Below are 144,179 nucleotides of genomic sequence, written 5' to 3' on the forward strand. Positions count from 1 at the left end.
ATTCATTGGATAAATATCTAGAATAAGACAAGCTGTACCTAAACAATTCTTTCTTCTTTCCTGATCTGTGCTGTTTTGCTTCACTTGGGAGAGATTAACCTGCTTGTCAGCTAGCCTAGGCTGAGCTGTTTAGTGAAATCTAACCCACTCCTTTCTCTCTGCTCCTTTTCTCTCTTGGGGCAAGGGGATAGGTGGGGGCAGTGGAACAGCTTTCCTGATCTGTGACCAGGGAGCTTTTTGTGTTGTTTGCTAATTGTATATCTCTGTATAATGTTGTGAAAAAATATGTATTTTGTACATATTCATTGCATTCCATTGTAGAGTGTAGTTCCTGGAGAAGAGAAGACTCAGGGGTGACCTTATTGCTGTCTACAACTACCTGAAGGGGGGTTGTAGACAGGCAGAGGTTGATCTCTTCTCCCAGGCAGCCAGCATCAGAACAAGAGGACACAGTCTCAAGCTGCACCAGGGGAGGTTTAGGCTGGAGGTTAGGAGGAAGTTTTACACAGAGAGAGTGATTGCCCATTGGAATGGGCTACCCAAGGAGGTGGTGGAGTCACCATCGCTAGAGATGTTCAGGAGACTTGACAGGGTGCTTGGTTGCATGGTTTAGTTGGTTGGGTGGTGTTGGATGATAGGTTGGACGCGATGATCTTGAAGGTCTCTTCCAACCTGGTTTATTCTATTCTATTCTATCTATTCTTGTAAATACAGCTTCATTTATTTCTAACTGAGTTGGTGTGGCAAAGTTAATGCTGGGGGGAAACTTCAACCCACCACACCACCTGACAGAGTGATCCTATGTCACTAAATATGGGGAGTTTCAACACATTTACATTTAGTTTTATAAAGTGCTTTGAGATTTCTTGTGTCTAATGCTATATAGAGAAGTTGTTACTACTGAGATATGATGCTTTGCATTAGATCCATGTTAGCATCTTCTTGAAGCAAGTTGTATGTTTGCCTCAGCACATCTTTCAACTAGGCATTTTGCATTCTTTTGATTTGCTAGTAGGTGTTGCTATTTTTTTTTTTTTTATTAACTTTGAGAATTTATTAAAAATAGTAAATTTAAAGTTACTACCTATCCAAATAATGTGATCAAAGCAGCACTGGCAAAACAAGTGATCTTCACTGTGGATATACTTTGGAGACTGCATATACACAAGTTTGCAACAGTGTTTATTCTTTGGAACTTGATTAATGGTCAGATATTACTAAATAAAACATTCCTCTTTATGGAAAAAATAGTGGAAAATATATGTTTTATCTGAATCAAATCTTTCCTTAGCAATTACCTCTGTAACCTAAATGATGTGCCAGGTGCAATTTATGCCAAACAGCTAATTTAATCTGACATGAATATTTGAAAGGTTTTATAGTGTACATCCTAGAAAATAAGAATATAATTGTCTAAAATATTGCATTTGCAAGGATAGGCTTCACATCAGAGCATATATTTTATAAAGAAACTCTTTTTACTTAGCTGCATAGTACAAAAAATATACCACAAAGTTATCTGATTATTTTACAAGATTGAACAGATACATTTTTACTGGGTAAGGGGTACAGCATTAGGTTTCCAAGAGTACCATAGAATACTGTTTGAGCAAGAAGTTTAGAGGTGCTGGTAACTTACTTGTCACATATAACTTTTTCTAGATGGATTGGACCAACAGAATTAAAACAAGATTATTGACTTAACAAATGGAGACATTTGAGTAGCTTGTATAAAATTGCCCTGGAAAAGCAGAATTTTTATAATAACATGTAGCCTGGAACTATATTATTCAAGATGAAAATATAATGCAACATCCAGGTGAAAAGATTTCCTAAGAAGTATTTAAAAGTATAAATCTAAAAGCCACATACCAACTTGTAAATGTACTGATGTAACTCTCATTTAGTCATTCATATAGACAATTTTTACCCATTCTTATTAAATGACTGAGTTTAATTTATAGAAGAGAATTTATTCCCAACCTGGTCATGTGGTGATGTCAGACTGAAATCTCTTGTGCACCTTGATCTTCTATAGAGAACATTATGATAAATGTAGCATATATTTCTAATTAGAGTGAGTAAAACAAAATGCTCAACCTGTCCCTCTATTATCAAACTAGATGTATTTTAACTTGATCTGGGGTTTAATCAAAATTATGATTGCATCATATTTAACAGCAATGTTTCATTTACTCCACATTTCAAAACACAACAGTATAGTATAGGATTAAAGGCCACATGATTCTTTCTATTTCTGCAACAGCTTCACTGTGTCCAGGGAAGGAAGTTACCCTCTACACCTCATTTTACAAATCTGTGAAATATGGATAATTATGCCCTTCTCTAACAATTGCTTTGAGTTTTGTCAGCATGCCACATATTATATTACCATCTACTTTTATTCTGTGATGCTATTCATTATAACTTGGAATGATTAAGAAAGCTATTAAGTTATAATTAAGAAAGCTGTATCAAAGTATGCAGAGGTCCAAGGGAAGGCTGATGCAGATAGTTAAAGTTTTTTTATGTGTTTTTCTAAAGATTTCTAAAGATTGTGCTTAAAGTCTGTCCTGAGGCTGAAAAAGGTCTGGGAAGCTTTCTAGATGGCTTTGCTTTAACAAGAGCAGATAATGAGGGTAATAACTTGGTTGGATACTGAAATACTTTTTTCCTATCCAGTACCATTATCTATCTTGCCCAAGGTAAGCTGAAGTCTCCTTTCTCATCTTTAAGTATTTCTAGTGTAAGAGACTGAAGAGGTACATGTAAGGTGTATTTTATATTAATCATATATGGAAGATGTAATTATAAGGTACAATCATATACGGAAGCACAGGTCATGCCTGAACTTCACAGTTGGCATCTTGTGAGTAGTTATCAAACTATGTGGAATTCATGTGGGCTACATCAAGAGAAGCATGGCCAGCAGGTTGAGGGAGGCAATTCTCCCCCTGTTCTCCACTCTGCTGAGACCCCACCTGGAGTACCGAGTCCACTTCTTGAGCCCCTATTACAGGAAGGATCTGGAGGTACTGGAACATGTCCAGAGAAGGGCCCTGAGGATGATCAGAGGGCTGGAGCACCTCTCCTATGAAGACAGGCTGGGAGAATTGGGGGTTGGTCAGTTTGGAGAAGAGAAGGCTCTGAGGAGACTTTATTGTAGCCTTCCAGTATCTGAAGGGGGCCTACGAGAAAGCTGATAAGGGACTTTTTAGGGAGTCAGGTAATGATAGGGGGAAATGGAACAAAATTAGAAATGGGTAGATTCAGATTTGACGTTGAGAAGAAATTCTTCCCCACGAGGGTGTTGAGACATTGGAACAGGTTGCCCAGGGAGGTGGTGGAAGCCCTCCCTAGAGGTTTTTAGGCCAGGCTGGATGCAGCTCTGAGCAATCTGATGTAGTGTGAGGTGTCCTTGCCCATGGCAAGGGGGTTGGAACTAGATGATCCTTGAGATACCTTCCAACCCTAACAATTCTATGGTTCTTTGATTCTATTCCTGGGGAACAATGAAGTCTTGGCACTGTTTCTTGCTCTTCTGTGCTCTGGCACTATCTTGTGATCCACTTTGTGTTAAAGACAGCTGATAGATACCACAGCATCAGTGTTGTTGTGAGTCTCATTCCCCTGGCCTTAAGGACACCATCCATCAGTGCCATCAAAATTATCATCCTGCTTCATGTTTGTGAGAAAACTGTGCAAAGTGTTTACACCTCATAGTTTGCCAGTGAATGACAATAGACATCAGTTTGTATCTATCTCATGTGTTTGAAACTTTCATGAAGATGAATGGAGTGTGTCACATCAAATAAGCTCAGTGCCTTCCATTGCTATATCAGGATCCTTTCAGAGCTACCCCTTTGTGGAATGCATTTCACCAATATTGAGTATAGCTATTGAAATAACATTCATTGTTAAGAATGTATTGGTACCATCCATGGAATTCTGGTGTGCTTTTTATGGGTATTTGTAATCTTTGAACAAATAGATTATTAATAGTGATACATTCTTTTATATACCTGTGTATGCAAACTCACACTGGTTGCCTCTTCAAAATATACAAAAGGCTGTATTGAATTGATTTTCTTTTGCATGTATGATGTCACACATTCTCCAGTCAATGCCACATGACCAGATTTGGTCAATTTTGTGTTAATTTGAGGCATTGAGAAGTTTAAACTTCTCTGATGGGAACATACCTACCCACAGTGAAACCTTTAATGTTTTTTTAAAAAAACCTTTAATTTAGTGCAGCTTCCTTTGATGTCTGTTATAATACAGAGCATCATCTTAGGGTGAGGGAAGCAGTGTGTGAACAGAAATAGTGGTTTAAAAATAAGCACTGTTTCTATTTGACTTGCTTTTTCTGATAAACGTACACATAGGGAACGTAAGCCTATACATGCTGTTTCTATCCAAGTAATCTGTTAAAGGTTTCTAGGGCCAGTTTTCTAAAATTCCTTCTTTTTAAAGCAGAAACACTAGAGAAGTCAACAGTAAATTCTGTACTGAAAACTGAAAAGCATCTGACTGCTAGTATAGACTGAACAAAAGTGTCTTCCTTACAAGTTGTGGAAAGCTGGCCTGCAGTTTTCTTTCATTCAGTGTCTATAACCATTTTTCATAACGGATTCTAAGAAAAATTTTAAATTATTTCTGCATTTTTTAAATTTCCTTCTCTGTTATATAATTTTTTCTTCAAAGTACAACTAAAATCTTGCCCATCTTCTGCTTTTGATGCTACTTGTTTTGCCTCACACTTGAAATTATATTATAAACTCTATGTGCGGTGTCCATTCCTTCTTACAGTAGTCTGAAGTACAGTAAAGCTAATAGTTAAAGAACAGACTTCAACTTCTCTAGTCTGAGCAGTTTAACTTTTTGAATCCTGTGATGTTCTAATTAAGACACTTCTCCAAATTATTTTTATTGCTGTTTACTGGAAGGCAGAATTGTGTATCATGTTTTTCATGTCTTTAAATGAGAAAAAAACAAAGAAAGAAAACTGCTATCCTGCAAAATCATGCTAATGTTCATAGATTTATCAGCAGTGTCAAGATTTCTTGGTTCAGCTTCTGGCTTTGTGTGGAAATGTGGTTTGGTAACTGCAGAAAGCAGAGCCAAACACATAGATTTGAAATGAAGCTTGGCTAAATGTGTGCAACTTGGGTCTGCTCTGTTAAAAACCTGGGGTTTGATTTCTGCTAAGCCACAAATGACAGCCCCTGAGTTAATCCATCTGCAAAATACGGCAAATGATACTTGTCTCTTTCTTAATGAGGCCTTGCTGCATAATAGAGGTTATGTAGTGCACAGAATTATTAACGTCAGATGAAGAGCTGCAACTAGAACTTGTGGCTCTCTGCCCATCATATTTTTCCTAGGCCAAAGGGTGCTTTACAGATGTAATTTGCTTGTATACTCTGGAGCTGTATATAAGTTTTTGCAAGGCTTGGAGTATAATGGATGTGATTAACATATTGGGAGTGCATGCCTAATGCAGTTAGGAGCTCAGTGTGCTGGGAACAAAAACTCGGAGGAGCTGGCGTGTCAGGAACTGTGGGGCTCAAGTACTCTTAATGCAGATTTAGTTCATGGGAATTACTGAGTGACTTCTGCTGAAAACTTAGAGAGGATAGAGAAGAGGCAACCCTGAGGTAGTGTGGGTGATTGTAGACCAAAGTCTGGCAAAATTAAAAGTAAAATTCTATAATGAAAGTTGATGGACATCTACTGAAATGGTTTATCCTGAGGCTTTTTATGTAGCTTCTTTGTAGGACAAAATGTCCATGGATGCTAATGGGATTTTTGTTTGTTTGTTTGTTTATGTAAGGAATACTGGAATGCATTGTAGATAAAAAAGCCTGTTTTTCATTGGAGATTGTTAAGGAATGGTTGAGCTGGGCAAGTGTAACTTCTGAGAACACTTCTAAATGGTACAAGACCATAATGTTGCTGATGCTGATAGAGGTGCAGTTTACATACCAGCTGAGGAACTAGGCCTATGAAAGGGAGATTCAGGCTGAAGTGTGGTGGAAAGAAAGTGAGGGCTTCACCTACTTATGTTTCCCTTGCATTACCTCTTCTTGGATTGTTGATGTTCTGAGGAAACCTGATTGAAGCTGGATCACTTAGTATGGAGAGCAGGATAAGATTAATTTATACCTGCTCATATTTGTCTCCATCAATCAGTAAGTAACTGCCTAGCCCATTCTGAAGTAGTGGGGTTAAGGGGCCTTTAATAGTGAGCATTCAGTGTAATTAAGTATTTGTAAGTATGCTGCACATATTTTGTTTTCACAGAAGTTATCAGTGAAGACCCACATTCCATAAGGTATCTGCAGTATGGCAGAGATAAGTATATCATAAAGGGAGGAGGAGAGCTAAAGTACTGTCATATGTAAGCTATTAGTGTAATTATAATTTTTAAGTGGTGCCTTACACTGATTACTTGAACTGTGTTTCCAGTTTGTGTAGAAGAAACTAGAAAATTATTTATATGAAGACCTCAACCTTTTGTTCAAGTCAACAGCACATAAAGCATTTTAAGTTTGCTTTTTATTGTTGAAGTCCCATAATCTATGAGACACACTTGGTCATGAAGTAGCTTGTTATTAAAATATAATATCATGTTCATCTGTGATTATTATTTTAATTCAGTGCTCGGTTGACTTATAAAAAGCTGCCTGAACTCTTTCAGTAACCACTCTCCATTCGCCTACATTACATTTAATTTATATCAAGATGATAAAAAATTTGATTTATTTTACAACAGATCAGTAATTGTGCTCTACAAATAAGTCTGTAATGATAATCAACAGCATTTTCAACATAATTTAATTTGTCTTCTCCCGAGAGGTAGTTAAATGCAGTAATAATAACACTACTGTTATGGACTCTGCTGCAGTTAATCATGGCCTGAATATGCAGACAGCCCCAATATTGTATTGACAGAAATTAAATTAACCATCAGCTTGGGCAATCAGTGGCTGTACAGCTATTAAAAGTAATAAAAGCAACAAACCCCAACCATAGTCAATTACATTTTGACATATAAACGAAAAAAGACAGATGCTTTTGATTTGAGATTTTTATTTCACTGGAAGTAAAGAAGACATATCTTTTCATATACATTATTTCCCATGCCTTAGTTAACCAACAATACACATCACAGCCTAAGAATCATACTGTCACAATGTAGTATCGTGTGTATATTTTGAGTCCCTCCTAGCTCAAACATTTTATTATCTCCATGTACTGTGGCTTGGTAAGGCATGTTGTTTGAAAAGATAGATATCAAAATGGATAGACAAGACAAGATGCAGCCAACATAAAAGAAAAATAAATAAAAACTCATGATCTTAGAAAGAAGTATCCCTTTGGCTTGTGCATGACATGAAGCAAACCTCTCAAATTTTGTAGAAGGTTTAGTAATGACTTGGGTAGAGAAGAAAGGAACAAAGAGTTATTATCCCCATGTATGTGGTTGACATATCTTTTTTTTGTTGTTTGTTTTCCTATGCAAAATGAAGAAACAAGAATTTGGTAAAAGTTACTTTTATGTTGTATTCACTTTAATATGTATTTTGTCTAGGAAAAATGCACATATAAGTGTATTCAAAAGTGGCTAGTTATATTAACCAACGGAGTAAAATTCTATTTGCACTTCTATAGATAACATTAAGCTATATTTTCACATTAGCATCAGTTAACAGGTAACAAAATATTAGCTGACAATTTTTTTTAGTTTACCTTCTAGTTGTTTCTATAGGATTAGAGCCTGAAAGCCATACATTTCAGATTATTGTGATTATATATTAGATTGTTATTATATAATATTATATAATAATATATATTATAGACTATAGATTATTATTTATCTCAGTGTGTAAGTGAATTGAAATAATGTATCATTTATCTTAATCAAAATCAAACCCAGCATATATAAGAAGAGTATTTTGTGAATTACACTTATCTGTCACTTTAGACAATTCTTTATCCTGTGCAGTCGTTACTTTTTTTCAGACTAATGACCAAATTCTCTGTGTTGTAGAAGGGTTGAAGCTTTATAGATGAGAAGTAAATTTGGTTTCATAATTCTATAGCAATCTGTATCAACTTTAGTCTAGATCCACCGAAAAACAAATACTTGCTTAATTTCACACATGCTATTACCAAGTTCATATGATGTTTCCAGTTTCCAGAATAAAGGTTCACTTTTAAATCTTTTTGCTTTTTAGACATATCAAATTAAATATATTTCACTTACATAGCAAAGGAGAATTATCCTCCAGGAACTATGAGATAAATTCTGTGACATGTTGAGCTAGGAGCTCAGAGTTTTCAGAAATTCAATTCTGACCATCAAGCCCATTAAGTGAAGTTCTTAGAAAGAAGTTTTCCTAAAACAAAGGCAGATTTTAGAGCAGTCCTGACTGTATGATTGGAAAGACACAGAAGATATTTTAATTATTTTAAAAAATCAAATGGTTTTTGAGCAGCAGAACATGCAAGTTACATAAGGGGCTTATTGTGTCCTACCAGACCCAAGTTACATCCCAGATTTGCCCTTGCAATAGTCATGCTGACTTCAGATAACCTGTATGGCACACTCAACATGAGCATATGCTGGCTACTGCCAGAAGAATGCATACTAGCCAAGTTCTCCCTGCTATTCCAATATAGGAAGTCATGAGTGATTTCCCTTATTCAGCCACTGATTTTCACAAAATATCTAGCTATTTAATTATGTTTAAAAGGTTTACACTTCCAAATGTAGCTGCCGTTGGCTGTTGGTTTCAAAAGGTACCAAGAAAGACTGACAGGCATATGGGAGAAATTTCTCTTATTCTGTAAGAAAGCAGGCAAAAATTCAAAGCTCTTCAGCCATTTGGAAGACAGTCATTCTGTAGTATATATAACAGATCACAATGTTATATAGACTTTATTAGAGACCATATGAAAACATCTTTGTAGACGGTATACACTTGCCTTACACATTAACAGGCTAGATATAATAAATTTCTTCAAATACAACATTTTGATGTCCCTTTTTGGTGTTTTTTTTCCACATAGCACGTGCACTTACATCTAAGTATGAAAGTAATAATATGCTGTCACCAGTTAATGCTTAGATGTAGAGTTTGGTTTAGTTACCTCATGTAATGGCAAAACTCAGACTTTCTTAAGTTGTATAGGATTAGAAAATTCCTGTTCCAGTTATGTTTCTGGGCTTTAGTTTTCTTAGACTTAATAAATATCTTTCTTTCCTGAACAATGATTTTCTATATAGGTAGTACATGAAAACCAATATCTATTATGACACTTCTTATAAGGAAAGATAGACGTATCACTCATGGCTATTTTGGTGGTGTGTTATCTCTCCCCTCTGTAACCATGAAGATACATGTCATAACAGTGATCAACTATCATTGAAATGCAATTTTTCTCTATACGGCATGTGTTGTAAATGGTGTTGATTGCTGACAGAAACTCAGAGGGTGGGAGATATGATTCCTGGTACTCACAGGGCAGTAAATACACCTTAGGTAGTGACTATTATGTTTGATGAATATTTGCTTCCATCTTATAACATTCTTCCAGGTTGTCTTCAAGTTTCCATAAAGTAATCCACTGCATTAAAATGCTTCTGGAAATTCTGTTCCCTCAAACACTAATATATGATCACTTGTGTTTGTTCAGAAGAGAAACAACATGGAACTGAACATCAAATTGCAGCTGTGTTAATTATGAATTCATTCAATGAGGCAGGAGTAATAATATAATCATGAGGTTCTATGGGAAAATAAACCCCAATCTTAAACTGGCTTACCAAGTGCAAAGGCTGCTTCTTGCCTACTTCAGTATTATATTAAAAATCAGTGTTTCAGCCCTTACCATCCCTAAGTTTACAAACAGAGAGCAACTTACCATAAACAAGACAAATAGAGAAAAGTCTGTGTTTGGCACCAGGCATAGGATCAAATCAATTGTTAATTCTTTCTTCTAGTCCTTAAACTGTCACTGCAGATATTTTGAAAATGCAAACAGCAACTAAGTAAACTAAGCCAAAACCAAACCTAAACTAAGCATAAACCAAAAACTTTTCCAAGATATTTGTGACAGTTTTACTTTCTGTGAATTCCTCTTGAATTTCTTCAGCCTTGTTTCAACATGGTCTAAAAATTCTTTCTTTTATTCCATGAATCCTGAGAATCGTGAGCAGTGTTGACTGCATGTTTGGATTGTCTGTGCTTTTGAACTTTGACATCTCATCAGAATTCAGTGACACTTCAGCAAGGTAGACTCCAAGAGATCTTCCTGCATATCCTGAAAAATTATAGGCTTGGTAGAAATAATTGTTCCAGGATGTATAGCATTTTATTTGTGTTGCTATTTCTATCTAGCCATTTATTTTGAAATTAAAGCATACCCAAGAATGGTATATAAGGAAACTCAAAGGCTGTGGACACAAACTGGTACTAGTATTTCACACTGCACCCTCTCAAAGAGATGGGACCTAAAGCACGTGACCATATCTGTAGTTTTGGAGTTGTTCAGTCAGTAACTTGAGAAGTGGCTGAGACAATTAGTGTTACATATTCTGGAGAAGAGGAGGCTGAAGGGAGACCTTATTGCTCTTTACAACTACCTGAAAGGACGTTGTAGTGAGGTGGGTGTTGATCTCTTCCCCCTAGTAACAATTGCTATAATGAGGAGATGGCTTCAAGGTGTGCCTGGGGATGTTTATGTTGGATATTAGGAAAAATTTCTTTACTGAAAGGGTGGTCAGATATTGGAATAGGCTGCCAAGGGAAGTGGTGGAGTCATCATCCTTGTAGACATATAAAGCTGGGACATGGTTTGATGGCTAAGGTGGTGTTAGGTAAACAGTTGGACTCAATGATCATAAAGGTCTTTTCTGATCAAAATGATTCTATGATTTAAAACTAGAACAGCTGAATAAGCTGTTCTCTGGATAAGCTTTTTGTATTAACTCTCAGTTCCTGGACTTCTTATCATTCCTGAAAAGTGCTAAAGAACACATTTCTTTAATATTCTTTTATAGAACAGTTGCTGGACTAAATCATCTACTACAGGAGTCTGATCCTTCTCCTGTTTAAATTTTGCCATAACAATAAAAATTATGTGGTTCAACTCAAATGGCACAAACAGTAGATTTGTAATGCAAGCTCAGTAATCTCCTCATGAAGAAGAGTAAGAGAGAGGCTCTGACTTTGGCTTTCTGAGTATGAGACTTCACTGAGAAACCAATACAGAAAATACCACCTCAAACTACTTAATCATCCTTCTTGAAAATTTATGTTTTTAAAACAGTTCATGGACGTATTATAAATTGATGCTTTATTGGTTCCCTCCTCATTCTGGCTATGCCTTGTGTTCCTTTGCAGTATATCTTATCTGTCCATGACATCATCTTAACCCTCACTAGGGGAAGAGGGAAAAGAGACAGAGAGAGAAAGGAGTTTAAAAAAAAAAAACCCAACACAACAAAAAAACCAAAACAAAAACCCCCACAAGCCACCAACAAAAAACCCCCTTCCTTGGCAACAGAAATACCTTTAAGTGTAACATAATTACCGTCTCTCTGCCCTTTCTCCCCCCTCTGGGACTATTCAGAAAACCCTACAACATACACTTAAATCTTCAACTTCTCAGAGACACTACACACAGATGGGAAAGATTTGATTAAAATTACAGTGCTTTGGGTTCAACTTCATCTATTAAGAAAAAAAAGGGATCTAGTGCTGGACTTTTTTCCGTGAGAAATAACTAGGCCACAGTAATTACAGACAAGGCCCTGCTGTGCACCATGAATAGAATCCCTGGGGTGGTATTTTCCTGTTACCTGTCTATGTAGGGCTGTTGACATCAACATGAATGAGAACTATGTTGGTTTCCTTTTTTATTATTTTTTTTTTTTTCAAATTCTTTTTATGCCTTAGAAAAATAAGGGGAGTAGAAAAGAAAGTAAGTTATAAGTGTTGTGATTTACATTTTTCACGTCAAGGATGCTTTTATATACTTTTCTGTATATCTGTGTGATTATGTTCTTAAATAATTTTTTTGAAGTCGAATTTTGGCCTTCAAGTAATCAAGAGACAAACATAAGTCATGCAAAAGGCACAGAATATTACACAATATACTTTTCTCGGTGTACATTTTTGAGCATTGACCCACTTTAAGGCAGTTGACTTGTGCAACTAGATACTGTCCACTAAAATAATTTGATCTGCAGCTCAAATCATATCGGACATTAAAAGCTATACTGTGTAATTGTTTCAGGTGATAAAGGTCCTGAACTCTCTAGCAAAAGCTTTATTCTGTATTACATTGTGCTGGTGGAGTGAACCCTAAAATTGTATCTTATGGCACCCTGGGAACTGAACAGAATTGGTTGAATGTATATTGGATGAGAATATATCAATAAGGAAGGTAAGAAAATAATAAACAATATTGCCAGTATATTATGATGGGGATAAAGAAAAGTAGTGGATGGAAGGTTAGATTCAACTCTGACCATAATTGGAAGTTAGATGACACTCAGACTCAAATAATAATGGAAATTTGATGCACCTTGATGCACCTCTTACATCATGTGCTTAAGTCTGTCTTCTTGAAGACAGCCTTCATGGTTTGGATGTCTGAGAAAAAGGCAAGAAAAGTTAATCTTTATTCTACTACCCCTTGGCTGATAATTGCTTTGGAAGTGTTGCAAGAAAGTGTATCCCTGAAGGAACCTGTCTCAAAATCAGTTGCTAAAGTCAGTACAGGTAGCTCAAAATAATCTGGGAGATGTAACTTGTTCACTGACAGAAAATTTTTATCCTATCCCAAGAGAATCCTGCAGGAGAAAAAAAAAAAATCATGACTAGTACAGCAGCAAAGTAATTGACTTTTGTAGCTATTGAGCAAAATAAGAGGTTTTGGGAGAGATTTTTTGCATTTAAAACTCTCTGAGAATGCTAATAGGCAACTGGTTCATGCTAAGATACCTGATAAGCTTTAGAAGGAAACTAATATAATGAATTGGTCAGAGGTGAGAGCTTTTGATTGAGAAATGACGCACAGGCTCTAAGGAAGGCAGGATGTGCTTATATTTGAGGTAATAAAACATAGAGCCAAACAAGGGGATACAGAAAGAGTAATGGCATGGTCAAAGCAACAGCCTGAGAAAACGATCTTTGCAGCAGAATTTTGAATGTGTTTGAGAAGGGCATGACTGCATTTGTCAAGATTTGGGAAAAGAATGTTGCCACAAGAAATGAGAGTCTGGATATGGTACACAGATGAATGGAATGCAGAGGGAATCCTGGTAAAACTTAAGAGTTTCACTGTGAGGGCATAGACAGAGGGCCCTGAGCTTAACTGGGTTCTGACATTCTGGGCCTGAGTAGTACATAGGCTGTGAATATTGTCTACAGTGATTGAAGAATGGAGAAGGAGCTCTTTCTTCATATTAACCCTGAAGTGACTAATTTGTATCTGCAAAGAAACCTGTAAGAAAAGCCTAACTTTTACTCTGAATAGAGATAGCTCAGTAAGGGAAACAGGAATGCAGAACATGCTTGAGATCCCAGAGCTCAGCCATGCACAAATGCTGGCTGGCTGCAAAAATCCAATACTATAAATGCAGAGACTTAATTGTTTTCTTTGTGTTTGCTGTAGACACAATAAAGATGAGTTTTGCTATTCCAACAACAAGCTAAAATAAAGAAAAGCAGATGGGATTGCTTTGGGAGTTGGAGTATCAGGAGTTAGAGAATGAAACTTCATGCTTTTTAGAGGTGATGCGTGAAATACCTTAGTGCCTGGAGGTACATCTGTTCAAGGGAAGCTTGAAGAGTAAGAAGGAGTATTTGGGTGAGGCTTAGTTCCCTATGCACCCCTCATGTGGAATGGAGATTAACGTTTATGTAATTTCCTCTCTAATTATTGAAGGGGAGGAGAGGGAGGCTGAGAGATCTCACCTCCAGGTATGTTGAAGTGCCCTTGCTTTCTCACTTGAAGCACTTGTATGCAGTTCCCTGCTGAGGTTATGAGTCACATTCTCCATTTGATATATTTTTTTTCTGTTCCCTTTGTTATTTTCTATTTATTGTCCTGAGCTTCCAATCCTCTATAGTATCTTCATGCCATTTTCTGCCTATGAGACTGATCAACTCTCCTCCTCTTTGGTTCCCTATTTTCCACAATGTTTGTTCCTGTTGCCATTTTTGGCAATTTAAACATTGTATCTGGATGGTGGATCACTGCAACCGGTTGCCCAGGAAGGTGGTTTGGTCCCCATCCCAGGAGATGTTCGAAGTGAGGCTCAGCAGGGCTCTGGGCAGCCTGATCTAGTTGAGGATACCTCTGCTGACTGCAGAGGGGGTTGGACTAGACAACCTTCAGAGGTCCCTTCCAACCCAGTGCATTCTATGATTCTATGATTCTGTGATCCTGAGATGGACTTAAACACTACAAAGGTAAGTCAAAGGTAAACACTACAAAGGTAAGTGCTTTTGTTAGCTGAATGAGTGACTTCTGCCCTTTAAGGCAATTGACAGATGCAAAGAAACACTTCTGCAGGGCAGGACTACTCCCTGAGGAGACTCCCCCACTCATTTCAGCTCCCCTAGAGTCTGTCTATTCCTCCTTCCTTCACAGCAATTCAGTGTGTCTGGCAGTGAAAGAACCGCTCCTGAAGCTCTTAAGTATCCATACTATTTATTTATTTAGTTGTTTGTTTGCTTTGTTTCACACCTTCTTTCTAAATGTGAATGTTAATCTTCATGTCATAACTTGCCTTCCTGATCCTGATTCACTGTAGACCTCCTTTGACAGGAAATCCTCAGTACAGTTAAGATAATTTTCATCTGTTCACCTTCTCTGGTGGATTTACTTACCAAGGCTGGCTTTTCCCAAGCACTTTCACAGTTCTAATAATAGGTTTGGGTATACTGTAGCGTGATGCTGAGGTGATCCAGTTGTAGTTCACATTCATCAAACTTTTTTATTCAAAATAATATAGCTCTGATCTAGTGACATTAAGACAAAAAAGATTAATACAGCTCAGAAGAGCATAATCTTTATCCATAGAAATATATTAAGATAATAAATTTTAATCAGTAGGCTAGATGTGTAGAAAGATGTGTTTTGGATGTAGACATCTAATTCTGCATACTACATCAGCAGGAAAACAAGCTTCTGCAGGCAAACAAGTTTCAGCTGCATCCATGGAGGTAGATGTAAATATGAAATTACTTCTGTTCAGATCTGGTGCTTGAGAATGTACAGGGAATTAAGGATAGCACCCACAAAATAAAGAGATAGATGGACTAACAGATGAAGCAAAAAGGCCAACCAAGCAACCAAAAAAACAATCAACAACAAAAACAAAACAAACAAAAAAAACCCAAACACCAAAAATCCCAACCAAATCCCAAACCAACTCTTTGCTTATATTTCAAAATACACTTTTCCTTTATGCATCATTCTGACTAAAATGCTTTTTGCTATCTCAATTTATATTAAAAATCCATGTTCTCTTCTTTATTTGTAATTATTTTGAGTTGCATTATAGCCTCACCATGGACAAATTCCTGAAATGTCTCTATTTCTAGGTTACCACTTTTAGTTCAGGGAACAGATCATTCTGATTAACTTATTTATTTATATTTATAGTATAATGTACTTATGACGCTTTGACAATCATTGATATAAGATCAGCTATCAATTTGGAATTCATTAGAATTTAAGTGATTAAAAAAATAACTAGATAAAAATAAGATATTAATTCACTAGGTATTAGATCTATGTTAAAATTCATCTCAGAGACACAGTACTCAGAGTAAGACCTGAGTTCAAAGGCGCATCATGCAGTGTTAGGTCATTTTTAATTGGACTCATTCTGAGAATCCCAGAACCTCACTTTAAAGTTAAACGCTTCATGTGCACATAATGGACCCCTATGCCCCAGTACCTGATCCTCTTAAAAGGGAAAGAACTGGAAGAAACTAGATGATCATGACAAATTCCAGTAAATTAAACTTACTCTAGGCTGCAGAGAAAGGCATAAAATTCCTGATATTCCTACCAGTTTCTTTATATATATATCTCTATTATCCAGTGTGCTTGTCTCCTGCCATAGCCAGTCTGTGCTGATCCAGAACAATGCATTTCTCTCCTGCTGCTGAGTACGTGCGTGTTTAGAAGAAATGAATTTTTCCTGACCAACTGAAGTCTTGAAGTATGAGTTTTCATATTGCTGCTTGTCTAAATGCAGAATTCATAGTAATTTAATATAACTCCTTTATGTGTCATACAAGTGCGCCACTCAGAGCAAAAGTCACCTACTACATTCCTTTCTACATCTCTGCTGGGATTTAAGATGTGGTCCATGCACATCGCTCAGCAGCCCCAAGTCTTTCAGCTTTTCCTTGTGAGATGGTCTGATTCCCTAATCATCTTTGTAGCCCTCTGTTGGACCCTCTCCAGTAGTTTCTAGACTGGAACTGAAGAGCCTTTAACAAGGCAGAGTACTTCAGATGCTTTGTTCCATGCTGTGCCTCCCACACCTCCCATTTTTGGGGCATTTGCTGTCTTCAAAGAAGCCACAAAGTACACAAACAGTATTTTCTCTACTGGTCAGATCACACCCAGGGCTTTGCTCCCTATGTCCCCTTGTGATGTCTAAAGGGGATATTCCTTATTTCATGATTGCCACTGCTCACACAGATGTTCAGAAACCATTTTCATCTTTCCTACATCAATGGGCTGAAGCTGCAGTGGGTGAAGTGTCCCCACAATCAAAGGCAGAGTGGGAAGGATGGCATTAGAAGACTTGAAACTTTGTCCTATTTCCAGTTTTCCTCCCACTTCATTTATGCACTTCAGTTACATTTAGCATTAGATGAAAACCAAAGACCTGAAAGTCCAGACACCTTCTATTCTGCCCTTTGGTGTCACCACTTCCAGAAAACCTGTCTCTTCTTCTCACTATAAAAGAGATGTTTTGATTAGCAGTTGTCTGATTAGCAGTTGTCCCAGTAGCTGCATAGTTCCTCTCCAACCTTTGGGCATCCCCCCACTCCTCATCCAGTGACCTTGGAAAGAAATACCAACAGGAGGAGATTGAATATTTATAACCTTGTATCTGTGGTAACATAAGCAATGTAAGGAGCAAATGTGCATAGCTTCATACACATCAACAAATATTCTGTGTTGTGATGCTTGCGTGCTTTGGAAAAACACCTCAAAATTAGTTCTGGGGAGATATCTTCTTTAAGGGATTTTCTTTCCCTGTAGTCTCTGTCAAAGAGATCATACTATCATAGTTTCAGTCAGGGCTGGAAGGGACCACAAGGATCATGTAGTTCCAAACCACCTGCCATGGGCAGGAACACCCCACACTAGATCAGGCTGGCCAGATAAATGCCATGGAAGATCCAACAGTCCAGCCTGGGCCAGCTTGAGCCAGTGGAACCTGGTTAAGTACCTGTCATCTGAATTATATTGAACTGGTTAAAGAACAACTTGTCGAGGGGAGAAAAATTAATCTCAAGCAACCCTTGTATTTGTCCAATCTGTATAGCACATTGTCTTCTTTTCCTGTAATTTTGTGACTTAATGGGAGCTGTCTCATTACCATTGTATCTTTTGGGTTCACTGAGCATGTGTTGAATTCCTCTCATAGCGCTTGCTGATCAGTTAGTCTTACAAGAAATTCCCTTGGCTGTGCCATGGTTGCCTGCTATTCACCACCAGGTCTAAGAAATGCACAGTCCAGTCAATAGCAACCCTTTCTTTTACAAATGAAAAAGTGGATTTTTGCAGATCAGAGGTGTGCATTGAATCAATATTGAGGGTGAAGAGTCCTGTAAATCTCCACACTTTGCAAATGAGATATAGCCTGGTGAATCTGAATCTGATTTGTGTCTATATAATGAGTTTAACTCAAGGGAAAACTAAGTACTTCTGAATCTGATGTTTCATGACTTTCAGTACTAAAAACATATGCAGCTGGCTTCAGTATAAAAATAGTATGAACACGTTTTATGGTAAATGCAGAAGTTTTTGCACAACTTTATCCAAAATGACTTTTTATTATACTATAGTTCTGTGCAGTTTACTCTGTAATAGTACTTTCAGGTAAGAGTTTAAAACTGAAGGTCGTATTTGCTCCTCATGAATATTAAATATCCAAGGATTATTTTCATAATCATATGGATTCATAGTATGCCCTTGAGCAGAGCTACCTTTTCAGTACTGGGTAGTTCTGCACCCCTGTGCAATCAAATGGGTGTCTATAAATTGATGCAATGCTTTGAAAACAGTCAGATTAGAGGCATGATATAAATGTACAAAAGTATATTGGAACAGTGTAAAATCCATTGCAAAAAAACTTGCACGGCATAAATCTCTTGGATTCTATGAATCCTCTCTTCTCACTGCATGTATGTGAAGGAGTGCTGAATGCTTGGACACATCTTTGCTCATGGACAGGATACAAAGCCATACAGCACAATTCCTATCTTCTCTTCCGTTCCCAGGAAGGATTATCATAGTAAAACACCACAGGGTTAACTACTGGGATTGTACTGGAATATTCACCCTTTCCTTTGTCTGCAAGGAGTTTGGATTTACCTGGCCTAACAGGGAGACACGTTCTTCCAGTCTATAATATTTTTCTGATATAAATTTGTGTTTTGCTGTACCAGATTTTGACCTGGGAGCTGGCTGAATTTCCAGCATTATATGAAAGTATATTGAGACAGACACTATACAAAAAGCAAAGTGCCCTCCCCTTGTGACCCCTGTTGCATATCTTGTTCTTTGAGCATGTTTTCTACAGTCATTTTGTGCCTCTTGTTTTAGTGAACTTCAAGGAGAGAGACCTAAGCCACAAGAATTTGGTCTAGATTCAATTGGCTTTAGAGCCATGGTCTGAGGAATTCTGAGGATACTTTTAAAAATAAGTCAAAAAAACTGTGCTGGCTTAGATCAGGGCTTTTTCTTTACCTTCTTCAGTAAACAGAAGAGTAGTGTAAAATGCAGAATTGTAATCAGAGTAGCATAAAGAAAAAGTCCTGATTTATTTGTAAATTCAGTACAGACCTATATGATACTGTTTGGCACTGGAGTAGACAGGATCCAGACTCTAAGATACAGTCACAAACAGTGTATTTATGAGGATTTGTAAATGTATCTTAGAAGTATTTGCGACTGTATCTTATATGACATCTTCAGATCTCTGCTTCTCAGGAAATTCTGCAAAACCAACCTTCTATGATACATGTAGGTATTTCTCTCATCCCCTCTCTACCAACTGAATCTAGTAGTTGCAACACATTAGCATGCATTTTGTTTGTATACAATCAGCTGCCTATGAACACAGATCTATATATACACAGAGAGTATTTGGTAGCTTTGCGACCTTGAGATATGAACCATTCATCATTGACTAGCCTAAGAATACACATCCTAGTATGTTTTATTCATAACCCTATATGTGTCTGTAAATATACACATATATGCAAGTAAATATTCATTTTGTACGTATTATATATTATAATGAGTGCAACTTATAATCTGAAAATCAAAGCCAGTGGGAAAAAAATCTTACAAGTGACTACTGTTTTCTCCTTTGATACCTTTCCAAATTGATGTTTCCATCTCATTGTTTTTGTATTTGTTTTTAACTTTATCTAAAAGATTTTAAAATAGAGTATTATTTAACAAAGAAGAAAACTTTACCACTTTCTCATGTAAAGCTAATGTGACAATAAAACTGTCAACAAGGAGGCAAGATCAGTCTCACAAAAATCTTGAAACCTCTAAGTGGAATTTGCATAAAATAGTTCTGGTATTATTATTCACTGTTCTTTCAGTGACAGATATGTCAAGGCCTTAAAACCTAAAAGAACAATTATGCTATTGTATCTCTCGGAGGATTCAAGGGGTGTGTCTTTGGTGAAAAAGTGCTATTAGAGCTTTGAAAAGCAGTAAAAAGACAGCCCAAGGGGCTCTTTAGCTAGTCATTTTAAAAAGAATGCCTGGGCTTTAAATGTCTTAAAGTACATTTATTCAACTCTTACTTTGTGCTTTAAAAAAACTGCTAATAATTAATGGCTGTAACATTTTATTTTAACATTTGCATTTACTATAAATAAAAACTCTTGATAAAACCTTTATTGATTAACTTAAACTGTGATTCTCCCCTGAATGTGTCTGCGTTTCTCTCAAGCATAGTGCAAAGAATTATATGTAAGCTTTTTTGGTTAAGCTAATATTGAGGAAATCATTGAACAATTATAGACCAAAACAGGAACTAATCAGTAAATCCATTACTTGAACAAGCCAGCTTAACATAACATGTCTGACATTAAAAACGAGGGATTGATAAAGTAATATATCATTACGTCTGGATGTGCCATAAAAGTCAGCAATACAAATTTAATTTTATATTAAGCATGCTCATGATTTTAGCTTTAGACTTGCTGGAGTTAGGATAAAAATATATATTTTTAAGTTCTCACTAGAGAACAAGTTGGGGTAAGCCTGTAAAATACAAAATCACTAAGCAAAGAAAGAAGATGAAAAAAACCAAAACAAACCACAACCAAAAGAAGAATAAAAAATGGATTAGACTTGACAATATGGAGCAAAGAGTCATCAGAAATAATTTAACCAGGGAAAATCAAGACCTGAATTAGCAAACTGTAATTGTTGTCGACACTAGCCAGCTAATAAATGTACTTTAGTGTAAGACCAAAACCAGCATGAAATTAATTTATTTCATACCCTTCACTGTAGAACAATGTAATTATGAACTTGGCAGTGAGGTGTTAGTTTGGCCACAGACCAGGTTAATATACAGTATTTGATTATAAAATTATTCATTATAAATATAGCAGGTCGATTTCTTTCTTATCAGGATTGTCATATATCAATATAAAGTAAATGAGGAAAAAATGCTGGCCTTAGCCACCTGTTTTTGTTATAAAAGCATACATTACTATAGCATGTAGAGTACACTGAGGTGATATTCAGTTCCCACAGTAGCACAGACTCATTATATGGAAACTCTTAGAAAAATATGTTTAAAACAAAGAAAACAGGAGAAATGATTACACTTTACAACTGAGAGAACGGAGCAACTTCCATTAAAATGATAATAAATAATATTGCCAGCCAGTAACTTCATCTTAATATTCTTTAGATATTCTATACACTAACTATAGAAAATACCATTAAAAAAACAGAGTTATGTTAGCTATTTTGAAAGATTAAGCTGTAAAGTTTATAGTGGTGACCACTCTAATAGAGTGTGAGTGGTTAGAAAGTCTGATGAGGTCTATATAAAATTATGTCCAAATCAGTTCAATTTTGTCATCATAACATTTAGGTAAAACTGGTAGCAGTCAATTTCTGGACATTCTGTATTTTATGTGATATTCACTTAGTGCATTAGTACCTATTCTAATTAAACTCTATGAAACCTGCAGACGTAGCATGCAGTTATGTGGTATTCAGGTTTTGCACTATGCTGTTCATTTTGCTTCTATATTGCTGGAAGTTTTGTCATCTTACAGACATGTAGAATCATTATTTTCTGATTTTGTTCATGTGTTTTCTGTATGTATGCAGATACATACTTGTACATAGCTGAATAAGTAGAGCTATGCTTCTGTGTTAGAACTTAATTTATTACAACATTGTGATGCTGGCACTTGGGCCAACATGCATTTTAACACAGTATTACATGATTTAGGATTCTGCAAAAATATATTATGCAAGTGTGGATGGATAGCACTTTATAAACATAAGAATGAACCATATCTCTTATCTGTCCTTGAATTTTAGGACTGTCATTGACTTTGCATGAAAAATTCTCCCTAGCTTTCCTCAACATACAGTAGTGTTGTCTTTTAAAGATTAGGATTTATAAAGCAGAACATAATTGTCAGATTTTAAAATACAGTTAGGCTTTCTTTCCAGCTGCATTCTTTGTTAAAAGCTGCTTAAATTCCCATATATTTAATGATGCCTTTTTAATGACTTTTCCTGATTTAAACCCTTTCTCCATAATTTAATTTTTCTTCTCCTTTTCTTTTTTGTCCCCAGCTAATGTAATAGCATTCTGACAGGACCATATTTAATTAAGGAAACAGGCCAAATTCTGCCCTCAGTTAAAACCCATTCAGCTTCAAAGTTGATGCGCAGCATGGAGATGGAGACTGATGGAGTTTGTCCTAACTGATGTTGTAAATTAGAAGGCAATGAGCTTGGTCAGAACGGGACAGTGGTCAATCACAGACCTTGCTCTGCAAATCCTGACAGGCACGAAAGAAAGACCTTGCAGTTTTTACTCTGAATGCTTCAGGCAAAGGAAGTCTCAAAATCTCTGTTCCTATCCCAGTATTCTTACCAGCATTTGCTTTTTCATGTAGGCATTTCATCAGAAGAGTGTACTGACAAGGAATTTAAAAGAAAAATAGAGCAATGCCCTTGCTATTTGGCTAAAAAAGGGTAGCAAGGGAGAGACCATTATTAGTTTGACAGAGAAATAGGGAGTCAGCTGTCAGAGCTGGAAATGCTGCCAGGGTGGTGGGGAGGAAGTGCAATAAGGGCCAACTTGAATAAATAAGCAGAGCAAAGCTCTGAAATGGGGAGAAGAAGCTTAAATGTCGTAATCAGAGGATTGATGGATTCAAGGTGTGGGAAAGATACATCAGGTCAGGCTGAAAGACAAGGTAGGTGTTTCTTAGTGTAGGATTGTACAGAGAAGAAGGCGATATGAATATGTGGGGCACTAGAAAGGAACAGATGTAGTGAATGGGGGAATTAGGGTAAAAGCAGAAGATAAGGGCCTGACCAAATGTTTTAGAGATATCATCAGAAAGGAGTGTCTGACTATTGAAGATATTGAAGACAGAATTCAAGGAGAAATAGCAGAATTTGGCTGCAGTCTGCTTATACGGGGGGGTGGGGGGGGGTGGGACGAAAAGAGAACAAAGGAACCAAAGAACCTATCAAAGCTGTGGGTCCAACCAAGAGAAAAGGTTGTGCCTTTATTATACACAATGAATGATGTCAGCATGAGAGGCACTCACAATAGCATTTTTGAAATGTGACAGTGCTAATGAATTTGGAGCTGTGTGACTCAGAGAAGTTGGCCCATTTATTTTCTGAAAGAGAATGGACTTATCTAGATGACAGAAATAGCTATTGTCCCCAATGTACCATCCTTCTCCCACAGAATGATTTAGGAATGGATCTTTCAGGCATGCCATTCCTGTTCTCTAGAAAAACAACTCTTCCTTGCTCTAGAACTCTCTAGAAGTAAAGATGACATCTTTTGGATAAGTATAGCTAAGTACAGAATTATACTCTGTACCTGTCAGCAGCTTTCTTCACTTTACCATTAACACATGTATCATTTACTACAACCTTTTGCATCAGAAATAGAGACACATATGACAGATGCTTCTCTCAGCCCCTCAATGTCCAGTTCTCTTGAACATGGAAGGAAAGCTCCCAAAAATATTAATTTATCTGTTCAGATTACTACACTATTGAAACATTTCTTTGTGTTTTGTAGCATATTCATGTGAGTGAGGTATTTACTTCTGTATGGAAAGGCCATGAAATATTTAAGGTTTCATGTCAGCTTACTAGTTTTGGAGCTTTGCAGACAGGCACTATTATTTACTGTATATCATGAACAGCACCATATAAAAAAGGGCCTTGACCTGCTAGTCCTCCAGGAGCAACGGCAATAAATACTAGTAGTTGGGGAACAGTCTGTCATTCTAACACGTTGCTGTTACTGTTGTAGTTTAACATCAAATGGAAGAATCATCTTGACAGTACTTGCTGATTCTGTTTTTTGGTAGTTGATACTGTCCTTATTATAGTAAATTCAATAGAAAATATTGTGTCGAGCCTTGGCAGTTGTTGAAAACCTCAAACTCCTAATGAGTGCAAGTGCTCTCCACTTGGTTGACACCTTTCATGATCAATCCCCATTCATTCATGCACACATGTCCCTACTGCATGTAGGCCATAATACGTGATCATCTGTGGGAAACAATAGTAACATCTGGAATCTGTGATAATACCATCATTCTAAAGAGGGGCAATGAGTAAGCAATAATACTAAACTGAAGCTGAGAATGTTGTGGCACACTAAATGTTATGCTGTGCTTCTCTATGAAGTCTTCTGCTTTGTCTTTCATGGACTGGATTGACCTCCTTTTCTTGGACTCACTATGCCTCTGTTCAGATATTCTTTCCATAACTGAGCAGTGTGAGCTGCATATTTAGCCGTTGTGGGATCTGGAGCTACTCTTCACTATCCAGACGAGAGCACCTCTCTCCCTCCCATGCAAATCAAAGAAGAGAACACTGCCCTGCTGAGACTGTGGGTCTAAGAACAAGTTGTGCTCCATTCTCAGTGCCTCAGGAGAGCCCTGGAATTGGTCCTGTCTCCCAGAAATTATCAAAAGTAAGTTAGTGCTTTAAAAATGGAGTGAGAACAGATGCCCAAATTTACCTTCTCCAAATCCAATGAAGTCCATACTCAAGAGGTTTAGTAGCATATCATAACTTGGTGGTGTCTTAATAGTTTCTGGATATCAGTATTTTGAATAATTCAGATGGTGTCACCTATCATTAAGCTATGCCTCCTCTGCCAGTCAGGATTCTGACATTGTCTGTGGGTGGGTAATAAGAGATCCAGTGCCTGAAAAGTTTCATTGTACTCCCTGCTGTTTCAGATCTGAGGAAGGGCTTGCATGCCTGAAAGCTTGTCTGTTCTTTTCTAACTATGTCAATTGGTTTAACAAATTCTATTACCTTTCTGTACTAACTCTGCCTCTAGTCTATTGCTCAATGCAGTGTGCTTTTTTTCCTCAATTACCCTTAAATTTAAGCCCTTTCACATTAGTTTGCTACTTTTTTTTTCCTGTCTTCCTACTTTTCCTTCTATCATCCCTTTATGTATTTTTATTTCCCATACATGCTGCCCTGTTTAATATAAAAAGCCAGAACATAAAAAATAAGTTTAACAATTGTATCTTCCAACTGTGCTGGTTATCCTATCTTGGCCTGATTCACCTTTCATACCTATAAGGCTTTGTCTTTTTCATGCCATTAATCTTTGCTTTTGAAGCCTTCAGCATTCTCCTAATAGAAGCCTTTTTCAATGGACAACAGAACTGCAGGACAGACTCTGAAAAAAGGAGTTAAGATTTGTCTTGTCAAAATTGTTTGTTTGTTTTCCCGTTCATTGAGAGAATATGCCATTACTAACAAAGGAGTTAACATAAATTATCCAGTTCAGAGTGACTTATGTTTTACAGTGCATGATGCAAGTACTTAGCTACAAACATTTTTTGACTGGAATAAACATCAGAAGTATGCAATGATTTTTATAACTAGGGATCATTCTGTAATTACCAAAAGTAAAATTAGGAGTTCAGTTTATATTTTAAAATATTTCAAATTGCAGAAGCATAGTCTAGGAATCTAAGCACATTTAACTCTTTCAGAAAGTACTGTCACTAGTCCTCTTTACATTAATTTCATTCCTACCATGAAAGATTTTAATATTTTTTTTAATGTATTGAAGCCTTTTTCTAAGGATGCTTTTTAAAGGATGTGACTAGGAATACTAGTACCCTACTATGGCTATAATATTTAAATTGGAATGGCTCATGCAAGACAAACAGATTATGCAATTTTGTGACTTTTCTGGTGTCTGATGACATTGCCTTTTCTTTTGTGAGTTTCTGGGACAAGTAAAATTGTCTCTCTCTACATATTTATTTATTTATTTATTTATTTATTTATTTATTTGTATCTCTCTCTGTATATACATATTTAGATAGATAGATAGATAGATAGATAGATAGATAGATTTTTTTTCCACCCTGAAGATTAGGAGTTCTCTCTGTTTCTTGCTAGCGATACTTTTACATCTGTGACTTGCTATGTGACTTTGGAGAGGTTGTATGTAGATTGCAACTCATTACAGCCATTCTGTCAAACTTCAGTATTGATTTTGAGGAATTTCCTTCTTTTTCAGGTGATTGTGCATCCTGCATGTCTCCTGGAGAGTTAGTGTTTGGAAGAACTTCTTGGCAGTGCATCAATTTATGTGGCTACTAGAAGTCTTGTTTTCCCTACCTCCTGTGGTTGTAGTGACACTTCTTATTCAAGAACTATGAAAAAGGGGAGTCAAGAGCAGGAGCTTTCTAACAGATAGTTGAAGACAGCCCATATATGTCAGCTTTAGGCATATTATTTTAGTCAGGTAGTCATTTCCTTGAGGAGAAATTGTTTGAAGAAGTAGAAGAAGGTAGAATAAGTTATTTTGTTAGCATTTTTGGTGCCATCACTGAAGAATGACAGCTTTCTGAGGAGATTGTACTATTCTCACTCTGGCATGCAATGAGAACAAGGAAATGAAAGAGAGCAGATGATGGAGTTTGCATATAGAGACATTAAAAATGGCAAAATGAGAAAGTTTTGGGTTGCTTCAACACATCTCATTTTCTTGTTTTCTTTTATCCATCTCTTTCATCAAGGTTTACACTCCCACTGGCAATTCATAGACAGGTTTACATACAAGTCAATTGCAAGTAAAGTTTTGTGACATTTTCAATACATCCTTGACAAAATTCTGATTATTCTCTTTCCTGTCTCAAAATTGTTCTTTCCTCCCCAAGACATCACAGAGAAGTTAATGTAGAAATGACCTGTTGGAAGATTTCTAAGGAGCTGTCAAACCAAGCACATAACTGAAGACAGATTTTAACTATTAGTGAACCCTATCACTTTCCCATCGTACTGGAAATACCTGTCAATGAGTGAATTGAAAAAGGGGCATTCAAACCAACTTGTTGCAGTAAACAGCACTGCATCAAATACGGTATTGCAAAATTTTGTGCAACCTTGTGAGAAATGTGCTAATTTTAAGGGACATTCTAGGGAAAAAGTGCCAATTTCATGCAAATTCAGCAAGAAAAGATAGACTAGAAGGTTTTACTTGGGAAGTGTAACAGCTGTAAAGACTATAAAAAAATATACAAGCCTAATAATCATGAAAGCAACACTCTTTTATAGTGTATATTAATCATCTCATATCATGCTGGAAAAATGCAGAAACATGGTGTTTTACTCCATGTATGATGAAATGCAACTTTACATTATTTTCCAAAGAGGTCTAAAAATTGATTCTTAAGTCAGTGTCTTTCGGAGTTCTCTTCAGGCTCAAACAGTTCTGCCACCTGAAGCCTAGAAGTATCAAGGTCATCCTGAGTTTAGATGTCTCGTCCATGTGAATAAACAAACTATGGTTGATTATTTGAACAGACTATATGAGGCTGAACCTTCTGTTATTGCTCCTTCTCTTTATACTCTTTGAAGGTTATGGGGGCATGGGCACAGCATGCTGTATGAAAGCAGCACATTCAGCCCATGGGGGCACCAGTATACTACTGAATTTGATACAGACATAAAATAAAAGATGGGAAAAATTTGAACAAGTTTTGTGATTATTCAGATTTTCAGTGATTTACTTGACTTCTCTACAATCATGTAGTTGATGACAGAGGTGAAAAAATCTTACCACATACTTTCAAAAAGCACAGAAGCTGCAATTTGGATGTTTCCATACCCAACATTTCAATCTATCTTTCTCTGGAAATGTTTTCTTTCTGCAGTGAAGAATGATAATAACCAGGCAGAAATTATCAAAGGAATACAGATAGCTCAATATAATTTTCATAAAACAGGTAGTGCTCATATGTGGTATACGTATTCTACCACCCTTACCACTTTAATGACTGAGAGTGACACTGGAGCAGTGGTCAAATTTCAGGTAGATTTAAGCAACTATTTTACCTCTTTCTTCCCGATTTGGGAATGGTGCAAAGCGGCTCTGTGATGTTGGCACCAAAGTAAAGAAATCTCTAAAGCTAGCTTATTCATGATATTTGTCACCCTGAGATGTGATTGCATGAGAAAGAACAATATTACATGATTTTAGCTATGTTGATTTAAAAACAGAAGCATGTTTCCATAGATTTGGACACAATTTAAGTAGTAGAATTGCTGAATGAAATGACTCAAATTTGCTGTTAAGACTCCATCATTTACATTTTCTGATTATTAATCTCTCTAACTGGGTTTAAATTGGATTACAAATCGTCTAAACCAGCCACAATCTAAGAGAAACTTCATGGTATTCCAACAGTTTCTCTGCAGAGTCACAAAATGAGAAATATATGTCAAAGTTAAAGCATGTCACCTCATCTACTCCCAAAGTGTTTTGAAAAGCACTTCCAGAAGAATGAGGAGATGGACTATAATCTGGACATAGTTCAGAAAGAAATTGTGTAGGGTCCCTCACGTGGAATACTTAATAGAGAGACGAGTCTTTATGGTGTTGTAATTTTAAAAGGCAGTTTTATTGACCTACAGAATGCTTGTAAGTCCAGCAAAAGATTAAGCATTATTTGAGAGAAGTCCACTAAAGTTTAGCAAGAGATCAAAGAGTTCCATTAATTGTGCAGTAGAAGGTTACATATATACATATATATATATACCCCTCAAAGTTTTATGTAGTAATGATTAAGCCCCTCTAGGGAACTGGAAGAGACTCAGTAGGTGAGAAGAAGATAAAGGAGGGGGAAGATAGGGGGCAATTATTGCCAATCCAGAAGGAGGAGGTAGAACAAATTATTTTAATGGTAGTTTTTGAGAATACATCTTGAACGCACAAACTGATAGGAATAATTGAATGTGATAAAATCCTCGACACAGACTTTCTTTTAGCACAAACATGTCAAGACAACAATATCAAGTCACGTAAAGACCCTCCACCCTTTTTCCTGACATCATGGTTCAACATTACTCATGGTGGGCAAACTTGTCCTGAACTCTCTGAAACACATTTTTTAAAAAATCCACAATGGGAAAATGGTGGAAACTGTCTCTTCTTTTCCCAGTAGTTATGATTGGGAGAACTTCTGGAACTGCATTTTTTTTTCTTTTTTTTTTTCTTTTTTTTTTCTTTTTTTTTCTTTTTTTTTTCTTTTTTTCTTTTTTTTTCTTTTTTTTTTTCTTTTTTTCCTTTTTTTTTTCCTTTTTTTTCTTTATTTTCTTTTTTCTTCTTTTTTTTCTTTTTTTTCTTTATTTTCTTTTTTCTTTTTTTCTTTTTTCCCTTTTTTCCTTTTTTTCTTTTTTAAATTTTTTTCCTTTTTTCTTTTTTCTTTTTTTTTTTTTCTTTTTTTTCTTTTTTTTTCCCTTTTTTTATTTTTTTTTTTTTTGTGACTATTAAATGAAAAAAAAAAAGTAAAGAGATAATATGATCACAGTTCTAAAATCCTGGAAATAATAGTGAGCCTACATCAAAATCTATCATGCTACAACCATAGAAATAATTAAAATTTGTACTTTTTAGTTTTCACAATTGTTATTGCCAAAATATTAAACCACTTCAGAATGGAGCACAAAATATATTCATTATCCTTGCCTAAAGAAAGAGTCCTGAGGAGTCAGAGACACCCTGAATCACCCTGAACATTTGACAGTGTTTGAAAAAGTGTTCCCACCTTCTTGCTCAAGTCTTGAGAGCTGGACAGCCCCCTCTGCCATCAGCATACTATGTACAGTCTCACAGGATCCCAGCACAAGATCCCAGGGTTGAGGCTGTCAATGGATTTGTACATAGAATATAACATTTACATGATTCTGATCTGGATCCCTAGATATAACAAAACCATTATTAAAAACAAAATAAAATAAAACAAATCAAAACACACACACAAACAACAAACCCAAAACAACAACAATAGTAAAACCAAACCCCAAAAACCAAAAACCAAACCTCAGGGAGAGACAGAAGAATAATACAATGATACAGTGAAACCAATGGCTGCTGATTGCTGCAGATCTGACATACCAAACTGGTAGTGATATTACACCTGATGAGAAGCCAACGTGCATCAGCAGTACAGATTACTGCTAATGAGCTCTGGCTAAAGGCAGTGAAAAGGGTGAACACCATCAACTGCATTTAGCTCACAGCAGAAGGGAGAGAACTAGACACACAGTACAAGAGCAGCACGTTTTTCATTTAAATTTGCTACAGTAATTTTTTTAACGTTCACAATTCTAAGCTGCATAGTATTATCTGGACATCATCATTCAGGATATATACTTGGTTTCCAAGGTCTTAAAAAGTACATGAATGCCACTTCTGCCTAATTCTCCCAGTTCTTCAAGAAAAATCCAAGTAGCATTTTTATGCTCTTATAAAGATGTAAGGTGAAGATGATGATGGGTATAACTTCACATATATTGAGTTTCGTTTATTAGGAAGAATTAGATCCTTTGGCAAATGAATCATGTGCCATACCACATTTCTTCTTAAGTGGATAGACTTCTTCCTTAAGTGGGTAGAGCCTTAGGCCTTGCATAAAATCATACAATACACAATTTTTGAAGTTGAACCAGTTTCATTTCTAATTCACAAATTATCTGAATGAGTCAAGTGCGGTCATGAGGTGGAAAAGTGATGACAGATGAGTATGACAAATGGACTTTAAAGAAAAGTACCCCAAGAATGTGGTGCAGATGTATTCAGCTTCAAAATATCAGATTTCCATGACAAGACTATCCATCAATATCACAGTATCACCAAGGTTGGAAGTGACCTCAAAGATCATCAAGTCCAACCTGTTACCACAGACCTCATGACTAGACCATGGCACCAAGTGCCATGTCCAATCCCCTCTTGAGCACCTTCAGGGATGGTGACTCCACCACCTGCCTGGGCAGCCCATTCCAATGGCCAATAATTCTTTCTGTGAAGAACTTTCTCCTCACCTCGGGCCTAAACTTCCCCTGGTGCAGCTTGAGACTGTGTCCTCTTGTTCTGGTGCTGGTTGCTAGAGAGGAGAGACCAACCCCTTCCTGGCTACAACCACCCTTCAGGTAGTTGTAGAGAGCAATGAGGTCTCCCTTGAGCCTCCTCTTCTCCAGGCTATGCTAGATGAACTCCCACTAATGGAATCATAATTGGTGCAAGCTACTTGAATCCTGTGCAAAGTCAACTTTCTGTTGTCAAAGATAAGAAAGCAATAGTATTTTAGTAAATCTTTCCTACTTTTAGAAAATCTTTAAGTAAATGTTTTCCTACTTATATTTTCAAACAGATTTCAGTTAAACCCTTACTCAGACAGTAACTGGAGTTTGGAGTTGTATATAGAATTGTAGTTGCGGTATATGTGGATTTTGAGATACTGAAATTGAGTTTTGATGTGTGGTGGTGTGGATTGTTCAGAGACCTTGGGCAGTTGCTTGGGTGGCTAGTACCATGGACTGTGGGTTCAACTGCTGTTGCTATCTGAATTACCTGCATGAAAGTATGTCTTGTACTTCACATTGAAGTCACTTTTCTGTTTGCAATCTGAATGTACCCACAGAATAATGAAAGCACCTAGTAAAAATAAATAAGTCAAGTGGTTTTGATAATTTATTCTAGGAAAGAGACTTATTTTTTTCAGTCATAGAATTTTGGTGTTAGGTCTTGGCCCACGATTTGTCCCTAAAATCTGAGGGAAGAAAAGTTATCAGTTTAGAGTGAGCATACTGTCTCCCACACTAGAGATGCTCTTGTCTGCAATAAATGTGTGAATGGCTGCATCCTCAGTCAGAGCAAGAACTTCTGAACTGCTTAAGGCACTGCTACAATAAGCATTCATTTCTAGAACATCAAAGCAGACCTGAATATTCATATGCTTGAAAACATTTAGTTTGGTTTTTTTATGGATGCATATTTCAGACTTAGCTCTGCTGCTGCTGGCTGTAGTCTCCCTGAAGACTCTATGGGCCACAATACTGAGTCTCAGTGCCAAAAAAAGTGAAGTTGCAATGGATTTGTCAGAAGCCCATATATATTTGCCAGTTAAGGAATGGGTCTTATTTGTCAATACAATATGAATAATAGAAATGAAACCTGGAAAACTGGGGATTTTATGTTTGGAGTAATGCCACTGAAAGCAGTGAAGCTTCTCTGATTTATAGATGATAGGCAACTCAACTGTAATATTTTGTTATTGTGTTTTAGTGGATAATTGAGTATGAGGAAACGGTGCACATTGTATAGATTTTTTTTGTTTGTTTTGTAATAGTAGAACACGATTTTGCCAAACTTTTAATGAGAAGTGATTCTTAGTGTGTAAATTCCATTATTGTCAATGGATGAATGTGAAAAGCATGACTGAATCAATCCCATGGTCTTTATTTTAAGCTCTTCAGTACTAGTTATCAAAGCATTTTCTGTAGTTCACCACCCTGCTCAAACAGCAGGATTTGCAGCAACATTACTTGGTAAGAAAGGGTTAAGAAGTGAAAGATAAAGAGCTTCAAGTGTCATTGTTTTAGTACCAGTAATGTTATGTCTCTGCTACAGCACATAAAGAAAAGAAGAAATGTTGACAAGAAAAAAATATCACACTTTAAAAAACTTTTCAGAGTCTAAGGAAGGTACTTTTAAATTTGTGCCAGTTACAGTAATTAGTAAACTTGTTCTTAATAGTGTTGTTAAAATGTAATTTTTTCACACTTTCTCTGACTTTGACACTGCTGCTTTTTAAACTTCATTTTGCACTTTGTTCCATTGTTCTTTAATCTGCTGCACTTTGCATTTAGTATCACTGAAATTTCGCACTTACTATGTCAATAACATCTGGCAAAATTGCCACCTATTAAGAGTAAGTGTTCTTTTTTCTCCTGTGAGAAATGTGATGGTGTATTATATTGGTTTCCCTTGAGAGGCTAGGGAGACAATTTTAAAGCAGATAAATGCATTAAAGAAATAACCTGAGCTACAAGAGAAGGTTAACGAAAGTCAGAAACTTTTTACTTTTTTTTTTCACCCTTTTTTTTTTTTCTTTTGATAAAAGCTTCCTCTATATGTGGGGAGTGAAAAAAAAAATAGATTAGTTCTACAATCTTTTGTACATTTAGATGTATGTAACATTTCATAATGCTACTGCAGGATGTGTTATGTTCTCATAGGTTTTTATCTGCATCAGTATTTTTCTGTTCGTGTCGGATATTCATCAGTTTAATCATGTATTGCAGATAGTGTGCTTGTGAGTTGAGCCCTGCTGAATAGTTGCAAAAACATGGAAGCGGGGTTTTTTTGAGATGCCATAGGCAGGAGTAGGCCTGGCTTTTTGTTCTCCACCTCTGTGGTCAAGCACTCTTCCAGTTTCCATGAGCACACAGCACCGGGTTTCTTCTCACAGCAGAAATATTCTACTGAAGGAAGATGGATTTGATTGGAATGAAGTTATCACCCTAGGCTCCTCTGTGCTTACCAACTCATCTGAAATGCTTCCTGACCTTGGCCACTACCTATAGCTGTGAGACTGACGCACTTTGGATGTACTGTTTTCAATAAGACCTTTCTAAGTTAGGACATCCACATCCACACCCACACCCACATATAGTCTGTTTTTAAAGTGTATAATATTTTCCTGAATTATATAAATATCCTGAATATACCTGTGATTCTCATATATGCATTGCTAGTACCTGAAACTGAATTTACAGAATTATGTACATCCTGATACTTTCCCTTTGTCATGGATAAAATTTGAGTGAAACTGAGCCACCACTCATACCATGCACATGCTGAAATGATATTAAGCTTCAAATAATTGTGTACAAGGCAAGGAAGGAAAAAACATCATGGAAGGAAATTCTATAGCACTGTTTACACTATAGGGTCAATCTTCATAGTACTGCTTCCATGGCATTGCAGGGATGTGATCTGGGAAGGGCTAAGGGAAATGCTATGCTCCAGGGACTGTCAAAGACACAGGGAATCTTTCCATTGACTTTAGGAGAGCTTTGGCCTGAGCCTACACTGTAAATGCAGACTATATGGCCCAATTGAAAAAACAGGAGGGATGGGAATACAATGAACTGAGACACAGGGATGTGGGATTTTGGTGGTTGGTCAGATGGTGGTCAAGGTATTTCATGTCTGTAAAGATTCATGTTAGGACTCAGTGTTGCAAACAGAGTTGTATCAGGCTTTTCAGGAGTGATGTGAATTTTCTATCCAGATACATGTACAGCTCCAGTTAGAATGAGACCTGTGTATATATTGAATCACAGAGAGAGCAGACGTGAGAAGAAAAAGATCTGTCCCCATGGAAAAGCAGCTTAATCAGACTAAAGAAATGGATTGTTCTAAAAGTTGTACACTTGATCTTTATTCGGCATATTGTTAAAGAATAAATAGATGCATTCTTATGCACTCTTCATCTTCTCTGTAAGGATACTTTTATGAGCCTTAAAATCATAAATTACTTTTTCATGTTTGAATTCAAAAGAAATTTTACTTGAGTAAAGCAAAATAGGGATGAGTTCAATACCTTAGTAACATTAATATATAAAAACATTATAAAGTGTATCTCATCTGAAATAATTTGAACTAATAATGCTATAGATTTGCTATCTGGCTATACTACAATGCACCTTGATGTGGTGTTCAATTTGCACGTCATATTTACAAAGGCATTTCTTAGATTGTTTCAGTGTAAAGCTACCCAGATGATGTGTTACTGCTTAAACTTTGAATGTATGTGTTGAAGGACACAGAAATAGCAAAATAAAGCATGCTTGAACATTTTCACTGTTTTCTTTCTTCCATGTATACAATTAAGGCTCAGATATTTGCATTTGAATTGATCTTGTATTATAATATGGAATTTACATACCACTGGTTACAAATAATGAGGTGGTGAAGAACAACAATTGTATTTATCCTCCCAGATTTTCCCTTTTCTTAAATTCTCCTCTTTATTCTTTACTGGCTGCAATTTAAACATCTTTTCCCTGACATGAATGCATTTTCCTCTAACAAAGTGGCTTTTCTGACACTTTTTATTTTAAGGCTATTTCATATTTAAAAAATGATTATTCTTAACAATACACAAATAAGACTCTCATGAGCACAAACATGAATCAAATGGTCATGTTTTATCCAGTGTCATCCAGCATGGTACTGCAGGGCTCATTTTTAGCTTTCCTCTAAAATAAAGTCACCTCAAATTTCTTAATTTAGAAAAGGTGAATTGTTCCCTTATTCTTAAAACCCACCAAGAATTTACAGTGGTGATTCATTAACTTCCACTTGGAGACAGAATTGGAGAATCAGGCAAGATTTTAAGGTGACTGCATGACTAAACTGCCCCAAATCAGTTATTTTTCTGTTTAAAGATGTTATGGTAGATTACAGGCAGCTAGCTTACGTGAGCCTTGTTCACACTTTGTAATGCTGTTCTTGGTAGGTAGTTCCCATGATTTCCTGGGGAGGATTCAGAGAGTAAGTCAAGGTTTGGCAACTTTTCAAAGTTGAGGTGCCAGATGGTATTTTTCTTTCCCAAATTAGAAGTTAAGTGTGCCGCTAGAAACTCAGCAAGAGCTGGGAGATACTGCCTTTCACAGAAACAAGCTGCTGCCAATCACCTTATTGGAGGTATCCTCTCTCTGCACAAAGCTATAGTTTCTCAGCCCCTGTTGAGTGTGGAAGGTGGGGGAGCCTCTGCCTCTCACAGGTGCCCCTCTAAGTGTATGCTTTGTCTCCCAGGGCCCATGTGAGCCCTGCTGTGTATTGTTAAGAGACTGCCTGTGGACCATCCTGGCCATCCAAGCAGACTGCTGGCAATCCTTAGGAGATTTTTAAAAATTTTTAAATAAAATGGGAAAGTCATAATCTAACCCTAGATGGGGGAACTAGTTTGGATTGTCACAGTGGTGTCCCCATCTGATAGTGACTTCTCTTCGTACTCTATTTCTGTTGTCCCCACGTCATAGCTATTTTTGAAGTTGTTTGCTTTCTTCTCCAAATTCATATTTAAACAGGTGATAAAAAGGTCAGATCTTCAGGTTGTAGGCTGTATCTTTAGGCAGTTACATTCACAGAAGGGGCTTCAGAGAAAACTGTGTGGATTAAGAGCAGCCCTGCAGTTAAAGACTTGAGAGTGCTGGTGGATGAGATGCTTGACATGATCTGGCAACGGGTGCTGGAAGCCTAAAAAGCCAACCATATCCTGGGCTGTAGCAAAAGATGCATGGCAAACAGATCAAGGGATGTGATTCTTTTCCTCTACTCCACTCTTGCAAGACTGCACCTGGAGTATTGCATCCAGCTCTTGACCGCTCAACACAAGAAGGACATGGATCTGTTGGAGTGGGTCCAGAGGAGGGCCACAAAGATGATCAGAGGCCTGGAGCACCTCTCTTATGAGGACAGTCTGAGGGTGTTGGATCTGTTCAGCCTGGAGAAGAGAAGGCTCTGGGGAGACCTTATAGCAGTGTTTCAGTTTCCTAAAAGGGATATACAGGAAAGCTGGAGAGGGACCATTTATAAGAGCCTGTGGTGATAGGACAAGTGGTAATGATTTTGAACTAGAACAGGGTAGATTTAGATTAGATATCAGGAAGAAGTTCTTTACTATGATGGTGGTGAGGCACTGGAACATGTTACCCAGATAAATTTTGGATGCCTCATCCCTGGAGGAGTTTAAGACCAGAATGGATGATGCTTTAAGAAACCCGGTTTAGTAGATGTCCCTGCCCATGGCCAGGGGTTTAGAGCTCAATGATCTTTAAGGTCCCTTCCAACTCAAACCATTCTATGATTCTATGAAAACATATTTGTTCCAGGTAGGCAAGTAATTTTCTGGCACCTGAAAGTTGTCAAAGATGATAGTCTACTTCTGTGCTCAACTGCACTCTGTAAGCTGAAAGCTTCTGCATTTTGCATTTCTGAATATCTTTCATGTCACCAGAGGTCACAGTCCCTTGCCTGGGAATTACTGAACTTGTCGTGAGTGTGATGCTGCAAACTGGCAAGGTCTGAATCTCCACAGCGATGCCCCATGGTATACTAGGGTTCTTTAAGTCTTCTAATTTGAGAACTAACAGGACCAAAAGTTAGAAAAATAGCATGTGAAAAAACAAACACACAAAAACCAAACATGTGAAGTTAGAAATTGTCTTTCACTGCTAATCAGGCCCTCCACTAAGTGAAAGGGAAGCACAAACAAACTAAAAACCAGAGACTTTCTGAAGCAAGCAAATACAGTTCCATAGAGGTGATCTGGTCTATCCTTCAGACCAAATGCATGATCAGAGCTTCTCATCTGTCTGAATTTGGGCAGGTGTAATCAAGTTGTGACTCCAGTAAGGAGTTTCAGCAAGTTCTCCTCCCATGCAACTAGTAGGAGTCCAGCTGGGTTATCTAAATTCCCAGTGGCAAGAAGATCTTCAGAGGATAACATCACTGAACTTCTGTTGCTGCTAGGTACCCGTCAGACAGCAGTGGCTCACTGGATTCTCAGGCACAAGTGTGGCATTTCTCATGAGTGTGGACACTGCAGATTCAAATCTAACTAGAAGTTATGGCATGTCAGAGGACTGTGATCAGAAGTCCAGAATCTCTTGGCTACTCCAAGCTGATAGTTTATCTCTTATAACATCACACACACACCAAAAAAAAAAAAAAAAAAAAGAGTGTAGGTACCTATGTTGTTGCTTTCTCCATCAATGCTAACAACATAACACCAGTTTTAAACAGAAAGGAATGCAAACCAGCTTGACATTTAGCAAGATTGCTCTGATACAACAAATATGTTACAAGCCTGGAGACAGGTGCGTTACTACTAAGAAGCATTTTGTTATGAATGTTCTCATTACAGTGTGTCATGGATAACTAACAGCATACAGTTTGTGCCTTGAGGTTCATCTTTGCTGTTGTTCTATTGCTGTCACAGGTTTTTATGTTAATCTTTTAGATTAAATGGCAAATATAGAGGTCTTTATTCAATTAGCAAAGGGGTCATTAAGAGATGGTGATTGAAATAAAATTGTGAGAAAAGTAAGTTCTGTATCCTCTTAACTATGAAAATACTGCAGAGGAAAGAGCACATGCAGTACAGTTAAGTGAGAGAATAAATTCAGTAAAGAGCAAAAGGAATTCCAAAACCTGACCTAGCTTTCTGTTCATCAGAGAAATATGCATAATTTGTTTAAGCTTTTAAACTCATTCTCCATGATACATCTGAATGCATCTGCATGTAAACATTCACAGGCTTAATGTAAGGTATTTATATTCTCATTGGTTTCAAAAGGATATAGCATTAAGTTTGGTATTGGCACTGACTATAAACATCTTGTTAGAGTTTTTGTCTGCAGTAAAATACTGGATTCTTTTTGTGTGTTTATTTACCTTCTTTCTAGTAAATAACCCAATTGAGAGATGCACTTTAGTCGTGGACTTTTGTAACCTACATTATGATCAGGTCTGACTGTAATAATTATCCTTATTATTTTTAGGTTATTTCAATAGACTACAAATGGTAGTCTGAAATAATGTAGCATGTGCATGACAGTGCCAACCAGCAAGAAAGAAGAGAATGTCTCTACAGAGCCAAAAGAGAAAACTACAACCCACCATTCCACTCATTAGATGTTTAGGAAATGTCTTCTATGTCCTTATAACAGGTAGGCAGTTATGAAGTGTGGTAATTATCTGTCCCTTATCTTATCAATAATTAATACTTTTCACTTGCTTTTTGTTCTCTGCTTTCTAGTTATTACACCTTGTTAATCACCACACTCACTGTATGTCTTGGTCAGTGCATCTCCACAGATGTTGTGCTCTTCTCTCTTCTTGGGCAGAAAGGTATGCAGGAAATTTTGGATTTGTGGTTTTGGTTTGGGTGGTTTTGTTTGTTTGTTTGTTTGTTTTACATATATATTGCTAAATGTTTTGAAAGAAAGCAAGATTATGGTCATTAGGGAGTTGGGACTGGTGTTTTTTTCTGCCTATCTGCCAACAGCATGTCAGCTGCAAGTAAGAGAGTGAGTTCTTGGAGTGTAAGTCTATATTGCTTTGCAGCTGCTTAGGTTATATTAGTATTTTTCTTTTAATAGTTCTCTGATATATCAATTGTCCTACTCATTGCTGCTTCTTTGTGTTGTTCAGGCATCTGCAATCTTACTGTAAATGCCCAGCAGGACACTTAACTGAGCATCTTCTTTGCCTCATCCCCAGAGGCATCTTTGCTGAGGATCTTTACCTTTATTCTGTAATGGCAGAACCAGGGCTGGCAGAGCTCACATTTTCTTTACCTTTCCATCACAGACAGAAGCTGTTGAAGAACCTATATGACCAATGTAACTTAGCATAGCTTGGCAACAGCTCAAGACTGCAGTTAGACAGCTTGTTCCGGCTGCAGATGGTACCCTGATTTCTCCCTGCTCAAGCATCCCCTTAGCTCATACCCAGGCTCCTGCTGAAAGTTGCTGCCTCCTCAGGTCTACCAGCTTGAGTCACAACATGGCTTTCTAGTCCAAAGCAGTGAAATTGATGCACATTAAAGCAATAGGTTTTACTGAATCAGGTTAGGGAGCAACTAGGTGATCTAACAGTGGAAACTGTGAGGGAGTAGATAAAAGGTGAGCAGGTGATGGTGTTTCATCTGCAGTGGAAAGAGGGTGTCTGTGTGCCACATAAGTGGTGTTAGAACCCCTGCCAGTCTTCTGAGATGGGAAAGGGGATATTTTTCTGTGCCGTCCCTTCCTTCTTCCTGAACTAAGTTTAGCTCTAGTATAGAACTGTATCAAACTCACTGCTAAACAATTAATTTATTATTTTAAGGAGTGGAGCAACTCTTACCCTGGTCACTGCTTAGTTTCTCAAATGTGCTAGTCACAGATCAAATGTAGAGGACAGTATAGATTAATTTCGCCCACTTGCTGCATTTGTAGGTAGGTTAGTTGATAAGATCTTCCTTTTTCATCCATCTGGTTAATAGCTAAGGCTTATACATGTTACAGATAGTTCACAAAGAGTCCCTTTTGAGTAGCAGTGAGTTCCAATCTCTCATGAAAGCTATACGTAGTTCTGGTCAGAACTTCAGCACTAACAGCTTTAGGAAAACAAATCATTGTAGAAAGTGATTGATGTACTGACTGAATAAGTTTCAGTCTTCCCCTGCAGTAGGTGGTGCTCACTGCTTAAAGGAGTGATAGTGATGGGCTTAACAGTTTTTGGTTAAGTCCTAAAACCAAGGATGGACAATTTGCGATTAAAAATAAATGTCTGTGAGAGAGAGCAGAGCCTTATTTTACACAGAGCATTCTATCTACCTAATCTTTCCTTTTGAAGTTTCACTTAAAAACTCCTTTGTATGCTGTTTTGTTGCAGGTTGCAGGGACACTTGGTACATTTTGTTGAAGAAGAGCCTGCTTTCTGGTAGTTTGTTGAATACTGCATGAATTTCAGTACACTTTAGAAAGGTCTCAGGATACCAGAAATGTTACATTTTTATATAAGCAGTGCTATTTTTGGTGAGAAAATTGATTAGTATTTTATGTAAACAATGACTTCACCGTTCAGCTGCTGCTTCTAGAGACTTGGAGCAAAGTGAAATCAATAAGAATTTGTCCCAAAATGCTTTTGGAAACTCCTATAACTTCCTGTATGTGTTTAAGGCACCAACATACCTTCAAAGATGTGTCTCTTGGGTGGCCCTGTAGAGCAAGTGTGGCTTTGTGGAGCCTTAATTTGTTCACAGATCTAACTACTTGCATGTGGCTCTTCTCAGCCATGATGCTCTGGCAGATGTCCTATTTGAAGGCTTATCCCACATTGCTGCTACAGGTCGCTACAGATAATGAGGCCTGTATCTTGCCCTCTCTGGTTTTCTGTGTTTCAGAATCAGCTTTCTGGTTTTCTGAGCAAGCCTGGACTTATGACCAGCAGAACAAGTGACTTGTGGATAAGGGGTATGTGCAGGCTCAAGTTTGATGATGAGAAGCCTGTTTCAGTACTAGGTTTGAACAGAAGTGGACAGAGAAACTAAATGTTCCTTTGTACTAAAATTTTGGAATTCATAATTGAAAATTGGATCCAGGCCACCCTTGAGTTTTTAAGAAAGTTTGTATCAAGATCTTGGGTTTGTGAGTTATTTCTATAACACTCTTGATCCGAATGCCAAATTTGTGAGGTCTACACTAAGTACTTGAAAGTTGGCCAGATGCTTAACTATTATTGCCTTAAAAAACAAAAATAATTTTCTCAATATTTAAAGCCTCTGTTTTCAGACTTTTTTTTTTTTTTTTTTTTTTTCAAAACAACTGGTCTGGTTACTACAGCAGAACAAAAATGGGAGTGGTGTTAAAGAATACATGGTATGAATTTAGTAGTCTGATTTACTATTTCTAGGTTTGCAGGTTGTTATTAATGTTCCATAATAATTCTTCACCTGGTATAATACATATTCATTCTTTCATGTTTCTAGAACCCTCTGAGAATCTACCAAATAGCCGCTAGAGAAGTGCAAAGTGCTATTAAATGAGTTTAAAATTCCAGCTGTTTTCCCTGCAATAGATTTTGCCTAAAGTATGAATGAATATTAAAGAAAAAAAATAGATTTTTTTTTTTCCTAAAGTGCATTTCTCAGCATGCTGTCCATCTCTTTGTCTTGAAGATACTTAATTTTGGTTAGGTTTTGTTATTGCTTCATTACTTTAATAATAAAAGTTCACAGAGGCTGACATTTGTCTCACAAGGTAAATCTCTACTCCAGTAAAAATGAAATAAACCTCTTCTTTCCAGTCACAAGAATATTCTTCTGTAATGTTTTTTTTCATAAATACTGCTATAGCATTTAATAATGTTTTCTGTATAGAAATCATGCCTCTCTTGAGTAATATGTTGGTCTAAGAACCTCAGAGACATAGAAATAAAATCCTTAGCTCATTACCTTAAACCTGGCATTTTCTAGATGCAGTGTTCTGCATGGCTTAGTTTTGTTTTGTTCAAAACCTTAGTATTTCTATTACTATAGAACCTGTTGAAACACAGGCTGTTAGCATGCTAATGTTATCTGCAAAAGAAAGCTAATTTTTGCTTGTTTTGTAGGACAAAACCAAGACAATTTTGTTGTATTAAAAAAGAAAAAAATGCAGTGAGATAAAAGTCCACGATTTAAACTGCAACCCTTTGTGTAAGAAGGAAAAAAAGCCACCTGAAAATCTATGTAAAATGTGTTTAAGGCTGCAACAATGAACACTTTCAAAACAATGCTGTCAGTGTTTCAGCGCTTTAAAGTGACACTGTGATGCAAGTATTAATAAACATCCAGGGGGAGCTAGGGAGTAGCAATTTTGCTTTTCCTGATGGTATATAAGGAAAGGAATACAGAGAAAAGTAGTACAAATGGCTAGTTCTTATTTTGGGGATTTTTAAATAGGAACTTTTGATGAGAAACTGGTCAGCCATTCTGAGAGTGGTGAAAAGCCTGTCAAGGTCACTGTCAAGGACAAGAGAGTCAATTAGTATGCAGATCAGAGCCAAGGAGTTCAAAGGTATTGTTCCAATTCAATCACATTAGCCAGGCCAGTAATGAACAAACGGCATGACCTTAATCAGGGAGCCTGAACCACTCATGGAAGGGAAGTATGTGTGTGTGTGTATGTGTTTGAGGGGGGACAGGAGGAGGAGTCAGCGTGGCAAAAGAGATGTGGCTCCTTTTGTTGTTGGTGTGTTTGGCTTGAAATTTTTTTGTGTGTTTTTTTTTTTAATGGACAGCAAGCCCAGCTTGCTTAATTAGCCACCAGTAATGTAAACTTATTTCTGGATCCCTGAGTTCAGAAGTACAAAATTGCCTTTTTTTTTTTTTTTGTTTTTGTTTTTTATGGGGGGGGGGGTGATAACTGAAACAGGCTCAAATGGACAGGTGGCTAGAATATTTTAATAAAATACATTCAATGATATGCTAAAGGGTATGCATGAGGAGGGAGATAACCTTATGTAAAACACAAAACCAAATTTTGCAATTACAGTTTCTCTCACACTGTGCTAATTTTCTTAAAGTCTACATGCAAGGGAAATTCTGGTTGATTTTTTTTCCCCCCTCAGACATAACATACAGTAATCCACACTCTAGTTAATAACAGAAAGAATATTAGAACAAAACAAATTTCTTTACCATTTCCAGTCTGACAAATATTGCACCATAGATAATTACATTTTAGATATCCAAATTGCTAAGGTGCTTCATGTGCTCAGCATAATACACGCTGCGTGTTTCAGTATACCCAATTTAGTACAGTCAAAATGCACCATTCTCTGTTATATTCATGTTAACAAATGCCCACTCTATTATAAACTTACAAAACATCCTTCTATTTTTCAGACATATGTATACACTTTCTGGAAATACTGTTGCAGAAATGTGTACATGCAAATAACAAAATAATAAAATGACAGGACATATCTGCACTCATTTATATATTGTAATGTCTGCATGTTTCTGGAAAGTGGTATTTGAACACATACTTAGGACTCCATTGAAATGTCTATGTAAATCAAAGCTGTGCTCCCTTTTTACTAAACTAACAATTGAAATTGGTAGCCAAATATATTAAAAGAATACTTCAAACGGTAGCATGTTTCTGTGTTTGTATAATAGAAACTGTGAACACATACTTTCTGCATGTAGAAAGAAAAAAAAATACCTTCAGAAGAAATCAATGTTAACTATTGAAAATGTGAATAACATTTAAAACATGTTCACACAGTTTACCTACAAGTTATTGTTTTGTGTTTATACATACAATAATTTATATGTTTCCTGTATCTCTCTGGGTAACATTTGTTCAACAATTACTTCAAGTGGAGCGGATTATTAAAGAAAGCTGCAAGCTTCATTGGAAAAATGTCTTGCAACTAAGATTCTAGGAATCAAGTTGGGGGCTGTGGGTTTTTTCATTCTCTTCCTCTCTCTTCTTTACTGGGGAGGTAGTTCATCATATCTCACTAAAACGGAAGATGCATAACAGAAAAGAAACTATTCTGGGCTATGAAGCACCCTGGGGGTTCATGAATGCTGGGGGAGGAACACCGATTATACAATGCAATAACATATTGAGACACTATTTCAGTTTTACACTTGGTATCAAGTAAATATAGGATATCTCACCCATGAAGGGTGATTATCTTTCATGAAGGGAGGAAATGAGTTATTAAGGTCTTTCTCAGGAGCAAAACAGGGATAAGAATATTTATTAATGTAAGAAACAATCTGTTGGGGGTTTTTTGTTGTGTTTTTTTTTTTCTGTTGTTGTTTTGTGTTGTAGTGGGGTTTATTTTGTTGGGGGTTCTGTTTGTTTGTCTGTTTGTTTGGGGATTATTTTACCCACAGTAATATATTTTCTTTTAGCAAAAATCAGCAGCTTTTTTTTTATCTTTAAATTATCTCAGAATGGAACATATATCAGTTTTAGCTGACACCACTGCACTCCTTGAGCATATTGTTATAAAACATGTGCTCATTGCCATTTTTATCTAGATCACAATTAATAACATTTTTGAGCATGCAATGTCTATCTAGTCACATAAAAACACTTTTAAAGTATTTGACATTTTATTTGAGGATATTAAAAGATTCTTTAAAAATAAACATATACCAGCAGAGCAGAATTTTCACATGATTATTCAGATAGTCAATAGGTCTTTGATCATATTATTATGATGCTTCTGCTGGATTTCAGTCTAAAACAGGCATATTTTTTTCCTCTTTCTCTCTCTCTCTCTTTCTGTCTCCCTTTCCCCCCCCACATAAACAAGGTCATAGATTTTTTTAAATGAGGACTAGAAGTTCCAAGTACAAGATTAAGTAAGTTCTAACAGTGTTATAAAAGTAAGTGCTTTTTTCTATAATAAAAGGTGTTTAAAAGGTTCACTACAGCTTTAAACAGAATTACAATTTACTTCTTTCAAGTGTCCAGGCCATAAATTCTTCTCAATTCCCTCTCTCTCTCCTTGTCGGAATTAATGAGATCAGATTTGATCAGGGCAGTGATGTGTTCAGAGCCAAATCACACAACAGCGCGCGTGCGGTAATGGAATTTGCATCTAATGCATACATAAATCAAACATCTTTCTGGACATTTTCATATGCATAATGTCATTTCATCCAGTTCTCTCTATGCAGAGGGGGAGATTTTTCTCTCTGAGAGAATGACTTTCTTTAATGCTTTCATTTTATTTTCGCTGACTACAATCCCCGAGAATGCGCTCGGTCGGAGAATCTTTCGGGGCGCGGTTGACAGTTCCTTTTCCAAGAGGGGTCCTTCACATTTATCATGCCTCTTCCTCGGGGGCTTTGTTATGCAAATGTGGCTGAAATTGATAATTCCAAAGTGCTTCATTTCGGCTCCTTGGCGGTTGGAGATGGTAGATAAAAAGAAACTGACAAGACACACTGATTGCCCTCAATGCTTGTAACTCTCTTGCTAACAAGGCTCGATATTGTTAAAAATTCCTATTGTTATCAGGGTGGCAGTTCCATTATGCAGACCTTGCAAATTTCTCATTTGAATATTAACCCTTTAATCACCTGCTCCCCTCCCCCAGCCCCAAATCAGTTGCCATCGAATGGGTCAGAAACAGAAACCAGTAAATGATTGCCCTATTATCAGTGCAAAGTATGTTATTTTTTTTTTGTTTGTTTGTTTGGTTTAGTTTGCTTGGTTGTTTCTGCATTAAAAAAACCCAAACAAATCTACATCTATTAATAATTTTTTAATGAGAATTTTTTACCTTATTAAAATGCTTTAACAAAACAGGTCTAACAGATTTGGATAGAAATACATTGTTTCAAGTTAGGGATGTGAGCATACTTGCATGAAAGTATTTGTTTGCAGGAGTCAAATTCAGTAGCTCCTGGACTGTGGAGCAGTTTCATTATTTTAAACCTGTATGTGCTTACATTTTATTTTCTAACTTAGGTAGGCCTCAGGGAGGGTATATCGTGTCTTTATATACCATAGATATACAAGAGTTTTAGCTGTCTGTCCTACTGTCTGAAATATCCCTGTCTCAATCTAGCCAACAACTAACTTCCTACAGACAGGTGACTACAATGAAGGAGTAGAGGAAAAAAGGAACTTGAAAACTACAGGGATTCTGGAGCTGTGTTTTAGCCTTGAAGGACACAGGTCTATAACTTTACTTCCACAGTAATGTAGTTCTTCTTATACAGATATATTTCACTTACATCGTTATAAAGTACTATTAATATGTGGAAGGGGAAAGAATGATCTGGGGACCTGATCATTCAGTTGCTGTAGTTCACAGCAACTTTACTGATATTTTTACTGACCACTGCATCAGGTCCTGGAAATAACATACAACTGGCTAATGAAAAGTTCAAGCTAAGGGTTAGGTCACACTGCAAAACAGCATGACTGGTTGCTACCTGATTTACTCATTGATTAATGAATTGCGATGGCTGGAATTTAAAATATCCCTTTAGCATTCCCTCACATGTGTGTCCATAGAAGGTGAATGCTTTCCAATGAAACACATGCCTTCAAGCTCATATTACAATTATAGGTTAATTTCAATTTGTCATTTTTCTGGGGACATCTGAAATGGTTACAGAAAAAGTCAAACTTGGTGTGACAAAGGTAAATACTGCAGATGCTGGAGGGTAGTGGAGAAGGGAGAAATTGGTGCTGTAAAATGAAGTGTAGTTCACTGCTAGCACCAGGCAGCTGCAACTATAATATTTCTCCACAATTACAAAACAAAAAAATAAAAAGATGCATCTCAAGTAGAGCATATCAAAGGAATGTCAAAGTTTTCCACTTTCTTAGTTCTGGAGTCTTCTAGAGCTGTGTCTGCCAAATTGTAATAAATAAAAAAGACACTTGCATGCAAATGAACTCTTTTATATTGGACCAAGTATTTCTACTTTTTCCTCTATTATAAAAAGAGAAAAGACACTTTTAGGAAGCTCACACTTCATTCTTTCATTTATAGGTGTGATGGCAGATTAAATCCATTGCAGGAAACAGTGATAATGCCCATTGTAAAGCTGTGTGAGTTATGACAGCTAAGTTTCCCATGTCAGTGTTTTTTCTTTCAATTATCTGAAAACACCCTGTTAATTTTTAATGTGTTCATACTCTCATTCTGTTACCAAAACTGCTACCTTTTTTCCCTTCTTACTGCAGAAATCCATTTCATTAAATCTAGATGCTGTAAACTCGTTATACGATTCTATCATTTATTCTGTCCATTAGAGTAACCAGTGTTAGTGCTTTTCCCCCCACTTGAGTCTGTCAAGTACTGTTATTTATGCTCAGTGGTATTAATATCTCTGGTTGTATTATGGTTGTGCACTCAAAGTCATTAATACAATCTAAACTTGGCAATACTGACAGCATCAGATATCAATAATCAAAAAGTCTCATGCAACATGCAAGTATTAATAAGTCAATAATGACATAAACGTAATTGTCTTCTACTTGCTGTAAAGAATCATCAGCAGTGCTTGATGTCATTGGGAAGATTCTCCTTTTCAAAATCAGAGAGCATGTCTATATTATGAACAAGAAAATTTGACAGTCTGATTTTGAATGTTACTTATTTTGAGTTACTCTTGACAAGGGTTCTGTTGTAACCTGGCTATATAATGTTACCTGTTGTCTTTATGTAGAAGAGGGCTTAAAAGTTGATTTTTGTTCCACTGTTTGATTTCCATGGGTTAGTTTCAGCAACAAAAGCATTTTCTATTTTTCTGTAACGAGAAAACCTGTTAGGTAATTTGTGACCGTAGAATTAGAGCAATACAGCTAAACTAATACATGTGCAATGGCTTCATTATGCATAAGAGCAGGCACTCTTTACTTTGCAGCCCAAAACACACAAAGAACCTATTAGAATGAAGAGGCCTGTGATGTCTCTTCATGTGCAGAGTGTAAAGGTACATGAATGTCCTTGCTTGTTGGCATTTAATTTACCAGTTGCCTCTGTAGTGGAGCCTTGGCAGATTCAGCTTGAATCTGAAAGACAGGCTGTCATACTGAGAGTCTGCTGCCTACTGCTGAAATTGAGAGGCTTGGCAGATATGCAAACAGTAACTGGGTTTGAGTTGTTTTGATTACAAGTTAAACAGAAAGTCATTGGCAGGGCCAATATAAATCTGCTGAGGGTTTTTTGGCAAAATCTGTGGAGGTATTTCTATAGGTTCTGCAGAATTCTGTAGCACCTTGATTTCACATCAAAGTGTCCACCTCTGAACCCATTCTGTGGATAAATGTGTCAGAAACGTGAGTGAACATGTTTAAGTCACTGAGAGCTTCCAGAATCAGAAATATAAAGCACATTAGCGCCATGTTATTACCACACCACTTTTCTACAACTGTTAAATTCAGGAACCTTAGGTTTCATTCAAGTTCAGGTAGATTTATGCAGAAGTAAGGTGAGTTATAAGCAGCTGAAATAGGAGGGTAAAATAGATTTTAATGAAAGTTCTAGGTGAATAAATGAAAAAAGGATTTGACTTAGTCCTGTATTCCAGTTGAAATGCGGAGATATTTCACTAATACATTTTAATATGTAATTAATTGACGTTGTTCCCTTCCTGGCATGTGATGCTTTAACATTGGCTCAAGTTAGTACAATTCAGTCTGCAACTGACTATTTCACCCCCTTTCTTCAACAACTTTGCCTGAAACATCATTTTTTTGACCAAACATCCAGACCTGCTAAAATCCAAATACTTTTCCCAAATGTATATCCTTGCAGGGTTCATTTGTCTTTCTGGCTAATCTGCAATGCTGAGTTGATAAAAGTAACCCAATCTGACACTGTATTTAAAAAAAAAAAAAAAGAAAAAAGAAAAAAAATAGAAAAGGAGAATCTGAGAATCTGTACACTTTAATTATATGCACTTTTACAATGCAACCTCTGCCTGATTCCAACCTAGCGCTTTGAACACTAGCACATCCTTTACTAAAATTGCTTTGCAATTTTAAGGCAAAACCATGTTAATTTTGGAGGGAAAGAAAAAAACCACCAACATATAATTGTCGCTCCTATTGTTTCTGTCTGACTGGCTGTAGAGAGTTTTCTGCAAGGCTGGTTAGCAACAATACATTGATTTACAGAGGCAAGAATATCTCTACAGTTGTAAAGGCTAAGACACCTTTATTTGAAATCTGAACATCAGCAAAATGTGGTAAAATTCTTGAAAAGAACCCAAACGTGGAATATTTTTTTTCCACAACTCCTTTGCTTTCTAGGTGCCCCACTTCAATCCCTGCCACCTCAACCTCCTCATTTTCCTAACCCCCCAGCCACCCCTCCTGAATTTGCATGATATATAGCTTATGCTAAATGTCTTTTATTTTCAGATCTGACAACTGAAGAAGCACATTATTTTCCTGAGAGAAGTAAAGGTTTGTTTTCTTTGGAAATTACTTCACTGATTTTCTCATATTGAACATCTCTTTCCCTTGAGCAAATAGGAATAAAAGAGTTTATGTGAATGGGCTGTATTGCAGTTTGGATAAAGGATAGAAATGGAATTTTAGGAATTTAATTTTGAAATCCAGGTTGAAAAGATGCGCTGGCTCTTTCCTCTTCTTTTCCCAGCTTTTCACTGTTCTTTAATTTTCTCTTTAAAAAAGTGGATTTTGGAACCTTTAAGCAGCATGCTCCCCCAATACTGCCACCCGATGCAAATTTTCACAGAATGCTTACAAATGTCAAATCTCTCTGAAAGTGATATACTTTATTACTGTTCTTTCTTATAATACAAACATTTCTGTGCAGCTCGGATCTTATTTTTCAAAATACACAGGATTTTGATTTATGGACAACAGGAGAATATGTATTTTAGATATAATGCCATAAGTGCTTAAAAGTTATTTCTGAGCTGATTTAACATGGAAAATCTCCAGGTAGATTAATTTTATAGGCTGCTTTTATGGGTGTAACATTTCAAGATGAGAAAGCCGTGCTTGTGAAATTTAGTTTCGGCAGATTTCATTGGCACTTCCATCTCCATCTTTTATTACCTTAGAGTTGAAATTTAATCTTTTTTTTCCTTTTATTTCTTTTTTTTTTTTTTTTTAAATTTTATTTTTCTTTTTCTTTTTTCCTGACTTTTGCTTAATTCCTCACTGAAGTGACCAGGGCTGTGTTTTTGTGCTCAGGTTCTGTTAATTCTATTGCTGTCTCATTATTTACATTCCCAAGGTACAAAGAAAAAAAAACATTACAATAGACATACTTATATTACAATACTTAGAAATTACAGGACCTGAGACACTGAAGATTTTTACTGGAATAGACAACTATAGCATAAGGTTAAGTGGATGTCCCCTAAAAGCCTCTTTCCTAAAGGCTGAGTTAGTTTGCTGAGTTAGTTCACAGTGGTAAGAACAAGCTTCTCTGTGACCATTGCCCTGTTGTGGTAAAGGCAGGGATTAAAACTGCAGCCCCTGTAAAGGCAAAACTGCCAGCAGAAACATGAGTTCCCAAACAAACACTTACTGCTAACATTGCCAACAAGGGCTGTGTTGCAGTAAAAGGAGAATGTGGGATACACAGAAGTAGCATATTTAGTGATGTTTTTGTATGACTCTTAATATGGATTCATCACATACTTCATAGATGTGTACAAGGAATGTCTGTGAACAATAGTACACATTAGCATATTATGTACATTTTTGTATTTCTGAAACATGCTTCAGAATGCACTGCAATTCCATATGAAAACTGCCTTTTATGCATATGCTAAAACACTTTATAAATCTCAATGCCTGAGCTATTTGCTTGGTAGCTGTTATTTTTTTTCCTTTGGCTCTGCTGCAGGGATAGTCTGCTTTCTGTCCCGATGGCCTGCAAAATTGTTAAAAAGGAGGAATGTGGTTTTAGATTTCAGAAGTGCAGGTGAGGAGAAAGGAAAAGGAAATGTTTTGAATCGGAATATGGGGGAGAGGAGGGAGGGTATGTCTTTGTGTGCACATGTTTGGAAATTCACAAACTAACACTTTGAGGCTACGGTCTCAGTTTTTATGACTGAATTGCATACCTTAAAAAATTGGTCTCACTAATACAAATGCTGAGAAACTCTCAACTATTGTGGTGCCTGCTGTAATAAAGAAATTCTCTGGGAGAGAATGACAGAGATACAAAACACTAAAGAATGATGATTTCCTCACTACCAATACGATTGCATAAATTAGGTGTGCATAAGTTCCCAATGATTTATAGCACTTGAAACTTACAAAAAATGATTACATTTGATGTTTACCTAGACAATACAAAAAAGCTGGTGCATATTCACAGAGTGGATAAAAGAATCAGGAGCTCAACTCAGATTATAGCAGCTAGACCTTGTAGAGGTCTTTGTATACCTTTTTTTTTTTTTTCTCTGCAAATTTGTCTTGAAGAAATATTTCATCAGCCAAACTTGCATATGAGGATTGTTAATTTGATTTAAAAATATCTTTTTTTTCTTTTTCCTTCCTCGCTTTTTGTCTAATAGTGGAAGTGGCATTTTATTGATTAGATATTTAATAACAATATTCTTCTATAATTGCTCAAATATTTAACTGTTTGCATTGCAACTGGTGTAAAGGTTCCTAAGAATGGTACAACTGAAGTAGGAGAATGAAGAAATGTATTGGGTATGACAAGAAGAAGTAATTGCTTTTCCTCAAAGGATCAGATGTGATATAGTTGTTTGAAAAACAATCTAAACAACATTTTTCTCACCATTGATTTTAAAAGCATTAAAATTAGTTTTTATGCAGCTATACTCATTAAGCTTTTATGTATACTGTGTAGGGTGAATAGTTAAGAAGTAATAAAGCATTCTGCAGTAAAATATACTTTGCCAATTTGTCAGAAGAAATAAAATACATAGATTCAGAATGTTTGTTTCCTGTAGAATATTGTGATATTTTCTATGTTAATTACAATCCAAATAAAGCTATTTTATTTGTGTATCTCAAACAGCCTTGTAGCTGTAGATGACTAATACAACTGTTATTGAAAATGTTGTGTTTGGAGGTTGTGTATTCATACTGATGAAAAACAAGCATCAGCCAAATATATCCCAACAATTCTTGCATTTTAGAACTAAATCTCTACCTAGAAAAGAGGGTTTCAAAATCTTACTGTACATTTTATCCTCAACAGGCAGAATGAAACTTCCACGATGTGACATTTTCTTCTGTACTCCCTTTAGTTTCTCATATTAATATCTGTATTCATACACAAAGTAGATCCTCTATTTTCACTGACTTAGCTAACAATTTATGGAAAAAGATAATAATCTGAAATACAACGGCAGACTAGTGCCCAAAGAAAGGAAACTTGTATCAGTATTACTCATATGAGCATAACCTTTTATATTGTTTCTCAAAAATGAAGAGAGAAATACATGTACAGTAAACCAACGTGCCATCAGAGAGAATAATGCATATAAAAATGAATTCCTGTTTTTGTGTTCAGGTGTTTTTGTGAATAAAAAATGGAATTTTGAAAAGTCAATTAAGATGCATTTAAATTCTTTAACACCAGAATTCTTTAACGTGAAAAATTTTGCTAGACAGTTTGTCAGTATTGCTGTAAGCACTGTTCTGTGATCATAACTAGTTTCCTTCACCTATGACTTAGATGGCTCAGAAATGCATTACAGCTTCCTGTTCCAAAAAAGGAAACTTGTCTTGAAAACATGGAAGCACTTATGAAGTAAATAAGCTTTAATTAAATATCATTGTCTAACATTAATCTTTATAGCTCTGTTCCCTATGGAAATAAAAGTGCATATTCAATTTGTTTTGATTATGCATGAATTTTAACAGAAGCATTATTTGTATATTGCTGTGTTCGTCAAGACAGAGGCATATTTGTGTCGGCCATCAAGCAGAAGGCTCCTTATTAATGTGCAATAAGAGTGACTCAGTTATGTTGTATATAAATAGATTGACATTTAGAAAAATTAAGAATAAACAATTCATGTGGCTGATGTAACTTTCCCTTTCAGTCTGAAATTCCAGTTGTTGCCAGAGTTAACTTTGAAGTGAAATACAAAGTGCTTTTACTGTTAAGTAGATATTATTTTTGGTACCTGGCAATTTCAAGGATCTTTAGTCCCACAGGTCTAGATATACTCATATCCTAAACCAGAGTCTGCACGGAGAGTCTGTCAGTACAGGCTCAAGAGGGATCGGGGCACATACTTAAATCTGGTTTACATGGTATCTTGGAAATAAACTTCAGTCAACAGGGTATATTGCCTCATGAAATTTCACTCAGCTTTACCAACTTCATGCAGCAGAATTCTGTAACAATCAGATTAGGAAAGTCCACCAAAGTCTATCTGAGTGCTAGGGCACCACATCAGGGCGCATCCCACTTCATCAGGCTACTGCGGCACTCACCAACAGGTCCTCTGTTTTTGGCAAAGGACAGTGAAATCACTTTTGATAAAAATACACCCTCTAGTGCTGAGCTAATGGTGTCCTCTGTGCTAGTTACAGCTGAGTGAAAAACAAGGAGGTAAAGGGTGATCTTTCCAGTTCCTCAATATTGAAGTACAGTTTATGCTCTGGCCTCTAGCACTATAGTGGGGAAGGCAGTTTTAATGATGAATGAGGAGGTATATCATGATCTCTATAATAATGAGGTTCTGCATGACATGTTTTGAGGATGCTTGTCTTCACTACAGTAAACTCTGGGGTTTTAGTAGCTGTGCTATAAGACACACTTTGCCACTATGCTATGGCTATGCATTTGCAGAAGATGTCAGATAGTGTTTAAATAATGTGTAATGGCGTGTTGCTCTTTCATCACCTTGGGAAGTGGCTCTCCTGTGTGACAGTCGTTATATGCTCAGTGCTGAACCTTAGAAACACTTTTAATTTTGTCTGTTGTACCCACACAGCTAGGCCAATGCATATATTCAACAGAGAAGCATTATCCCAATGTATAACTTGATATTTAGTGCTGAAGCGTGAAATAGCCACACCTATACAGACACTGAGAAACATCTGTGACAGAGACACAATTGTGGGCAGCTCCGTCAGTGTACAGAATAGTCCCAGGAGTGGAGTTCTCCGCACAAGGGCAGAGATTCCAACAATTCCTTTTGCAGCCTAGTTTCTGCTCCTCAAACAATGTGGAAAGAGAGGAATAAACAAGGTAAGTGGAACAACAGATAAAAGAAAGGACACAACAGAAAGTGTTGGGTTTGTTGGTTTTTTTCTTTTGTTTGTTTCTTAAAAGAGAAAACAGTGAAGTAACATTCTTCTCATTATTTCACATATACATTGTCATGTATAGTAAATGGAAAGATGTGTGGTTTTTTTATACCAGTGTTTTGAATTACACTTCAGAAGCTCTGCTAACCATGCAGAAATCCTTGACACTGTCAGCTGAACAATGGTGGAAGCAGTGTCTTGCTGGGTAGGTATTCAGTGACTACACTCTTCTCACAGTCCTTCCCTTTCCTTCACTTAATGGAAGGTAGAAAGCCGATGTTGGGGATTTTGGCTATGCAGTGACTAGTCTGGCAATATTGCATGCATGGAGCACAAATGTGCTCTCCACAGGTGTGGAAAGAACTCAAAGATTTATTTTCAGAAGCTAGAGAGACCAAATCTAAAATTTCATCTGCATATCTCAGTCTATAAAGCTTTCCTGGATTAATTCTTGTTTCAACTCTAACAGCTGTGGTTTGATAAGATAAATCTTATCTTTTTCAACTATCCAATAACACTTTTACCAGTTGTAGTGGGGGAGAATCCACCTTAAACCTCACAGAGCTGTTTCAACACTACTAAAACTGTGCATCTGATTTATAGCTTTAGTCTTTAGCTATTGATTTTTGCAACCTTTTTTTTTCTTTTCTTTTTTTTTTTTTTTCTTCTACTGGATGATGATTCTTTTAGTATTAAGTTCCTATTATCTCTAGAGACATGCTTGAACCAATCAAGTTATCTCTTGCATTTCTCTAACTAACTAGAGTTATTTATGTCTTTCACTCTAAGTCCTATGCACCGGTCTCTCAATTGCTCCAAAGTCTTTGCAACCCTTCCAGGGCTGGTTCCACTACCATTAACAATACATGTAACTTTTCTACCTCTGCTCTTTATTCCCTTGTTTATTCATCTAAGGACCCAGATAGTCATTTTAGCTACAATGTCACACATTAAGCTCATGAGCAGCAGATGAAAGGGATTAATGGATGTAGGAGTCAATTTTTAAAAGTTTACATTAGAGCAAATGCTATTACAAAAAGCCGTTAATGAGAACGAATCTGTGCAAATATCACTGACGGCACCTCTTCTGCATTTGTTTTACAGTAGAGATGGTTGCACATTAAATGTCTTTTGGCAAGGGATTTAAACATTCTGCTGGGAGCAATATAATTTCTACCTTTTGGTACTCTATTCCATGAGAGATCATATAGTTCCCTACTTGAGTAAGTCTATCAAAACCTGCCTTTGCTCTGAAAATACATAATTTTATTAATGCTCCTATCCAATCTTTCTAAACTTACCAGTGAAATATATTCCAATGGGCTTGTTCAATGTAGTATGAACACAGACAAGAAGGTAGGTAGCTGTGGCTGGAAAGAAAGCATACATGCAGAAGTTAAAAGTTGCACTGAAAATATTCTGATCTGAAACTCAAAATGCTCATTATTTGCCATAATTTCTTCTCAAAATTATAACCAACTGGTTCTATTACAAAAGCTACTTCCTAGCGTAAGCAAAACTCTCTGAGGAGTAGTGATAACTCAGTGAAAGTATATGGAGGAGGGGGTGAAATAAGCACTGTCAGGAGGATGTGGTGAGAAGAAATGATAAAAGGCCATAATAACATAGCAGGAAACAGCAGAACATGTGGCAAACATACTGAGGACTGCATGCATTTTATGCATTAAATTACCACCAAAGAGGTTCTTTGGAGTTTAAAGCATAGTAAGAAGGTATATTGCAAAGCTCACAGGACCTAATTATGTGGGACAAATTAGTCTGCAAGACCTTCATAATCTGTCTAAAGGTGTGGGTGTAGTAGTAACTTAACGATCAGTTTATTATGAGTGAGTGTCTGAAATTCCAGTTGTGCCACATGTAAAAGAGCTTATATGTAATAAACAGAAAGGTGCTGTAGTCTCTAACGCACATCTGAAAGAATACAGCAACATAAGGGAGCAAGACAAGAGGGAGGAGTTCACAGTGTCTCATTTGGGCAAGATGGGCTCAAATGTCTTCAAAGACTGGTAGCAAGCATTATAGAGCCATAATTTAAGAAAGAATAATCAGCAAATTCTATATTGCCATAAACAAACACATTTTCCATGGCTTAGATGACTCATCAACTATCTCTAAATACCTCACAACATTTTAAACACCACAGAAGAATTAAGATCTAAGAACATTTAAAGCAGATATTGTAAGCTACAGGTTTGTGTGAAGCAGTGCTATCCGAAGATAGCACTGGGAGTTGGACTGTAGTAATTGTGGAGCCCCTCAGGGATCAGTACTGTGACCAGTCTTGTCTAATATAATTTGTGACATGGACAGTGGCATTTAGTTCACCCTTGGCAGGTTTGCTGACAACACCAAGCTTTGTGGTGTGGCAGACCCTTTGGAGGGAGTGGATGTCATCCAGAGGGACCTTGACAGGCTGGGGAGGTGGGCCCAAGCCAAACTCATGAAGTTCAACAAGACCAAGTGCAAGGTCCTGCATCTGGTTTGGGGCAATCCCAAGCACCAATATAGGCTGGGCAGCAACTGGCTTGAGAGCAGCCCTGAAGAAAAGGACTTGGGGGTACTGGTGGATGAGAAGCTTGACAGGAGCCACCAGTGTGCACTTGCAGCCCAGAAAGCTAATCACATCCTGGGCTGCATCAAGAGGAGTGTAGCCAGCAGGTCGTGGGAGGAGATTCTTCCCCTCCACTCCACTCTGGTGAAATCCCATTAAGAGTGTTGTGTCCAGTTCTGGAGCCCCTATTACAAGAAGGATCTGGAGGTGCTGATAAACGTCCAGAAATGGGCCACAAGGGTGATCATAGGCCTGGAGCACCTCTCCTATGAAGACAGGACGAGAGAGTTAAGGCTATTCAGTCTGGAGAAAAGCTCCAATGAGACCTTATTGTGGCCTTCCAGTATCTTAAAGGGGCCTACAAGAAAGCTGGGGAGGGGTATTGTGTAGTGATAGGACAAGGGGGAAATGGAGCAAAACTAGAAATGGGTAGATTCAGATTGGCTGTTAGTAAAAAATGCTTCACTATGAGGGTAGTGAGACATTGGAACAGGTTGCCCAAGGTGGTGACAGAAGCCTCATCCCTGGAGGTTTTTAAGACCAGGCTGGATGTGGCTCTGAGCAACCTGATCTAGTGTGAGGCTTCCAATCCTAACAATTCTATGATTCTATGATTTTTTTTCCTATATGTTTTCATTGTTTTAAGTATACAGTCAGCCATAACTGACTTAAAGCCAGTTTATTTGTGGTGTAATAATATTCTGCTAGTTAAGAAGTATGGGAACATCATGTTAATCCTCATTCTAGTTATTGATCTTCCTCAGTGATCATACTTCAGTCCATTGTCACAGAGCTGCCAGTCAGCTGGGAAATCATAATTTTAAACTGTTTTTATCTATTTTAAAGAGTAATGTTTATAGAGAGTGTACATGCACTCAAAATGTAAATAGAAGTTTTACCATAGCTCTTAAACCTCTGACTGTCTCACACTGTGTAGTTACTGGTATCAGCCTTTCTGTTGTGAGGACTTCTGCTGAAGAGAGATTTGGTTTAAAATAGAAAGTATTTGTGCATTGTCATATTATCACTGAAATGTTTCTAAAATATTTGGATATTTCTATCATGTATATGTCTTGCTGCTTTTCTTTCATGTATTAAAGTGGCATTTGATTGAGCAACAATCTAGAAAGATGTATGTTGAGTTTTTTAATATTAAAAAAGTACAAGTTCTATGAGATATAAAAAGATACATTTAATGAATTTGTGAAGGCTTGCACAGCAGTATGAATGTGATAACCCACATATACTTCAGGCAACTGCACGAGAAAGTTAGTAAATAAAAATGGAAGCTAGTTTTATGAGTGACTATTGAAAATGATGCTCTCTTGTGTAGAGAGCACTAGTGCATGTGAAACCCTATGTGCTTTTTACATAATATGCCTCTCTAGTTAACATATAACATAAAGTGTCACAGATCTTTTAGAGCTTGATTCACTATGAAAGAAACACAGCCATCTGTAGTGTGAAAGTTTATGACTCAATTGTCCACACCTTACAAAGTGATTCAGCAAAGACATATCTGGGCCGTGGAAACTTTTCCTTCCCTTATTCTATTAGTTCTTGCTTTGAAAGAATTCGAAGATCTTTGGTAAGTAGCACGCATATTTAGCTCTCACACAGTAAGATGGGTGCAGATATAAGCATGTGCAGTTAATTATTATTATTTTTGCTTCACAGGGTCATTTCCTGCTTCTGAGTCATATTTTGAATTTTCAAAGGTAGACTAATAAAATGTGAAAAATGACAAGTCATTTTCAAAGTGATGGGCGTATGGACAGATTAGATTAGACAGAAATCTGGACAGACCATTTGAGATATGTTGTTAGACAAAATGGGACTTCTGCAATTACTTCTAGTCCAGTTGTGACCCATTTTGCAGAGGTTACACAGTGATGTGTTTTAGCTTTCTTTTTCTTATGAATGCTAAACCACCATGTAGAGTCTCCATTAGTATCCCATCCTCATTCAAACTACGAGCTACTGTCCCAAATCTCTACACTTGCTGCTATGGATAAGATTTTTCTTTTTTCATTACCTTGCCTTTCTCACTTTCTTTCTCTTTCTTTCTTTCTCACTTTCATTCTGTTTTTACCTCTTTTTCTCTCCCTCTCCCACATATAACTGTCTTTTCATGATAGGGCAGCCTTACTGAACTTTAACTAACATTTTTTGTAGTCAAACACCTTTCATGTGGATAGGTCTAATAGACCACCTGACAGACAGTAACTGCAAAGACTTCTCCATTTATCCCCTTTAATTAATGCTTTTGCTAAGCTTGGCTATGTAAAGAGTTTCCTTTTAGGACTCCACGCATTTTTTTTTCTTCTTCCTATTTGTTTTTTGAATGGGGTGGATCCACACCTGACATTGTGAGCATCTGAGCTTCAGTAATTTTGAGTCTCACTTCAAGTCTTGCTGAGTTCTAACACCTCCTGACAGATTGGGGCAACCCTGTTATATACCCTCTGGAGAACTGGTAAATCTTTTTGCCCTTCATGATAGCTGCCAAGTAGAAGGAGCTGAATGCACATCTAGCCTCACTTTGGAAATCACCTTGCTTCAGGAACATGCTATTTCTCTCATTTGATATTAAATCTTTGCCAGTATCCAACAGTTTCAAATGAGCCAATTTTCTGAGATAGAAGAGCAAGAAAAAGTCAAAGGTATCCCTCTTTTTTTCAGTTGTTTTTAATCTTGGCATTCTGTTCATGGAGAGATCTTTGTTGCCAACATGTCTGCTGCTTCTCCATATCTCACCCTTCAGGTTTCTTAAAATAGCTAAGAACACAGAGTTTCTAAGCCTGAAAAACACATGTACTGGGAAAAAGGGTCTGTATGAAGTTAAAAAATATATATTTATACTGTAAGCCCTGCAGCCTGGCTTCCTGCCCACGGTCGGGCATCTGTGCTGTCTCTGGATACCTCAACTGACACACGCCTGCCAGATCCAAAGAGGAAGAAATAAAGGGCACTGCTGGTTCGATGCTGAGCCCATGAACACAGTTCAGTATCTTTGGGAGGTGAGTTTTGCCACCATCACAGTCTATTCATTATCACAGGCCTCTGGAGAGTAGGATTCAGTCTCTCTTATCTGAAAAATAAAACTTCTTTCATAATGCATGCTGTCACTTCAAGCAGAATTCATTCATTTTTTTCATTCTCTCACCATAGAAAATCTGGAGTATGTTTTGAGACAAGCACATAATCCTGCTAACCCAAAGGAAGACATGCAGGACATGGCAAAAGACAGAAGATTTGATGTGTTAAATTATCATCTAATTGCACGTATCTAGAGTTGGCACTGAAGTAGTGGAAATGGAAACAAAAACTTCAGAAGGGAGCATGGCATTTCCTCAGGTCAAGGTACAGAAAGCAAATTACCCTGTGAAGGAAGTGGAAGTTTTTGAGAAGGAAAAATTCAAAACAGAAGAAAGAATGCTAGCATAAAAACAAAGGTGAAAAGATAGGAGGAGAAATTCTTGATATGAGTGACAAGCATCAGAAAAATACAGGGAGTTTGGAAAGTTAAATGAAGAGTACCTGAATTCAGGATGTGAGATATGTGCTATTTCATTTATCTAAACTACTGTTTTATTTTGAAATTTTCATAGATTTCACAAAGGAATTTATTTATGGTCAACACAGATGAATATTCAGCAAGAAACAAAGATAAACTCTTCCAAGATAAGGGAGTATGACTAACCCTCTCCATTGCCTTAATAGACAGTCCTGAAGCTCTGTGCTAGAAAGATTTCTAACAGTGCTGCTTGTCCTTGGCCCATTCCTTAGTACCTCAAAACACGTGACCAAGAAAGCCTTTGAACTTCACAGGGATTATGCAACACAGAACTGTAAAAATATCAAGACTGCCAACTACAGAGGTATTTTTACTGTCTCTACAGGATTCAAAGATGCAAAGAGAAGGTAGCAGATACATGGTACTGAGTTAGGAACCAGTTTTGCACTGGCTAAAAAGCTTGTTGAACTTGTATGATGCAGAGGGTACAGGTGAGGTGGATTGTGCCATCTGCTTGGAAAGAAAAGGCAAGGGAGAATTTTAACAGCTGTTTGTTGACTCAGATAGTCATCTCTGATTGTTTGCGCCACAGCAGATTACTGCCAAAGAAATGCATCCCCTGTTGCTTAATAGACCTGACCTGGATGTTACAAAGTTACATCTGCTGGAAACAAGCCTTATGATGTACTGTTCACAAAATGCCAGTGATTCCACTAGAGAAATATCCTGAAATCAGTGTGTTGAGTTCATTCTTGTATTAGTAGCATGTAGCAGGAAGCAGCAGATATATATCCCAGCTAATTCTGCAAGGTGATTAGGGCCTGAGCATGATTCTCCATCTTATATTCAGATTTTCCCTGAGTATGCTCAGTTTTGTTGGGTATGACATACTGCATGTGAGTCACTCATATTCTGCATGAGTCATATGTTGAAGTGTGAAAGCAATGCTGTATCTCTGCCGTTGTTACTCGTTGCTCAGCTGCTGCCATACCACATAGCTCAAGCCAATTGAGCTCACCTTCCCAGTTTGAGCCAGCTCTCATCAGCTGCCTGAGTCCTTATAATGTGATTCAAGGTGTTGCCTAACATATAGCTAATATGAATGCAATATGTCTTTGAGTTTGAGCTTTGAATTACTAGTTTGTGGAATAGAACCTCCAAGAGTTCTTCTAAAAGGATTGTGAAGTGTCCAGAAAAATGTGGGCATCTTTAAAATGTATTTAAATACAAAAATAGCTTAAATAGTCTTTTATAATACACTAAGCTGTAGCACTATGTGGTTAAAGTGCATTTTTCTTCCTCAAACATCTGACATTGTATGTCTGCAATGTTGTTTTCTGTCTAGTGAACTGCTTAAAGATCTGGTGGCCTGAGAAGTTTGAGAAACTCTGGTTCAGTCATACCCTGGAATTCCTTTGTCAAACATAGCACATCCATTGTGGACTAAATGGGTTAAGTTGTGTGTGTAGGGGTGCTTGTGGGTTATTTTTTGTTGTTTTTTGTTGTTTGGTTTTTAAGGGTTTGTTTATTCGTTTGTTTGCTTTTAAACTGATGAGAAAACAGACCTTCATTTTGTAAGTGAGTGTCAAGAAGTTGCAGAATTTATTTTGGCTGCAGCCTTCTAGCTGTTCCCTGCTGTGACTGTGGTCATTACACAGAGTCCTTAGTTATTTGTGACACAGAATTTTTTTTCCACTTAGGTAATAATTAATGCTTCTGGATTAAATCTGTTTAAAGAAGAATACAAAGCAGAGTACAGTTATATTGTACCTGTCATTTATGAGTGTCCAGTGATCCTCCAACACTGTGCGATTCATGGAGCTGAAAGAAATGATTTGCCTAAAAAATTATTAGTGCTTATTCTGCCTGTAGAACCCCCTAATTCCTGTTACACATGTCAGCATATTATGACTGGAAGTTGTCAAGTTCCAATTACTAAAATTTCATTTTTCTGTCTTTTCATGCTGTGTTTGAGAGCTATAGGTTGGAAATAACTCCCTAGCTAAATTTCTTCAGATGATAAACTGAACTGCTTGTGTACTCTCTCACATTTTCTTTCTAAATTTGTACTCACATTAGTACATTTCTCTTTCGTTATGTTTCTCTAAGAGATAGAATAAATATTTTCTTCCTCAAACCACTGTCCATTTTAAAGAACATAATCTGAGTTGACAGCAGACAGACTTGATGCAAAAGTATTTTTTTACCCACTGATTTGATCAAAACATGGATTATTTAAAAGGAGGAGGAGGAATAGGCAAGGTTAGTAGAAAACAAAATGCACAAAAAGCTCTTACCATTTCATGTGGTTAAATAACCTTGACACTGGAAAATATTTTTGTCATCCTCCTCGAAACAGGAATTTGTTGACACAATGTTCAATAATAGAGATACAGCACTAATGTTAACATACTGCAAATACTGTACCAAATAGTATCTATTGATCCACCTGTTATTATGCTTGTGACTGAAATGCTGTATGTAAAGTAAAGGAAACCAGTTTCCAATTTAAGTCATTAATAGATTGGTTTGAAATTTATGTTACACATGTCCAACAAATCAAGAATAAAAGCATGTGAAAGGCTGTGTAGTCTGTATTGAATTACTCATTCCTTCCACAGTAAAAGCCTTTATCTAGAGATTGACCAAAGAATTTTAAATATCTCATTATATATATGTCATTGTTCAAAGTGTCCCTAAATGGGATTAAACAATAGTCACTCAAGAGTTTCCTGCAATGTCTGTTCCCCCTCCTCAGCCTCCCTGCCCCTCCTCACCTTGACTTAAATTAAGGCTAATGATATGTTTCCAGTGTAAGGTAAAAGAAGGATTTTCTTTGAATGGCTTTCCAACATTTAAAAATCTAATTCACTGTAAGTACTTCTATCAAATGATTACTTATTTCACCTCATTGTCTTAGAGGATTTAACTCTAAAACACACATGTTTGATATGGGTTTAATGACCATGTTATAAAATAAAACCAGCTGAAGCAATATTCACCTACAAATGTCTGTTTGTGCTCAGAATTAAAAATTATGCTAGGACTAAATTCCAGAGAATAATAGATTGTTATTTTTTAACTACTATTTTCCCTCTTGTGTGTGCTAGCTTTGCTTGGATGCTGATTCTTCAGTAAAAAAGTAGGAGATAGCCTCGTGTGCTACAGGGCAGAGTGAGGAAGGGGGAGAGCAGAAGGAGCAGTGGAGGGAGGCTATTTTTGGACAGATGGCTACTTTTGAATACCACCTCAATGACACTACGCATTTTTACGCAATAGCCATTTTCAAAAGCATTCTCCTTTCTTAACCCTATGTAAAAATATTTCTGCAACCATAGGCATAGTAACATTAAATATTTTTATAAGGAGGGAAGAAGCAAATATTTGTGGTTTCTCACCAAAAAAAAAAAAAAAAAAAAAGTTGGGATAATTAAGGTAGTGAACATATTGTGCTGCTATATTGGTTCAGTCACCTGATCTGTCTCTCCCATCACTATTTGCACGATATACATGGTTTTGACGGGCTTGTGATAGACTGCTGTCTGAAATTCTTTAATCTGGGTCTCCTGTTTGGCAGTGCAGCAGACTTTGCTATTTTGGGTTTTTGAAATGGAGCCATACTCTGGGAGGATAAACGATAGCTGTGACTCTGTACTGACTCATCAGTATGAAGGAAAGCCAGGTAAACTTAAACCAACAATGGTCCTGTTTGTGCTGCCACTTGTGTAGCAGAAGTAAGCCCACTGAAATCTGTGACATTACACCTGCATGCATGCCTCAGAATCAGGCCCAAATAGCTTCAGTTTAAGAATATCATAAGAATAAAATAGCATTTAAACCTGCAGGGGGTATTTGGGGAAATACTCACATTGAATGCGGACTACTTCTTAGTGTATAACTCTCCAGAGCTCAGATAGAACTGAAAGATGAGATTGCAAAAAGGGAGAGAACTCAGAGCAGAAGGGCATTGACTCCATTGCCTTTCTAGCTGGGTCAGCAGACATGCCCTCAAAACTGTTTTTTCCTATGTGACTCTAGCATGAAATGTGACCATCTGATTTTCTGTGGATGGATTTGGAGCGGTGTATTGTTGAAGACAGCTAGCATTAGAAGGTGGGAGCTGCCAGCTCACTGTTGCTTTCTTATGAAGGGACTTATCAAGTCTTTCCAATGTATTGCATGGTTTTGGTTTTTGGTTTTATTTGATTTGTGTGTTTTTTGGCTGTGTTGTTTGTTTTTGTTTGTTTTGTTTTTTTTTTTCCCCATCCAGAGCATTGCAAGAGTGTTAAAACCTTAATTTAGCTAGAATTTTTTTAAGAGATGAAGAATGAATCTACAGCTAAAAGGGAAAGTGGAGTCTGCAAACTTTATATGAACATATTATCAAAAAGAAAGGCTTCTAAAGCAGTCTGTATATGAATAACTAAACACTTTTCCTTAATTTGGTTTGAGTGTGTTGTTTGCGGTTATACCCTGCTTGTGTGCACAAGGTGTATAAAGAACCTCAATTCTGTTAAGGGACAGGATACAGATGAAATCCTTGGGTCAGATCCTTTTCTTCAGCCCTTATACTGGATCTGTTTCTGACATTCAGCTGAGTGTGCAGCAATTTGAACACTGTTTTGATGGCAAAATCCATTTATGATATTCCCCATTCCTCCTCTGTACTTTGCTGCATTCAAGGCTGAAGAGACCAATTGCGAAGATGACCTGTAAAGTGACTCTTTGGCATAGCCTGTCTTTAATCCATGTTTGCCACTGAAGAAAAGAGCATGTTGTCAAGGCCTTCTTCTTGCTTGTATCAGAGAAGCCTGTAATCAATCAAAGGAAGCACTTTTCCCCCCTCTCTCTTTCACAAATAGAAAACCCAGAAAATCTGTTGTGGGATTTTTTTGAGCATTGTTACCAAACAAAAATGAAAGACTTTCAAAGGTTGCTCCTATAAGACTGGGTTATTCAATACTCTTTTACTCTTATAGACTCTATGGGATTTCCATTGCAAGTTACAAAGGTGTTAGATCCCAAAGCATCTTACACAGTTATCAAAATGAAAACAATAATAATAATAAAAAAGCCAAACACACACAAAAAAATCAAAACACACAGATTTTATACCATATATCCAGCAAATCAGCTGTGAATAAAATTGCTGATTTTGTTTTGTAGCAGACACAATTTTCTAGCTGCGAATGTGTAGGGCAACTGTCTTGTGTTTCTGAAAGAGCCTTCAAAAATGGAAAGATTCAGAGGGCTTTCAGTGAATGTTTCTCACAATTTGCATGAGACTGTGTAATTTTCCTCTTGTTAATCGTTATTTTCCTTCTTAAAATATTTCAGTTGAGTAACGGCAATGATAGTATGATGTGGATTAGCTTTACATATTTGTTTACATTTAGTATTTACATTGCAGTCAAGCATAGCAGCTCTCCTCAGGGAATGATCTCTATTGACTGCCTCCAATACAAATAGCTGAGTGCTTCCGTCCTGATCTGATTCTTGTAGCAGAGCTGCTCTCACACTTGGGATTCTCTGCTGGATGGGAACAGCATCTTGCAGGTCACATCTGAGACTCCTTACCTTAAAGACTTCACAGGAGCTGGCCCTCAAAGGCTTCAGTGCAGCAAAGATTTAAGTATGGTTTAAGTTCAAGCTAATCTTGGCAGAATTAAGATCCTGAAATTTAAGTGACTAATTCATGCATCATGAATGGCAAACAATCTATATAACCAGCCTGTGAACAACTTAAAGGCTGAAAGCTCTTGCTCCTAGCCTGTGCGTGAAATAAACACAGAAGAAGATTGGCTTCAGTTCACACAGGAAGATTCACTAATCATAAACAAAATGGGGGCAAGAGAGGACAAAGTTGTGATGAGGGCAAGGAGAAATAAATTTTTAGTAAATAGTTTAATTTGTTAATTTTTTTTTTGTTGTTTTCAGGGTGTAATTGAACTGCTTGGCATTCAAAGTTATAGAGAAGCTGTACTACAGAAAAAGATGTGCACATGTGAGCTCCAAGGGCAGTAAGCAAATCTGTGAAGAAATCATATCCCTAATGCAAAATGTATAGGAGCTTATTTCCAAGTAGGTAATAGTGTACAAATTCCTCAGGACCAGAGATGAGGTAAAGGAAGATGTCATGCAGGGGGACACTGCAGAAAACAGCCCATCAGCTGCTACCTCACGTGGCAGACCCAGAGGCAGCTCCAGAGCCATTAACACAACTGCCTGGGGAGTTTGACAAGGAAAAAGATTCTGACACTGTAATAATATCTGCCAGCACTTGGCATCTGTGCCCATGATGGCCAACCATTCTCCATGGGTATTGACTCCACTGCTGGAAAAGGGAGGAAAAAGGGAGCAGAAGCAGAAAATTACAACTTCATAATTGAAATGGTAATTTTAACAGAAATTTAGAACTGGGAAACACAAACCATTTTGTATATGCATATTTGCAAATTTTATTAAAAAAAAAAAGAAAAAGAAAAATGTAGTATCAAAAACATGTACTTAAAAAATATTCTGGGAACATTTCATTTCATAGGTATAACATAGGCTTCACAAAGCATGCATGACCTGACCTTGTTCTAGAACTAGTTGCTTATTTCTAGGGTGAAAATTATTCTGTTTCATTTCAATACACATTTTTTCCTGTTTGCAGTCAGTTTGATAATCTGAACATCAAACAAAGTGTAGTAGGAAGCACTAAGTAAACAGTAAGTATATCTAGCAGTTCCTAAGGGGACATCACTGGTATTTGGAAACAGGCAAGGACTAGAAACAGTTTCCATTTTGAGAAGCGGATTTTTCAGCTGAGATGCTGTAAATGGCTGAAGGTTGGACACTGCCCACTGTTCTGTAATGATTAATTTACAGGGGATCCCCCAAACCAATTGGAAATCTGATCATTTAGTAGTTTGAAAACTGCAAAATTGGGTTTTGAGTATGTTGACTATTTGAAATCTTGGTCCAGCACTTAATTCCATTGTCATTTTTTTCTGAATAGTTTTTCTACTGCTACTGATTCAGGCCCCATTAACTCCCTGAGGGATACGGCTAGGTGTTTGTGCCTGTGGTTTCTGATGTCCAAGTAAAAGACTGGTCTAGCAGGTCCAGCTTCTGTAGACACTTTGTTGAGCACATAATTTTACAACCTTGCTGTCTTAATATTGTTTGCAAAAATACCTGCTATCTTTTGAGCCAATCTGCATTTTTAATCTGAGCTCACATACAAAAACATCTGCACCACCAACATTTGTCCATCTCTTGTCACACCAACAGGACACAGCCTGAAGAAAAGGAATGTGCAGTATGCATCCTTGTTTGAGCCCAGAGTCCTCTCCACAACTTACATTTTGAAAATGACTTCCCCTTCACCCTGAAATCATTTGTCTTATTTGTTGCTCTTGTGATGCTGAAAGAGCTCCCTGTTCATCGTGGCTGCAATTATCATTATGGCTGAACCACCAGTACTGGAAGTAAGAGTTTGGCTCTTGAGAATAGAAGGCTATAGCCTCTAGCATGCTGTTCCAGTCCACTGGCGTCTTAACTAGATAGCACTAGTTTTAGCATAAAATCCGTATTCCTAACCTTATGGAGGAGTAAGGCAAGTTCTGTTTTCTTTTTCCTTCTGTTGAAAACATCAAGCAGCCCGACACAAAGTTCATGAGATTAAAGAATATTTTGCTGTCAGCTTTTTGCCTCCGTATCTGTGTCATTTACCTGTACCCTGCAAAGGGTGCGGTTCACTCTGCAACAGCAAGAGGTAGTGAGAGAATAACCCTATCCTGAGAATAAACTGAATAATTTATTATTTAAATGAGATTTTGTGAGGTAAAATGATGAATCCGGTACAGCCCCCTTCTGAGTTTTAAACATTGTTTCTTCGAAGGCATAAATTTGCTTTGCAAAGGTTTCTTGATCTGCTGTGGATGGTATTCCTAATTATGCTACATGGTGACAAAACCTAAAGAGGGAGTCAGATGTGTGCTCTACAGTACTTGAGAATTTAAGTTAAATCTGTAATTCCTCCCCCCCCCTTCCCCGCATTTCCTTAGAGAAATTAGCTATTCTATTCACTGCATAAATTTTCAGGTTTTGCTAGCACGACACTCAGGGTGTTGAATTTTTTATGACAAAAATGCTGTAATAATTGTTGAACAGATGTAAGTGTTGGAGAGTGGGCTCTGGCAGACCTCATGAAACCTCTATTAGCAATTTAACCCTGTCACTACTTGGATGAAATGGAAACAGAAAAGTGCAGAGTTTTGAACTGTTTTGTTCAGACATCCACAAAGGGTTCCCCGGTGGAACCTGGGACCTTTAAATGACCTTTAATTAGACATATTCCTAATGAAAGCTGAGATTAAAAGAAAGAAAAAAAAATATCTTAATGAGCACTAACTCCATATTGCAGTACTATTAGGACTTTTGACTGTGATGTGAGAAGCTGCAAGTAATTCTAGATGGAGATATTCCAGTCCAGTGATCTGTGCTCTCTAAAATGTTCTTAGGACCTAATCCTCCATTTTTAGGTCTATCTCCATAATTCACCTCCCTTTCAGTTCATTTTCAGGTCTGTCTCCATAATTTGCCTCCCCTTCAGTTCATCTGAATTAACAAATGGTGACAAGAAAAAAACTTTATTTTCATAAAACTGGAGGAACTTTAGATTTTCCATGTCTGCTGTATTAAATAAATGGCATTTGAAGCTTGCAAGCAAACATTTAGCAGAAAAAGGGAAAAAAATAAAAAATAAAAAAGGATTAAAAGCATGTATGGAAGCACCCTTGATTCACTGCCTGAATAGAAAGTGGTAGCCCATCAGCAGTGTAGCCACAGGGCAGGGCTTGTGGCTGTTCCAGAGTTAACTGAGTGAACTGCCGGTCCTACCTATCCTACAGATAGATGATATCGAAAGGTGTTTCTCTGTAGCTTTGTACGTGAGGCTGAGATTAGAGATTTTGTGCATTTGTGTGTAGAGAAAAAGACAGAAGCATGCACATGCTCTTACGGGCATCCATATAAACACACTCATTCCTGAAAACATGAATGAATTTAGATCTAGTATTGGCAAATGGGTCTTGTCTTGAAATAACTTCTTTGATAGAATACATAACTAGTAAACTATTACTTATGCATTTCTAAGACCAAAGTCTCTGTGTGCTTGGTGGGGAGAGACAGATAAACAACTGCACCATGCATGAGTAACATAAAATAGTAGGATTATTTGAAGATATTTTGTAAGATGCATATATTCTGAATTTTTCGATTTAGTGGATAGGTTTGGTACAGTGAATTCCACTTTGCTGTTTCAATTGCAGTTAGGAAAGGAGCATAAATAAAGAAATAATATGCTAGAATCTAGAACAGAGGTAAAGATGCAGAAGCCTATCCTGAATGATGTTATCTATCCTGGGAATGAGGTTATTTTTCTTGTTTTTATCTGGAGTGCACAAAAGGCAAAACTTCCTTTTTTTTTTTTTTTCTTGTATGTGTTAATACATATAAAATCTATGTGTGTGCCTGCTCCATCTGCTTTTGTTTTACATGCCCCTGTGGTGCTCAGTGAGGCATGGGGAATTTTAGTGCAGTGGCTCAGAAGTTTGTGGATAAAATCAGGCAAATTATATTCTGGCTCTAATTTATGGTACACATGATAACATGCATCTGTAGGACAAGTTATTAAAAACAAAACAAAACTTTAATTTATCCAAATCTGTGTATGTATTACATATTCTACTATGCTTCTCTAGAATGATATGGTTTTCAAGGGCTGGAAAGAAATTTAAACATCTGCCTACTTCTTTACCATTTACCCAGTGACCTTAGTGAGTATAAACAGGTATTTCAGTGCATCTACATTTCCAGGAACATATGCAAACATTTATAGGTGGACTGCTTCAGAAACATACTTTCACAACCTTTCCATGTGTGCAGCTAATGTACAGCTTGGCTTGTTTTGTTTGTTTGGTTGGGGTTTTTTCTGCATTTTAAAAATTTTCTCTGCTTCTTTTTGTTGTTGTTTCATATTTATGGTGTGTTCTTGGACCCTTATAAATAAAGTAGGAAGCAATGTCTAGTAGAAATGTAGCAGAAAGTGAGGAAATAGTCTACAGAATATTTCACTAAATGCATCTGATTTTGTTTTCAATTTACCTGCTGCGTGTTGCCTGTATAGATATGGCAACTAAAATGGTTTGTTTTGAATGATTTATTTGAGCTACTGTTCTCATCCCCAGAACAGAGCCTTTCTAGTTACACTTTTATTTCAGATTTAATGAAAGAGTTGCTGTACTTTGCAAGGTGCAAAGGACCATCTGTACTGTGTCACTCTGTAAAGCTGATGTCATAATTTAGGAAAGAACATATGCAAAACTTGCTCTACAGTTGAATTCCCCCTCCCCTAAAACAAACCCCAAATCTCAACCCCCAAAATGTGCCTTCTGACATTGCAAGGCATCTTGTGGCTTTTGCAAATTTGGATGTCAGATATTCTTAGAAAGGGCTTATTTGGTTTGTTATCAATTTGTCAGTCAGTATTGAAATCTGCTCTTATTTCCCAGGCTTTGAAGAAGCTCTTTATCTCCTCCAGACTCCTAGAGAGACCTTTGCACATATTACATCTATTTACATTATTTGTTTAAACAAGATGAATATTTAGGAAAGCATGAGATGCCTAAAGCTGTCCAGCTAAAAGGAAATTGAATACCTGAGGAATGGACTTGAAAGTTTGAATTCATTGCTTCTAAATGTGCATTTTCCTTCCTCTTACTTCCTGGCCCAGGCATTTTTGCAACCTGGTGGAAGTGCATTGGGCATAGAGCTAAAAATACACAATGTCACTTAAATGTACAACCAGCCATGCAAAAAAGAGATGTTCTCAGTAAGTACCCTGTAAAACTGGCAGCAGGGAATATTGCCCTTTAGAAGCCTGTATATAAATGTTTACTGATGCACTAGAAAAGTTAGCAGGAGTTAAATTTACAGATATATTTTAATTAATCTTTTTTTCTCAATAATAAAAAGTACAAAGAATGTATATCTATAGGAATGAGCTAATAAAAGAAATCAATCTGCTATTTACAGAACTATAGAATCACTGAATCACAGAATGTTAGAAGTTGGGAGGGACCTCCAGAGATCATCATCCAACCCCCTTGTCAAAGCAGGAACACCTAGGGTAGTCTGCACAGGAATGCATCCAGGCAGGTTTTGAAGGTCTCCAGAGAAGAAAAATCCACTACCTCTCTGAGCAGCCTGTTCTAGTGTTCTGTCACTCTCACTGTAAAGAAGTTTCTTCTCATGCTAAGGTGAAACCTTCTATGTTCAAGTTTGTATCCATTGTTTCTTGTCTTATTACTGTACACCACTGAAAAGAAGTTGGACCCCTACACTTGACACCCACCCCTGAGATACTTATAGACATTGATGAGATCCCCTCTCAGTCTTCTTTTCTCAAGACTAAACAGCCCCAGTTCTCCCAGTCTACCTTCACAGGGGAGATGCTCAAGTCCCCTAATCAGTTATCTGTATTAAGGTCACACTAAGATGACAGTTGGAAACTGAAAAACTAGAAGGAAGCTGGTAGGCAAATGCACTTGCCCCTCTGGCAAGGACAGTAGAAACATACTACAGGACAGGTGCTGTTGTACAAAGTTATGATGTGAACAGATGAAGAATTACTTGGTTGTGCTCAAAACAATAGTACCACACAGGTGTAAAGCCAAAATTCTAACCCATGGTTCCTAAAAAATCTTCCAGGTAATTCCTCCCATTCCTGTTCCCTCAAGTATAACACTGTGCTTGGACACCTGGATGTCAAAAGATATCGTTTGTGCTGGGTTGGCACTCTGGAAACAAATCTTTACTTGACAGCAGCATACTCTATTGTAAGGAAGAGTATAGGAATATTGTACAAGCTGGAGACTTTTTACCAGTGACACTGAAACATGAACACTCAAACAAGTTGGCTATGGGTTGAGTATCAAACACTCTCAGTAACAAGATCAAATCTATGTTCAAGAGCTGGAAGCCAAAGTGAAGCAGCCCTTTTCCTTTTCTGAAAAGTTGGTATGCCTCTTGGTTGAGAACTGAAGAAAGAGAAACATAGGCTAATATGTTCCTGAGACCAGGTCATTACAAAGCTGTAGATTAGAAACTGTAAAAAGAAAAGTCCTAAGGAAATGGCACTTAAGTTAATGAAAACTAGAATTCTCTTGTCATAAGTCAGAGAATTAATCTACAGAAAAAGTTCAAACTTCATTTTATCATGTCATCTACTTACAAGGTTTGACTAAGTGGTTAATGCAGAAAAAGAATATATTCCCAGAATTTGAGCAGTAATTCAGTCCATTGTAACTGGAAAGTGATCTGCATTTCGAAATATTTTAGTTACTGATTTTCAGTGTTTATCTTTGCCCTCCAGGAATCAAATCAAAGTGGGATTCTCACTTGAACATCCAAGGAGGAAAAAAAAAAAAAAAAAAAAAAAAATATTTAGAAACAAACTCTGAGTCTCAAAGAACATTAATATTGAAGTTATATACACAACTGAAACACATCATGGGGAAAATCCCAAGATCAAGCCATTTCCCAGAGACATTTGTCTCAGTACTCAGGTATGAGTCCTATTTCCAAACACTGTGTTTGCCTTGTTTTGTACTGGTATGGTCAAAGGAAAAGGTATGTAATTGATTTTTTGGGTTTGAGTCTAAGTTTTACCTATTTCTTATTCTCACCTGTGGCGACTTTACCATCTTTTATTTTCCATGCTAGGATGGCTTGCTTAATTACGATCCCGAACTCTGACTGTTCTTCAACTGACATGGCTTTTTACCAGTCATACATTGAGTTTGTAGCGCATCAGACCCCTAATGGGAAGGTCGTGAGTTCAAGCCTGCAGTGGGCAGTAGTGTCCTCCCTACTCTAATCATGAGGTCTGTGGTGACAGGTTGGACTCAATGACCTTTGAGGTCTCTTCCAACCTTAGTGATACTGAATACTGAATACTGACTTGTTCTTTGGACAAAAATCCTCAGTTGATACCTTCTCATGTGCAGAAACAGAGCTAATTTTTCTTCACTGTATGTGGATCATGCCTTACCTAAGCTCAGTGCAAAGATGGGGTCAGTTGTACTGTGTGTTAAAATTCTTCATATCATTGGAGCGTGTCTGCACTAGAACTTTATATCGCTGTAGCTACAACAGTGCAACTTCACTGGTGCAGGCATCAGTGTAATTAATGCTGGGGGCACAACAGCCTGATTGGCTTTATTCGTAATGAAGACTAAAGATGGAGCTTTCAAAAGTGCTGAAGTGACTTAAAAGAGTAACTTACTTTGTATTTGCAGTTCACTGATTCCTTAATCACTCTTAAACAATGTCCACATAAAGAGATTTTATCCACACCAGCCAGAGTACTGTAGTCATACGGCTATATTCATAGTACAGAACTAGACTCTTTATTTCAGATAAGAAACACTATAAGAAGTTATTTTTGTGGGACTTATCTAAATATCATATATGTATTCATATTGAAGTAGAGCACCTCTTGAACTGAAACAGCATAACCCTCTGGTGAACGAGCACTAGGGGATTTTGATAATCCAGCACCCTAACATTGTTGTTCCTTTTGCTAGATAGTCAGGATTTTAGATGTGGTCACGTTTTGTTGATGTTTTGGTTTTTGTTTTTTTTTCAGAGGGCTGATTGAAGAATTTATAAGCCAGTGGTGTCTGAACAAAGAAAATCTCAAATCATATGGCTTACTGGTTTCTTCTACAGAACAGAATGTAGCTGGTCAGCTCTGTCCTCACTAGCAAATGTCACTTGAGCTATAAGGAATCTATATTGGGTTTCAAGGAAAGGGAGAGTTTTTGCAAGAAGACCATTTTATTTCTACAGGCTACTGTATTTCTGCTAGCAGTGCTAGAAAAGCAAGATTATGGTGTGTGTGTTTAATACAAAAAGTAGATTTGCTGATATAACTGTTATTTGCACTGTTTATATTCAAATGTCTTAAAAAAAAAAAGCACATCAAAATTTATGGATAGTAAGAATGTGCAAATCAAAATACTTATCTTCTTTTTATAGACTAAAATCAAATTACTCCTCAGATTTTTCTGTTACTGAATATTAAAATTGCAGTGTCTGTAAGTCACTTGCTTTTCTGAGAAATGTATATTCCAAAACCAAAATTGAACACCACACCAAGACTTTATAATGTTATAAAATTTTCTTAGCAATTATTACTTGTCCTAATATATTAGCCTTATATCATTCTTAAACCTGCCCATTGCAGGGGATAGTAGCTCACACCACAAGCAGATTCTTAATTAATTACTTTGTAGCCTGCTAGCTTAAAAATACAGGTCAAAAAATGATATGTTAACCTTTCTTTTTTTTTTTTTTTTTACCCTAATAAAATAATCAGCTTGTTTTGTGACCTGTAATTCTGGATCTGATTGAGTTTTCAATATACTGTAATTCACAGATTTTCTCCCCTCTAGCACTAGGTTTGTATCTGTCACATGGTTTTCAGTGTTCCTAATGAGCTGTTAACAAGCTGTCAATTACCTATGCAAATGAGGCAAGCAGAAATGGAGGGGTTGCTATACCTAGAGTTAAAGAGTTCTACCTTGGATTGTTACAAAATAAATCATTTCAGTTTTAATAGCTGTCTTTGCCCATGTGGCTTGTATCAGGTAGACACTTTTTCATTATAGTATTTACCTAGTAGTAAAATGCTGCAGGGGACTTTAGGGGTGATTAAAAAAGTTGAGGGGGAGGGGAACTCACACAAGCAACTTCACTTATTCCTAGTTTGCACCTTCTGCTCTTCTTGGGTCGGGGCTACAAGGGTACAAGCTGTCAGGTGTCCTTAGCCCGGCTGAAATCAATGACAGTTCAGGAGTTTAGGCCTGATCCTGACAGAGTATTTAACAAAAGTCCTTGTCAAGATATGTAAAGGAACATCAAGTGTATATAAAGAGAGGAGCTAGGAATTGAAATATTGAATTTTGGAGAGAAGGGTACATTTTGTTTATGTATTCTCGGCCTCCTAAGGGCTTCCTACAGAAAAACCTAGAAGAAGGAATTTTGCACTTTTATTTGTGTTATACTGTAAGGAATTATTTCCTTTTTACTAAAGCAAATGAAATTTTGCCTTTCCCTTTGCTTTATCTTGCAATTGATGCTTACTGTAGAATACTTTGTGGTATTTTGTATGAAGAATGTTACATAAAATCAAATCTCATTCTGTTTATGACCCCCCCCCCCCCCCGTAATAACGGTCTATCAATATTTCCATTATAAGCCCCTATTGTTGAGGGCTTTAAAACTCACCCATAAAAATTCACTCAAGACTGCAGTACCATTTACAAAGGATAAACATCCCTTTGGCTATTTTTGAGATAAAGTTAGTGAAATCAAGAATGGAAAGGCCTGTGTGACCAACCTAGTGGCTTTCTATGATGGTATAACTACATGACTGGACAAGAGAAGACCAACAGATGTCATCTCTCTGAACTTTTGTAAAGTCTCTGTCACAGTACCCCACAACATCAGTCTCTTTAAGATGGAGAGATGGATTTGATGGTAGACTGTCCAGTAGATAATGAATTGGTTGGATGATTGCATACAAAGGGTAGTGGTCAACAGTTCAATGTCCAGATGCAGACGGTGACAAGTTGTGTCCCTCTTGTCTCTATAGGGATCAGTGCTGTACAATATCTTCATCAATGACATTGAAAGCGAGATTGAGGGTATCCTCAGCAAAGTTGCAGATGACACCAAGCCGAGTAGTGTGATTGATAAGGCTGAAGGATGGAATGCCATCCAGAGGGACCTGAACAGGTTGGAGAGGTGGGCTGAGGAGATTCTCATGAGGTTCAAGGAAGCAAAGTGCATGGTCCTGCACCTGGGTCTGGGCAATCCTTCATACCAATATAGGCTAGGGGATGACGAAATTGAGAGCAGGCCTGCAGAAAAATATTTGAGGGTGCTGGTGGAGGAGAAGCTGGACTTGAGCCCACAATGATCACTGGCAGCCCAGAAGGCCAATCATATCCTGGGCTGCATCAAAAGAAGTGCGACCAGCAGGCTGAGAAAAGGGATTTTGCTCCTTTACTCTGTTCTGGTGAGACCTCACCTGGAGCGTTGTGTTCAGCTCTGGGGCCCCTAACATAAGAAAGACATAGACCAGCTGGAGAGGTTCCAGAGGGCTGAAGCATCTGCCCTGCCAAGACAGGCTGAAAGAATTGGAATTTTTCAGCCTAGAGAGGAGAAGGCTCTGGGGACACCTTACAGTTACATTTCAATATCCGAAGGGGACCTACAAGAAGGCTAGGGATGCATTGTTTAGAAGGGCTTGTAGTAATAGGATGAGAGGCAATGGGTTTAAACTGGAGGAGGGTAGATTAAGGTTGGACATAATGAGGAAATTCTTGACAGTAATGGTAGTAAAACAGTGGAACAGGTTGCTCAAGGATGTGGTTGAGGCCCTGTCCCCAGAGACACTCAATATCAGGCTTGATGTGGACCTAGGCAGCTTGATCTAGTTGGAGATCTCCCTGCTCACTGCATGGGGGTTGTACAAGATGACCTTTGAGGGTCCCTTCAAACTTGATGCAATCTGTAAATATGTGAAATGTGATTTTTAGAGGTTTTCTCTGATTTTTAAGTACATGTGTGCTTATATGTATATTTGTATCTTTAAAGATGGATCAGAAACATAATTTCTACTATTTAAGAAAGAATTATCAAAAAGCACCTACAAAAGTGAGAGGATTGTGTTGCTTTGCTCCAGTCCATACCTAATCAAGGGTGCTTGTTAAATCTTCTGGCAGGATCAGGCTTAAACTCAATTATCATTGATTTCAGTGGTGTTAGGGACACCTGACAGCTGGTAGTCCCAAACCAAGACAACCAGAAGGTGCAAACCAGGAAAGAATGAAGTTACTTACGTGAATTCCCCTCCCCCTTAACTTTTTAATTGCTTTCAAAGTCCCCTGCAGCATTTTATTACTGGGTAAATCTGCTAACTCAGCTGAAAGGTTGTTGGCACATGTACATTTCTTCTGTCCTTATGTCCATTATGCTTAAGGTTCAGAGGCCAGAAATTGTGCATGCTGAAGCCAGGAAGACTGGGGTGAAGCAGGGAGAAGTGTTCTGGTAGGAAGCCAGAGAGATATAATGACATGAAAACCAGTAAATAGAAATTAATTAAAAATCAAGAATGCCTTTTTAGATGGAAGAAACCCCAAAGAAATGTTCTGTGGGGGAATTAGCCGGCTAAATCTTTCACCGATCAATCTTGATGGAAGCTTTCTGGTCAAAATGTCAGTGTTAACTTTATTTTCTGCTGGTATGTACAATAATCCTTTTGTTCCATCTGCAAACACTAGGGGGTAAATTTTTAGCGTGATGCTTGGGGATTTAGCTGTAGGACTCCCATTAACGATAATGGGAATCATGTAGCTTGAGCACTCTGCATTGTGCTGAATATTTACCCCTCAGTTCAGAGCACTCTCTCATTGAATTTTTAATTATATTTACAGATAAATTCCATAACCAAATATCATCAGCTCTCAAGCAGATTGTTTTATTAAAAGGTGCAGATTTCCAACTTCATTTTGAGCTGCAACCTACAGCGATTGGTTTAGCAACTGAGTAATTTTTTTTAAGTATCTATTTAATAATGCTGGATTTGTCAGCTTCAGAATGTTTGGGAGATGATAAATATTAGAAAACATCCCACCCTGCATGAAAGTGCCAGAGAAATGCAAAACATGAATATTGTACCTTGTACTGAGCTTTCAAAAGGTGTGTCATGATACATCTTCTCTACAAGCTTTTTCTGGGAAATGCTACATCTGCATAAACCTGTGGTAAAATGAGCAGTAGTATACAAACATTCAGCAATACTATGACATGATCATGTGAACCTCATTAAGTTCAACAACGCCAAGTGCAAAGTCCTGCACCTGCATCAGGGATATCCCAAGCACAAATACAAGCTGGGCAGAGAATAGCCTGAGAGTCCTGCAGAGAAGGACTTGGGGGGTGTTGGTGAATGAAAAACTGAATATGAGCCATCAATGTATTCTTGCAGTTAGAAGGCCAGCTGTACCCTGGGCTGCATCAAAAGAAATGTGGCCAGCTGGTCGAGGGATGTGTTCTCCACCTCCTCTCTGGTTGATGAGACTCCACCTGCAGTAGTGCGCTCAACTGTGAGGCTCCCAGTGTAAGAAAGACACAGACCTGACTGAGTGGGTTCAGAGGAGGGCCATGAAAAGCACCAGGGGCTGGAGTACTTTCCCTGTGAGGACACAATGAGAGTAGTGGGGCTGTTCAGTGTGGAAAAAGCAAAAGGGAGACCTTATAGTGGCCTTCTGTACTTTAAGGGGGCCTACAGGAAAGATGGGGAAGGGCTCATTATCAGGGAGTATAGTGATAGGATTTAGATTAGGTATTAAGAATAAATTCTTTACTGTGAGACTGGTGAGACACTGGAACAGATTGTGGAAATAAGTTGTGGATGCCCCCTCCAAGAAAGAGTTCAAGGCCAGGCTGGATTTGGCTTTGAGCAACCTGACCTAGTGAAAGTTGTCCCTGCTATGAGTTTGAAACTAGATGATCTTTATGCTCCTTTCCAACACAAATCATCATATGGTTGTATGATTGTATGACATAGAAGGTATAGTTTTGTTTGCATTTGTGAAGATAAATGATACAAATAAAAAATGTTAGGAGATTTGACCAAAGCCAAAGGATTTAATGTAGAGAGAACATCAGAATTCAAGAGTCCCCTACTTCTGTGCTCTATGGCCTATACTTACACAAAAATCTAACACCAGTATAAGCATATATAGAAGATACAGTACACATACTGGTCTGATAAACTCCTCCCTGAGGCACACTCACACTTTCAGTTGCCTTGCAGCTCTTACTTCCTGAAATAGCTACAAGCAGCTCTTCTGTGACCCTGTAGAAATAACCTGTGAAGTAGGAATGATTCTGCTGGTTTATTTCACATTTGTCTAGCTGGGACAGTAGATATGCTCTTTGTTATAAGATACAGGTTAGGTTAATCTCACTTTCCAGATGTTTTGTAACTGAGATTTCAAGACAGCTCAGCTGGTTGCAGAGGGCTGTGGTGTAACTATTTTTCTGATGCAGCTATTCTGGAGGACCTCAGGGCAGTCCTCAGCTGTTGTCAGCAGAGGTATTACAACTAAGAGCACAAACTATAACTTTTTAGTGCTACTCATGACTGATGCATTATATGTGTCACTTTGGCTTGCACCAGTGGACTGGAATGATACAGGGAAATACCAAGATCAAAAAAGCTCAAAGGTGTTTTGATTGAGCCTTCTTGTGCCCTCTGGTTTCATCTCATACAATAATTAGTTGTCCTCAGTTGAAACGTGTTTCAAAATGTGTGCCCATAAAAAGCTTGCCTGCGTAAGATGTTGCCTTTGAAGATTTCTTTGGTACTCTAAGAAATTTATAAACTTAAAATCCCTTCATAATCAATACATAAGAATTGCCCTCCTGTGAAAGAGTACACCTTGACTCCTTTAGGAAGTATGACGTTTTCTATGAAGGGGTAACTGCATTCCAGCTACTGACTTGAAAGTCCCTCCCAGGGTTTCTATTTAATCCATTCAATTCATACTAAAATCATCAAAGTTCAGATAAAACATGTACTGCTTTCTCACACTTCCCAGTAACCTCTATGTGTGTTCCCAGAGTTCAGGTTTGCAGTCCTGTATTTCCCTGTATACTGGAGAAGGACTGGTGGAGCATCCATTTGATTTTGGTGGAACATCCATTTGATTTTGGTGGAACATAACTGACAACCCATCTCCATCACAGAATTGTCAGGGTTGGAAAGGACCCCAAGGATCATCTAGTTCCAATTCCACCCTGCCAGGGGCAGGAACACACTCCATTAGATCAGGTTGCTCAGAGCCACATCCAGCCTGGCCTTAAAAACATTCAGGGATGGGGTTTCCACTTCCACTCTGGGCAACCTGTTCCAGTGTTCCACCACCCTTATGGTGAAGAACTTCTTCCTGACATCTAATCTAAATCTACCCTCCTCTAGTTTGGATCCATTTCCCCTTGTCCTATCACTATTCAACACCCTAAAAAGTCCTTCACCAGCTTTCCTGTAGGCCCCCTTTGGATATTGGAAAGCCACAATGAGGTCTCCTCGTGGACTTTATTTGTGGCAGCAGTCTTGAATCAGCATTGATTTCCTCTCTCAGTCAGTGGAAATCCCCATTAGGGTTGATAGCTGGAGATCAAACCATAATATCCTTTGGAGCAAAAATGAATAATGATTGGTCTCTCTTCCCAATGCTGGTGATTGACAGTAGAAGACAATGAGTGAAACTCTGCAATATTTTCCCAAAAAAAACTTATTTTTTGTATGCTAATCTTATATCTGAATATATATCCTAATCCTAGTATTCATACCTCTGCCCTGGGTAATCATCAGCCCATCTCTAATGTTTCTTTTGTTCAGAAAAGGTAAACTCTTCTCACTTTTCAATAGCAGATTACACAAAGGGAACTTCATGGTATATATTACACTCACAAAGCAGTTTTCTCCATCTTGCAATCACTTAAAAAAAAAAAAATAAAAAACTTTCTTCTTATCTCATCTTCCTTCCTGCATGAATGTCTGAGATAATCAATGAAGTTCCTGTGCAGAGAATAAATTGAGCTTGAATGGCTCCTCTTAAACTGTACAATCAAAGAAAGAGGAGGTTTTTGCTGATGATTTTGATATTCAGTTTAACTTTCTTCACCAGGCTGTCAGCTCAATGAAAGTCAGGTCAATCTGACCACACTCTTCCTAAAGGATCCTCATCTGAATCATCTACTGGAGTATACATCTCATGACAAATCAATGACAGAATTGAGAGGTATGTACTTTGCCCAGAGACTTGGGGGCTGATTGTCTTTTGCCATGCATCTTATATAGCTGTTTAGGTGAGCACAGCATGGGTGTGAGGCAATGCCTGATAGCAATGGTAATATTTAGTATCTGCATCCTGGTGACGTAAATGGCTGCCTGAAGATGCAGGACAACAGAGATACAGACCTCTGCCTTATAGCTAGAAGTATTCTTATGTCAGTTGTGCATGGATATGGCACTCATACATACAAAGAAACTGGTTCTGTGAAAGGGTGGTAAACAATTTTAAACTAAGATTCTGAAGGGGCTGATTCAGGAATCTGAGGGGTTTACAGTCCAGATGTTAGGAAACAAAACACTAAGCAAAGTATAAGACCTTGCAGAGACCTGTCCTTCCTTCTCTCAGTGTAATTTGAATTTCTTAGCCAGAAGCACTGGCTGCAAGTTTTGGGGTACAGGGGTGTAATGGTCCTATGAAGTTACAGTATGGTGAGGCTGCTGCACAAAAGCAACACAAATGTGTAACAAATGTGAATAAACACAAACACAGCTTCCCCCCCCCCCCCCCCTTTTCTGCTAAATTATCCAGATCCAGCCAAAGTTCTCAGGAGTGAACAGTTGTTTGAATAAATTCAGATCTGTCTCAAGGGTTACTGCCCTCAGGCATTTACCAGTATAAGACTTTCCTGATGAAGATAAGAGAACTGTAGAGAAGAAACAAAACTCTGGGGCAGATACGGAGTACTGGAAAACTGGTTAGTTTGAGAAAGTTCCTTAAAATTCACCTTTGGTGTTGCTGAAGTGGTACTTTGCACTGGGGCCTGAGAAGTTTAGTTTGTGAATCAAATTCATCTGTTCACAGACAAACCCTCATGACTCATCCTCCCCCTTTCCTCCCACAAGTTCTCTTCTGAGCTTGTCCACATCCTGATGTGCATGAATGAAGTGGTATGCATAAGAAAAAGGGTATTATAACCTGGGTAATATCTATTATATTGCCCTCTATTAGCTTTTATTTTGAAAGTGCGCTACTGCATTATTTCTTTTGTGCCAATGCTATTCCATCAAGGCCAGTACTGACTTACTCAGTTGTATCAGTGATTCCTCCTAAGACAACCTAGACAATATGTTGCAATATATATTACCCTATGTGCTTTTTATACCAGTCTTGCAAATATTCTACAAATTTTGCAGCCCTTTGGGCAAATTCCATTGTCCATAATTTCTAATTATGATTGCTGATTATTAGAAAATAGAGATGTAATTTTTATACAAATAAGAAAGACTAGCTGAGTGGACACAATTCTTTAGGAAGATTAGGAATGAGAATTTTACTTCAGCTCACATTGTAGAAAGATTTTCAGTTGTCTTGTAAAAGAAGAAATGACATACATTAAATAATTCTGGAATTGTATATGCTACAATACAATTGTCAAAAGTAAAATATGAATTGAAACACGTTTTCACATTCACTCTGAATTACAATTCTATTCAGATTTTTTTTTTCCAGATGAATAAATGAATTAATGTTTGTTCCTTCAATCTTAAGAGCATTAAAACAATGCTGCTTTTCTGTTTTGTGATTGTAATTTTAGAGCAATAATATTACATTTCTATTCTAAATATATAAACACTATTTTAAGACAGTGTTGGCATTTAGGAACACTTTAAAGTATTTTCATTTTTATTTTTTAAAATAGTTCCTTACCATGCTTATGTTCTTTCCAGGAAAAAAATTGTCATTGCTGAAGTACTTTTAAAATTCCTTTGTATCCCATATTAGTAGTGAGACATGCTGATGTGCAGTGTTTTTCCTTAGTAATGTATGTATACAGTGAAACTTTCTATGAATGGTGAGCGACATTCATTAGCCTTAAAAGTCTTAATCCAAATACAAGAGGCAGCCTGATCCAGATTGTGTAAGTAGCCAGTCTGCCATTTACAAGCAGTGAGGGCAAGGCTGTTGTGTTATGCAGCACAACTTGGAGAGAAGTGTAGCACTCTTGGCTCTGCTTGTGCTGTTTACAGCTCCTTGGGGGTTGCTCTGGTTTGTGTGAGATAACCTGGAGCATATAGTGCAGTAGCTGGGCAAAACTGTAGCATATGTTCTTACAGAGACGAGTGCTGCCAGTACCCTGTGGGGCAGGACTGGTCTGTCCCAGCTAAAGTTGTCTTCTCTGGGTTGCCTTATGCCTGCTCTGCACACACAGGCAGTGCAAGGGGCAGGCAATGGAGAGGGGGTGTTTTGAGTGTCCATATTTAACGAGTCTGAAGTGAGAATGTGCAGGATTCAGGCAGGATTCAGCATTCCTGGCCATGTTTCACCCCTTAAGACAGAGATGGTGAAATTTAGTAAGCTCCCTGCAATTGGAGTCCTGACCTTTTCCTATGGTCACTCAGCGAGCCCAGACTTTTTGTTTGTTTGATTTTGGACACCATCCTATTCAAAGACAGAGCTCCCTTGCCTTCTTGCCCTAAATTTTCACAATGTGTCATTGCATATTGGTCAGAGTGATGACACTTGTCTATTTGAGAGATGAAGCTTAAGTGTATGCAAGACAAGAGAGAAAAGAGGTGGGTAAAGAGAGTTTCTGGCAGGCATAAGTGAAAAGCAGGAAGTATGTTTAGCAGAAAGACCAAGCTGAAAGGCATGTAAATCCAGTTAAGAGCTTGAAAACAGGTAGCCACATTAAAGGAAGTGGAAATAAAGTCAATTAGTGGCAGGAGGCATTAGTTAGAGGTGTCAGCTGGTGAACAGTAACTAATTTGATATGCTCTAATCACATAGTTTGGCTATTTGATTACCAAATTGAGGTCCCAACACTGCTCTTTCCAGGGCAATCATTTCAGAAAAAAAGGTTAGCTGGAATCATCCTGAAATGTGATCCATTCCTTAATTGAAATTAGTTTTAAATAGGTGTATCACATGACATAAAACTCAAGAAACAAATAGTTGCTGAGCCATAATGTGAAACATCACTTCTCAGGGAAGCTGAGAATGCTTGAACAAGGACTGGGGACTGGGCTAGCCTGTGAATGTTCACATGGAAGCCCACATACGCATACACAAAGAATGAGCCTTTAGAGTCACTATGCTTTCTGCTGTGCTCAGTCTCTAACTCACTGTTGACAGTTGCTCCTCTTGGGATGATATGGGTCATGAATGGCAGGAATCAGCTCATTTCTCAGTGACTAGTTGGTAGAGATGAACTAAAACACATTCAAATGTTCTATGTATTTTGTACATCCTCACAGGAGCTTGGGCAGTACTGTTTATTATTTGACATTAACAGCAATGGATGAGTAGGGGGGAAAAGAGGAAACAAGAGACACAAAAGGCATTTTTTTTTTTCCTGATGATCAATGGTTTAGCAATTTTCTGAGTCAGAGTTTTTATCCAGAATTAAGCTATACTCTATAAATTTTCTTAATCCTTCTAAAATGACTAGGGTTTTTCTTGTCTCTTTAAACAATGTTGCAGTAGAAAATTTGTACAGTTCTGTTAATCTGTGAAAAAAGTGGGTTTGTTTCTTCTGACAATGTGGGAAGAGGACTAATCAATGCCCGTGTACTTCCACTGGGTGCTTTGTGGCCTTATGTACCTCTGCCAAATTCAGCTCAGTTATTTACCTTGATCACTAAAACCCATGAATTTCTCACCTATCCTTTGCCCTCAGCTATGCTGCCCCTTAGTTCTGCTTTTTCTAGATCTTTGTCATATTTGATGACTGGTTCCAGGCATATTCAAGGTTTTCCTCTCTCTGCCTGATTTGCCCATCCAGTTGTTGGTCTATATGAGGCAGGAAGAGGATGAATGTCCAGTGGGAGAAGGCTTCTCTCGTAGTTTCACCATTGCATTTCTAAAAATACTTTGCCCATTCTGGAGCCCAACTCAAGTCTGGACACAGGAAGAGCTCTTCTTATGTCACAGGCAGTATTTCTAGTGTTTGTGATTTGTTAAGTGTAACAAGAGAGTGCAGTGCGTATGTCCTTTAAAGGATCTATTTGATATAACAGTGTGTCTGTAATCACAGAGGTCACGATTCAGCACAGCTACCCATCTTTGTGCAGAGAAACAGCTTCAGTGATATGCTTTGAGTTAGGTATGTGCTTAACTATGTCACGTTGTTTTAAATCACTGATGTGAAAGGTGCACATAGGACCAGCTCAATGAGAAAGTTTTTATTCTTGCTTGCATGTGAAAAAAAGTATCCTAGTAATTTTTTGAAAGTAATTTCTTTTTATATGTTGATCTGGGGATCAGCAGCAGCAGACCTTAGCACCAGCAACCTACAGCAGACTGCAATGGCTCTGCCTTTAATACACTTCTACCTCTGTGTGTTATACAGACATAATACTGAACACACGAGTCAGACAGCTGCCCTGAGGCATCCTCCGTAAAAACTTTCATATCACAACGGAACTGAGGGTACCGTTATAACACCACGTCTCCTCTTCATGGTAAGAATTGTTCTGAAAACGACGCAATGTCATGGAAATGTTATAATAGACACATCCAGAATATAGAGGTGAGTTAGTTGTCCCCAGTGATATATTTAAGCTGCTTCTTCTCCTATATACAGAGAGTAGGTTAAATATAATTAACACTGGGCAAAGGGTCTTTTTACTTTGCATACTTTATAAGTTCATTACTTCAATTATCAGGGAGAAAAAAGGGGAAGTGCATTTCTTAATATCTGCTGGTATAAGCTTCTCTGAGTGATTTCCATTGTAACATGCATTTTGCTCTCCAAGAAGCGTGAATATTTTTTTCTCTTCCTAAATCCCATAATTGGTTTATTGCTACATTAAAAAAATCTAAATAATCATTCTGCTCCCCACAATAAATTAGACACAACATCTAGCTCCGAAAATGAACATTTCAATATCTTCAGACACACAATGACATCATATCAATATTTAAAATCATTTTATGCATGTATTCCAGGTTGTCCAACTTCATTAAGGGCATTCATCAGCCCTCCGGCTACAGTGTATTCCCATCGGAGTTGTAGGCCTCAGGCCCTACCAAACAGAAATTTAAACTAACTTGCCTTTTTAATTCATATTATTCTCAAATATTCTCTTTTTTTAACCCCCTGTCATGACTAAGACATTTAGACCTAACTATGATTTTGTGCACATCAATATTTAACAGAAAAAAAATCCCAATTTTTATGTCAGAAATGGAGTATATGAAAATAACAGCCTTTCCCCTTTAATTTATCTTCTATTTCTCCATCCATCCCTATTTCTTGGGTGCAATAATAACTTTTCTTCTTTCAATGTTGTATGCTAAGTTAATAATTTGAGCTACAGGTTGCTGTGTTTTCATGTTTAAAAATTTACAAACATTTCAAACATATTAAGTTTCATTATTTTTCTCTTTCTCTTTACAAAATAATAATAATAAAACCCCTCTTGATGTATTTTTTATACAGCTGAGGATGCACAGCATGAATACATATCTCTGCTAGTGGCAACAAAACATGTTGTATTAGTACAAAAAAATTTCCTCACAAACAAAACAGTCTTGCCATTGTGCTGGTCTATGGGACAGCTGCAGATCTGCTCTCCAAAATTCTCTCCTTCAAAATTTCCAAGTAAAACTCACATACGCAATATAGCCCAGGAAAGAAAACTGTGATATCAGAAAAACTTTCTTTGCTACTGGCCAGACTGTGTAGATTTGGCTGAAGCCTCGGATTTATCCTTCCATATTTGTGTGGAAACAGTTTAAATATCCATCATTTATTACTAAAAATAGGATGGAAGCATATGGAAGTAGCCAAGTTAATACAATGTGCATCTAAGTGTGGGACAAGCCTGGGAGAGGTACTGTGGACTGAAAACATAATGGTGTAATCTACGTCAGTGTATTAGCAATTTTCTCCAAAATACTCTGACCATGTCATAACCACGTACATGGCTGAAGACCTAACGTGCATATACTGATGGGCTATGACCCATTTTTCTACAAAAGGGTAGGTGAAAGGAACAATGAAAAGAAGAAAGGAAACAAACAAACAAAGCAAGAAAACCCAAACCAGTAACCTCAGAGATAGGATTTCGATCTTTTTTTCTAAGTGGCTTTTTTTTTTTTTTTTAATAACTTTACCACTCTCCATTTCAATCTGCTGTCTATGTCTCTCTTCCCTGTCCCTCCCCACCTTGTTTTAGTATTCCTGTGACCACTTTACCTCCTTATGTTACTGCAACCCTCCCTGTTTCTTCATTTTGTTCTGGCTTTCACAGCTCTCTGGATTGAAGACCTCTCTTAGGTATGACACACAAGGCAATCTGTCAAAGTAAGGAAAGTTCAGCACCCCCACTTACATGGGGTTCCTTTGGTGGTGGTACAACTAATCATCATGTATGTATTATCCAACTATAAAGAAGCAGCTTCCTCAGTCCTGGATACCATTCCCATAAAGCAAAGTTCTGAGGATCAGTTTCAAAAAGACATAGAAATCCACAAAAAAGATTCAGCCTTCTAAGGCCAAAATTTGCTGTGTGAAAACACTCTTCAGCTCAAAGCAAGTGGAAGCAAGTTGAGGGATTCCACAGAACTATACCTTACTACACTGAAGAAGCAGCTTGAAATACTCCCACTGCAGTCCAAAAAGTTCTATAGTGAGGTGTGGGTTTTTTTAAACCTAATTACTATCAGCCTTATCCTTTAAAAGCACTCAGGAAAATGTCCCACTTTACAGCTATGAAGGGCTCTGAGTCATTTTGTCTCTGTTTCAGTGAGGATTATCCTTACCATGATGGAGTCTGCTATACCAGGCAGTTCCATATTTCTTCACTTAGAGTCTTCAACATGCAGATGGTCCTAGAAAAGAGTACTGCTGGTGACAACCATCTAGTCATTGAAGGCAGTCTAGAATTTTCTGGTTTTGTCTCTATAGTTGTCTGGTAACATGACTATGGAAGAGTTGTAGCTGTTGGAGGAATCTGTCCACTTTGAAACTACTAGCAGGTACTCTGTGATAAATGACTTCACTTCCTTCCTGAAGACCATTCAGTGGTGTGGGCCAAACGCATTCTCCTAGCACTCTACAAGAACAAACTAATCCTGCCATTTCCATTTCCAGCCAGATTCTACCTGCAAATTTAAAAATAAGAACTGGAAAAGAGATGTTTGAGACAGGGAATATCCCTGACTGTTTAAGTAGATCCCCGAGAAGGATGACAATGGTGGTGATGGTGAAAGGGTAGTCAGGATTCAATCCCTGGACACTATTGCAGTAAATTATACGGTTAATAATAACAACAACAACAACAACAAAACCAACAACAACACAGGAAGACAAAGGGTGTGAGGCATGTGAAATGATCACAGTAAAGAACAGGATGTGGGAAGAGGACTTTGAAAACAGAGCTGGGAAGAAAAAAAATCACTATCATGGAATAAAGAGAGAAGGCAACAGATAAAGAGGAAGAGATGGAGAGAAAAGGCAAGGAGACAGGCAAAGAATAGAGAGAAAGACATGAAGAAATACTAAGTAATAAAAGAAGGATTTTAGGAAAACTGGAGAGATACTTAAACTGGAGAAAGTCTGAAAGTGAAGCTAAGTGAGAATAAAGAGAATAGAAAAATAAAAAGAAGGTTTGATAAAGAAATGTGGAAATATATGTGGGGGAAAAAAAAAGAAAAAAAAAAAGAGCGATTCTATGAAGACGGAGAGAAAATATGAATGGGAAGCTAAGGGTTATTTTCTGCTTTGTAAAGTACTGGAAACCCGCCCATAAAAAGGGCTATATAAAACCTTGTCATTACTGTTGCTTATTTATTGCCCCTTTCGCATCAGGCAGGTTATACTGATGAAGATATGTCCAGGCCTTGAAAGAGGATGGTACCACTTTTGATACAAGTTTAGAGGTCTATATTTATGCTTGCAGACAGACTTATTTTCTTTTGTGGCTGTAGGATCCTCATGACTGAGACCTGAGTAATGTATATCAAAGGATGGACTGATGAGATATTATTTTCCTCTGGGTCTTGGGCTCCACATTCACACTTTGCCAGGACAGGTACATCCCACACATGTAATACTTATTCAGGTTGTTGACAATTCTCACTCTCATGAGGTTGTGGGCATTATGGGGAGTAGTGTTTTGGGTCAGGCTTAAAGTACATTGGGAGAGGAAGGCTCATGGGGGAGATTGCAGTGTCAGACTGCACTGTGCCTGGCTACAGCCAGTGCTTTTTGCTTTCTCATCTTTGTGAACACATCATTCATTCGTAAATTTTTAAAGGGGAAAGAATCATTGTTTAATGAACCTTTTGTGAAGAAAACAGAGAGGGGGGAAAAAAAAGAAAACACTGTGTGCTCCCTACTCCCTAGACTTATGACCTGCATAGCTCCAATTGTTGTGTTATTTAGATAGCCTTCCTATTTAGCAAACATTAAATTTGTATTGTATTGCAATGCAATTTTTTTTTTTTTTTTTTTTTTTAATCCATGCAGCTGGGATTCACTGCAGGAACATGATGGATCAGGCAAAGGAGGGGAGGCAAGGACAGCCATCTCCAAAATGCTGTAGGTGTGCCTTTCTGGCTTTACACTGGTTGCACTTAGGCAGGTACAAGCAGACAGAAATCAATGGCGGCAGCCATGTGAATGTGGTCAGGGTTGGTTCCTCCATGGATTTTTACTCTTTTGAGTGTTCTGAAAATGCGAGTGTGCGTGTTAAAACTGCCCTATGAGGCAGCTTTGACATGTGGGGCTGCCTGGCACAAACACAGCACATAATAACACAAAGTATTTGGCAGCGTTACAGGGCTAATCTTTACGTAACTGTTCCTGAACTTCTCTAGTGCACTGAGCACAAATAAGACTTCCATCAGCCTTTGGCTGCATGCAGATTGTCTTGTGTCACTTGCTTCTCTGCTGAGCAAATACTGGTTATGGTTATGGCCAGGAAAACCTCTTTTTGCATTCATAACTGACTCTCCCTAAATTGTCTCCTTGTTTTCCAAGGCTATTCATGAATCATAGATGTGTTTATCAGGATCATCCCTTTTTATAGAATTCTTCCTCTTAAGCACAGATGTATGCAGGAAATACATTGTTGTGGATTGTTTTCTGGAGACCAGTGGGAAAACGTGTCTGATTTTTCAATGGTTGTTCCCCTGTTGACTTAAAGTCATAGAAGGAGGGATGTTTTTTGTAGTTAAGACACTGGTTTGGGGCTTTGGAGACCTGAGATTGGATTAATGTTTTATCCCTTCTACCCTTTGCCTCTCTTGTCAGATTTCAATGTAAGCTCTTTACAATTATCTCCTATGGTTTTGTTGCTTGGTTCAGTGGGGCCTGGTCTCCATTAAGTCTTTTGTGCTGCAGACAGTGACACCAGGACACATACTGACAATAACAAAATCAGGGAAAGAAAATAAAGACTAGAGTTTCCCAAGTGCCTCCGGTCAGTTCTGGTAATTGGCCTCCTGCTCTTGCACAAAGGCAATCAGGTGCAAACATTTTATTTGGCAGGCAGAGGATGACTGTTTCTAGATGTCTCCCCCAACCTCAGGTACCATCATCCACCCAGTGGCACCTCACTACCCACGACATTTCTTGGTTTGGGTGCTCTTTTCACTCAGCATTGCGCAGCCACAACACATGTGCTGCTGCACAGTAAAACCATGTGGCAAATATATGAAAGTATGTATGTTTCTGAATGCTGGAAGACAGCCCTGGTTTTGTTGGCAGTGTAATTGAATTTCCTCCTTTCCTTGGAGTGGGGCTCACATCATTCCTCCGATCCACAGACATAAATCATCATTGGATTTCTCCTGGAGTGTCAGTGGGCTGACAGCCTGCATGTTTTCCTACAGCAGTCACTCTGGAAGGGGCAACACCTCTGCCTTGATACTCAGGAAGGTTGAACTCTCAGCTTTAGGCTCATCTCGCTGCCTACACAACATGGTGTAGGTCAAAACAGGGACTTTCTCCTGGTTCTTGAGTTAAACTTAGCTCACAAGGAAATGTTGCATACCAAGAGAGAGTCAAAGCAAAAGGAGATTGCCAGACCCAAATGTTTCATAGCTGCAAAGATGGTTTCTAAATACTGAGCTTTAAAAATAATTTCATTTGCATGGAGAGGGAGATCTTCCTATTTGCCTGCTGGGATTTGGAGTCTGTAGTTTCCTGAGGATGTATTTCCAAGATTTTATCATGAACTGCAGAGGCTAGAAAACACACTCTCATGTTAAATGAAAGCTAAAATTCCCCCTAGTCCTGCACATTGAAAATCTGGAGCTTTAACCCTGACTAACTGACAACAAAATCTTTAGAACTGGCCCGTGCAAGATGTGTTTCAACAAAGAAAGAAAAATCCATACAAAAATGTTGTTAAGCAGTCTTAGGCAAGTGCAAGACTTAAGGAAGCAGGCATTTAAATTTAACCAGGAAGGAGGAAAGGCATTTTCTATGATGCAAAGGATGTTCATGTAGCCAAAGGTAAGGAGACAGGGTCACCATGGTCTATTCCCAGGATCATCCTATCACTTCAGCAGTGTATCGATTTGTGGATCTTTGCTAAGCATACAAACCAGGTCCCTAAAATTCTTTTCAATCCTTTGAAGGAATGATTTTTTTTTTCCTCTTGTGCCTACTTTTTTCTCCATCTCCCTTTCATTTCCAACATGTTTCAGGGCAGGAGGGGATTAATGTTATTATTTTAATTATTCTTCTGTTTTTGTTTTACATAGGGTTCAATTTTTAAATAATTCATGAGTTTGCCTACAATGATAGAATGTTTTTTGATTTGCTTCCAAAAAAGAAGTGTGTGATTAAAAAAAAAAAAAAAAAAGACTGAAGTGCTCTAGTAATTTTAAATTGTTAAGCATAGTACATGTCCAGGACTCTGCTCCTTTCCAAATGCAATATTTAACTCTTCTTTTTTTTTTCCCCCTCCTGCTTTTTTCTTTTTTTTTTCAAGACCACTTCATTTTGTAAGTGAATAGGATGCTCTGGGCATGGGCACTGTAAACCAATTTAGATTTTGTAGATTGTTTCAATAATCTGAAGAGTACTCCAGGCTTTTTTAACTATTCACCACATGCCTGAAAACTCATTCATTTTTTAACTGAACTGACTATATTTGGGATAAACTCTGCTGTTCATCTGAAATTGTTCCCTTCTCCATATCCATAGTATTCCAATTCCAATACTGAAATTTAATACAACATTTTGTTGTAAAAATATATTTACATGCCATAATATTATAGGCCAATACTCTATTTGCCATAGAAGATCATGGAACAGATCCTCACGGAAGCTACACAGGAACAATGGAGGTGATTTGAGACAGAGAGCATGGCTTCACCAAGAGCAAGTCCTGCCTGACAAACCTAGTGGCTTTCTGTGATAGTGTAATTACATCAGTGGACAAGGGAAGACCAACAGATATTTAAACTTTTATAAAGCCTTTGACACAGTCCCCCACCATATCCTCCTCTCTGAGTAGGAGAGATATGAATTTGATGGGGGACTGTCCAGTGGATAAGGAATTGGTTAGAGAATTACATGCAAAGGGCTGTGATCAACGGCTCTATGTCCAGCTGAGGGAGCTGGAATTGTTCAGCCTGAAGAAGACACCAGGAAGACCTAATAGTTGCTTCCAATACCTAAAGGACATCTACAAGAAGGCTGGAGAGAGACTATTTCTGAAGGCCTTTACTGATAGGATGAGGGGCAATGGTTTTAAATTAGAGAAGAGTAGATTTAGGTTGGATGTTAGGAACAAGTTCTTTACCATAAGTGTGGTGGAAGACTGGAACAGGTTGCCCAGGGAGGTCAGACTCAGTGGGGTTCTGAGCAACCTGATCTAGTTGAGGATGTCCCTGCTCACTGCAGGGCAGTTGGACTAGATGACCTTAAGTGGTTCCTTCTAACTCAAACCATTCTATGAGTCTATGATAGTATTTTTATTACAGCGTGCCCTGTGGTCTGAGGCAGTGTCACGTCATCACTGCCAGCCTACTGCAGGAGACGTTCCATAATTATGCAAGTCAGTGCTTACAGTTTTGGGGTTTTCCTCCCCCAGAATTTCTCCTGTGATCAGTGCTGAGGATCAGTTTCTTTTATGGCTTTTTAATCCACAGATCAATATTTAAATAGATAAAACATTCAGTACCTCTAAGGCACACATACTTTATTTTCAATTTTGGTAGTGAGTGAATTGCATCAATAAAGATCTCACAGAGCATCAGAACCAGAGGCAATTTAAATCCTTTTCCTCCTTCCTGTTGCACACATTACCCTTGTGTCATATAGGGTACAGCATTGTGCAGTACTTATTCTGTTGAACTGTTACTTGTTGCTCTTCTTCAAGGGTTACTTATATTTCAAACACCACCTGGAAGAGAGAGCTCATTCACTGTCTTGTGAGGATTTCATACCCTTATTCCCTCTCCTGCCTTTACCTTGCATATAAAGCTATTTCCTATTTCATATTTCTATAAAAGAGTGCCTGCATTTCTGAAAAATATGAGCATCTTCTTTAGAGAGGCTCTATGCTATCTGAACTAATTAAAGCTTAATGCTAGGGCAGTGTCTTTTCCTATTTTTCAGTCCTGATGTCTTATTCCATTCTGTTCTATTCACAGTTTGCTTTGATCTGCTACTGGCATAACTTTCTGCTAAATGAAAAGAAGCATTCATACATGGAGGACACACAAACATCCTCTGGTTTAAGACCTCTGTGGCAGTTCTGTGCTGCTCCTGGGGAAGCAGCTGTCCTAAGACTAGTTTTGCAGTGTCTTTCTTGTAGGGAGAGGCTTTGGGGATGTTTCTTTGGTGGTGTGTTAGCAGATGTCTTGCTGAGACACTATTGCTGAGACCATAGCTTGTTTTATGTCTTAACATTTTTGTTTTATTGTTTAATGGAGGTGCAAAGTGCTTTGTATTTACACTCTTAAAGGACACATTCTTGTGATAGCAATTAAAGACTTTTTGGGATTCTTATGGCAAGGCTCTAAGGACAAACCAGAATTGAAACTTAAGTTTCAGTCCTAAGTTATTTTGAGCCTGGTTTGCAAGTCACTTCAGCTGAATTTTGCAGTTCTTAACAATTAATGATAATTCTAATAAGAAAAATAATCTAGTAGAGGTGAATAATTCATAGACAGAGAAAACTTTTGAAAATATATAAATTCTATTACCAGTTAGTAATTGCTGACACAGTCTACATCATAAACTCATGAATTTTTCAGGAACCTTGCAGGCATAGGGTTAATTCTTCTGCACTATATACATTCTTGCCTTACAACACTTTTTTAAAAACAAACAAACAAACAATCTTAATTTATATCCTTGGAATTTAAGTGTTTATTAAGGAGATAGAATATAATTCAGTATTCAGTATACTGAATAATAATAGAATAGAATAGAATAGAATAGAATAGAATAGAATAGAATAGAATAGAATAGAATAGAATAGAATAGAATAGAATAGACCAAGTTGGAAAAGAACTTTATTAGAATAAACCTTTATTAGAATAAACCAAACCAGGTTGGAAGAGACCTTCAAGATCATCGTGTCCAACCCATCAACCAATCTAACCCACCCAAATAGCTAACCCATGGCACCAAGCACCCCATCAAGTCTCCTTCTGAACACCTTCAATGACGGCGACTCCACCACCTCCCCGGGCAACCCATTCCAATGGGCAATCACTCTTTCTGTATAGAACTTCTTCCTAACATCCAACCTGAACCTCCCCTGGCGCAGCCTGAGACTGTGTCCTCTTGTTCTGGTACTGGCTGCCTGGGAGAAGAGACCATCATCAGCCTGTCTACAACCTCCCTTCAGGTAGTTGTAGAGAGTGATAAGGTCACCCCTGAGTCTCCTCTTCTCCAGGCTGAGCAACCCCAGCTCCCTCAGCCTCTCCTCATAGGGCTTGTGTTCCAAACCCCTCACCAACTTTGTTGCTCTTCTCTTTGAGATCATCGAGTCCAACCTATCATCCAACTTCATTCTATATTTAAGTTTTCAAGGAAAGAAATAGCTCTAGGAACAAGAGAGGTGGAGAATCTGGAACTTAATGTGCATAGCATTAGGATTTCAGCCAATAGTGGCTATTTCTTTGCATGGCTGTCCCTGCCTTGTTGGGAAAACTATGCTATTTGAAAGGCATCACCTTTTGAATTAAATGCTCCTAGCCATCCAAGAAAATAAAGATCTCACAGCTGAAAGAGTGGTATCTAATCAACTTCTGACTGGTTGATTATTTTCTCCCTAGTTAATATCCCTGAAATTTCAATTGGGTATTAATTCTTTTTCTTTGTTTAGAGACAGAATTTTTAATGTGTTAAATACTTGGTCTGTCTCACCTCTGATGGAGCTGATTTTCAGGAGTAGCTAAAAACTTTCATCATCTACACAAAGCTCTCTGTTATTTTGGGGAGAATATATATACATGTTCTCTAATGCATATATATTAAAGATATGTTACAGGTTTGCTACAACGTTGTGGCATGAATGAGAGACAGAAGAATGATTCCACATAGTTCAATTAATTTTTAAGAAGACATCAGAAGTGTTTTTTCTTACCTTCTCAAATAATAATGCTAGCTAGATTCTGGGTGATAGTTCCTCATACAAATATTAAGGTAATGTTATTGTTAAATTAAATTTACTACCATCTAATTTTATGATCAAAGACAAAATTTCAGATACAATTTCAGAAAGCAAACCACGATTTTGTTCCCTGATGCTTAGCATTGCAGAATTTAATGTTCTTTTAATTTGCCTCTTTTTTTTATTTCTCTCTCTCTCTCTTTTTTTTTTTTTTTTTTTTTTTTTTTTTATAGACATCAATGAAGCACTGTATTTAACCCCAGAGTAAATGAAGAATGACAGAATTTCCTTCAGAAAGTTGCATGTGAAGGAATCATTTGCTAATATAGTGATGTATTATCATTCATCCTTGCATCTGTCCAGTTACCCATAGATCCATCCAAGCATAAGATATAGTGTAGGAGGATTCTGTTCTGCAAGATTAAATCTTCAGTTAAATGAACCTAAAGTGTCTTAGGGTGTGTCTAGAAAGCTATCCTAGTGAGAATAACAAACAAAAAAAGTGGGAGGAGATGATAAACACATCTTCATAAGGCTATATGTACAACCTAGAGACAGCTGTTTATTTCATAGTGATTTCCTTGTATGTCCAAGCAGTTGGTTTATTTTTTGATCTAATATAAAAAAATATGAAGAAGCTCAGTCTACTTAGCAAAAATACATGACTGAAAACCTTAAAGACCTTCCTGCTAGATCTGCTCATGTCCCTGAAAGTATCAGTAGATTCAAACATATTAGGAGTCATGCAGCATCCTCAATATAAACAAGCAGAGGACAGAGACCTCCAGTTACACAAGACTATGCAGAAGGACAGAGGAACTACAATAAATTAATCTTCTTAAACTCCCCAGATGATGATGACTTTTTATCTTTTTTTATTTTCCCCATGATCTCTATCCACAATTGTCTCTGCCAGTTACAGGATATTGTAACTAAACGAGAAAAACCGTCTGATATCTGTACAGACTTTGAGATGTTTTCCATGGAGGAATGGTTTAAATGATACTGGTTCCAGCATGGAGTTCTTCATTGTCTCTATCCTTGGAGAAACTCCAAATCTGACTGCAGAAGATCCTTAGAAACCTGTTCTAGTTGACTCTGCTTTGATCATGGGATGAAACTGGATGATCTCTAGAGGTCCTTGTCAGCCTCAGCTATTCTGAGATTCCATGGCTGTCAGTGGGGAGAATAATAAAACTAAATGAAAACATTGAAAGTTTTTCCTTGCTTTAAGTTGTGATGGGCTCTGCAGTAGTTTACACCAAGGTTTCCCAGCAAGTGAGTTCAGCCACAACCAGAAGTGGTGAGAGATATGAGGTGACTAAATCTCAATGACTCTAGACAGAAATAGTTCCATAAAGAGAAAAGGGACACGTGAGGTAGAAGTGAGATACAGGGTGGCCATAGAACAAGTAACAGAGATTGGAAGCAAGAGGAGGGACACAAGATAAAATTAAATGATCAAATTAAGGAAGAGAGTTATATGCAGGGTAATGTTATACATTGGCAATTCCTTCAAGCAAGACTTAACCACAGAAAATTTGGAAATTGTTGGCCCATGGTATACAAACTTTGTTGGCTGAATTGTACCAGAGGAAATATATATATTGGGAAAAGGAGTCTTTTCTTCAGCTACCTTTTTGAGTGACATAAGCCATGCCAATAAAGGGATTCTTGCATCTATACAGAGGGTGTTGCTTGCATATCTATATCAATTAAGGGTGTGATTTTTTTTCATTCTTGTGACTGAACAACTTTGTCAACAACACTTTATAATTTAGATCTGGCTTGAGAGCTGTTCTGGCTTTGAAACAATCACAGAATGTTGGAGATTTTAGTGTAAACTCCTGTATTGTTTGAAAAGAAATAAAAGGACACAAATGCAGCACAGTAATTTTAAATAGATTTTTTTTATTATTATTTTTGATGGTTATTCACAGCACATGTAGAATTTTTTTTTTGTTTGGAAAGGTGATGACTGATGTAGCAAAAATAACACCCTCATAGCAGCTATGTCACTTCATGGCAGGGCATCCACTGAAGTATCAGTTTTCTTCATAATCAAAAGCTGAAAGGTTCCTGTTATGACCATATCCTAGCTAGAAAAGGCTTGTGATATAGATGGATTGTCAGACACTTTCACTGGAGGCTAAGTTTACACTGACACAAAAAGCTGGTAAACTGATAAAACTTACTGAGCAAGAGAAGTATAGGGCAAAAGTACTCTTTTTGTAGATCAAATGGCATATACATCTGGAAAGTTGCTGCCATAGCAGTGCTGGTTAGGAGAGGAAACTTTAGTTTTCTTGGGTTTTGTTTTGTGGTTTTTTTGTTGTTTTTTTTTTTCTTTCTCTTTTTCACAATCTCAATCAACATAGCAATGCCAGCAAAACTCAACTGCCAGGCCGATGTATTCCTCTATGTAATTTATTCCACTGTGAAAAAAACCCAGCTGGTTTTGTTCAAATCTTGTCTCCTTTTCTTACCAGAGATCCCTGCATTTTCTCAGAATGATAGCTCTAACATGGTCAAAGAGATACTTCCAAGCACGGTGACATAACACTGTTTAAGAAGGTAGTTTCCCCTGAGGACCATCCTAAATCCCTGATGACAGTGAAAGGAAAAGAGCTACTTCCTCTCTTCTTATGCTAGCTCCGGAGCTTGTTTGGTACCCCAGTAAGATACCTCAGTTTGCTATACAGGCAGAAAATTAATGCAATAAATAACAGTGCTCCATTTTACACTGGTTTAGTGAACTAAATTGGTTGGCATAGAGATCAGATGAACACCAGTGTCTCTAGCAGAAGTGTACATCTGAGAGCAAGGGATATGAGTGAAAATATTTTTTGTCAGCATTAGATTGATTTGACTGTCTTGTAAAACTTCCTAAAGTTGGCTTAATCTGTGTCACAAAATGATAAACCAGTGGAAGAATGTCCATTCACAGTGAAATTTGTTTGCTCATCCTGGATATTAGTGCTGTCAGGCTTGTCTGCACTTGAAAATATTTCTCAGTGTGGCTTGACTGGCACTCTCACATCCCTCTGCAAAGGTGCAGTTTATAAGAGTCTCTTGCTGAGGCAGCTCAAGCCCAATTCTATGAAAAGGACATCTGGTAAAACAGAGACATGGAGACAAACTTTAAAGCAATGTCGTTAGAGTTCATCTGCTGGAGAGGAAAATAAGTGTTTTCTTGATCACACAGCAAGAGGACATTAGTCTTTAAGATGGTGTGCTTAGCAGTGGATCACACAGCAGTTTCTGTTAGAACAGCAGTTTCAGAAAGTGATGCTTCTTTTCTATGCAAGGTATTTTCTTTCAGTAAAGCTATTAGCTTTTGTGTTTTTTTTCTTCTGTAAACTGGTGGACTGTCAACCTCCAGATCAAGAAATGCTTAGGGATTTTTTTTTAACTGCATGATTACTTTGCTGCTACCTTATGTGTTGTGTGTACAAAATCAACTTACCTTAAATTTTAATTGGTAAAAAGAAATATATTTGGTGGAAGTCCAAATGGTGCTAAAACAAACAAACAAACAAACAAACAAACAAACAAAAACAACCACAAAAACAACCTGAACAAAAAACAGTTTGGAGAGTGAATTTTAGAAAGTTGCTTTTTTGTGTTTTTCAAATTAAAGAGAATGCTCTTTAGTTTGAAATATTCAGACAGCTGCCCCATGTCAGGGTAATATTTGTGAATGTTGAAAGTTAAACAGATATTAATACAAATCACTGTGCATCTGCAAATTTTGCCCTAAAAAATGCACAGTCCATTGCTTATTATTAGTTGCTATGTAATATTCATGCATCTAAAATCATCCAGCACACGAGGAGAAATAGTTCCCTGGGTCTGATCAATTCATTTGTAACAGCAGTGACTGAATTTAGTGGATCCTGTGCCTGTCACAGAGCGGAGGTTGAAGCATTCCTACCTTTACCTGAGGGGCTCTTTTAACAGTACTTTGTGTGCCATAAATACTGTGCTTAGCACCAGAATAGGAGTAACTACTGAGAAGCTGAAGCAAACAACGGACAAGATGAAATGGTTGGGTGAACTATTCAACAAATACCTATGACAAATAAAACCCAAATGCATTTGCAAATTATTTGTTAATCAAAACGAGCTGAATCCTTAACTGGTATAATTTGTAGCTAACAGTTTGTGAGGCTCTAATGGGCAAACAAACACTTGAAAGAAATTAAATACCATGGCTGATTTTAATTGGATTTTTTTTTTTTTTTTTACTATTAATGCACACAGAGATATCAGAGATATTAATTTTCTTCACATTATGAGCAAATTAACTGAAAAAATATCAGGCCATGAAACAATATATATATATATACACATGTGTATGTATATATATATATGTGTGTATATATATGCGTGTGTATGTATAGTTTGAATCATAGATATGGAAACAGCCACACGGAACAGGAACTTATGATGGTTGTCTAGATACTTCAAAATCTATCAGCCTTTATAGCTATGATTCCCAGGTACCTGCAGCATCTCTTGAAGTCTTTCAGGGGTATTTGTGATGACACTTCAACGAGTCATCTTCCAGAATAAAACCAAACTTCAGCCATGTGCAGTCTAAACCAGCATTTCCCAGGCTATAGTCGTTACCCAATGGTTTTGCACACGGCTATAACAAGAAATCTACAGAGGCTATCTGAAGATTTAGCTTACTACTGTTGTGTGGTTACTCTGATGGCTAGCAAGTTGGTTTCATGAGTTTGGGAACAGTAGATAGAGACTTATTTCTCAGCCTCCCTGAAATTTGAACCTCCCAGTATTTGTGTAATTTTAAAGGCTTGTATTGAAAGATTTGAGGTATGCTAAAACAGACAAGAATGTCCTTAATAATGTCAACGGTAGGTGTCATTTAAGCAAATATTTACATAGTTGTTTGGCAACTGCTATCTTTAGAAGTATAGTTATTTAGACTGTGCAAGTAGAACTTTTGTTAGGTCAGGATATTAGGATCAGAACGTGACATTTCAAGGTTTATTGAATAGTTTGTGCATTACTATAATCCAGTCTTTAAGATTTGCCCTGAACTGCTATTAAGTAGAAACCTAAATGAAGTACAGCCCGTTGTAACTTAAAATAATTTTATTTTTCACAGTCTTTTCATTTTCTTTTAATCTGTACTTGCCTGTTCAATATGCACACTATTGTCTTTCTCAGATATGGATGCAATCTGCAGATAAGAGTATGCACACTTGTTTTTCCTTTCTTATGGCTGCTGTGAAGTTACAGTCACAATATAAAAATGACAAGAAGTTAAAGAAAAGATAAAGGACCCTGGTGTGATTGGACACTAAGGTGCACTAGACTTTCTCCTTTTGCTTGGCACTTCTCCTTTTATTCTTTGATTAAAGTCTTTTTCCTTTACTTACATCCTCCATTAAGATGTCTCAGTGTCATTTAGGGTGTTAATTGAGAGGAGGTTTAAGCTCATCAAGGCGATTATAAGTGATAGTTAAAAATTTCTATATATGGCCTATGCTGGAATCAGCACAGTAGGATGCCATTTTTCTTTTATCTAACTGACATTGGTAATAATAGATGAAATTATTACTAAATCGCAGCTGCAAAGATGATATCATGATTTTTTTGTGTAATCTTTGATGAAAAATTAATTTTTGAGAGGGATAATTTAAAATGATTTAAATAGTATTATACTGAAGTCCTTACTGGTAATTAACACCAATCTTGTCAGAAGTGAATCCACTTTTGCAGCTGTTTCTAAAGATACCTACAGTATTTGTAACTTTTCTGGGAGTGAAATTATAGTGTTTGGACTTTATTTTTACTGCAGAAGGACCATTAAGAGAAAAGGATGCTAATAGAGAAGGCTTTGTTCTCTAGCGGGGTCAAATTCTATTTCACATTTGCAATGTTCTTCTATGTGTGCATTTAATTAGCTACGCTCAGCATGAGAGCAGCATTTAGTATATGCAAAGTAGGCTTTGCATGGTATTTATATATATGTGTTTGTATGCTAGTGTACACATAGATATGTATATCTTTATGGGATAGCTATATACGTATGCAAAACTTTATTTGTGAGGGGTTTAATTGGTTGAACAGATGGCTGATCAGAAATGCTTCTTCATCTTCATCAGTGACTCGTCTTTCTTTCTTTGCATTGACTTTCATCACAGTGGCAAAAAAGTGCTCTAACGAGAAACAGCTGAAAATAGATTTTTCTTTGGTACTTTCATCATGCTTTAAATGACAGAAGTGGATTTTTTTTTGTGTCCTATATATAAAGACCTGCAGGAGAAGGTTAAAAAAGGAAATATAGTGAAACCTAAATAGAAAAATTTGAATGAGAATATGGGAGAGCCTCAGATTATTCCTCTTATCTTCATATTTTACTTTCTTCTTTTTTTAAAGTACATGCTGATTTTTGACAAGATATATAGTGGTGGTTATTCACGCCAGCTGCAGTACCTGCCAATCAGTTTTCCTTTCCCTCGAGTTTGGTGCAGAAAGGGGGAGGGAGGGACAGGAGTTGAAAGATGACACAATGGCTTAGAGGACTCTTACTTTAGGTATTCATTAAAATAGGAGTTAGATGGCCAGCTTCTGCTGTTTCTGCAATTTTATTATATTCAAATCAATGTCTGGCTTCTGTAGGCTTTATAAAAGATACAATGTGCCTTATAAACAGAGTACAAGGTTCATGTAGGAATTATTCACTTACAAGCAGATTCATGACTTGAGTTTATGTATAGATATGTGAATAATCTATCACATTTTTAATTTGAAAAAGTAAGTTATCCAATGTTTGGGGTTTGTTGGTTGTTGGGTTGGTTTTGGTTTCTTTTTATTGCTTTGTTTGCTTTGTGTTGTTGGGTTTTTTTTTCCATTGTTGAAGTCTTTTGCAGAGCTGCTTTTACTCTATGCACTGCTATGGACACAGCACATCACTATTGCTGTATCAACTTTGCACATTGGTAAACTGAAGAATGTTCTGACTGAGGTAACTAGGAAAACCATGGAGCTGGCTGGAAGTCAAAAGCAGAAGTGGAATATGGGGATTCTGGCCTCCTTTTTATTTTCTCCAGCAGCAGACCAAAATCACTGGAAAAGTGTGGTTTACAAGCAAGCAAACAAACAAACAAACAAACAAAAAACCCCACAACTTTGCATTTTTAGATCTCTTTGAATGGATAATAAAAAAAAAAACCCTGGTTTCAGTGAGATAACCTGACATGTTTAATCCCTGTAAAGTCTACTTTTCATAGTCTTTTTCTTCATGAACTGAGACAAGGGTCTTCTCTTGTGTTCAGTGTGACTATGGGAAGACTATGGTCCTTGCCAAGTAGTATATGGAAGGCCCAAAGAAGTATTTCTACTGCAAGATTTGGTGAAGCCCTGGACTGCAAGCAGAAGACTTTTATCAAAGAGGGAATAGAAACAGAGGAAGATTAAAAATCTTCAGTACTGCTGGCATGAGTTAATCTAATGCACGTAATTTAGAGATGAAAGGAAGAAATCTGTAAACAAGAAACTTGGTGTTTAATCACAGAATTGTCAGGGTTGGAAGAGCCCTCAAGAATCATCTAATTCCACCCCCCCTGTCATAGGCAGGGACGCTTTCCACTACATCAGGTTGCCCAGAGCCACAGCCTAGCCTTAAAAACATCCAGGGATTAAGAGTGTGTAGGGAATAGTAAGTATCTCACAACATGAACAGACAACTTCTGAATTCTGGTAAAAGACTTCCCAAGTCAGAGAGAGAGTAGGACTCAGGTACAAGTATTAATGACCATGTTTGTTTCAGTTCTTTTGATGGGGAGAGTGTGGAGATAGAGAAGATATTAGGACTGCCACCTCACAGCTTTAATGCAGATGGTTGTATGATTAAAACAGCAGCCATAAGATGTACAGGAACTGTCTTTCTCCTGAACAATTACTGCAATATGAGGAAGATGTTTGTGTGCTGTAAGGAGAAATAAAAGGTGCTGGGAACAGGAACCACAGCTTCAGATTTTTTTAGCTTTTATTTTTAGGTTGTGACCCCTTGTTTGCAGGCTCTGAAACCCTGATAGAAAGGTTTTGGGTTTATGAGGAGGTAGTCTTGGCTCAGGAGGTCCAGCAGATGGTATTGGCAAATGGCACTGTGGGCTCCTACAGTGTGGTGCAACACTCTGGAGGTGGGTAAGGGAATAACAAAGTTGTGAGTAGCAGCTGGTGGCAAATACAGTCAAGATGGCTCCAATGAGCAACCACAAACAGCCTGGTAGAGTGAAGAAGGACCAGAGTACAGCTCAGAGTAAAAGAAGCAGTGCTGCATTTACGTGTGAGAGGTGAAGGTTGGTAACTGACTGGCATGAGCTAGAGAGGTTTTTAGGTGGCACCTGGGGATAAAGCAATAGTGTGAAACTAAAGCAGGCAAGAAACATACACTTGTGTTTTGATTTGTTCAAAGTACTAAGACAGGTAAGGGGAAGGAATCTGCAGCATTTACACATCATGTAGCACCAGTTAGGACATAGAATATTATGAACATAATTTATACAAAACAGCTCCACAAAGCTTTGTCATTGCATCTCCACCCAGAGCTGTAGTATTTTTCCCAGCTGTGGAACTTTAACTTCAAAGCCTTACAAAACTGATTAATTAATTGTTATATAGATGGCAAAATTATTTTCTACAACAGCAAAAAGAAGCTACAAGTATGCCTCTAGTCTCCTACATTTCTCAGATGTTCATGATATCTCTGGATATTATTTACCTTGCCTCCCTATCTCATCATGATTGTTTTTTTACTCCATAAGTGCATCATCTTAAGTAGTGGCTATGAAGTAAATGGCTGTAAGTTATTCAGGCCAGAAAGCCTCAGTCTCCTGTTTGCAGACATGGTAAAGGTAGACAAAAAGCACTCTTGGTTGGCTAAATAGGACATCCTCATTGCAGTCCTTGAACTAGGGTCTATGCCAAATATTCTGTGCTGTTGCTTCCAAGGCAGACAGATGGGGATCTTATAAAATAAGACTGGATGCTCCTTCCTTGCCAATGTCTAAGCATGCTGCCTCCATATCTGTTCCAGGTGTTGATGTAAAGGAGCAAGGTGACTCTCTTGCACATCGTGCATAACATGCTTGGTTAAACAGAATTGAATATGAATTGTCATATCTTTTGTTGTTGCAAATCTGTGCCTTAATTATTCATTCCATCCCAAATTAGGAAAAAAAAAAAAAAAGAAGCTGAATAAAAAAATTAACTTCTTGAGATTGAATCTTTATACATTAGGCAGTAAATTTTGTGTTGTGTTTTGGGTTTTTTTTAAGTGATTTAAAAGGGAAACAGGGAATGTGAGCTTAGATTATTTGTTTGATACTTTATAAGTATAAAAAGGCTTTACAGTTCTATGGGTTACTTTTTGTGGTTTTTCCCCTCTCTCTCTTCTTTTTCTTGTAATATATATCCAACTCTATTTACTGTATTCTATACCTGAAATGTTAGTGAAATTATCATAACAGTCAAAAAGATAAAAGGATGAATGAATCAAGGAAAGTAAATGAGTTCTAGTGAGAATTAGTGTTACTTTTTGTATTTTTCTTTTGTTAACAATACTGAGCTGTACTGCAATATAACCTTTTGGAGAGGATACGTTTAAAATCTTTCTTCATTTCTGATCCTCTTCAACCATACTGATATGCATTTTTAAATCACTGATCAATTCAGTGATTAAAATACAGGAAAACCATGCCTGACATTTAAAAACATTTCAAAGAAAAAAAAAAAGACCAACAAACTCCAGAACCCAACAAAATCTCACTCAAGTAACAAGAATAAAATAAACTTTCAATAATTCTTAATTAATTCATCTTGAAGCATACGGTATATAAAAGTAACCCCATGTAAATTATTTGTAGGTCACCTTTAAAGGAACTCCTGAGGTTGTAATGTATACCCTGAAATGTTTTCATAAAGGGATTTTCTACTTTTTATATGAGATATGCTTATATTTTAAAAACATTTTTGCATATCTTTATAATTTTAAAGAATGATAAAGTTATTTCTGTATTACATGATGTTTGGAGTTACAGCACTTTCCAATGATCTTAACTACACACATGCAAAAGTGCCAAAAAACCTTGAAAATGCTTTTGCAAGCTTCACATGCTAATTGCCGCAGAATGGTCTCAAATTAATGAACAGAGTACAGCTGTTTCTATAGAAATACCTTATTCTGGGATGTAAGTGAAACAAAAATTTTGTGTAGTAGTTTCTAAGACAATGATTACTATTTACATTTATCAGCTGAAAAGCCCCCAAATGCTACAAGAAGGTAACTTTTGCAAAGTAGAGTACTTGTTTCACTCCTAATAGGCAGCACTTAGGCATCTAAAGTCAGTCTTTCTCTTTCTCTCCCCATTCTTTCCTACCAGAACAATTGTGATGCTGACTGTAATGTCAAATTCATGTATGTTCTTCTGCCATTAAGATGGCTCATTTGCAGTTACACTATTTCACTTCCTTTTTAAACGTATTTTGTTATTTCACAGTTGTACTTTACTTTTTAACACACATCTACTTGATTTGTATATTTTTTTTTAACTCCAAGACACAGTGCTAAAAACCCTATTTATTCTAAGCTGTTCATGAAGAAAATTTAAATGCATCACAGGATAGGTAGATGTACCTGAACACTCGTTGCCAAATACACTCCAACATATTATTGTTCATTGTTCCCTCCTACATATTCAAGAGCTATTTGACCCAAATGTAAAACAAATATGAAAACATATAAAAGCTTTGAATTTTCCATGAGGAAAAGAAAATATGGAAAAATAGTATGATATTGCACTATACTTAGGGGCTCTGGTTAAGGTATTTATGCTGAATAAAACAGCAAAATGTGCGGAGTCTGACTACTTTCTTGGAATCTTACATTTAATACTTCTTCAGTATGGAAATCATGCAAAATTACTTGAAAATGGTTGTCAAGTGTTTGATCATAGCAGAAGAAGAAAGAAGAAAAAAAAAATCCCAGTAAAGTTTTGAGAAGGTTTGAATATCAAGTAACAGACTAGGCTGCTGTCTTCATATTTCTGGTGCGTTTTTAACTAGGCTACCTTGTGTTCTTTTCTTTCCTTTCCAAACCCAGTATTTAAAAGTCCCATATGGCAACAGATATTGCTGGAATAGAATGCATACTGTTCTGGAATCAATTTGATCTGAGTTAACTTTCTATATTTTAAAAGTCATCTGAAATATTTTGCCTTCTGCACTACTTTTTTTACTTTTTTTTTTTTTTTTTTTTGCCTGGTCCTATCCCCTCTCCACCTTCTCTCATCTACAGTCCTCCATATGGGAACATACACAAAATACAGATCTTTCTTTTAAAATCCTGTACAGATGCAAGATGGGGTTTAGGGTTTGTGGTGGTGTGGAATGAGGATGTGTGGACACAGAGTGGGAGGAAGGGGACCATCTAAAAGTTCTTCTGCCAGTGTCATATGCTTAGGTAATAGACAGAGGCCCAGTGACATGTTTAGACAACAGACAGAGGGAGGTTGAAAGTGACATATTTTATATGTGATAATACCAGACCAGACACATGAAGTATGTGCTCATCATTAATGAGACTAGGATACAAAATAATGTAAATAGAAACCCCAAAATTTTACTTGAAACATAATGACAGAAAAATTATTTAGCTTCTGAAGAACAAAGCTGATGTTTAAGCTTAAGTTTTGCTTGCGATCCAGACTGACGACTCTGCCTTTTACTGGCAGGCCTGTATGATAGAAGTTAACTTGTCAATAAAAAATCTGAACAGGGATACTGTTAGGGAATAATATAAAAATGTGCTTGTTATCTTTCATATCCTGCTTAGCAGAGACTCTACTGCTCATGACTGGCAGCTCTTTTCAATCATCAGAGATTTTGTGTCAATAGGTCAATAGATTTAATATCCTGGGGATATCCCTTTCAGATTGCTGATCGACACCTTACAACAGCCAAAGACCTGACCTCCAACCGTTTGCAGATTTAAGATGAACCAATTGGATGTCAAACTAGGACTTTGGGAGCCTAATCAGTACATGGTACATAGTCTGGCAGTACAGCCATGATCTGAACTGGGCAGACACTGATTCATCGGGACCTTTTCCTTCTGTAATAAAACTACAGAGAAAAGAACTCACATATAATTGAGCTGTTCTTTGCTAGACAAAGATGTTTGAAAATCTGGACAGCTACAGCTGTAAAAAAAAAAAAACCACAAACCCTATGTAAATTTGAAAAACTAATTATTAGTGGGAAACTACTTAATGTATTTTTAATAGTGTTTTTGACCGATATTACACATATGTCACGTAGACTTTCTTCTTATATCTAGTACAGAAAGTAAATGTGACATAATTAGTGACTAATGAATGACAGAAAATTTCATCTAAAATGCCTTACATCATCCGTAGTTATTTCAAAATATTTAAAAGATAACTTCCAGCTTAATTGAGATATCTGCATTTAGCCAAAGTTTCTACTGAAATCGAAACATAAGAACAGACCTTTCTCAGATTTACTTAGGTTTTGTTTGGTCTTATTTTTTTCCCCACGGTGACTTTTGTCTTTCTGACTTTTTACTGTAAGGCAGCTGATGGTCATTTTAAGGTCCAAAGACATTTCATTCCCATGAATTTTAGGAAAATAAGAGGAAAATGGGAGAGGTGATACTCAAATCAGGTCCCTAGTGGGAGAGATACATCTCTGTAAGCTGAAGTGCACTAGTCAGCAAAGAACACACATGGGAGGAAGTCATTACCAGCACCCCAGTAAAGGCTTTAAACTCAGATTGAACTTCATTAGATATAGATAATACAATTATGAGTCAGCAAACCATAACCTTCATGAATTGCATACCTCGTTTCCTTCCTGAGTCCAAAGGAAGGTCTTGTGCTGGGTCACCAGAAGCTCAAGGATGTGTCACTGACAGCTTGAGGGGAACTGGAGTTGTTAGCATGAGTAACACTGTCACAGGATGATGTTTTTCCTCTGTTCCAACTGGATCTCCAGAGCTTCCATACACTAATTAATGATGGAAGCTGCTGTTGTGGGAAAATAATATAAAGGCCCAGATTTTATGCTGCGGGCAAGGAGCAAGGAGTGCTAATTGGGAAGGAGGTGTGAGCAAAGATGCCACCTTGCACTGATTGATCATTAGCCAGCTTTTTTCCCTTGCCATGAGTCTGAGCAATTTAAGGGTGTTTGTAAATTATGTGGATTCTTAGTGGCACCAAAGAACCATTACATTAGCTAGGCCTTACTGATATATGTTAGAGTCTATGTATTATCTGCCACAGAGCAGAAGTGGAGAACATCATCCTTTGATTTTGACAACGGGCTAAAAACTAATTTGGACAAGTAAGAGGAAGTGTAAACTCAAAGCTTAAGCCCTTTATTGAGATTTCTGCATAAAAAAATTTCAAGTTGTTCAGAAGCTTAGAAAAGGGGCTCTTTGTAAAATATACTGATGGACATAAAAAGCTCACTGGATGAACATAGAATAGTGGTTTAACTTCTGCTGCTTCCTGAGTGTAGTGGCAACTACATCTGCTGAACATGTCATGCAATGTATTAGGCAAAATCAAACTTATCAGATGCTCTTCTATAGAAAATCTCTTCTGAGTACCTATAAAGTGTCCTTTTGCCAGGTTTCTTTACACCTTGGTGTTCTTCTGCAGCTGTTTCTTAGGGGCAACAGGATTTGACCACTATCTGTAGGTCAAGGATAACATGAAGAGAGAAAAGCTAAAAAGAAAGAAATGCCATGCTCTGTGTCTAAAAAACCCAAAGACCAGTGAAAGATATGAGTCAGACCCTGAATAGGCTTTATGAAATGTGGCAGAAATGTGAGCTGTCCTGTCAGCTTTTCTTTCCTTTTTATTTTATCTTTTTTTCTTTCCCAATCATTCTCTATCACAAAGAGTCAGTGCAGAGAGTCATTACTGTTCCTGCACTTTATGGTAGTTTGGCACTAGGCCATTTTGTGCATACATGCCAAGATGCTTTTATAAAACCATTAAAAAAGTAGTACTAATTAGATAGTCAGAGGAATAGAAATCCTGAAGGTTAAAATGCCAGTGAAGCAATTACAACCACAAGTGTGTGTTACATAACTAAGCCCTTAAAGGGTTTTCTTTATTCGTGAAATCAAACATTATGAACCCTAGATTTCTTTTATAGTAGAGCAGCACAGACTGTTAAATCTTTCTGTATTTGTGCTGCTATTTCATAGAATAATTTTTATTTATCATCTTCTTGTTTTGTTTTTTTTTTTCCCAGTCGTATTTACAGGCCACACCAGCATACCTGTTACTACACACAAAACTACAATCCCTGCCTTAAATTTTTTGTAAGCTCTTAACCTTTCACATCACAAATATGTTCCAAGGTGTAGTTTAAGATAGTAGATAAATACTCTAAATGAGAATGAATGTGGGAAGGGTTTGAAAATTTTTTATTTCAGACTAAGTTGTATATTTTCATATAGCAGTTTCCCTATCTTGCAAACTTCAAAGAACACTATGTTGCTTAATTAGGCAGAGAAAGATAACCAAGAAGGAAAAGCCTACTGTGTCATGAATGGTTTGGAGGATGTGGAGATGGAAGATACATTCAAATAAGAGGAACTATAGGGGTAATCAGTGAAAAGATCAGGGAAAAATTAAAGAAATTATACTTTCTCACCTAATTGTAACTGAGTGCTAGCAGATGTTGTGAGGGCCAACAGGAAAAATGATTTTTTAAAAGAAAAGAAAAAAAAAAAAAAGAAGAAAAAGAAGATTAGACAAGGTCATTTAGGTCAAACACAAAATTACTGCGTCCTCCTTTTTGGGATTATTACAAAATTACCTGATATAACTACCCGAAAACAATCTGTAAATTACCAAATGCTGGAAGCACAAAGAGTGTATTCAGGGAAACAGCCAATTTATTATGTTTCTTCCCTAAACATTTTATACCTCAATAATCAGAGACATGATACACAGACCTTTGATTTGATCCAGTTTAGCAGCTTTTACACACAAGATGAAGATCTCTGTTTATAACTGTGGCTGACAGACAATGTGAATACTGGTAAGGAAGGGCATACTGGAAGGGCATGTAGCAATAGGATGAGTGGCAATGGTTTTAAACTGGCTGAACGTAAGGAGGGAGTTCTTTACAATGAGAGTGGTAAAATACTGGAATAGGTCACACAGGGATGTGGTTGAAGCCCTGTCCATGAAGATATTAAAGATTAGACTTGATGCGGCCCTGGGCAGTTTAATCAAGTTGGAGGTTTCCCTGCTGACTGCAGGTGTGTTGGACAAGATGACTTTGAGGCTCCCTTCCAACCTGATGTAATCTGTGAGTAAGAGACTGTAGTGCAAAGCTGAAGAGTTGTCTGAACTTAGAAGTAGTAGCTTTTTGTTACAGCTACGAGGTACAGCAACCACTCTTGCAACATGACACAAGGTTGCAGTCATGGATGAAGCCGTGCTATTTGTCCTCCTGTCCCCATTTAAATTATGTTTGTACCCACCTCTACATTCTCTGATTCATCTTAATGTGACTTCTTAAAATCCATGCAGGAAAATGGAGAGTATTTTCTTGCAGTTACATTTGGCCACACTCTGTATTAACACAGTCTTACACCTTTGTGTAGAATTAACAAGTCCAACAGGACCAAGGCTGGTTGTAGCTTATCTTAACTTGGGCCGTAACCATTTTACCTCCCTGATAGTTTGAACTTTCATTTCAGAAGGTGATAAAAAGAGTGTCTGTTTCTCCAGCTCAGTAAAGCATAGCTGAAAAATAAAGATGAGTGTATTTCTGTTAGGTGTCTTGCTTTGTATCTATATTGCTTGATATTGTGACACTGCTGTGTTTCCTAAATAACTTAAGTCTCCCTTAAACAGCTGCAGAAGGTGTCATAATCACTGAAAAGAAATTTAATATAAATCTAAATATCTGCAATCTAGAGCTGTGGTTATTTTTCTCATGGTGTTTTTGCTTACACACTAGCAAGAAAACATGGACACAGACACACATACTTGCATAGCAATGACAAAGGGAAAGGAGGCAATATTCCCTAGTTATGAAACTAATGGAAAACAAGGCAATGAGATTGTGATGTACCTACAATGATGTTTGAGTCAGAGACTCCTTGCCTTAAATGATACCTTATATTGTCAAAGTTATATGCAGATGTCTCTCTATTTTTGTGTTGTAATCCTCTTTCATCTTGATACCTTGTTTTCCTTAGCTGCAGGCTATAATATAATAAAATGTGTACGTATCCAACTGTAAGTTACACTTAAGCTGATATGTGCACTGTGTGTACATATACGTAATATTTTTAGATAATACATAAATGTGATACATATATAGGCATATATATAAATATACACACACACAAATTAATACTTTGATATATTTAGCATTTTCAACTAATTATACCTTACAGTCTCTTGTAATTCCCATTTGAAACATTTGGCACTATTCCTCCTAATTCATTTATATTAATGAGGGGAGGATCCTCTGAGCAATAATCAGTTAAAAATCATGACTAGCTTTGTTAATAAATACCAGATTGGTACATGATACTGTATTGGCTTGTCCTTAATTAGGAAGCACTGGAAGGAGTACCAAGAGGGAAATACTCATAAATTTTTCTTCCAAAGTCTAACTGCTCTCTTTCTGGCATTTGCATCTTTGAAACAGAGAGAAACATTGCAACTTTGATTTGATTTTATTTTTTTCCTGTACTTAAATCAGCTTATCTTTAATTAAGATATATATTTGATATAGTTTTTCCAACCAAGTCCATTTAGGAAAAGAAAAATCAAGAGAAACACAAGCAAAATTTCTAAGTATTAAGTAATCAAAATACTTAATTTGAATATTAGAAAACTAGAAGTTTTATAAAGCATTTGTGGAGGCTAGGTGCCCACAGAACTAGTAATGAACTATTGAAGTCTTCATTTCTAGGTGATTGATTGCAAATGCTTCTAAGAATGGCTAGAAAGGCAGTTCTGAAAGCCTTTGTGCAGTAGTGGCTGCACCCCACTCTCATAAACAGGGTCTTACTCTAAGCTGGAGAGGAGAAGGAGTCCGGGATTGAATGGGCCTTGAAACAGAATTGGAAGATGTTAGCAAGGACAGGCATGGAATATCTTTGGATCTGGAATGGTCTGGAATGATAAAATAGGTAAGTTGCTCATATAGTCATTGAATTTTTTCTGGATTTTTCAGTCTCAGAATCCTTTAAATTGGCAATTTTTAATTTTTTTTTATCCCCCCATCATAAAAAATATTTTTCCTGCCTCGTGTCTTCTAAATACTTAACGTTACTTAACGTTACTTGACATTTTGCAATCCACTAGTGCCTGTTGATGCCAAATATCTCTAGCATACATGTGCTTATTTTATTAGTAATCAGTAATATGAGTTGCTAATACAGGAAAAACTTAATTAATAATTCTTAGGTTTTGAGATCTGCTGAGCAACAGAATGACAGTGACTGATGTTTTTTTTATAGACCATGGTATAAACTGAAATCATCACTTCTTATTGGGATCTTTAGAATAGGTTAGTGCTTTGAAGCCAGAATCATAGATACACTCCATGCCCTTGGTTGGTGTCATGGAGTAGCAGGTCTGGGGCACTGTGGGAGCAATTGGAGGGCTGTCAAGTGAAGTCAGGGTAGAAATTTCTCTGTTTTGAGAAATTGGTCTTCAGATATTTTCCTGTATCAAAGTTTCTCCAAATATCCTTTGGCCCCCATTATACCTTCTCATTTTATGTCTTTTCAGTGCCTACAATCTTTACTCACCTTCTCTTTTCTCTTTCAGGACATCATGTCTGCCAAACCAATGCTTCAGAAAAGCCTCTGTGTTTAGGATGAGAGAGGCCTAAGGAGAATATTGCTGAAAACAGCAAAACCTGGGTTTTGTCTTCTGATGTAATCAAGTCTGGCCTCCCGCCAGTCTCCCCTTTCTCTGGTGCTGAGACACAGCATGTTTCTCCTGGGTGCTGAAAGAAGATTGGGAGGGGAGTGCTAAGGGATAGGGCATAAGGAAAAGGAGGCATTGCTGATGCTGGATAGTATGGGCTGGGTACTCCACTGAGGACTTCCCATCTTGTCATCTGAATCATCAGTGTTGTATATGACTAAAGACGTTAACATCAGTACACCACTGATTTCAAACTTTGTTTAGCAATCCTGAACAAAAAAGTATCACTGCTTGTCAAAACAGCATGAGGAAAACATAACAATTGGGAAATTAATTAAATTTTACTATCTTTTAATTGCTTATAACAAAAGATAAAGCATTTCTAAAATAACCTGAAAACTTAAAAAAAAAATAAATCACTTGACAAGATCCTTTTAAATTTACCAGTGACAGAGTGATTGTAAATGTGTATCAAACAGCTGCTTCCACATGCAGGTAAGCTGCTATTGAAAAGAGATTTAATCCTAAGTCTTTATGCCTGCTTTTGGTGATAGTGCAGTTGAGTATTGTGTTATTTAGTAATGCATTCAAGCACCTGTTTAGAGAAGGTATATTCCACTATGGTCCAAAATGAAAACAACCCCATTATTTTCTGGATTTTCATTCATAATTCTTGTATCATGTTCTGATTAGAGTGTACATTGAACCTCAGATGAGTATTACCTAAAGCACATTGAGTTAAATGTACTGTACAAACCAGGCACAAACCACAAGGCTACCTTTAACTGTACAAAACAGCAAGTAGAAATTGATTAAAATATGCATTCTACTAATACAACTGCTGGTCTCAGTATAAACATTAATTAATGCTAATAGAACACAACCAAAACTGCTTTTAGAAATCTTCCTAGAACATTAACTAAAATGTTCATCTTTTTAATGCATTTGACTGAACCTCTGAGAATATAAGCTTTGCTTCCTCCATGCAAATGTGAGAAAAAAATCGCAGTCTGAATTTTGAAGTGGTTATTTTATAGCAACTTCCACCAGCCATTTGCTTTTGGATTTCTTGTTAACCTGAGCCTGGTCCCAGGCCATGTGTGAGGTTGTACTATTAGCTACTACAGATTAAGGTGGCAGCCCTGGGAATCGAGGCCAATAACATATGCAGATTGAGCCACGAAGCAGAGAAGGAGATAACTAAATGAAAAAAGGGGAAAGGGTATTGTGTTTAAAGAGGCAGCTCAGCGATATTCCAGGCTTTCAGCTCACACTTACTCTGAGCACAGGGTATGAACATTTGTCAGGAAAAAAAAACAACCTCTATGGTATTCTTTTCCTCACAGTTTTGGGTTGGGTTTTTTTCAGTTCTTACATTTGGCCAGACATTTCACTATACTGAGACGAATTTTCTTTATCCAGTTTCATTTGCAAGCTATAAAACTTTAAAGAGCCACTGCTGTGGCCACAGCAAGGAGCTAATACAAAGCCTCCCATGGGATCTTGTGAGAGGTGCCTTGGATTGGCCTTGGACTTTGAACCTCAAAAGCAAGAATTCCCTTTGGATAGTGTCAAATCTGTCTGTATCATTGGCACATGTTTCCAAGAAAAAGCCTTCAGTCTGGGTACGAGTTATTTAATTATAGAAATGGTTTTGATATATGTATGTTACATATATACACAGACCAGCATACATAATATACATTTTATATATATAAATACATATGCATTCATTATTCACAAGTACTGAGTTCCCTTTCTTCTTCTTACTGTCTCTTCTTCCTGTTCCCACTGACTTTTCATTTTCCGTCTATTTCTCAGTGTCCACCTCAAATCTTTTTCAGTTTCTGGTCCTCTTTCTCTGACTCATTACCCCTGATAGCTCAGCATCTTTCTAAAAAGACAAGCCTTACAGATGTTCTACCAAAACCTACAGGGACAGCAATAGTTCACATTGCAAAATGTCTTTGTCTGGAATTTACCTGTCAAGAGTAGTCAGAAATTTGGCACCTTGACATACATGGGTTTTCACACTTCTAGCACCCATCACATTTTTTCCTTTTTTTAAATTCTTTTCCCCTTCAGGAATGTGTGGTGATACAATTTGATGGCATCATTTTAAAAGCAATTTTCCTTTGAATTATATAAACATAAGCAAAGTTTGCACTTTGTTGATGTGCCCAACTAACCTGGGAAACAGGAACACTCTTTTCAGCTCCTAGATGAGCTGGAGATAGTTGCTGGCATTCTTTATTTGTCAACTTCCTTTCTTCAGAGGAAAGGACTAAAACTTATTTCTCCTTTGCTCCTTCTCAGTTTTATAGAACTAGTTTTGGTCAAGTTTCTCATTTCCCTGAGGGGAATTTCAGGGAATCTCATCTGGAAGAAACTGTCTCCAGCCTTCAACATCCTATCTTCTCTACTTGTGTGCAAGTATGGTCGGTTTCACAGCTGACAGCTTTACTGTCTTCTCAGCTTTGCTTTGGATACATATTTCATTGCCCTGTACTTTCTGTACAGTGTATTTTCTTTGTTCTCTTCTAGGCTTACACTGACCTAGGCCATCTCAGCCATGAATATCTGTCACTGTCATCAGAGAGATCCAAACTACTGTTCCCCCATGGAGTGATATTCTCAAGGTAATCTCTGATACTGTCTGTTCCACGCTTCCCCCCCCCCGTCCTTATAGATTTTAATAACCAAAATATGAACATACAGAAACATTTTAACATAAGCTAGCGCTAAGCACTAACTAGACACCCCCCCCCCCCGCTTTATGTCTTTTTTGGTAATTTGCATTTGTTCTAAGTTTCAAAGGCAATTTAACATTGTAAAATCCAAACAAATGACATAAGGAGGCAGTATTAATGGTAATATTAAACCATTAAGATCAAACCTTGAATCTAATTGAATAAAATGTTCATCCACCCTGCTAAATGGAGTGAGTAGTTATAGGTTTTGAGAGGACAGATGGATGGGTGGTAAGCCATCTAACTTCCAGCATAGCAAGAGGTATGAGAAAGCTACCTAGAAAGGCATGAGTAAGTGGACCTGTGGGATGCTCAGGGCTAAATTATCCTAAAAGGAAGACAGCTTGCTTTTAAAAGTATTTACTGTCGCACAATACAGAAACCGATAATTATTAAAGATTTACCTATATGAAGAAAGTACAATCCATAGTTAAATACTCTACAGTTTCTGTCTAGTGATGAATAATTATTGGTAGTCTTGAGAAAAGCTCCTTCTTTTTCACGATTTCAAAGCAGACAGAGGTAACATTGTAGGTGATGGGCACAGCTAAAAGATTGGTGAAAACACACTATGAAGATGGCAAGAAGTCATCTGGCTTTGGTTTAACCCTATCTGAGAAGTGACAAGAACCTCACTGGCTATTCTGACTGTATTAAACATAATTGCTACCAAAGCACTTGAACTTAAGGAAAAATTGAATGCCTTAAAAGAATTGCTGACCACAATACTGGAGAAAACTTTGTTACAGGGAAACCTTGTAAAATGCAGATTTTATTTTGAAAGTTTCCCTGGGTCATACTGTACCAAATTCAATAAACTATAGTATAAGAGTGGATATATTGGGAAAAATCATAGGCCAATCAAATGTAGTCTAGTCTTTTAAAAATAGTTTTCAATGGATGTTTAAAGAAAGGGGATGGATTCTGAACTGAATGGGACATCTCATGTCTCTTGAGAGATTTTTCTTTCATGGTTTCCGACTGTTCTTTGAAACTATTTATAGTTTTGTCATCCAAAACATATTGGGGCAAGAAATTCCACAATTACATAGGATGATTTGCTTGGTTTATTTTAAATATCATACTTGATATTTCACTTTGGACTGATGGTCAAAATTACTTTATCATATTTAAACATTGTAATAGCTAGTATGAGACCTACCGTTAGTTATCTTTTTATTATTATTGTTAGTTATTTTTCCCCTTCATATAGACTTACCTTTTATTTTACATGCTGTTTCACCACCCAGCTACTCAGTATTGTACTCTTCTCACCTAAAGTTAACTCTCTGAATACCAGATACCTAGTCTAAACTAGATCTGCCCTATGACAGACATTTAAGAGAAGAAGAATAGCAGTCCCTTTGGTTTATTCATTGCTTATAGCATCTTCTTTAATTTATTTATTTGTAAGTTATTAATTCTGTGGGGATTTTTTTCAATATTTCCAACCAATTTTCCCAATGAAGAAACTAGATCTACTGCTCTACAACTTCCTGGATCTCCCTCCCTAGTCCAAAATGCTTTCAAAATATGCATCATGTTTTCTCATCTCCATTCCTTTGGTACTAAAGCAAATATTGGCACTAAGTTACATGCCACATGTGAGTTCCTTAAGAGCCGTTGCATGGGTATCATCTGGTCCTCATGATTTGTCACTACTTATTTTACTGATTTGTTCTTAAACCGCTTCTACTGGCATAGTAGTTTAAGACAGCTCCTCAGCTTTGTCCCTACACAGAGAACAGTTCCAGTGTGGAAAGCTCCTTTAGCTCTTCTGCAACAAACACTGATGAAAAAAAAAAAAAAAAAGAAAAAAAAAAAAGTTTAGCTTTTCTGCTATGGCCTCATCTTCTTTCAGTGTTCTTATACCTGTAGTCCTGACTAACTCCCTTAGAAACGTTAATGTAGAAATATCCTGCATTCTTTTGTTTTGGGGTTTAGGCTGTTACAGTTTATACCCTTTTCCAGTTTCCTTTGTCAGAAAAAGTAGTATGAGATGAGATAAATAATAGGAGCAAAGAAATAGGTTACTGAGGACAGGGTAAGAGAGACAAAGCAACAAAATTCAAGACCGTTAGCTATTCCTAAACAATCAAAACACCAACAAACGCCCTTACTTGCATGGTCTCCTCTGGATATTTTGGAAAAAAAAACCAAAGTTACTAATGACTTTGAATGGTTACTAGCTAACATTTGACAAGTTCAATAAAGATTGTGGGAAAAAAATATTTCTAATTTAAATATTTTTATCAGATTTGAGAGAAGTTGCCTCATACTTCTGATGTTTGCCACTCTGTGTAGAAGTGACTTCAAAGGGCAGTACAATTTTTTGGTTTTTATTTTATCAGAAAAGAAAGTGATTTCAGACCAAAGAGCTACAGTGATGAGCCTCATAATTACATTAGTAGCAAACATTTTTTTGTTGTCTTAAAATGTTTTCATCCAGCTTTCAGCTCAAATGTACAGTTGTATTTGTATGTTCTCTCAGTTCATTGTCATACTAGATTTTCAAGAAGGCTTCATTAATGTCAGCATGTTTTCGTTTTTTCTCTCTCTCCTTTAGAGAACAGAAAATAGCTAAGTGTAAGCAAAACTTTACTCTCTGTATGTGAATTCCATCAACAGTGCAATAACATATTTCAGAGGAAGGACTTCTGTACATAATGCCATTGCATATTTACTAACATAGTGACATAAAGATTGCAGAAATGTTTCCAAAAAGATACATAAAAGAGAGAGGGAAGGTTGAGACAAAAGTAACCATGGGCTCCTGACTGAGAGTTCTTGTTTGCAGTAAATATTTGGGAGTGGGCTAGAAATTTGGAGGAGGAGGAGAAAATGGGGGGGGGGGGGGGGGGGGGGGAAGTAGATGAAAATAGGTATTTTCCAGCAATTTTGCATATGCTGCTCACAGAGTTCATGACTTCAGGCCAAGGACAAAGATCCAGGAAAAAACAATAGGGTACAAAGAAAAATCTTTCCCTCCTTTTCCTTTATGCAGTGAATAAAAACCCACACAAAGCCATCAAATAATCTGAACCATACCCTCCCTATAAGGGATGGTCCACATCATTAGCACCAACTATGAAGCAACACAAAAAGAAAACTCTTTGAGAAGTTTGTAAAGGGAAACTGTTTCTTCCATATGGTTTCTCCTCTGTGAAGACCCTTCACACAATGCCTGGTGGACAGTCATATCATCTAGAAGGTCTGCAACATCTCATTGACTTTCTGAGAAGAGATGAATAAGAGTCTCTGAGTCCCTAGGTAGCAGTGGTAGTGAGAGAGATATTGGTAGACCATCTCAGGTCCAGGTAAGGATCATCTCATTGCAGAGAAGTATATGCAAGCATTTTCTAACAGAAGAAAGTAACAGCTGCACAGCATTTGCAGAAAGTTATCTTAGCTGATTTATCGGCTTGCAGTCAGGATGAGCTTTTCATCTGCTTTCATCTGTGAAGCCAAGTTATTGCAATGGAGGCCACCAGCAGGCTAAGAAGAGAAGGAATTAGGAAGTTTAGGAGAAATGCATGTCAAAATCTGTTTAAGACAATATGAAAAACTGCTCATGTACATACAAATAGGTGAAAATTCTTTTTCAGCTTTATTTACCTGAGAATGAATTTCAGTTTGAAGAGGCCTTTATGTCGTTTCAGGCAAAGCACCTAAGATATAAGCAATTTTCAACAAGAGTATTACACATTTGTCTTTATAACAATTTGTATGTAACAGCTTTTATGCAAATGACACTAAAGTGGCACCTTTTTTCTAAATTGGACATTTTTATGGTTATAATTTTCTTCTGTAATAACAGCAAAAAAATGACTGTCCCAGTGGATTTGAACATTTCATCTCTACTGCTGCTTTGTGAAGTTAGAATGACAAGTTTCTTTCATTTTGCAAAGAATGACACACACACACACAAAAAGTATTTTTTCTCATTCTTGTCTGACTTGGTTGAGGCAGACACACTTGGAAGCAGCACCAGTCCCCTGACACCAGCCTTTTCTCTGCCAGCAAGAATGGTATCATAAAGTCATAATAAAACATAAAGAAACTAAAAAATACTATGTTCTATCTTTTTGCTCTTAGAAGGACAGAAATTACTTCATTACTTTAAGCAGTTGATTTGGTTTGGTCTTTGGCATTGATTCCTATTTGTTCTCCAGATGTTGAACATGTGACTTTTGCAGACCCTGGTCTTGGATTTAATTAACTACACTACAAGAGAACTTATGTATTTCATGCAAACATCCCAAGGTATTGGTATAATAAACCAAGTAAAATAAGTAGGTTCTAGTTGCTTCATTGAGTATCCATTTCTGCAACAGCAATGAGATAAATTCTAGGTCTTTGACAATGACTGAACTCTATCCCATTTACCAGTTAAGGAGAGATATGCAACCAAGAAAATTTGCAGTGATGATTTTTAAAGTGAACAGCCAATAAATGCCAAAAACCTTTTGTATGCCTCTCTCTAAGCTATGCATATATCTACATACTTTCTCTATATGAATTAGTTAAATTTAAAGACTTCATTTTTAACCACTCTTTTGTTACTGCTGATTTTTATTTCTACTATTTACACATTAACAGTAGACTTCCTTAGCAGTCTGCACATTGGCTTAGGTAACAAACACTACCTTAGAAAAGCACATAAATACCTGAGTACAGCACTTTTTCAAGAGAAACTGTCTAACTGGCTCAGCCAGAGTCCATAAACCATATCCTTCATCATACGAAAGCCTAGGTCCACACAGAAAAAGCCTCATGATTCAGCTGTGCTTGGAATCCCCCAGGCCCAGGGTACATTGTTCTGGCTGCTATCTCTAGGAAAGACTGCAAGATAGAGCACTGAATCCTATGCAGGATAAAGCATAGAAACCCAGTTACATTCCTTGTCTTGAACACAAACAAAAGCAGTGTACTTAGTCAAGATGGTGTATTTCAGCCATTAGACACCAACACAACAGTCTGAAGAACAGACTTGTCCACTGCTTAAATCATCTTCCTATAGGATTGGGAGAAAATCCCAATGCAGCAGAAGAAAGGCCTCTCTTTAGCTTGGATTAACGGCAGGTGAGGCATCCTCACAGCCAGAACATACTTTAGAGAGAAATAACATTTTCTTAGACAAAATCTATTGGAGAAAGGAGATCAAAATTCCACCTGAATTTAGCCCAACAAAACAATATGCTGCTTCTAGCTTGCTGTATTTGGCACCTGAAACTTTAATGCCACAGTGGTCGCTAATCCATTTGTCCTAAAAATGTAAAACATAAATGTTAATCCAAGGGCCAAACAACCACAGTCTGTGTCTGGGCATACAGTATAGATGACTTATTCCACATTCATTGCAGGAGGTAGGGTTATCTTTGAAATAAATCTCATGTAGTTAGTGATCAGTAAGTCACTAGGTACTTGTGACATATCATAGACCTAACCTTAATTATTGTATTAATGAGATAAAAGGTCAGCTTCAGCACCTTATTTTTCCCTCATTGTTTATTAACTGAAATGGTTTGCATTAGAAATATACAGTGTTCTCTCTCCAATCAAGAATTTCTGGTTTTGAAGTTTCTGTGTTATGCTAGTTCCTGTGTCAGTGACTTGAGACATCTTAAAATTTCAGCCAAGACAAAGCTTCAAAGTAATTAAAGCAACTGAAAAAGGAATTTCCTGAGAATAATGACTGGGAGGAGGAATTGATTACATTAATAAATATATTAGAATATTAAGATTTAATTTTTTTCTTATAAATCCCCACAGAATTGGTGTCCAGAATCATTAACATCCCTGTAGAGAGATACTAACAATCTCCATCCTTCTAGCCCAAAGAATGAAAATAGAGCATTGTGGATACAGCTGAGTAGGTGAAGTGTTCTGTGTGTTCAGAGCATTCTCACGGAAATCATGTCTCATCTTTAGTAATTTGGATAACTTAAATAATTTCACAGTACAACATCTAATTTATAAATATCTGCTTATGAAGAAGCACTTCTGGTATTATGGGGGGGTGTCTGTTAATGGATTGTTTACATTTTAGAAGAACAAATATCTTTTTCATATCATAATATAAATTAATAAATCATTTATGCATTTAGTAGTGCCTTTCATCTGAAGATCTCAAAACATTTTTAGAGTTCTACAGTGGACAAACTGAGGCTGATGACTACTACACTTCATTTTCAAGGTCACTCTATAAGTTCCTGGTGAAGCCAGCAATGGACATGTTTGTGTGCTGACTGATTCCTGAAACTAGCCCCCTTCGTCCATGGCACTGCATGAGCAACTCTGTGTATGCTAATAGATCATTAATGCTGTGACAATCTGATGGTTTACTTATTTTGATGCACCTTTAGGGCTTTATAATTACAGAAATATGTGCTAACATTATCAGGCCCAGCCAGCATGGATTTAGGAAGGGCAGGTCTTTCCTCACCAACCTGATCGCCTTCTATGACCAGGTGACTACCTGGTGGGTGGGGGGAAGGCTGTGGATGTACCCTACCAGGACTTCAGCAAGGCCTTTGGCACCGTCCCCCACAGCAAACTCCAGGCCAAGCTGTCAGCCTGTGGCTTGCACAGCAGTGCTCTGTGCTGGGTTAGGAACTGGCTGGTAGGCTGAAGCCAGAGAGTGATGGTGAATGGTAACACATCCAGCTGGCAGCCAGTCACTAGTGGTGTCCCCCAGGGATCAGTGCTGGGCCCCATCCTGTTCAATATCTTTACTGATGATCTGGATGAGGGGATTGAGTCCATTGTCAATAAGTTTGCAGGTGGCACCAAGCTGGGGGCAGGTGTTGATCTGTTAGAGGGTAGAAGATCTCTCCAGAGGGACCTTGACAGGCTGGACAGATGGGCAGAGTCCAACACGATGGCATGTAACAAGTTCAAGTGCTGAGTGCTGCACTTTGGTCACAACAACCCCATACAGCGCTACGGGCTTGGGTCAAGGTGGCTGGAGAGTGGCCAGGCAGAAAGGGACCTGAGGGTACTGGTTGATGGTAGGCTGATCATGAGCCAGCAGTGTGCCCAGGTGGCCAAGAAGGCCAATGGCATCCTGGCCTGCATCAGAAATAATGTGGCCAGCAGGAAAAGGGAGGTCATTCTGCCCCTGTACTCAATACTGCTTAGGCCACACCTCAAGGACTGTGCCCAGTTCTGGGCCCCTCAATTTTGGAAAGATAGGAACATGTCCAGAGAAGGGCAATGAGGCTGGGGAGAGGTCTGGAGCACAAGCCCTATGAAGAGAGGCTGAGGGAGCTGGGGTTGCTTAGTGTGAAGAAGAGGAGGCTCGGGGAGGCCTTATTGCTCTCTACATCTACCTGAAGGGAGGTTGTAGCCAGGTGTGGGTTGGTCTCTTCTCCCAGGCAACCAGCACCAGAACAAGAGGACACAGTCTCAAGCTGCACCAGGGGAAGTTTAGGCTCGAGGTGAAGTGAAAGTTCTTCAGAGAAAGAGTGATTGGCCATTGGAATGTGCTTCCCAGGAAGGTGGTGGTGTTGCCATCACTCGAGGTGTTTAAGAGGGGACTGGATGAGGCACTTGGTGCCCTGTTTTAGTTGATTAGATGGTGTTGGGTGATAGGAGGTTGGACTTGATCTCAAAAGTCTTTTCCAGCCTGATTAATTCTATTTTATTCTATTCTATTTCAAAAAGAAAGATTACTTAAAAAAAACCCAAAACCACAAACTCTTCTAAATAAAGTGTTGAAACCAGTTTGAAGCGCTATGTCATCAGCCAATACGAACAGCTAGAAAAGAACTAAGGTTTCAAAACCAATTCATACGTTTCTTTTAAATTTTGAAAGTCCTAATCACCTCAGGCCTAATTAAAATTTGAACCATGGCCTTTTTGCCCTTTTCTAGCAACCCAAAGTGGCCCGGAATTGTGAGTATATGTAGTGTACTGTTTCATATTGGTCTAAAGAGATTTAAAGAGTCTGGGGAAAATGTATTAATTCAATGTTATGTTCTATATTTCTTATTACCTTAACTCAGTAGGAGAAATAAAGTAACAAGAGTTCTTCTGATAATGTCTTTAGCTTTATGTCCTGTGTTTATCTCTGATTTAAAAGGCTTTTTGGTGCAACCTCTGCTAACCAGAGTGATCACTGCATCATGAATAATCAAATGAGATTAACCAACTGTGTCCAGGTCCAATTGTACTATTATTGTCTACAGAAAAAAAAAAAAAATTAAAAATCCTTTGTTTTTAGACTGCAGTCTCCTAACATAATCCCTGCCAACCTATCACCAGAAAACCACATTAATTCTTTTTTATTCCCCTTAAAAAATGGGAAGTTCTTTATCCATTCTTGTTTATCGGCTGTCTATCTGTGACATGCATGACAGTTCACTAGCCCTGCCATCCTGGTGTGTTTTGTGCTTTATTAATTATGAAAATCACATGGTGATTACAAAGACTTCATGTGCAAATTTGAAAACATGATTCACACAATTACATGTAACCATTTACTGCACTTGTCAGTCACTGCTGGATCTCAGAAAGAAGGCTCACAATTCCCCTCTCAATGTTATTTCTCAAAAGTGGTCATTTTCTGTAGCAAGGTAATGAACTGAGGGAAGGGCACAGATCCTCATCTCTCTTACGTTGGTGCAAATCACAAACAGTTTGAGACAAGCACAGTTGCTCTGAGTAAACAATGGGGATCAGAATCCATCTCAAGAACCTTGCATATTCACTATTAAATTTGGAAAAGGGAACCCCTGTCTGTCTCAATTTCTCAAGTGCTATCTGTCTGTTACCAGGCACATGCACATTAATTGTGTGTTTTAAAACTTTGTTTGGTTGAACCTGTCATCCTAGGCTAAAATTGTGTGACCTAACTTGTAGTAGCTTTTGCAGTGAAGGTATCATTTACTGTTGAGTATATTTTACTGTGCTGTTATAGATCTTTTCACTCAACCAGCTGTCTAACATGTTGAATAGTCTTTCATCTTGTCAAACACTTCCATTCCCCTTTCTACAGCTTTCTCAGCCAACATGTACACACCTAATCAATCTAATGCCACTGTCTCCAGACTTTAAAGCCAAAAATCACTGCCCAAACTACTTTTTTAAAGAGACAGTCATTCTTTTCCAGTAAATTCATCATCAAGAGGACTGATAAATTGTTAAATGAGAAGAAACACTTCTCTGAAACTGTTACTCTAGGTCCAGCCTTAGAGCTCTGGTTCACTCACTGAATCTGTCACTCAGTAAAGGCTGTTGGGGACTTCCTTTCACACTGATCATGTATATGTTTACGTAATTTAATTTGATTTAATAAACATCCTACCCATGGAACTGAGCTTAAATCCCCTTGCCTTTGCTTGCATATACTCCTTTTTTTTTTTTTTTTTTCCTTTCCATTTTTAGGGAAAAGAGATTAGTCTGCCTCATTCTGTTCAATGCCTTTTTTTAAATATTTTTTTTTTTTCTGCTTATCCTTCACCAATGGGAACTCCATCAATAGATTGATATTTACATCATACAGGAGGCAGGTGAAAAAAATAAGCCATTGCCATTACTTTCAAGTAGCCCCTGGTATGTGATATAGTGTATACCTTACACGGTATGGAGTATTCATTAGGGTTGCTTTTATTTTTATTACTTTTATTTTTATTAGATATATTACCTCCTGAGACTGTATGAAGTGAACCATGGCACTGGATGAGATTGCTACTCAGTTAATAGCAGTTTCGAAATCAGTCAATTGGGAATAGGCTATGTGGCAAGAACCTCTAAACTGCGTATATGTACACTGAGGGACAGGATAGCTTTCCGAAGGGGAAGGTATTTCTTCTGTTGCTGGATTCTCTTGTGGAACATTTTTCAATTGCATCCTCATTCCTATATATGCTTTCAGTTAAAACAGATAACAACACCTGAAACAAACACTTTTATAGCCGGCAGGTACGCATGAAATAGAGAGGCCTGAACAAACAGGTAGAGGTGGGTGCTTTGTATTTGCAGTCTGGTTTTGAATTACTAAGGATGGAGGGAGGTAAAGACACTTCAACCTTTAAACCCCTTTGACATTCACAAAGTGCTAAAAGTCAGCTGGGGTCTCAGCTCTGACAAATTTGCATCTCTTTGAATATGACGCTTGAAAAGCCAAGCCGCTAGATTAAATTTTGCCATGGAGAAAATGAGAAAGGCTTCCATCTCCCAGGTCTACTGGGAGGATCTTTATGGTTGATTTACTTTTTTTTTAATAAATGTTTCTTTATGTGTTTTCTCTAGTTTGTGTCCAGCCTTCGTCTATCATGCATGCTGTAACTTCTGCCATTTATATCAGCCCATAGTAAGTCAGTATGAGCAGTATACAAGGTGAAAGAATATTTCAATCTAAACTGCATATCCCTTCTGTGTTTTCTGATTAAAGTTTGCAAGTAAACCTTGGAATAAACTATACCTGATGTGACTTCTAAAATAGTTTACACATTTTATAAACCAGGGGCTAAATCCTACAAACTCTCTCTATATCATTTGCATGCAGGAATGCTGCAGGTTTGCAGGAGCAGGCTCAACTATATAGTTGAAACCTTACTACAGAGGACAAAAGGCAGAATAATGGTTATGGTGAACCCATAAAAATAATAAACTGATTGCCCATTGAACAAAATCTACTATAGTATGAATTATCTAACGAGCCACTGCTGTGGTTCAGGCTGACTTATCCTGCATTAAGTCAATAATGACACCACTGGCTGCTGTGGACCTGCAACACCTAGGATTTGGTGCTTGTTTAGTTGTGGAATGGTTTCAGTTAATGACATATAAAGGAGTGTATAGGCAACTGTTTCAAGGTTTATAGAAGCTTATAATATGAACTCTATTTATTTCCTAAGAATTTATGACAACTCCTGAATTTATAAGCATCTCAGGAGAAAAAAAAAATAAAAAGACAGATGTTGAATGTAAACACTGTTCTAATGTTTGAAGAAATTCCAAGTATGCTGCTGTTGTCCTTGCATTATTAAAGAAGGCTAGTGCTTGAAAACACACCAGATTTTACAGCAAAACTTAATACCTCTCCCTTGTATCTACATTTGCTACTACAGGAGACTTGTTGTTTTTGGAATTTCTAAAGCAGAATAAACATTTTTTGTGAGCCAGGAGAAGAATCCCTTAATGCTTTACTTTCCTCTCTTGTTTCTTCAGTGTATGTGGAATGTGTATATAACAGAGATCATACCCAGAGCAAGTAGGAGATGCTGTGTGTGAAATAGTTTTTTCTCCACACAAAAATTGTTTGCAAGCCCTGAGCACAGCATAAGTTATGAAAAATATAATTAGTCTTTATTTTATTTTTATTTACTTGCTGGGTTCTTATAATTTTCTGGCAGATCCCATTACATTAGAGTGAAATGTGATCTGTACCTAGGACTTAGCAATGCATTCTGCAGTTTTAACTCAGCCACTTGGGTTCCGATTTAGTCCAACATGTGTCTCTTAGAATAACTAGGGAAAGCAGATTGATGATATACTTAGCAGAGGAAGAGCAGTGTTGGAAACTTCCCGTACTAAACAATCCCATTATTAAATGTGTCTAAGCATCTGAAGAAGTCGACTATCTTTCTGGAGAAGAAAAGGAAAAATATCTAGGAACCCAACAAATCCCTTATTGATGGAACAATGATGTGTACAGAGCACTTGTTAATGGACTTGATTATTTGTCCAGTCATTACAAACTGGCCCTAAGCATCTTAACTGCAGAATCTTACTGTCATTTTAGGTCTTGTTCAGGTCTGCTTGATTCAGCTGGCACATTCATTTGACAGTTTCAGACACAGAAGTATTCTCTTTAGAGGCAGAAACATCTCCTTTGCAGTAATTAAATGGTTTAAAGCTTTTATTTAAACTTTGTTTATATTTTTCACTCTTAAATCCAGCTGCACTTTGAGTAGTCCCAGTCCGAACACCACCCATGCTCAGTCTGCTACTCTGCACATTGAACCTGCCTGTTCCTTCATGTCATTACCTGCTTTCAGAGACCGCACATAAATGGGACATTTTACTTGTATACTGCAATCACCTCCAGGATTTTAGTGTACAATAGCAGTAGGACCTACCAAGTGCATCTTTGCTAAGGAACAAAAGCACATCAGTCCCACCTCACAGAGCAGGACTATTTGGGTGTCAACAGCCCCTCACCCCAACCCCAAATAAGCTGTTGTAGGTGTCTAAACAGAACTTAGCAAATTCAGCACAGCCTAGTATTTTGTTCTGAATTAGGACCCTAACTGAAGGTAAATCCACTTCCCAGCTAAGATAATGGTTTGGATTTCTTTTTTTTTTTAGAGGAAGGAAAAAAGTGAGTGATCTGGTAGCGTCTGAGAAAAGCGCTTCAATACCTCATTTGAATAGAGCCTTACCCAATGTATTAGAGCTTCTAGGGCAACTCCCTTACAAATGGATCATTACAGCAGTAAAAGCCAGTTTATTATTTAACAAATTCAGGCTGAGTGGAGACTGGAGAGTATTAGCACTTGCATTGATTGTGAGTAAGAGTCTAGTAATTAATGATCAGAGTTTTCTGCAACAGCCTTGAGGAGAAAGTGAAATGTGCCCAAATAGGTATGACTGAGGAGGTGCTAACTGAATTCAGAATAAGCCTGAAGACAAGGATAATAAAAAGCAGGATATTCTATAACCCATTGCCAGCATTTTGTCTGCATATCACAAGTACTATTAAACAATGAGTGGATTAAACCTAGGCCCTTTTGATCTGGACTGACAAAGTAGTTTTCAGCTCTTATATGGTGCTTATTGCCGGTATATCCCAGAATACTTTACAGAGGAAAACAGTTGCCTCAAAAGCCTCCTGGGAATTACTATGAGTTGTCATAAGTCATACTAAAGGGGTGAAGAAATGTCTCCGATTACCAAAGTCTGGAAGAAATACACAGCTGTATCTGCAAAAGGCCAGCTTTGTCTCCATCACTGCATGGAGCTCTGGGGAGAAACGACCAGACTGTACTAGTATCATTGCACCTATATGCATGGTGGAGATGTGTGGCTTGAAAAAAGCCCTTTAATTCTAAAGCTTCCAGGATTTACTGTGGTCACATTTTCATGCTTACAGCACTAGGCATAATTATTTATTTGAATGAAACCAGAAATGATTGAAAATTCACATGGCTCCAGGATTTCAACATTTAGGAGACACTCCCTTTTCCTGCAAGATTGTATTCTAAGGGGATACATACATTTAGGACACATTTCATCCACCCTGCGACAGTTCTACAGCTGTCTTTCCATATCCAAGACTCTTCTAAAGATTAATTTTTCCTGTAATTCCTATAGCACAGGTCAAAAATAATAATAACCCCCCCTTAAGTAAATACTAAATAAATAAATAAATAAATATGTAATCCAATTAAATAACAACAAAAATCTCCCCAGATCATCTTTGTGAGTGAGCTCTTAACTATGTATATTTTCTGTGCTTGTCCTTCAGACGGCATGATCTTCAGAGCACTAGCTTAATTTCTGATTCATTCAGCAGAGAGTACATGGTCAGCATAAAGCAAAAGAACATAATAATACATGGATTTGTGATAGCTGTAGACACAGAGACCATGCTCAGCTCTTAAACAGCTATAAATCTGAATGCATTTATGGTTGCTCACACATTGAAAATCACACATGTAAACAACTTAGTACAGACACATGCACATGCAATGCTATCATCATAGCACCCATCTTGGGGTTATGCAAATTGATTTTTTTTTTCTTTTTTAATTGTGTGTGTGGGAATGAGGTACAACAAAGGGCCATAATCTTAAATTAGCTCTTTCCAACTAAAAAATCTTACTATTAACATTGCATGTTTAAATCCAAATGGACAAGTTTATGTTCCCTTCTGCCCCTTTCTTTCTCTTTCTCACTCCCTCTCTGCCTCTCCCTCTCTCTCTCTCTCACTTTACCTTCCCAACGGCAGTATTTTATTTCAGAAGAAAACTTATGAAAATTGTTGAAACACACACTACAAAGCATTTGCTTTTTTTGCTCTCCTATTTTTTTATTTTTTTTTTTTTTTTTTATTTCAGCAGATAGCCCCCAAAAAAGGCAGGGATGTCAAAGGATTCGAGTCCCCCCTTTGACATTCACGCAGTGCTGAGAGTCAGCCGGGGTCTCAGCTCTGACAAATTTGCATCTCTTTGAATGTGACGCTTGAAAAAAGCCGGAGCTGCTAGATTAAATTTTTTTTTTTTTTTTTTCCGTCGAGAAAATGAGAAAAGCCTCTATCTCTCCGCCGAGTCTACTGGGAAGATCTTTATTCTGATTCTTGTTAGAATTGTTTATCACCCTGACAGACCAGACTCGGACGAGATAAAGGCGCTGCTCCATCACGGGGCCTGACAGTGGTAGGACATGCAGAGAAATGAAAGGAGCAGGGGAAAATATTATTAATAGATGCCGACTTGATTTGCCTCTATGGCACGTCAAGGAAGGAAGGGAGGGGGGAGCCATGGCTTGATTGCAAGCCTATGAAGTTCTGTCCAAAAAAGAAGCTATTTTTCATTAAGTGATAGAAGGGCTTTTTTCATGTTCTTTCCTGAGGAGCTGATAACTTATGCAGTTTATTCTAACCCTGCTGATTTCTGTCAGGGAAAGAAAACTCCTGAAAGATGGCTCCAGCTCATCCTTTTCAGAGAAGGAAGCTGTCTTGTCAAAAATGGTAGCAAAGCATTAAAGCCCCGGCCTTGACTCTTGCAAGGTCCCTTGGATCTGCTTGGGTGTGTATGTATCAGTGAAAATGAGGGGGTCAAGGCAGGAAGACATTATTATGTACCCACTATGACTCTCTGAGTAAAAACAAAAGAAAAAAACTAAAAATCAGAATATGTGTGCAGAGTGGTTCTTACGTATATGCTTGGGCACATGCACATGCACCACATACATGGAGGCTTTGTGCATTTGAGCATACGTGCAGAAACATTTTTCTAGTGCCTAATTATTCTACAGTTAGTGAAGGTTTGTCCAATATGAACATGTGCTGAATTTGAGAACTGGAGGCTGAGTGTAAAGTTAGAGCAGCCTCATTCAAAATGAATGTTAAAAGATAACCAGCTCCATGCCACATCCTCTATGTCAGGTCTGACATAGAAATATGACTGGCAATACCAGCTCAGGGGTTCCTGCAGTGATGCTGACTCTCCTGTGACTGTTGTGTTCTGGGGCAAAAATTGCCTCTATATAATCATTATTATTAGGTTAGACTTATTTGGATGTGGAAAATAGGAGTGAGAAATGCTGTCTGTGCATGTCACCACCATGTTGCTGTTATTCTTGGATCCTTCACATTTGCAGCCCAGACCATGTGAGGCATTCACTGTAATCACAGTATTCCATGAACACAGCTCCTTACCAGTGATTACTTTTTTCTTCATCAGAAAGGATTGCATTTGTTTACTATACTTACTGAATTTTGAATTCTGTATAAATTAAGAACTGGAGAAATATTTGCCTCAAGGCAATAGAGTAGGTCTCTTTCTGTGAAACTGCTCTTCAAGATCACTTCAGGCTGGATCCATCCTACAACATGTTAAGCATCTCAAGAGCAGCTATGAATGATGCTGAGATCTCTCTACTTTCAGTAGGATGGGAGTGTTTAGCAGCTCAGGGGAATTAGTGATTTGATGGTGGAAAGAGTGTTACTTTTCTTTTCTGGAAAGCTCATGGATGACCTGAGTGCTAGGCAGACCACTTTCTCTTACTCCTTCAGGATTTTCCTAAAGTGTTCATATTTCTAGTAAGACAAAAAATGCTTATAAAATCCCAGATCATTTCCATGCAAGTGGCAATAAAAGAATAATTACTGACATTTCATGTAAAAAGTGAAAAAAAATTAAATGCCGCCAGATACCCATAGCAATATGACCATAGAATTTCAAGCTTTGTCTTCTGTTCTTACTGCTTGTTTCCTTGGTTTGCTGTATCATATTCAAAATGTAGTATTTATTTAGCTAACTTTCTCTCATGTCTATCCCAAATAATCAGTGGCACAGCCAACTATGGAATATATTTTCAAATTTGAGTGTAGATGACAAAAGGTGGCTGCTTCAGGGATGTCCTGAAAGCACCAAATTTAGGAACTACTTAGTGGTTTAGGTTAAGCTGTTGCCCATTTTGGGGTTAGCAGAGATTATCACTTACTATTTGGATGATCTTCCTAACCTCTCCTGAAGGCCACTTTTGATGCACTGTAGCTTTTCTAGTAAAGGTCTTAAGCCTGCCATGAAATAAAAGGCAGCCTGGTGTGCCTGGCAGGAGTATTATGGACTGCTGCATGCAGAAGGGCTGGTGGGAGTTGTGATGTTGGGAGGCTGTCTAGGGTGCAGCGACCATGAAATAGTGGAGTTTTCAATATGCAGGGAAATAAGGAGGAGCAATAACAGAACCCTTACTTTGGACTTCCGGAGGGCAGACTTCAGCTTATTTAAGCAACTAATTTGGAGAGTACCCTGGGTAGCAGCCCTTAAGAACAAAGAGGTCCAGGACAGTTGGACCTACTTCGAACAGGAGCTCTTGAAGGCACAGGAACAGGCTGTGCCCATGTGCCAAAAGATGAGCTGGTGGGGAAGGCAACCGGCCTTGATGGACTAGCATCTCCTGAAGGAATTAAGGGGAAAAAAAGAGGGTGTGTTGCCTTTGGAAAGGGGGGCAGGCAACTCATGATATGTTTAAGGATATTGTTAGATCATGTAGGAGAAAAATTAGAGAGGCAAAAGCCCAGTTAGAACTCAAGCTGGCCCATCTATGAAAGACGATAAAAAGCATTTTTATAAGTATGTTAATGCTAAAAAGAGGAGCAAGAAGAACCTCCAGTGTTTTTTGGACCTGGAGGGGAGTATTGTAGCTAAAGATGAGGAAAAGGCAGAGGTACTAAATACCTTCTTTGCCTCCATTTTCAACAGTAAGGCAGGAGGACTTCAGGACAAGTGGCTTTCTGAACTGGTAGATGGAGTCAGGGAGCAGTATAATCACCCTGAAATCCATGAGGAAGTAGTTAGGGATTTGCTGAGCCACCTGGACACTCACAAGTCCATGGGACTGGATGGGATCCATCCTAGGGTGCTGAGAGAGCTGGCAGATGAGCTGGCCAAGGCCCTCTCCATCATTTTCCAACAGTCCTGGTTCACTGGAGAGGTCCCAAACAACTGGAAGCTGGCCAACGTGATGCCCATCCACAAGAAGGGCTGGATGGAGGAACCTGGAAATTGCAGACCTGTCAGCCTGACCTCAGTGTCAGGAAAGACTATGGAGCAGATCACCTTGGGGGCAATCATAGCGCAGCCAAGGGATCAGGCCCAGCCAGCAGAGATTTAGGAAGGGCAGATCCTGCCTGACTAACCTGATCTCCCTCTGTGACCAGGTGACTGCCTGGTGGATGTCGGGAAGGCTGTGGATGTACTCTACCGGGACTTCAGCAAGGCCTTTGGCACCGTCCCCCACAGCAAACTCCTGGCCAAGCTGTCAGCTCGTGGCTTGGACAGCAGCACTCTGTGCTGGGTTAGGAACTGGCTGGTAGGCTGAAGCCAGAGAGTGATGGTGAATGGTAACACATGCAGCAGGGCCCCATCCTGTTCAATATCTTTACTGATGATCTGGATGAGGGGATTGAGTCCATTGTCAATAAGTTTGTAGGTGGCACCAAGCTGGGGGCAGGTGTTGATCTGTTAGAGGGTAGAAGATCTCTCCAGAGGGACCTTGACAGGCTGGACAGATGGGCAGAGTCCAACACGATGGCATGTAACAAGTTCAAGTGCTGAGTGCTGCACTTTGGTCACCACAACCCCATACAGCGCTACGGGCTTGGGTCAAGGTGGCTGGAGAGTGGCCAGGCAGAAAGGGACCTGAGGGTACTGGTTGATGGTAGGCTGATCATGAGCCAGCAATGTGCCCAGGTGGCCACGAAGGCCAATGGCATCCTGGCCTGCATCAGAAATAATGTGGCCAGCAGGAAGAGGGAGGTCATTCTGCCCCTGTACTCAATACTGCTTAGGCCACACCTCAAGGACTGTGCCCAGTTCTGGGCCCCTCAATTTTGGAAAGATAGGAACATGTCCAGAGAAGGGCAATGAGGCTGGGGAGAGGTCTGGAGCACAAGCCCTATGAAGAGAGGCTGAGGGAGCTGGGGTTGCTTAGCGTGAAGAAGAGGAGGCTCGGGGAGGCCTTATTGCTCTCTACAACTACCTGAAGGGAGGTTGTAGCCAGGTGTGGGTTGGTCTCTTCTCCCAGGCAACCAGCACCAGAACAAGAGGACACAGTCTCAAGCTGCACCAGGGGAAGTTTAGGCTCGAGGTGAAGTGAAAGTTCTTCAGAGAAAGAGTGATTGGCCATTGGAATGTGCTTCCCAGGGAATTGGTGGAGTCACCGTCCCTGGAGGTGTTCAAAAGCGGATTGGATGTGACACTTGAAGCCATGGTTTAGTTAGTCATGAGGTGTTGGGTGATAGGTTGGACTTGATTATCTCTGAGGTCTTTTCCAACCTTATTGATTCTATAATTCTAAATATTTGAGCCATAGTTATCTGTATGCTGATATAAGACTGGGTTTGAGAATACAGGCATCTGTTCCTTACTACATTCTGTGAAATTCCTCATGCAAAACAAGTGATTTAAAAGTAAGGGTATTTAAAACTGCTTCTGAATGGAAGGATAGTTATTCTGACATAACAGCAATAATTAAACATAAAGGTGCTGGAAGTCTTGACCAGAAGTATGAAGGGAGAGCAGACTGCTCAAAAGATTTCATGGGGAATAGAGGGATCTGTGAGCTGGGGAGAAAAAGATAACTCTCATAGGTTAATGTTCTGACATCAAAGACACTGAAAATTTTCAGTTCATGTCCTGTCTATATTTTCTGTGCTGTTTATTTACTGGACTGATGCCTGTGAATTCCCAAGAACTTTGTAAATTGTGATGTGTTTTGACTTCAGAGGCTACGCAGACATTTTCAGAAACCCCGTGTTGGTTCTGTATGAGGAGACTTCTGGTTAAACATAGCATCCAATTATAATGGACAGCTCTATTTTTTTATGGTGAAATGCTAGAAGTATCAAATGAGCTCAGTCTGATGTTATATTTGGTTCTGTACAAAGCAAAAGACAATTTACATGCATCAGACAACCAAAGGATGGGAGTGAAGTAATATACTAACTACCTTTTAATAGATCAAGATACTGAGCAGCCCCAGATCCCAGAGTGCCTGTGAAAGGGCTGAATGTTTGAACCTCTCATCCTAGGTCAAATTCTCAACCACAGCACAGCCTTTCCACAGCCCAGCTGAGGAGGGTGGCCCAGGTCACCGTATCATATTCCATTGCTTTTATGACTACAATTAATTTACCCAAATTCTGTGAGAAAGTATCATGACATAGGTAGGGATTTACCTCTCTCTCTCTTTTTTTTTTTTTTTTTTAAACTGTAGTTGTTTACATTGCTTCAGTGACAAAGAGTGATACTGTTAATGAAACTTTGAGAAAGGAGGTTGAGTTATGCATCCCCAAAGTCTTCCATTTGCATAGTTTTAGAAAGTGGTTGTATTTGGCAGGCATTCTCTTTATTCAACCCTGGATTTGGCACATGACGGAGTACAGAGGCTGGGGGAACATCATGCAGCAATTTAAACTGAGAAAACAGATGTGGTTTTGCATTTTGGTATGTGTGGAGTCTCAGGCTACCATGAAAATGTCTTTGCAAAATCAGCACACTCAAACTGCAGAGTTCACATGTTGATCTCTTACAATTAATGTACAGAAGAAAACAGCTTCCTAAATGTCTTTTTTTATTATTTATTCATTCTTTTTTTAATGATGATTCATTTTATTTTACATAATCATCCAGAAGTATGGGTCCGTAAATACATTACTGAAATTCTTAGATCTACAAAACGAGAATGAAATGGTGACATCACAAGATTTTTGATAAGAATTCCATGTGATCAGACTGTAAAAGTCAGAAGAAATATATTTTCTTCCAGTATTTCAATACTTCCAATTCTGAGTGAGAGCCTACACAATGTGTAAAAACTAATGAAACGGTGAAGAAGCTGAGCAGCAAAAAATATTTACTTAGAAATCAATTCAAATATAGACTAGAGAACTGCTGATTGGAGTGCAAATTTAACATAAGCTATTTGAGACATGGTCCCATATCACTACCAGAATTTATTTTATTTAAATGCATTGTCAGCTCACATCAATAAAAGACAATTACTATTTTGTATGATGAAAGGTATGAATCCCTGAATAATGCCTGAAGTGTGTTTATTGATGATTTTTGTCTGTATTAAGATGGGGAAATAGTAATTTTTATGCATTGTTATACAATCTCTTACTGGATCCTGCTAAGTACAACGGTTTCCATTTGTTAAAGTAGGAAGTTAGGGTTATTAAATCAGGATTTCTGTGTAATCATGGAAAACACACAGAGTTGTACTTTATGATAGTGATTGATGATTGTGTGGAAACAGTGCTACTAATGTGCACGGCACTAAATTTTCAACTGGAAAAACAGTCTTTGGGGCAATCTACAAACAAGTAAGAGGGAAAGTAGTTGGAAAATTTCTAGTTGGCTAAGTATAAGGTATTCATTCATATGGACTGTCTAGTGTGGTTGCTATTGTGAACATTTCCATTCTAGTTTCTACTTTATTCAGTCTAATTTGTTTTCCCACAGAAAGTTTTGCATATATGGTTCTAATATATAAATGTGGTCCTAAAGGAATTAATTAAGACTGTGGTTTTAATATCATCTGTTACTAGAAATGAGTTAATACTTCATAGCCATTTGTCTACAAACTTGACCTTTTTTGTCTGATTCTGAAAAGGTCTGCAACCAGACTGCAGGTTTTGCAAAAAATGGTGTAATTCAAAATGCTTTAGCAGATTATTTTGCCCATTTCTGACATTTAGAAAGTAGACTTCAATAGATGTAACAAATGCAACCATCCAGCACAGCGGGCTATTTCAGCTACAGTGAGGACCAGGTTTACAATGACAGTTCAAGGAAATGGATGTATGTACAGGTCCATCTATTTCTAAAGAACACACAAGAAAGTTCTTCTATGCTGTCCTGACAGAATCCTGGGTAAAGACTTCATTCATCTCTTTTGCTTCAAGAACTCACTGAAACTTGATTTAAACATGGCTTGTTCTCACATATCAAAGTCTGGACAGGTCATTCATTTGCTTCCAAGAAGAAATATATTAAGGCAGCGGAAGTGACTTCTTACTAACAGTCACAATATGCGCACTCCCACTCCAAAAATGGCTTGAATTGTAAAAAATACTCTTAAAACCATTTTTCAGTATCCAAGTAACTGAATTTCTTAAGTCATCAGCTTTAAGAGAGGAAAGACTGACAGTATGTGTGCTCTTTGTGCGGAGAGCAGAAGAGAGAAGGAAAGCTGTCCTTTGATTTTGGTTCACATTCAGGCAACAGCCTGGGTTAATAATTTAAAGGTAGGAAGTTAATTTATGCATCCCTGAAATACTCCTTTTGTGTAATTTTAGAAAATGCATACATGTGACAGGATATCTCATTGTTCTCAGGATGTGTTATCGTGTATATACGGAGTATCTTTAGTGTGATACGAAATGCAAATTTGCATCACTTTATTCTTGCCACTTTTATGAATATTAAAAATATGGATAAAATAATTGTGAACCCTTTGGGAAAAGGTCTTTAGCTCCTTATTTATGTGCTATATTTTTTTTTCTACTGGTGTCATAGGAAAAGAAATTTAAAATGTTGCCAGTCTATATTGGCATGAATGTAAGAAATTGAGCTGAAAATTCACATACTGAGTGCACTCTGAGTAGAACTTTTTGATGGCACGAGACACTAGTGACAATAAATAGCACAACAGCCACTCAGGCTGAAACAGTGTAGTTATTCATGTTAAGTGAAACAAAACATAGTCATTTAGGTGATTTTAGACCAGCACTAACCTTTTTCAGTATGAACTTTGTAATAGGGAAGGGGTAATCCTGGATAGATAAGGTAGTTAACCACACATGGGCTACCACCAGTGCCATCATTCTGAATGCTATAAGACTATATTCCTCATAACATCAATCTGTCTTGATCCTCCCTGCTAAGTGGATTATTTTGATTAAAAGCCTTTATGTAATACAGTTCCTACTCTCACCAGCAAATTCCTAGTTGTAAGGGTGACTTTAAAGCTGCCACAACGTGTCTTGTTTAACATTGTTAGGCAGCATCTTTGTAAGATATTCCTGACTGTAGATACATGCTGAGAAGTGCTCCAGAAATTGGAGCTATGTTAAATCAACAGTATAGACTTGTTTAAATTATTGTAATAGACTAAAAGGCCAAGTCATTATTTCTGTATACATTTCTTTAATGTAAAAATAAAAACCCAGAGACTTTGCTTCCCTAACATTCATTGATGTTATACCTGTGCATTAAGTGCAAACTCAAATATTTCATATTGCAAGACAAAACATTATGGTATATGCACTAGGACATACTATTGCTCTAGACTACGGAACTGACCCTTTAACAGCAGTATAGCTGGGAATCTGCGAACACAGAATCATTGGTCTTACTTGTTTAGATTATTCAAACAATAACATTAGTAGTATTATTTCCTACTTTAGTTCTTTTCAAAGCTGGACCTGTTTCAAGACCTGATTCAGGACTTGTTTCAGAAATTAAATATCTATTTCTCTGTGCAAGCTTTGGGTTGCAGATAAATGGCTCTTCATCAGCATGTAGTGACTTTGCACATTTTTCTAAAAAAAAGGCTGAAAAAAATCTGCACTAATGGCTTTGGCTGACCTATATGTTCAGTTTCTAACTTGACTTAGACTGACACATGGAGGAGTGTAGCAATATAGAAAAAACGGTTGATCATGGAAGGAGGGGACAAGCATTCTGGGTGAAACCCTGCATATCTTTACTTCCAGTAGAGTTAATTTGTTACTGAGTTTGGACTGCTTTCATATTACACTCTTGTTTCTGCTAACACAGATTATCAGCTCCTAGGCTGCTACCTCTGCAGTCAGAAGCATCTCTCTAGACAGGTAGCTTTTTGACTTATGTCTTCTCAGATATAAAATCTCCCTTGAGTATGAGCAGAATCTTATCCTTCAATAGGAAAGTATGAAAAGAATGAAGAAATTGTCATTTTCCTTTGAAAATCATTCACATGAAGTACCTGGAATTATAACCACTTGGCTAGTTACTGACTTCATGAGCAAGTCCAGGTTGGACTGGGTTTTCTCTTAATTTGGATTTTTGGCTAGGGCTCTCTGGGGTAGTTCAGTTCTGAGCTTCTCTTCCATTGTAAACACTTACGAAAGCTCATGAAAGCAGAATGTTGCATCCACATCTGACATAAGTCCTGTGCAAAGCAACCATTTTCAATATCAGCAACAGCTGCATGTGAACTGTACATCACCTTTAATTCCATGTATCAATACAATACATATGCTTGAGACATAAAGATGGAGATAAGTTCTGTAGAGAAGAAACTGCAAATACCGTTTGCGTCAGGGTTTGTAACAACAGGTGCCAAAGAATAGGACAGGATTAAATAAACAGTAATATAAGATGCATCTTATATAAATTGAGAAAGATAAACAGTGGCTGAAACTAGGCCTATCACATGAACTACTAATTAGTCAACAGTTGTCAGTTACAATTGGAGCAAAAGGTTTGGAGGTTGTTGGATAGGTTTTACTACTGATTTAGACCAAAATAAAACTCAAATAAAAAATTAAAGAATAAATTCAAAGTAAGAATTAATCCGTTCAAATTTCAAAACCAAAGTGTTTGGCTTCCATTTGCAATTAAAATTTATTTACAGGGAAAAGAAACCCACATGCAAGTCAGCAAAGGTGTTTGAGTCAAGAGATTATTACCTGTGCAAAAGATAAAGCTCCTGCTTAAATATTTTGCTTACATTAGGCAAATGAATCCCTTCTGTTTCTCAGCAGGATTTCCACAAGCACAGGTGATGAGACTGGTATTTGCTTTGTAGAGATGACATGAGATAAAATCTTTTTCATAGCCAGCAGAAATGATTATTAGTGGACCTGAATGGAACTTCTGGACTTTGGGAAGACAAATGCCTCCAAAGCATGCACATTTGATCAATCCTTAACAACAGTCAAAAGAGTCATTATGGGAAACAATTACCGTTGTTTCAATATTTTTTTTTTTTTTTTTTTTCTCAAGAAAACTATGTGTTCTTTCACATATAAGAGATTCAGGTAGGTGTTTAAGCTTGACTAGTTTATTGGCAGTTGATTTTGAGGAACAGTGTATTTGAACAAGAAAGAAAACATTAAAGAATTTCTTACCTATCTTAAAAAGATAGCCTTGCATAAAAGCCTGAACCCTTTTGAGATTAACGAGGCCTGTTTACCTTCCACTGTGTTTTGAGCCCTCTCTACTACATGAGTCAAATTAAAAGTCTGAAAACTTCTGCATGGGAAACCATAAAAGAAATTGATAAAAAAATAAAAACACAGTTATTGAGTTGGATTTGAAGTCTGTCTATTCCCTGCTTTTGCCAGGAATTGATTGGAAAGACTTGAAGACAACTGTTCTTTTTTAATTAAATAAAATAAAAATGGAGAGGAAAGGAATCTCTGTGGCTCAAGGGACAATTACATAAGTGTATACACAGAAGCATAAAACACATTTGATGTTACATATTGGTTTACAGTGGTGCAGTGGTATTGCATAGAGAGATATAAACCTGTCAATTCAGGTTTTATTGCTAAGAGTTCCAGATGCACTGTCCAGGAGCTCAAACATATCAGCCTGTGCCACCAGCCCAAAAGACCATGTTAGGGCTTTCCTTTGCTGCTTTCACAGTTTTTGCACTTGATAGACTCATTCCCACACTGTAAGTTCCATGACTTCGTGAGGTTTTTGCTTTTGGTAAAGATAGCATTATGTATAACAACGTTCCTGTTTCTTAAGTGTTCCTGTAACAGCAGTAAGAAACTCCTTAGGTGCTAACCTAAAACAGATGCTGTGAGCAATCATTTTTCCTACCCTTTAAATTTTTTAATGCTTTGTGTATTTTAATTTTGCCTGTTGCTTAGCCTTCTCAATACATTCTACTTCTACCTCAGCTGCCTATAGGGAAGACATGGAGAGATAAACTTTCCCTCTCACTTTCCAAAGGCAAACTAAAATAAAAGCATAGGGAAATTTACATGCCATAGTGTGACTTTGGACACTCTTCTGATTTGTCAGGACCTGTCAACTCTGTTTCAAACAATGTAGAAGAACACTGTGCTTGGGCTGTTTGCTTTCTCTTTGAAAGGTGCAGCTCTGGTTCCCGGAGTGTTACTGCTGAAATAACCATGAACAAGGCTGACACCTGGGATACAGACAGGTTTCTGAATATATATAAAGTTCTCAAGATGAAAATGAAGTGAAGATAGACTCATCTTCAATATCACTCACAAAATGGTTACAGAAAAGAGATCAAATTAAGTTGCAAGAAGACTGAAAAGCTGGAAAGCTTGTAGCCTGGATTCCTGACACCATTAAATACTACCCTATGTTTGCACTAGTTTTATCACCTCTCTGCAATGTTTCCATTCAATTGTGGAAAACATAATGAAATAAAAAAACCATGTGGGATTAAAAAAAAAAATTGCAAAAAATTCCTTTTTTTTTCTGAATCTCCAATAAAATTTATATTGACAACTTACTGATAATGTTTGATGTGCCGCAGCTCAGTCTTTTAGAATCACAGAAACTCCACAGGAGTTATCTTGCATCCAAAAAGCATATTACAGCTATTACAGAAAAGGAGAATAAAACAAAGCCCGTACAGACACACTCCAATCCACCAGGCCATAAGAATTTCTCTTCCCCTCAATGACACTTTGCTGTGACTGTGGGCAGCAGATTGTGTTTGGATTGTCAGGGAAACAGTCAGGCCATTATTGTTGTTGTGTAATTTTTGGTGGTTGAGGTTTTTTTTTTTGTGTTTTTCTTTTTTTCCCCCTCGTAGCCAAAGTATTAAAAAAAAAAAAAAAAATACAGGGGGGGGTGGTGGTGGAAAGAAGTTGATTTCTTCAACAAGCAGCTGCAATGACAGATGGCTGATGAATGCACTACCAGCAGTTCCAATGGAACTCGACTCCGTGGGAGTCAGGGCACTGTGCACCTTCCAAAGGGCGCCATGGTAGTCGCTTGGGAAGGGGAGTGAGAGTCGGAATTTCTAACCATGGTGAAAATGTACCAAAGGAAGAGAACATGATGACAAGGGGTGAGAAAGGGAAGGGAGTGATTGAGATCCATCCAGCTGAGTCTTTATCCCCAAGGATGAATTAAGATGAAATAGAGGCCCAGGGCCATAAAAACTTCAGGAGTACTTTAAAAATAATGTCTCCTCTGCTAAAAATTATCATCTTAGCCACCCACTTGCCATTAGGCTTTGTTGATCTTTCTTTCCTAGCCCCCAGATGGACTCATTCTCTCTCTATTCCTCTGTTTCCCTTTCCTCCTTTTCCCAAAGCCATCACTTTCTAGCCTCATGACTGTGTATGATTATTAAGAAAATAGCTAGTCTGTTGCTGCTTCCTGATGTCTTTCAGATGTCCCCCATGAGTTTTCCTCAACACCCCAAGGTCTAGAAATCCCTGATCATCCCTGCTAGGTCATCTGCTGCATAGTGTCCTCCTTCTCAGTACTCAGACTCAAAAAAAATTATTTGTTCCGTGCAGTTATCATCTCTTTATCCAGATATGCCCCATATGACCTTCTATTTGGAGCCCTGTACCAGGTTTAGGAATTTATCCTCTTACTGCTTTGTGAGTTTTAGCTCACTGTGGAGACAGAAACACAACAGGGAAGGAACACAAGCCTCACTCTCTGAAAGGAGTCCGCAAACAAATATAAGTTTACAGTTTCCTGTATAAAGCAGAATGTCAAGACTCCCAGCCTGTCATGGTCCCCAAGATAGTGCAGTTTCCCCTTTCTTCACCTCCTTGTGTGAAGAACGAGGTAAAAAGAAAAGAACCACTAGCAGGTGGAAAAGCAGTGGGGGTTTGCAACAGGGCAGTGAGTAAACGAGGAACAAATCTCTTTGAGTTGTAAATGTACTGTGTAAACATAAACAATAGCAACAAGCAAGACACATATTCCAAATCCATGGTCGGTGAGAATCAATTATGTCATATCTCATGAATCAGGGGAGGGGGCTGGTGAGAGAGAAAGGGGGCCTATTATTATTTTCAAGTCAACTCAACCAGCCAACTCTGCAAACAAAAGCATTTTCTGTCATTTTCTTTCTGTCTTGTTGATGGCTTCCCCTTGTCTCTCTTCTTTGGCATATTTCCTGCAGTTCCCCCACCCAGCAGTAGTTATATACATCAGAATGGTACTGCAGTTCAAACACCAGAAGAATTGTTTTCCTATGGTTTCTAAACATCTTTTCTATTTTCCTGCATTCGTAACCTGGCATAAGCAGTGCTTTTCAAGGGATGTTCTACATCATAAAACTCTTGTGTGAGACTGTCCACATGTGTGTGTTTATGTGTGCTTGAGTGTCCATGAATACATGTGACCAAGGAGGCAAGAGAATACTGCTGCAGATCATTAATGAAACAATGAGAGGTACTTCTTTTATACCTGTGGTTGTAGAAAGA

The 144,179-nt window shown here is 37.6% G+C and overlaps 1 long non-coding RNA gene across 1 annotated transcript; it reads left to right on the plus strand.

Annotated features, from left to right (window-relative positions):
• Positions 1–72,699: 72,699 nt before the first annotated feature.
• LOC137446506 (uncharacterized) lies at positions 72,700–89,736 on the plus strand. The gene is made up of 4 exons (XR_010988661.1): positions 72,700–72,886; positions 81,089–81,202; positions 85,545–85,656; positions 89,670–89,736. It is a non-coding gene; the product is annotated as an uncharacterized lncRNA (long non-coding RNA).
• Positions 89,737–144,179: the final 54,443 nt, after the last annotated feature.

The sequence above is a fragment of the Melanerpes formicivorus genome, unplaced genomic scaffold (genome assembly GCF_026170545.1).
Source record: "Melanerpes formicivorus ecotype bairdi unplaced genomic scaffold, bMelFor1.0.p_v2 SCAF_17, whole genome shotgun sequence".
Classification (NCBI taxonomy): domain Eukaryota; kingdom Metazoa; phylum Chordata; class Aves; order Piciformes; family Picidae; genus Melanerpes; species Melanerpes formicivorus.